The 124,474-nt window shown below is 37.3% G+C and overlaps 12 protein-coding genes, 3 long non-coding RNA genes and 1 pseudogene across 20 annotated transcripts; 11 read left to right on the top strand and 5 right to left on the bottom strand.

Moving 5' to 3' along the window:
• The first annotated feature begins 3,632 nt into the window (after positions 1-3,632).
• Positions 3,633-3,902, top strand: LOC103933295 (probable pyridoxal 5'-phosphate synthase subunit PDX1). Its single transcript, XM_048587340.1, is given in 1 exon segment — positions 3,633-3,902. A coding segment is annotated over 1 exon segment (270 nt).
• Positions 3,903-14,316: 10,414 nt separating this feature from the next.
• Positions 14,317-16,825, top strand: LOC103933294 (NAC domain-containing protein 35). The gene is made up of 3 exons (XM_048587296.1): positions 14,317-14,735; positions 14,885-15,153; positions 15,700-16,825. Exons 1-3 carry the CDS (start codon positions 14,480-14,482, stop codon positions 16,603-16,605), a joined length of 1,431 nt encoding a protein of 476 aa, XP_048443253.1. The 5' UTR covers positions 14,317-14,479; the 3' UTR covers positions 16,606-16,825.
• A 7,415-nt stretch (positions 16,826-24,240) lies between these two features.
• LOC103933291 (PHD finger protein ALFIN-LIKE 7-like) lies at positions 24,241-29,443 on the top strand. 2 transcript variants are annotated; one of them, XM_009342968.3, is made up of 5 exons: positions 24,241-24,714; positions 24,834-24,866; positions 25,957-26,185; positions 28,694-28,823; positions 28,950-29,443. In XM_009342968.3, the coding sequence occupies exons 1-5, from the start codon at positions 24,618-24,620 to the stop codon at positions 29,220-29,222; spliced, it is 762 nt and encodes a 253-aa protein (XP_009341243.2). In that variant the 5' UTR covers positions 24,241-24,617; the 3' UTR covers positions 29,223-29,443. The 2 variants fall into 2 exon arrangements, with proteins under 2 accessions (XP_009341243.2, XP_009341246.2); XM_009342971.3 differs by having other exon boundaries at positions 24,242-24,714; positions 28,694-28,820.
• Positions 29,444-30,301: 858 nt separating this feature from the next.
• LOC103933292 (heptahelical transmembrane protein 2) lies at positions 30,302-33,619 on the bottom strand. Of its 2 annotated transcripts, none has more exons than XM_048587406.1 (3): positions 32,939-33,619; positions 32,610-32,766; positions 30,302-31,186 (listed from the first exon to the last, which is right to left on the bottom strand). In XM_048587406.1, exons 1-3 carry the CDS (start codon positions 33,166-33,168, stop codon positions 30,482-30,484), a joined length of 1,092 nt encoding a protein of 363 aa, XP_048443363.1. In that variant the 5' UTR covers positions 33,169-33,619; the 3' UTR covers positions 30,302-30,481. The 2 variants fall into 2 exon arrangements, with proteins under 2 accessions (XP_048443363.1, XP_009341247.2); XM_009342972.3 differs by having other exon boundaries at positions 32,583-32,766; positions 32,939-33,611.
• LOC125478789 lies at positions 32,649-34,086 on the top strand. Its single transcript, XR_007259587.1, has 2 exons — positions 32,649-32,787; positions 33,746-34,086. It is a non-coding gene; the product is annotated as an uncharacterized LOC125478789 (long non-coding RNA).
• A 1,208-nt stretch (positions 34,087-35,294) lies between these two features.
• Positions 35,295-38,903, bottom strand: LOC103933285 (putative pentatricopeptide repeat-containing protein At1g19290). 2 transcript variants are annotated; one of them, XR_007259586.1, is made up of 4 exons: positions 36,135-38,903; positions 35,848-35,932; positions 35,578-35,675; positions 35,295-35,495 (listed from the first exon to the last, which is right to left on the bottom strand). XR_007259586.1 is itself a non-coding variant. In XM_048587405.1 (1 exon), exon 1 carries the CDS (start codon positions 38,821-38,823, stop codon positions 36,148-36,150), a length of 2,676 nt encoding a protein of 891 aa, XP_048443362.1. In that variant the 5' UTR covers positions 38,824-38,903; the 3' UTR covers positions 35,993-36,147. The 2 variants fall into 2 exon arrangements, 1 of the variants encoding a protein (XP_048443362.1); XM_048587405.1 differs by lacking the exons at positions 35,295-35,495; positions 35,578-35,675; positions 35,848-35,932 and having other exon boundaries at positions 35,993-38,903.
• A 393-nt stretch (positions 38,904-39,296) lies between these two features.
• On the bottom strand, positions 39,297-43,977 carry LOC103933293 (2-C-methyl-D-erythritol 4-phosphate cytidylyltransferase, chloroplastic). The gene is made up of 12 exons (XM_048587407.1): positions 43,648-43,977; positions 43,430-43,515; positions 43,271-43,351; positions 43,045-43,100; positions 42,479-42,558; positions 42,273-42,355; positions 41,444-41,521; positions 40,872-40,940; positions 40,206-40,274; positions 40,086-40,132; positions 39,662-39,752; positions 39,297-39,505 (listed from the first exon to the last, which is right to left on the bottom strand). The coding sequence occupies exons 1-12, from the start codon at positions 43,787-43,789 to the stop codon at positions 39,431-39,433; spliced, it is 957 nt and encodes a 318-aa protein (XP_048443364.1). The 5' UTR covers positions 43,790-43,977; the 3' UTR covers positions 39,297-39,430.
• Positions 43,978-44,228: 251 nt separating this feature from the next.
• LOC103933284 (NADH dehydrogenase [ubiquinone] 1 beta subcomplex subunit 3-B) lies at positions 44,229-46,291 on the top strand. 2 transcript variants are annotated; one of them, XM_009342955.2, is made up of 2 exons: positions 44,229-44,529; positions 46,061-46,291. In XM_009342955.2, the coding sequence occupies exon 1, from the start codon at positions 44,249-44,251 to the stop codon at positions 44,504-44,506; it is 258 nt and encodes an 85-aa protein (XP_009341230.2). In that variant the 5' UTR covers positions 44,229-44,248; the 3' UTR covers positions 44,507-44,529; positions 46,061-46,291. The 2 variants fall into 2 exon arrangements, with proteins under 2 accessions (XP_009341230.2, XP_009341229.2); XM_009342954.2 differs by having other exon boundaries at positions 44,230-44,534.
• Positions 46,292-47,008: 717 nt separating this feature from the next.
• LOC125478790 lies at positions 47,009-56,109 on the bottom strand. Its single transcript, XR_007259588.1, has 2 exons — positions 55,850-56,109; positions 47,009-47,741 (listed from the first exon to the last, which is right to left on the bottom strand). It is a non-coding gene; the product is annotated as an uncharacterized LOC125478790 (long non-coding RNA).
• LOC125478788 (methionine S-methyltransferase-like) lies at positions 55,948-63,585 on the top strand. The gene is made up of 12 exons (XM_048587404.1): positions 55,948-56,289; positions 57,103-57,296; positions 57,409-57,615; positions 57,732-57,827; positions 58,069-58,257; positions 58,335-58,523; positions 58,613-58,849; positions 59,908-60,042; positions 60,493-60,813; positions 60,991-61,170; positions 61,875-62,840; positions 63,009-63,585. The coding sequence occupies exons 1-12, from the start codon at positions 56,043-56,045 to the stop codon at positions 63,282-63,284; spliced, it is 3,237 nt and encodes a 1,078-aa protein (XP_048443361.1). The 5' UTR covers positions 55,948-56,042; the 3' UTR covers positions 63,285-63,585.
• Positions 63,586-64,125: 540 nt separating this feature from the next.
• On the top strand, positions 64,126-65,177 carry LOC103946415 (22.0 kDa heat shock protein-like). The gene has a single exon (XM_048587408.1). It carries the CDS (start codon positions 64,369-64,371, stop codon positions 64,990-64,992), a length of 624 nt encoding a protein of 207 aa, XP_048443365.1. The 5' UTR covers positions 64,126-64,368; the 3' UTR covers positions 64,993-65,177.
• Positions 65,178-67,183: 2,006 nt separating this feature from the next.
• LOC103962619 lies at positions 67,184-68,117 on the top strand (annotated as a pseudogene).
• Positions 68,118-69,662: 1,545 nt separating this feature from the next.
• LOC103962601 (squamous cell carcinoma antigen recognized by T-cells 3) lies at positions 69,663-83,897 on the top strand. Of its 2 annotated transcripts, none has more exons than XM_048587316.1 (16): positions 69,663-69,988; positions 70,120-70,253; positions 70,466-70,523; positions 71,125-71,340; positions 71,854-72,129; positions 72,449-72,616; positions 72,705-72,830; positions 76,898-76,939; positions 77,039-77,146; positions 77,654-77,796; positions 77,940-78,063; positions 79,078-79,152; positions 79,870-80,223; positions 80,306-80,398; positions 82,476-82,605; positions 83,403-83,897. In XM_048587316.1, the coding sequence occupies exons 1-16, from the start codon at positions 69,764-69,766 to the stop codon at positions 83,642-83,644; spliced, it is 2,514 nt and encodes an 837-aa protein (XP_048443273.1). In that variant the 5' UTR covers positions 69,663-69,763; the 3' UTR covers positions 83,645-83,897. The 2 variants fall into 2 exon arrangements, with proteins under 2 accessions (XP_048443273.1, XP_009373613.2); XM_009375338.3 differs by having other exon boundaries at positions 69,664-69,988; positions 72,482-72,616.
• An 11,995-nt stretch (positions 83,898-95,892) lies between these two features.
• Positions 95,893-98,238, top strand: LOC103933411 (zinc-finger homeodomain protein 3-like). Its single transcript, XM_009343111.3, has one exon. It carries the CDS (start codon positions 96,930-96,932, stop codon positions 98,067-98,069), a length of 1,140 nt encoding a protein of 379 aa, XP_009341386.2. The 5' UTR covers positions 95,893-96,929; the 3' UTR covers positions 98,070-98,238.
• Positions 98,239-113,045: 14,807 nt separating this feature from the next.
• Positions 113,046-114,006, top strand: LOC125478785. The gene is made up of 2 exons (XR_007259583.1): positions 113,046-113,426; positions 113,552-114,006. It is a non-coding gene; the product is annotated as an uncharacterized LOC125478785 (long non-coding RNA).
• A 1,430-nt stretch (positions 114,007-115,436) lies between these two features.
• On the bottom strand, positions 115,437-122,056 carry LOC103933410 (protein root UVB sensitive 6). Its single transcript, XM_009343110.3, has 13 exons — positions 121,384-122,056; positions 121,058-121,156; positions 120,790-120,903; positions 120,002-120,073; positions 119,792-119,902; positions 119,598-119,717; positions 117,591-117,692; positions 117,438-117,510; positions 117,237-117,320; positions 117,051-117,115; positions 116,866-116,967; positions 116,582-116,764; positions 115,437-115,926 (listed from the first exon to the last, which is right to left on the bottom strand). Exons 1-13 carry the CDS (start codon positions 121,765-121,767, stop codon positions 115,870-115,872), a joined length of 1,566 nt encoding a protein of 521 aa, XP_009341385.2. The 5' UTR covers positions 121,768-122,056; the 3' UTR covers positions 115,437-115,869.
• Between the last annotated feature and the right edge of the window lie 2,418 nt (positions 122,057-124,474).

Below are 124,474 nucleotides of genomic sequence, written 5' to 3' on the forward strand. Positions count from 1 at the left end.
GATTATCTATCACTTAGAACCTTTGAGAGGCAATATTTTTACCACTCCTTTTGCAGATTGTCACTTCTATAAGACAGTACTCCTGTTATTAGGGGGACATAAGAACATCACTGGTCCTGAAGAACAATGCAAATTATCGTAGATGACTCCCACTTTGTCTCATTTAGATCTATGCACCACTCAGTCTAAAACTGAAGTGAAGTGCATATTAGATCTTCAGAGCATGCCAGATACTTTCACAGATCTAGCACAAGTGACAAGATCACATATTCCAGCTGCAAATGTGCCTGCAAAGTTGGATGTACCAAATGTACGACGAACTTCCCTCCTAAAGGCCCGGGACGCCACTTTGGCCAACTGGCTAGCCAATCATCTGCCCTTACAAAAAAGGGTGGCAGACCACTTGGTTCAAAGGATTCACACCCCCAAAAGAGGAAACCCACGACACAAGTTATTGAGTCTACTATGAATCCAAATGTCGCCTAATCATTTTATCCAACTCATGAGGAAATGTCGCCTACTCATTCTATCCAACTCATGAGGAAATTCTTGATTACGGAAGTGTCCTTGAAGAGACGAATTTAGCTCCTGATAATTGTGAGATTTTGGGGTCATTATGCTAGTTTGGATGATGTTTGGTGTAGAAATAAAATGATTATCGACGATGCATTAGCATATACAGTAGCTGCTGAGATCATGTTGACCAATGATTGAACCCGTTTCATTAATGAATATCAACGTAGAACTGATTGGTCAAATTAGAAACAAGCAATCCAAGTTGAGCTCAATTCGTTTGCAAAATGTAAGGTGTTTGGACCTGTAGCCCCTACTCCTCTACATGTGAAGCCCTTTGGCTACAAATGAGTTTTCATTCGGAATCGTAATGAGAAAAACGAAATTGTAGGTTACAAAGCTCGTCTTGTTACGCAAGGCTTCTCATAACACCCCGAGATTGACTATGACGAAACGTATTTAGCCGTTATGGATGTGATTACTTTTCATTACCTTATTAGTTTGGTAGTTTTCGAAAAACTGAGTATGCAGCTAATGGAAATAGTAACTGCGTATCTCTATGGGGATCTTAATACGGAAATTTGTATGAAAGTTCCCTAATGAGTTAAATTGACTGGATAAAATTTTTCCAAACCTTAAAACATGCATTCAATTCGACTGAGGCATTCACCCTACGGTTTAAAGCAATCCTAAAGAATGTGGTATAACCGTTTGAGTGAGTATTTGACTAGTCAGGGATATGTGAACAACGAATTATACCCTTGCATGTTCATTAAGAAGTCACAATCCGGTTTTGCGATAGTTGCAGTTTATGTCAGCAACATGAACCTCATCGAAACTCCTGAAAAGCTTAAGAGAACTGTCTCGCACCTAAAGTTGAAATTTAAGATGAAAGATCTCAGAAAGACTTCATACTGTCTCAGTCTCGAGATAAAGCACCATTCGGATGGAATCTTAGCACATCAATTGAACTACACCCAAAAGGTGTTGCACCGCTTTAACGAGGATAAATGAAGCATTCGAGTACTCCTATAGTCGTATGATCGCTAGATGCAAAACGAGATCCTTTTCGTCCAAAGGAAGATGATGAAGAGATTTTGGAACTCGAAGCTCCTTATTTAAGTACGATAGGCACTTTATTATACTTAGCTCAATACATTAGACCCGACATCTCCTTCGCTGTTAATCTTTTGGCAAGATACAGTAATGCACCGATGCCCAAACACTGAACTGGTGTTAAAGACATCTTCTGTTACCTTAATGGTACTACGGATCTGGGACTGTTCTATCCCTACGAATCCTTGAGTAATGCTGCATCCCCTTATCTCGAGTCGATTCTTGTCTCGTTGGTTATGCCAACGCATGATATTTATCTGATCTACACAAGGCGCGCTCTTAAACGGGTTATGTCTTTACTATTGGAGGCACTATAATATCTTAAAGGTTAACTAAATAGACCCTAGTTGCCACTTCGTCTAATAATGCTGAAATTCTCACCTTACACAAAGCTACTCAAGAATGTTTCTAGCTGAAAGCGGTTATGGGCCATATTCAAAACTCATGCGATCTTTACCCCGTCATTGACGTCCCGCTGACGATCTATAAAGATAATGCAGCATGCATCGAACTTCTTAAGAAAGGTTACATCAAAAGAGACAACACTAAGCACATTGCACCAAAGTTCAACTTCTAAGATCAACAGCAAGAGCATCAGAAGATTGAAGTCACGCAAATCCTCTCACAAGACAATCTGGTCGATCTTTTCACCAAATCACTACAAAAGGTGACATTTCAGAAGCTTGTTTAAGGAATAGGTATGCGTAAACTTTCTAAGTTGTAACATTGTTAGTTCTCTTTGAAAATATGTCAAACTCAAGGGGAGTATCCTGAAGTATACTTGATTGATCTTAATGTGCTTTTTTTCCCTACGTTTAGGAGCATTTTTTCCTTTAGGTTTTTGCTACCTAACAAGGTTTTGATGAGGCATCCACCTTGGGTTAATCATATCCCTGATAACATCACATATATGTTTCATTTGACTTTGCATTCTCTCACGCATTTTTCCTTAGACTATGGGTTTTTGTCCCTACTTGGGTTTTACCATAGCCATTGGGTTTGTTGTGAGACTTAGTTCCATATGCAAGTTCATACTTTACTTTGAGACTATCATGTTCCCAGAATCAGTGTCAATGAGTCAACTTCCTCAACTCTACATGATGTTGAATCTACTTAAGTATTTACACATTCAAATAGGAGTGTTATAAACATTGCATGTAAGTATGATTGTGTAAATCTTAGGACTTGTATTCCTTGGAGGAGAATGATTCTTCCTTCCCTTATTACTATAAATAAAAGTACTACGTAAAAGGAATAACACATCCTCTACACAACCCTACAAACACATCTTTCTCTACTTTCTCTCTGCCATGCCCCCACTCTCTCTTCTTATAGATTAGAATAAGCAACAACACAATATACATACTAATAATAATACATTACAATTGCCATGAACATTTACATATAGAAGATATTTAGGTTAATCTCAGTTTACTACCCTGAAGTTTCTTGGTTTTCAACATTTCATACATGATTTTTTTTCGTCCCATTTGATACCTAAAATCATAATTCTATGACACTTTCATACATCAATTAAATTTTTCGTTAGAACATCTGTTAACTAATGACGTGGCACCCAAGTGGACAATGACTAGGCACCACATGTCAATATGGGCCCATGGGGGTATTAAAAATTAAATAAAGAATTCAATAAATAAATAAAATAATAAAAATAAAAATAAAAACTTTTCTTTTCCCCTCCCTCTTCTCTTCCAGATTCCATTCCTCCCTCTTCACATCCCTGACCTGCCTTCTCCTTCTCCTCTACCCTCTTCACCCCCTTCCATTCTTTCTCCCCATATCAACCTTCACCCAACCTTTTTTCTTAGAACCATACAAATGCCACCCTATATAAACCACCCCAATCTTTTCCCCTCCCAAAACTGTCGCCAGTCATCACCCTATTTCCTCACACCTTCAATCTCTCTCTCTCTCTCTCTCTCTCTCTCTCTCTCTCTCTCTCTCTCTCTCTCTTTAGAACTTTCATTTTTCTCTCTCTAGAAATGGCGGGTTTAGGAGTGGTTGCGATGTACGGAAACAACGCAATTGCTAAGAGCAAGAAGTTATCATTCTCCGTCAAAGTGGATCTCGCCCAAATGTTTCACAGCAATGTGATTATGGACATCGTCAATGACCAGCAAACCTAGGTCATGGAGAAGGCCGGCGCATGCGCCATCATGGCCCTAAAGCTTGTTCCCGCTGACATTCGCGCCCAAGGTGGCATCGCCCGAATGTCCGACCCGCAACTCATCAAAGAATCAAGCAGGCTGTGACAATCCCCGCCATGGCCAAGGCCTCTGATCGAGGCGTTGATCTCTTCGTTGGTGGCGAACTTAGCAGCGCCATCAATTTAGATTTAGAAGGTCTGGATTTAGATTGGAGGGTTTGGATTTCGAGGTTTAGGGTTTGGGCGATGGGGGTGATGAAGGCGACAGGGGTGGAATAGTTTAGGTTAGGGTGGGTGAAGGTTGATCTAGGGAGAGAGAAAGGAAAGGGTGACGAGGGTGGTGGTGGAGAGGGAGGAGGTGGGTCGGGGAGGTGAAGAGGGAGGAGTGGGAGGGATCGAGGAATAGAAACTTTTTTTTATTTTTTATTTTTTAATACCCACGTGGGCCTATATTGACATGTGGCGCCCAGTCAGTGTCCATGTGGGCACGACATCGTCAGTTAATGGAGGTTCTGATGGAAAACTTAACAGATGTATGAAAGTGTCCCAGAATTATGACTTTAGGTACCAGACTAGGACTAGAAAAAACTTCATGTACAAAATGTTGAAAACCAAGAAACTTTAAGGTAGTAAACTGAAATAGTAGATGACAGCGTGGTAACTCCCATAGCATGGCGATTCAATATATTTAATTTCTACAATAATATATATATTTGTACGTAGTGAGCTCATGACTTGCAGTTACTTAAGTTAAAGACCACATGCAATTTGACTCTATACCAAGTACCAGAAGAATTCACCACGAGAAACATATTTCTGTACTTATATATTCGTATGCATATTAATCAACGTGTAAGTTCATAAATGACTAACTGAAAATAATGTTAAATCCAAAAGTAATGTTACATCATGATGATAAACCTTCTGACTTGGTGTTTCCGTCTATGCAGGTGAAGTCAATATCCTATATGTGTAGCTGAGATTCTGAAATATCTAAAGCGTCAAAAGGAAAAGAGAATCATAAAAATAAAGTTAAAAATATATAAACAAAGAGGTGAGAAAATACGAGGTCAATGGTATGGATCCGGAAGAAATTAAACAAGTGGGCAGCTAGTGCTACACCTTTCCAGTAAGGACCAATTGAGGAGGACAATTCCAGTAAGGACTAATTAAGGAGGACAATAAGACTTCATACGTATATAATAGAATGTAAGATTAATTATCTGAGTAGGGAGCCAAATGGTTGGTCCATCCAGAAAATGACTCGCACGCGTGTATATTATTTATTATTATATATATGATAGTATTAGGTTATGTATATTATTAATTCGTGGCATTAAGACAAAGTCAATGTTGATCGGCTTGGTGATGCATATGATATTGGAAGTGGGTGAAAATTATAATCCTAACTCTTCATTTTTGTCAAATTAAGCTCATCACCTACCTCATATTTGATAGCCTGTATTAACAAATTGGTAACCAAATCTTTATACCTATGGATTCTGGTTGGAATAATAGGCCTCTTACCACTGTGCTTTTTGCTGATTCGTTAGCTAGGTTTGATCAGCTTCTTCCAGTACTGTATACAATGATAATAATCAACAATTCGTTAGCTAGGTTTTTTTTTTTTTTTTTTTTTTGGTCGAAACATTCAATTTATTAAATTGTTGAAGATACAATTTGTGATGCAAGAGCCCAAGAAGCAATGTTTGAGGGAAACTTGATTGTATATTTTCTAACAAATAAGAAAGTACATTGTTAAATGCCACAAACCTTGCACATTAGGCTTTACTTCTTTAATATTAAATGAGGAGGTGGCAGAATGTACTGTCCAACATAAGATTATCTTATAACCGCCAAAGTTTATTGTCCAACATATATATTAGATAAATTCTGAGTTGATAGACTGAGTTACACTACCAATATTGATTGTTATATCATGAACATCTTCGTCTTGTTACTGTGCATACGTAAATTATTGTTGTGGAATCACCGATCATCTTTATTCATTTTTGGGCTCTCTAACTTCACATTAACATACATCGTCAGCATTGCAAGATGGATAACATTACACTATCACAGTCAAAGTTTATAGTCCAAGACAACAAAATAATAGTACAGTTATAGTTATAACACAGAACGATATAGTTATTACTATAACAAAGTTGGTCTTTATATTGTAAACGCTCTAGTAGAGTAAAGATATTATACATCAAAATCTCTCTATAGTGATACTCAAAAGGAATAACCTTCTTATAGTCATAAAAGTTCTAGTCTCAACTTGGGTTAATTATATATAAGAATAAACTCTACATTATAATAAGTTATATTTTTTTCTGATCACATCTTAATAAAATTGGTCTTTATTAGTTATAATTGTTATTTAGTCCAAAAGTATGCATGTGACAAATAAAAAATTTAGATGAACTACAATATTTTTCTAAAGTTTTTTTGGGACAATGCTTTATTGTTTAGAATTAGTGTCACATCTTTGAACTTGTGAGTATCGTCAACATGAACACCTTCTTGTTGAAGTCAAGGTGTTTCTAACTTCTCAATCATTTTTACTTCTTGACATGAAACTTTTGGTATGCCTTTAGAGATTAAGTGTCTCTCTTTTTCAACGTTACATCTCAAAAATTGGCGTACTTCATTAGTTACTAGTTCTTGGAATCCATACAACTTTTATTAAAGATAATTAACTAAATTTATTTAAGTAACTTTGTGCCAACATGACAAAGGGGGCGTTGGGGGGAGCGAAAGGTGCATTCGCACAGGGCCCCAAATTTGAAGGGATCCCCAAAATTTTTGCCATGTAATGTTATGTAAAAGGGAATTGTTATTAGCACTCCAAAAATCTAATTTGACACTCCAAACTTTCTATAATTAGAAAGAAAAATACACTTGTGAGGAGTGTAGAATGAGATTTTTGGAGTGTTAATAACAATTCCCATGTAATAATGTTATATATTTAGAACATTGTTTGTGTTAGTACTTTAAAATCTCATTGTGCATTCCTTATAAGTGTTTTTTTTTTTTCCTTTCTAAATATAAAAGGGTAATGATAGGGAGACTAAATTTGTGAACTAACGGAGTTACTAATAGGAAATGATCACGTTTATCAATGCTTAAATAATAATTCAATCATCAACTTACATGTTACTATCCCTAGCGTCACTCAATATAAAAATTTCTAGTACAATGAGATATTCTGATTGTCAACAATAACACCCTAAAAAACGATAGTTTTCCAATTTTATTATATAATAAGGTTATATATTCAAGTGAACTTTAAAGTTAGAATTTTGAAGTTTTTTTTCATGTTTGATTGTTTAAGATTGAACTGCTTTTGATTATCTAATGAAGGTTATGTTCGAAAATTTTTTATTTATAATTAATGACATTTGTAAACTTGCAATCAGTGAGTGCTAAAGTTTATTTTGATTTAAGTAATTGTTTTCTAACATCAATACATTGTTTTACTTTTTTTTATACTACTTTAAGGATGAGCCCTTTTATAAATTTCGCACAAGATTTCCGAAATCTCAAAGACAACCCTGCAACATGACTATATAGAAATTTTACTATACATGGATGTGATTGTTATCGTTCAAACTAAAAGGTGGAAAGATAAAAAAAAAAAAAATTTCTTTTAAAGGGTATGTATATACATTGCAACCTCCCAGGATCCAAAGAGTCAAAGTGATCTTTCTCGAAGGCGGGCATCATTAGTTTCTTTCAACCCATTTGAGACTTGGAAAGAAAAGGACAAAAGTAAGCGCGCCAGTCATGTCACTTGTATGCCTAAATGCACAGTTCCATTCTTCCAGATGAGATAACAATCCCTCTAATTCCAAGAATTCTTCACTTCTTCACGCGTTCAAATTTGTTGGTGTCTTCTACTATCCAGAGGAACCTTAATTAGCCCTTTCTTCTTTTTTCTTGGATTCCTCCGGACCCATTTTATGATGTATATAGTCATCTAATACGACACGATTTGGCTTTTACATAGCAAAGCTAAAAACAAAGACCCAAAAAGTTATATTTACAAAACTTAATTGTAAATGACTGGCTGCATCCAGTGGAGAAAGAGAGATGGTGATGTTGACGATGACCGGATTGGATGAGAACGAGAAGTCATCATCATCCAGTGAATTCAAAACTTGTCAACAAATTAAAGTTAGCTTCTAATGTTAATTTAGCAAATTTTTGGATTTGGACGAACAAACGGTAGGTATAAAAGGATGTGAAAGTCAGACCACTGCTACATTCCCTACATTTGTCTTCAAAATCTTATTCATCGATTTTTTTCTTACAATTATTCGTTGATTCTCATCACGTAATGTGTGGTTTTCCATTTTAGATCTTGTTTATCAATAACTTTGAGGTGGCAGAGAGTGGAGTCTCACTTTTGAAAAAGTTCCCTTAGCATTCATTTGAATTAGAATTCAAGAGTGACAATTATGCAGCAGAAGTGAAGGAAGAAGCAGAGAGAGCTAGGAGGAAAGCACGAAAATGGCAGCTGTAAAATATCTTTTATTACAGAACTTAAGTGTTGGTCATGGAGCAGGTTTGGTATGCGATGTCCTGCTGGAACTTGCCTAATCTCCTGTTTGGCGGATGCTTGTGAGAAGATTTGAAGATACGGTGCATCACAACTTGTTAATGGTATCCCAAATAGTCATGCCAAAGCAAAACTTGGTGTACAATCTCTAATGTAGGGCTGGCCACATGGTGGTTCTCTATGGAGCAGATGGTTGTAGTATACAAGCCACTCAGGAGACGCTTCATCTTCTCTAGAATACGATTTTAGGCATATTTATAGAAGTGATGCACAGAAATTCAACTATGTTTTCTACAAAGGTTTCAACGTGATAATTATTGAAAGAGGAAAGATGTGCTCAAGCATGCGAAGAAAGCTCTTTAGATCGAAAAATAAAGAAATAGTTAATATATTCAAGATAATTACGTATTTACAAAATATTGTCTCAATAGCTTATCACAGTTCGGAAAGTCATATACGTAAGGGCCCTGACCGAAGGTGCCTTAGGTCATATCTCGAATGTCTTTAAAGCTCAACAACGTTCTTCGGGAACTTGGAGAATAAAGGGCCTCTTTAATGACCAATTTAGTGTCATTTGACAACACTATACAAGCCTATTTGTATCCTTCTATCAGGTTGATGTGCCTGAGAGGATTGTTAGAGGTGCATTCTTAGGTACGAAGTTAGTAAAATAGGTGCGTTCACACAAAGTGGTGTGCGTGGTAGCCCTATTTGTCAAACAACTAACTTCCCCACGAGTCATACATAGAATTAAATTAATTGAATTAGTCACTAGCATTCATAAGTTTAAAAACAAAAATGTCATTGAATTAATTATGCAAGAAAATAATCCATTAATATCTAAAATTAAGACAAACACCAACAAATTATCCAAACATAGGAAATTATTCAAAACTGAAACCAAAAAACATAGAGAGGTTCGGCCACATAGGGAATTCAACCTGGGAAGGGTAAAATTCAGCCAGTATATGGGCCCATGTCTAAGAATCTAATCTTCCATTGGACCAGATGCCTCTTGAAAGTCAGAAACCTCCATCTTTGTGTCCTCTAGTTCCTTCACTTGAGCAAAGTTTGATTCAAACTTCTTACAATGAGAATGATACTCAACTACAATCTTAGAAAGAGCTCGAAAAAAACAAAACCAATGGTCCTTCGCACCACGGCGGTAGGACATGTCCACAACCATGGTGTTGGCTGTTCTGCCCTTATTCTTGAAGTTTGACGCCTTTGGACAGAGGTTGAACACTTCGGGGCTCTATTTCCTCCCTTGGATGGGCATGCACCCTGTTGACCTTGGTGGGACGGCTTCTACCGCGCCTAGAATGACGGTTCAACCGTCAATTTTCATTAATATGTGTTTCAGGCACAGCAATCGAGCCAGTAGGTCAAGCTTGATGATTCTTCATCAACAGTAGAGTCTGTTTTTCAACAAAAAGTAAAACTGAGATTAAATCAGAAAACTTGGTGAACTTTTGAGCCCTATATTGTTACTGCAAGACAATATTGATCATAGAGAAGGCCGAATATGTCTTTCCAGGAGAACTTGTTGGGTCAAGTCTTCGTTACAGAACTTAAGAAGTGATTGGATTCGACAAACTTCATAATTGTATTCATTCACAGACTTAAAGACATGGAAGTGCAAATGCTGCTAGTCGTGTCTTGTTTTAGACAACAATATTCTCTTTAGTGATCGAAACGATCCGCCAAGAAACCCATAAAGCTTATGGATCTTCCTCGATGAGGTACTCGGTTTGCAATGCATCGTGCATGTGTCTTTGTGTGAAGATCATGGCGATGACTTTGTCAACTTCGCCAACCGCGATATCAGTCTCAACTTTTATGGTTGCTCTAGGGCTCTTAGCAATGAGGTGGAGCTTCACATCTTGGACCCATTTTAGGTAGTTTCTTCCAAAGACCTCTAAAACGGTAAAGTTGAGTTTGTTCAAATTCAACATATCCCTAACACAAAATAAATGGACAAGATTGTGGTTAGTACAATGGAGACAAAATTATCAATCCATCCACATAGAAGTAAAACATTCGGGTTCTATTAGGCATGTATTGGTTTAAATTTTCATGAAAAACTTAGGGCTTTCAAAGCTTATTATTTGAAACTTCGACTTCGAAACTATATGAACTTCAGGCTCATGTGTTCCTACAAACACAATATATATAGAAAAATATGTAACAGATAAATGCATGTAGTTCTTCAGGGCTTACGATAATAATTTTATGAGTTGACAATTGTTTGTTATTGAGCTTCGACCAATAAGCAGTGATGGGCAAAAAATATTAAAACCCAATAATGCCTGAAAAATCGAGCGTTGAAATTAGTGGTTCGAAAATTGAACCAAAGCCCATATGGGCTAAAAACTATTTGAACCGAAAAGCCCAAGCCTAAAAATTGGGATGGGTTTAACTCGCGCTATGTGGGGCAAGAAGAGGTTGCAGGGCCTTCGGCGGTTTTGGGTTATAGAGCAGGCCCATGCGGGGCAGAAGGCAGAAAAATCCCACAGGGATGGGGGCGATCTGCTACATCGTGGAGCATGGGAACACCATAGCCATGGGCTGGTATTCACAGCCCGAGCAAAGGGGAAGTAGTGGGCGAGCCCATAGAAAGAATTTCTTTCACTGCAAGTCGAGGGGAGAAACACCAAAGCCTAAAAGGCTGGTGTTCAAACTAAAAGGAAACCAAGCCCATCTAGGCTTGGGATTGGGCCAGAGAACATCCCAACGTTGCTGGGGTGAAGTCACCAAAGAGGGGAACCAACAATGCCGCTTCTAGAGGCCATGTTCTGGGTCAGGGACCTTCGATGCAAGTTGGGGTTCAATGGAGAACCTCGAGTGTGGGACAACGAAAAGGTATCTTGACGTCCACAAACCAAGAACCTAAGGATTTGAAATTGGGGTTTCGAGTTCCATTGAGATTCTAAAGAATCTCGATCAAGTCTTCATCGGCGATGACTGCAAGTCATCAGAGGTGGCCCAACATCACCAAAAACTAGTGAGTCACGGTGTTTTAGGTCAGCTTGAGGTGAGATCCACAGTGATGGTTGCAACACTGCCAAAACGGCATCGTGTCTTTGGTTCTGGTTTTGGAGCCTAATCAACTTTGTGGTCTTAGCTTGCTCAGGGGCGCAGCTTCACGCGATTGCTCGATGGGTGGGTTTTTCGAAAACCCTAATTTTTAAAAAAAGTTTAATGCAATTTCAATCAACAATATCAATTCACATAATCGCAGTGTTATAAGTATAATGCATAGACAATTTATGTAGATTTTAAAGTTCGTAAAACGTAAAGTTGGATCATGCATTATGATGAAGGTTCATGCAATCATGGTTGAATAAAATGTCGAGATTAAAACCATTGTTTTTTGAAGAACCTGATTGCGTGATTATATTGGTGAACTAGTTTGTGGCAGAGAATTCCCGATTAGATTTCTTAGCACAGTGAATGAACATGTTGTGGGCTATATTTAACTGAAAGGGAAAGGGGAGATGCGGCTAGAGAGAGTATGGAGAAAGTACCTTCAATGGGAATAATAGAGACATCATGTATTTCATAAAAGTAACTTTAATGGGGAATAAAAAGATGACTCTAGCATCTCTATTTTATTCATGAAAATGGCACAAAATGAATAACATGACCCGAATAAGAGTGTGCTTGCAAACAAAGACGTGAAGCTGCAGCATAATCAATTAATAATCTCAGATATAGCAATAAAATGAAAGGAGGAGGATCTATAGAAACCAATACTCTAGTGTTAGAAGATCATATGAGAGATGAAATTCTCAAACTGATTGTGGGATCAGAAAATATGACTACAAAATATTTATACGAACGGATTTGAACTTAACTCGATTGCAAAAGTTAATACTAATCAAACTGAGATACAAGAGTCGCTTGTGATAACTCAATTATTATTAGATTTTGGTTTAGAAATTATTATTATCAGATTATATACTGTAATTTTCAAGATATGAATGTACAAAAGCAACAAAACAACAACCACTTTATGTGATTATCAGACATAAGAAAAAGAGAATGGTCACGGGTTCCTCTTGACTCACCTATGCACTCAGCATGTCATCATAGATAACTACGTATAATAAAAACATATATATATATATATAACCTTACATGCATATTGAATAAATATATATACTTCTTTTGAGATTATGAATCTATTATCGGAAAAAGAAAGGACTTTGTACTTGTCTATAAATAGTTGAGTTACTTCTCATATAGCTAATTGTTTTATGGTAAAATCTCAACTTTTTTCATGGTATAAGAGCAAGTTGTCCCATATGTGAAACTCAACGACCACATGTGCTTCATGACATTCAATTTTTATTGTCCAAGTATTAAGTTTGAAATTCACCACACGTAATGATGCATATTGAAAGTATGAATTTCATATTAAAAAAGACAATAACTTATATTGCATGTGCTTATAAACAGTTAAACTGCTCTCTATATTGCCAATTTATTTACCCACGTAGCCAAATGTTTTGAGGCCTAGAATATATGAAACGTATCTATGAGTCAATATATAATTGTAAGTTATCACCCACATTATGAACCTCCTTATATATATATATGTTCCAACCCCAACCTATAATGCATATGCATGCGTTACTCCTGTCAAGCCCCACATCACCACTCCCAGCCAATTACTTTCATACAAATTTGGATGCATGAAAACGAGATAGATTCCTTGATTATCCTTAACATGCATATGTGTTCTTCCTAATGCATGAATACATGTGTGCGTATATATGGCTATTATTTTCAGACACGGGTTAATGATATAGAAACATAAACTTCACCCCTTAAATTTTTTTTTTTTCTTGAAACTTGTCAATTTTATTTTAGTAAATATGCATAAATGTTTTGCAACTTACTAGCTAGTTCTTAATTCTATTGGTTTTTCCATTCCAATTTGTAAGAGATCTCAAATTTGAATCTTATGTTTCCCGTTGAACAAAAAAATTAATATTTTGTCCCCTTATAATTCTCATATTGCAAAAATGAAATTTACATAGTGGATGACGAAGAAAAGGAGGGAGGTAATTATCATCTAACGACCCATTTATTTTGATCCCTTAAAAATTGTGATAATTTTTTTGTCATTAGATGAAATTTAGAAGATTCGGATCACTTGATTTGGTGACTTTGAAGGAAGAGGATCTCTTCCCAAAATAATACACCCCTACCCTAGCATCGCATCACTGAGCATGTTCAAGTGTGGAGTGAAAAATTGGCCTGGGTTTGAAAATTATAATGAGAAACGAAGGGAATTTATAAAATTAATTTTTAATGATAATGAAAGAAAAGTCCAGGGGCACCGCTAAGGGGCTGTGGCCACCCTGTCTTGTTTTCGAAATGTCACTTTCTCATCTTAAACACCGCGCATACCTCTTCTATGTGGGGCCTCAAAGCTTTTGTAGATCTTTCTATTAACTACGCTCTACATTTTTCTTTTTCTTCTCTGTATCTTTCTATTTTTTTCCTCCTTGTTCCTTTCCTCCCTGTTAAACTGGAGAGAGAGAGAGAGAAAATGAAAGAAAAAAGAGTAATGTTATTCGTAATATATTTTTGTACCATATTTTCATATCATTTTAGATAGTATTTGATGTGGATAGTTACGTCATTTGAATTAATTAGATTTTTTAATTTAGTTCATTATTTAATAAACTAATAATTAAGAAAAAAAACTAATTAATTAAATAATGATTGTAGTATACGAGGAATCTTTCTTCTTCATTTCCTTGGGTTTTGCAAATGTTTCAAATGGATGTGGCTGTTCATATCAGATACCACTTAAAGTAGTATAGAAATGTAGTATAAAAACATGGTATGACTAGCATTACTCAAGAAAAGAAAACTTTTAATTAAGGGCATGGAATGACGTATTAACCTTTCTCTTTCCTCGCCTACCACTTGCGCGCAGTTGCATATACCAGTTAATAACCTTTCAAAATAACTGTTGTTGAGTGAGTTTTTGGTATAAAGAGGGCAGCGGGATGCCCAAGCTAGGTATAGGAGGAATAACGAGTACAGACTAGTGCTTGACGAACTATCTAGCTTTAATTAATTAGTTAGTTTCTAATCAGTTTATGGCAATTGCAGCAACAAGAACAAACACCTCATCATCATCAACAATGAGCCACGACGACTCCAACAAGGCCGATGATCATGATCATGAGCATGATGAGCATGAGCACGACATGGTGATGCCGGGCTTTCGCTTCCACCCTACTGAGGAGGAACTTGTAGAGTTCTACCTACGCCGTAAGGTTGAGGGCAAGCGCTTCAATGTCGAACTCATTACTTTTCTCGATCTTTATCGCTATGACCCTTGGGAACTTCCAGGTATATATTCACACACACCGCACACACAGATCGATCCAAATAATCATTTGGATTCGCCATATACAGAGCAGTACATATATGTGAAATTCAACTCACCTTGTTTAAGATAATTTTATTTTATCTCAACTTGTATGAATGATTTTGTGCAGCTATGGCAGCAATCGGGGAGAAGGAATGGTTCTTTTATGTACCAAGAGACCGCAAGTACCGCAACGGCGATAGGCCAAACCGGGTAACTACTTCTGGGTATTGGAAGGCAACTGGAGCCGACCGCATGATCAAAAGCGAAAACTTCCGCTCAATCGGCCTCAAGAAAACCCTAGTCTTTTACTCTGGGAAAGCTCCCAAGGGTCTTCGAACCAGTTGGATCATGAACGAATATCGCTTGCCTCATCATGAAACTGAACGATATCAAAAGGTACATATATACATATATAGATTAAAACTAAATTTTCAAACTCATTCGGAAATGATTAGGCTCTTCGGGATTTCTTCTTTCTCGATTTACCCAGAGCCTTTGGGACTTTTCGAGTACTGATGGTGAGCGAGTAGGACTGCTGCTTGTCATACCTCAACTCACAATCTTCAACATATATGAGAGAAACTACATGAGACATATGTCTTCACTACTGCCTAAACTTTGATCAGTTCACTATATATACATAGCTTAATATAATTAGCTAGTCTCACTATCCAGATTATAGATTTTGAGTTTATCTTAATTCTTTTTTATATATCATAGACAATTTGGCATAAGACGTACAAGTTATTAGAAAAGACAGAAGATAAGAAAACTTCTACGAACACGGACTAGATAGTTTGACATGCACTAGCTAGTTTGAAACGGATCATGTATTTTCTCCAAATAAATCAATATTGCTTCCTACTTATTCAACATATGGATTGATCCTTTGATTCTGCTTTGGGTGAATCGATGTCTAATTTACATTAATTTAATTTTCAGGGAGAAATATCGCTATGCCGAGTATACAAGAGAGCGGGAGTTGAAGACCACCCATCACTCCCTCGTTGTCTCCCAGCATCCAGGGCATCCACATCTGGATCATCAGTACTGGTAGATCAATCGACGACCATGTCAGACAATAAAAAGCAGCACACCAATAATACCAACACAATTGATACTATGATGGAAAAAATCCAAGCTTTCAATGAAGGCCAATCGCAGCAAATTCATCATGATCATGAACATCAGATGGATCAAAAGATTAGCATCGAAACTGAAGGTAGTAGCGGAAATTCTGATGTGACAACAGTTTTGGGACTTTCCAAGTATAAGGTGTACCATCACGGCCACCACCAGCCCCACAACATTGAGAGTAGTACTAGTACCGCTGCCGCACTTGGACAACTGAGTACTCCAACTAATCCTGTGGATCAGGAAGAAGGGATGCCTGCTTTCTTGCACCACTTAACAAACTCAAGGCAAGTTGCTGCTAATTGCTATTCGGGGATCTCAAGTACTGGCAATTCATGTGCAGCGCTCTTCACCGGTGGTTCTTCTTCTGTTTCATCTTCCAATATGAATGCAATTGATGATCTTCATAGACTTTTGAATTACCAACCTGTACACGTACAGCAGCAGGCTGCTCCCAATCATTACCAACAGCAACAATACGTACACCATCATCTAGTACAATACTATGATCATCACCATCATCCTCCTCCCCAACCCAGCAACTTTTTCTCCACAAATTTACCTGCAGCAGCGGCAGCACTATCAGCTATACAGCCACAGCCGCAGCAGCAGCTCCCCCCCAACGCACTTCCAACTGCTTTCTCTGACCGCCTATGGGACTGGAATCCAATATCAGAGCCAAACCGGCCGGACTACAACAATCCGTTCAAGTAATCAATCAATTATATATATATATATATATATATATATTATTAAAGTGCTGATGACCAATGTTATTCTTACATATAGATCGATAATAGTTCTATCGATAAACTTCTTAATTAGTTATGCTATTAGCTATCTACTCTCATGAATGATTTATCTAGCTAGCTAGCTAGCTTACCCTTAATAAGTTCTTAAGTCGAGTAATCTAATTGCTTAATGTTCTAGCTCATTACGCTCATAATTTTTTTTTTTTCTTTTAATGTTATGACTAATATGTACCTTGTTTCATAGTTTCTCTTCCGAGTTTTTGGTTAAAGTAAGTCTAATTGAATTATTCCCAACTGCCTTCTATTAATGGCCACTCTATTTATAACATGTGATAGCGCTAGCCTTGGAACTGTTTTGGATGAATATATGAGCACTACGACTGCATGCATTGGTGAAGGTGCTTAATGAATTACTAATTAGGGTTTCAAAGTAAATCGTATGGGTGAATCACTGAATCTTCTTTTCCTTTTGTGAACATCGTCTCTTATTCTCTTTATGATTTCAAGTAGTTCAGAGATCCTACAACTTAACTGGAGATCAAGTGCTGATTAGGGTTCCCGGTCATGTGTTATTCTCTAAATTCCTCAACATCACTTCTTTGCTTTATCAAAAGTTTCATTGTGTACGATTCAGGTGTAAATATTTATTTCCAATGACGATAAGAAAAAAGAAATTATTGGTGTGTGTGTGTGTGTGTGTGTGTGTATTTGTAAGCATTATTATAGATACTATATGAACATGTGAGGTACGCGTATACTTTGTGTTCGGGCGAAGATTTCTCCGGAGAGGGCTCCTTGGCTCTCAGCACAGCTCCCAAGGGATTGGCACTTTGGATGTGTAGTCAAGCTCTTGCTTGCTGATGTACTGCAAGAAGAGGATAGAGTTAGTTTTGAAAGGTGCCTTTGTAGGGCCTTAGGTGTAGGCTTTGAGGCTCGCAATCAAAACTAACTGAGTGCTAAGCGTGCCACTGCTATCTCAATATAGCAGATGTAGAACAAGTGTGTTTTAGTCGATTGCTTGCGCCCCAAGTTACTCGAACTTCTTGTTATCAAAGGATTGTCGTGGATGGGTTAAGTCCACATTAAGTTCTTTTTCTTGCCTTTTGACAAAGGACTTTCAGTTCATAGTCTTGTATGTTCGAGTGAGGGGAGTCCAGATCCCCTTAAGTCATCTACTCGGTTCTTGATTGGTTTTAAATGAAGGCATATTCATTTAGTGACTAGATCCAAGCACAAATTAGACTCTTAAAGTAGGAAAACAGATGGATATAACTTGAATACATGCTAGAGAATACATTAAACAGTACATCTATTAATTTATAAAACAAACAAAGAGCTTTGAGCAAGATTTCACCTTGTCGGGCAAGGTTGAACTTCTTGCAATCACTTTTCTTTTGAGTTTACAGGGTTTATATGCTAAGAAGGGATGGATGGTAAACAAGTTTACACAAGGGAATCGATACTATGCCACTAAGGGTGACAGTAGAGCTTCTAAACTAGACAAAAGATGGCTTTTGTGGGGGATGATCCTGAAAAGGATTTAGATTTGGGTTGATTACAACTTTTAGATACAAATCTGGCTTGAGAGCAGAGTTTGTATGTTTGTTTGTTTATTTGGTTGAGTGTTCTTGTCTCTGGGGCCTCTTCCTCCTTTTATAGGCAGATTAGCCTGACTTTTGTAGCTTTATTCCTACCCAAAAGCAATTGAAGGGTAGTGAGTCATTAACTTTTTAGTTGTATTGCCACCGAAAAGTGATTTTGGGTTGATTATGAGTTAGTCCTCATCACTTGACACTTAAATCATAGGCACATGGCCTATGCATTAATGGAGAGGCTCCAATTTGTCTATGGGCTTGATGCTGGGCTTCGGGCAAGCCTTCCTTTAATCGGTGTTTTTGGGCTCCTACACACTTGCAGTCCAAAATTCAAATATTAACCCAAACACGAGTGCTAAACAGAGAATAGAGGACCGAGGATAATCTTAAATTGCATTGGTTAGTTTTAGAAGAGTTAATCAAGGTTGATAATGTTTAAATTCCAGTATAATACTCTTATATTACAAAGATTTTTTTTTTTTTTCAATAGATAATCTGATTTATTAATTATCGAATACGAATCGAAATATTAACATAGCCTCTAGGATGTTAGAGAGCCAAATTGGCCCCCAATCATCCCGGTGAAACACACCACTTAAAAATATAAGCAGCCACCTCAATTAGAGGCGGCTTTATCACACTTCAGAGGAGAAAACCTAAATGCAACGGACCTCAAACAGGAAGCCAGAATATGAATGTGATGGACTATCCAAAACCCTAGATATCTATACCGCCTTTGCATGTGTCTCTACCTCCACCATATCGAAACCCCACACAGGCCGTCAACCCAGCAAGTTTGGCCTCGGCCGCTGCCACGATGCTATAAAAATCTCCTACACCACCAGCCGTGACTGTACATAACAAGTTTGATTTTATTTTGGTGCTGTGACAATACATGTATGCGCGTGCGTGTGTGTATAAATTGTAAGGGGAAGATGTAAATCAAACATTATTTGATGGATCGGAGTGGCATGGATGAGGGCCTGCATTCTAGTGCAACTACAAGCCGGCAATATTCGTCATATTATAATAATTTCTTAGACTTTAGGGGTGCATCGATGTATTGTTCTTCATGTGATATATACAGGAAGCTGGGTGCAGACCTTCTTTCACGGTACACGCACACTACATTCGAAGCATGGGAGAGGGGGGTAGGCACCAGTATTCAATAGCCAGCATTCTCAATGGGATTCCTAGGGCTTCATATTTTAGGGTATATCTGTGAATTAGTAGGTTGGAATATTAATTATTACTTCTATGTCTCTGACAAGTCAATGAGGCGTGCATCGCATGTGTGCAACTTTGCGGGCAAGTACGCGTCATGCTGAGCTCGGCTTTCGTGGATTGTTTGAGGAAAAATATTAATATGACACGGTTACACTTTTATAATGACTTTTCATGATAATAATGCAATAATATGTTTTAAGGTTTCTCCACATATTATTACATGATTGGAATTAAAAAGTCACTGTAACGATGTACTGGTGTCATATAATTTATTCTCTTGTTGTTAGAGAAACTAGTTCAAAGAGGTCCATGGGTATGATGGTTTTGCCACACTAGCTAGCTTTGTGGTATTGGAAAGTATTATTCACACTTCTAGTTTTACTTCTCACACATTTTTGTTAATTTTTTACCATTGATTTTCTTCAATACATTAGATTCGAAAACAAAAAATTAAAAAGGATATGTAAAAAGTAAAAACGAGTGTAGCACTACCCTTGCACAATGCCCAGGCCCCAGCATAAATACAAAACAATGCTTCTAGTTCTTCACGTGACCTAATTAGTTGTTGGCCTCTCTAGTTCTTTGTACATTTCTTGGCCAAAATGTCACGACAACAGAAAAGTCCTTCTATCACACCCAATATGCGTCATTGAACGCATTCATTTAATGGAGAAATTTTTTTGTGACTGGAATACAAGTAGTACACCACGTGTTTTAATATAAATGATGGGAAATTTTATTTTTTAAGTTATTAACTTTTTAGCACACATATTCCACCATTTGTATAATGACACGTGGTGTACCATCCTGTATACCAGTCACAATGAAAAATCTCTCCATTTAATGAAGCAGAGAAGGCATGATAGCGCGTGTTATTAAAAGGGGTACAAGGTGAGATGATATATTTTACTAACGAGAAATCATTTTTAATGAGAAATTCCAACAGTACGAGATGAGATTTTATTAAATAAAACAAGAAGAAATTACACATAGTCAAGAGAAGCCATAAACCGTACCCTCATAACAAAGAAAAATAAGCACTCATGTTTCAACGGGCTAGATGTCATCCTTAACTTTCAACGGCACACATTGAATTTCACACGTCTATGTAATTTAAAAGACAATATTTACACGTTATTAGACATTATTACTCACCATTTTCCGCCCTTATCAGTATTTTCCAGCTTTATTAGTATTTTTGCGCCATAAGAACTACATCATCAAAATACATTTTTCTTTTAATCATTACAGATAATTAGATTGCACTCAATTTATTTAGAGACTGAATTTAAGTTGAAATCTTGTGGAGAGCTTTTTCCCCTAGTCTTTTGGGCTAGTTTTTATATTTTCCTTGCATTTGCAAGGTTTTGCTTTTCGTTCCATAGTTGTTTTAGGGTCTTCTCTTTGGTGCTCTTAGTTGATATTGGTAGATCTTGGGCTTGGTATGGAAGCTCTATCATAGAACAAGGCGAAGAGGAGATGCTAATAATCTTGGTGGTTTTGTTTATTGTTCGTGCTTTGGCCATGCTGGTGGATATGAGGCATCTGGACCTTCTTTGGTCTTCCACAATGTTAAGCGGTTGTTTCCCCTCCTCATAGAGGCGTTTTTCTTATCCCGATTTAACGTGATCTTCCCTCTTTGGGTCTGTCTTTCTACACTATTGGCATTGCATTCAGTAAAGCCTTGTATGAATGCTTGATCGTCTTTGGTGAGTTTGGATAACATGTGAAGGAAATTTTTTGAAATAATTAAGGTGTTATTTGAATAACTCATGCTTTTAACAAAGGTTAGGCAACAAAAGCTAGATCATCATATATTTATAAAACAAAATGATTTTCTCATTATCTTCAAGGCATAACGAATCTAGTTTCTAAAGAGACAAGGGAGTAAAATCATTTAATCAAAATCCACACTTTGGTTCTAAAACCAAACCCTACACCTTGGATAAAATGTCACCAATCAAAGTTTCTCTATACTTGCTTTGAACCATGAAATGATTCTCGAAAAGTCACCCAGGGAGATGAGATCTAAATCTCCACACGTTGATTTCAAAGAAGATGATGAATCTTGAGGAGACAATGATGCTAGCAGCTTCTTCTCAACATTAGTGTCTTAAAGGAAGAGGAGAGATGTTCTCTCTACAAGAATGAAACACTAAAGCCCTAAACAAGGCAAGAGACTTAAAGTCCTTTGTAAAGAGCTTACACTTGAGCGAAAACTCTAGCCTTGCTATGTATGGCCGCCGGTTAAGTGTTATTGAGCATTTTTTGGATGTGTAATTGAAGTTGTCGTGCACAACAATTTATAAGCTCAATTGGATTGGAAATTCTAAACTTATTTGAAGGCCCCATAAGAAATCTTACAGTCATACGATTAATTAATTTTATAACAAGAGTGGAAATATGTTTGGTGAAGGCTCATTCAAGAAAGATTTTGCAATTTTTGCTCAACATAAAGTATGATGGCTGATTTTTTTTTTTTTCTAAAATAAGACTTGATTACTTGTGTTGTGTATTTATATTTATGTGTTCCATATTGTACGTAAAATCGGATAACCTCATCTGGATGATGTATAGTTTTGTTTGGACAAAATATTAATTGATACTAAACATGTTCTAAATCTTAGTTCACTCCCTAACTCAAGAATATTAGACCTGTTTGATATGCTACTTAGAAACTCTAACTTAAAAAATATTATTTTTTGTAAAAAGATATGTTTTTATTAGAAAATTTTAAATAAAAACTATCTGGTATAAAAATGAAAATTATTTTTAAATCTTATGAGTTTCCAAAAATAAAAAATAAAAAAAATACCTACACCCACAAAGAACTCCCATCGTACCTTTCCTCTTCTCTCAACCTCCCATATTAAGCCATTTCTCCTGAACTCCATTTTTTTCCAACTTCCCCTTTGCCACGACCTCCCTTTTTTCCTTAGCGCTAATTCACTTACAAGATCCATTGGCACTCACACACGACCTAATTTCTCCCCTAACTCTGAATCCACCATTAATCTACGAGATCTTGTTGCATTGACTTGTAAGGGTACAACAACGAAAAGAGCGAGAGAGAGACAGAGGTGTGAGACTGTTTTTTTGAAGTCTCGGATGCAGCATCTGGAGTGCCCGGAGTGGCTAGTAAACTCCGGTGTGGGTGATTCAAACTGGATCAAGTTCACCGGACCAAATTGTTGGAGCAAATTACTCTGGTACGCTCCGAATTGGTAGGCGAGATTCTTTTCATCAAGAAAGATCTACTTATCCTCCATGAAAGGAAAACCTAATCAAAACTTGATTAGGGAAATCCCTCGAGTATTTAAAAATTCTTATTGTAACGAGATTGACATGCGTCTCAAGCAATCATCATCCTAAGAGGAAAAGATTTCCTCTAGGATTCACCTGGTTGACTAAAGATTACTGTTCTTAAAAGTTATTAGGAGTATTCTTTAACTAGTATATATAAACCCCATAGGGTTCATATCAAATGTATCACATATGTTGGAACTAAAATTTTGCACCACTGCTGATCATAAAGAATGCGAGAACGGCCACCTACGGACAAGAACAAACAACCATAGTTAACTAAAGGTGCTGGGTGTGGTACCGCTAAAGGATCTCCGAAGGTCAAGTTTGGATAAAATCTTATAACATAAGCAGTAGGCAAGAGACTGAAGTGTGTGATATGTGTTTTACCATAGATGAGTCCTAGATGAGTGTATTTATAATAGTCAGAAGAGAGTCCTTTCAGGATATAGAATTTGTATTAAATCGAAAGAATCCTAAAGATATTTAGCATAAACAAATTGCTTCATTTGAGGATTGTAATTACTTGCGAGCGTGCGGCACATGCCAATTTCTAGATTGTATGAATCTCCAAAAATACAAGAAACCAATATGATCCTTAGTTAGATCAGGTTTTTGTATCTTGCAGAGCAAGTATGGTTGATCTCAACGAGGCTTGCTGGTTCGCCTACCATTTTGGAACCCAACTAGATGTGGTGGCATCGTTGATCCGTTTAGCCTTTACTCCAGTCTCAGAAAATTATGATCCCACATCATACTATCGTTCTTGAGCCTACTATCTAAGTTTTAAAGACACTCCTATTGACTTGATTGTCAGAGAAACCTTGACCGGTACCATGCCGGTGCATAGGTTGTTTACGATCTCTACTTTCTTTTGCATGTTACTGGTGATGGTTCTTAAATCTATATATGAAGGTACGGAAGTTTAATTACAACAAGAGGTGGATCGAATGTATAACTAGATTTTGTACTCTGGGATTTTTTTTGGGTTGGAGGACAATTCCACAACTGAAAGAAAAAAAATTAACTGTAAAAACACATTTTTTGTCTTCTCAAAGAAATAGGTTGTTTTTTAGTATCTCATAAGTTTGGACTTTTGAAATAGGCTTACCAAACAAGAATTTTAAATTTGTGGCTGAAAAACTGTTTTTAACAAGATGGTGTCAAGAGCATACTCGAAGGGCTACATTTTTTTAATCAATTTGAAACCTTTTTTTTTTTTTTTTTTGCAAGCAATAGCAATAATAAGTTAAATAGTTAGTTATAAGGAAGAAAAAAAAAAGTGAAAATTGAACTCACACTAACGTGGATAAACATGATTAGTTGTTCTCGTTGCGGTAATCTCCGTGTGGAATCATTTGAGAGACAAAAGTTGATGAGTTTCTAAAACGTTATGGACCATTTGTTTGATAAAAATGAAAAGCTGTTTTCGGGAACAAGAAAGTGTTTTCGGAAACATAGCCAAACGGGCCCTTACCACTAGCATTGCAAATTTGCAAGTAAAACCCACCCAAATATGAAATATCAACCCTTCCTTAAATCCTCCCATCCTAATCCGAGTCCGACTCATATATTTATATTTCTCTTCGATTCTGTCTCCGCTTGCTTGCAACACCTTTTTGGCGTCTGAAACAAAATTAAAATTTATTTATCAACAGCAACAAATAATTAGAATTCCCAATTCACCAGACCAGCAAACCCTAATTTCCTAATCAGAAGAAAAAAAATCCAATTCAATTCCACCACCATGTCCCTCTGATTCTCCCGGGCGACCCATTTCTCTCCAATAGGTAGCAGTTGAGATTGAGATTGAGATTGAAGAAATTGAAATTGAGGCAGAGATAGCATAATGGAGGGCATACCGCACCCAATACCTCGAACAGTGGAGGAAGTCTTCAGCGACTTCAGAGGCAGACGCGCCGGCTTGATTAAGGCCCTCACCAATGGTTTGCCCGCTTCTCATTTTTTGTTATTTTTAACCTCTTAATTCTTTTGCATCTCTCTCTACTTTCGTATGTGAATTTCCTTTCATGGTTTTACTAAATTTTTTGGTTCATTTTTGTAGACGTTCAGAAATTTTATCAACTGTGCGATCCTGGTGAGTTCTCTTTTCTTTTTCTTTTTTTTTACGTTTATGTACTCTTTCTTTTGAGTAAAGGGACCATCTTTGTGGTTCTTTTCCATTCATATGTTTGTTTGTTGTAATTTCTAACTGTTGAACTTGATTTATAACGTGAATTTGCTGCACCATGAGCATGGATAAAAATACCCAATCATTTCAGCTGTGTTTTGTGCTGTATACCAAAGTAAAATATATATGAAGTAACTCCTCTTGTGCAGCACTTTAAACACAAAACATCATATGCCCGCTTTCGGTTACTAAAATACCCCATTTTGGTATATAGAGGCTAAGGCACCATTCTTTATAATAAGAAGTTTACTTACCAAAATTAACCTGTTCGACGGTGCATTGAATTTTATGACCTCCGAGACCCATTACACTGGCCTACTGTTGTGGAGCGACGGTGCGAAAGGAAAATGCTATAAATTTCCTGGTTGCTTTAGGTTGTTTGACTTCTTGCTATGGTATTGCAAATGTTCTATAAACTTAAGTCCAAAAGTATGTATTTGAGATTTATCTTGCTTTTTGGATGGGTTTCTGTATAGATGGAGTACCTACTTTTCAAGTTGATCTCCAATCAGGGAACTAAGTTCATGGCCCGTAAATCAATTATTAGATCATTGGAGGAGAATTTTCCACCTTTGAGGTTGGGGTTCACTGTTATTTTTGTTGTGTTTTTCTCTTTTTTTCATTTGGTTACATTAGCGTTGACATTTAATTTTTCAGTGGATCTTTCTGCGTCATGCTTTCTTATTGGATGCTGAGCAGAAACAAGAATTTTCCTTTTCTTTTGGACCAATTTATGCCCTTTCCTTACCTCATGTATTTGGACATTGGAGTTATTAAATATTGATTAAATTAATAAATAAGTTTTGATAATTATCAAGTTTGCCTCTTTTCTTCAAGTTTGAATGAAAATTCATTCTATATTTCTCTTTTAATTTATAGTTGAACACATAACCAAAATAGTATTTGATGGATGTGGAGTCACTTACAAGTTACAACGCGGTTAAGATAGATTGTCTTTCCTTTTGTCTGTTTCTTTTAACATATGTTGTGCTTGCAGAGAAGGAGAACTTGTGTCTATATGGACTACCAAATGAGACATGGGAAGTTAACCTGCCTGTTGAGGAGGTTCCTCCTGAACTTCCCGAGCCAGCATTAGGTATAAACTTTGCTAGGGATGGGATGCAGGAGAAGGACTGGTTGTCACTGGTTGCAGTTCACAGTGATTCATGGTTGCTTGCTGTTGCATTCTATTTTGGTGCACGCTTTGGTTTTGGTAAGAATGAAAGGTACGAACTTGGTTTTCCTCTGTATTTGTGTAATCTATATTGTAAAATTTTATTTAAAACAACTCACCTCTTAAACATATCCTATTATCAATTGGGAAATGCACAGGCTGTATTGATGAGTTATCTTCTTTTTGTTATCATATGTAATATTTCTATGTAGCACCTAGTATTGAATATAATTATTCATCCTTAGTTCTTCTTCTGCAAGCATATTGAAACTTTGTTTAAAAATTTATCCAAAGTCTGTAGTACAGAGATCACGCTGTTGTTTGGTGTAGTTCTTACAGAATATATTCTACTTTAACAAAAGTTGCTAGAGCCCCAATTTATTATTATTATTATTTTTAAATCTCCATATTACAACCTCTAATGGCAGTTTTGAAAAGCAGTAGAGAAAAGATTTACCTGCCATATGAAACATTGAGTCAGCACTTTCTGTTGACATATCTATCAACTGATTACTATATGTCTTTTTAGCATCAGTTCCTGCAGGTTGTGGTATCTTATTATTGATAGTTACCTTGCATATGATGTGCTCAGCTGTTTACATATTCTGTATGCATGTTTGAATAAGTTACTTTATCCACGTATGACATTATCTGGCTGGTTAAAGTAAAGAAGTTCAAGAAGTTCTCTTTAAAGCTAATTCATAAATTTAATGCATATACTTATAAAAAAACCTAGTTTTCTACCTCGTTCTTTTTCTTCTAGGCTATTCCAAGGAAGATGCTTATCATTTGTTTGCTATCCTCATGGTTTATATAGCCTATCCGTTAAATACTAGCATTTGATTATGTTGAAGAATCAACTAATGCTAGGTATGTAGCAATACTGATAGATTTCTTGCATGGACAGTGTTCAAGCAGATGAAATTGGAGGTCCCTTTCTGCTTTCTAATATTCTGCTCTTTGTTGCACAGGAACGTCGTTTAATATAAGATATCTGCATACACTTTAGGTGGTGCTTTTTTCACTTGCACCACTGCAAGGCCTCTTTTAGGCTGCATTGGAAGCCAGGGAATTTCTTTATTGCATGGTCTAGAAAGGTTGCACCGTATTCCTTGGCCTAATTAAGTATTCCTGGTTGTAGTAGGTGAAAAATTATGTTCGTGGAGCAATCAGCTGCCTCTTTTGCCCCTTTTGATTCAGGATGCTAAAAGGGTTTTAACAATCGATAATTGGAATTTTCAAACAACCCTTCTGCAGTTCTGCAACCAAACTGCTTAGAATAAGCCTCACTGTCCTTTCATTTATGAAGGCTTCTATCTTTTTTCTTTTAGTAATTTTCAAGGCTTTCCTGTCTTCATATCTAAGTAGCTCACCTTTAGGCCATGATCTACCTGCATTAGACGAGTGCTGACATGCGAGAATGATAGACGAATTGAGAAGAGATAGTTATGGTATTTTTATCTGTACCTGATGACATTTATGGTTTTTTCTTCTGTTGAGAAGAGATTTAATTTCTTATGATATAGGAAAGAGTAATGCTATGTAGATCAACATTTTAGGCCAAATTTACAAGCAATGTAATGTGTCACCAATAGGAAATAAGCACGTTAATCAACACTTAAGTAATAATCCAATCGTCAACAACCACAATGGTCTACGAAATTTGGTCTAAATACTTGGTCTCCCTAGCATTACCCTATAGGAAATTGGTGGCTGGGATTCAATTTGGCTTGACCTTCTCAGAGACCACTGTCTGAGAGATTTCATTGCTTGGCTACCTGAAAATCCTTAAATTACAATTGTTTTATGATATCTCGAGATATACGAGCATGTGTGTGTGTGTGTGTGTGTGTGTGTGTGTGTGTAGATGTGTATGTACAGGTATGTATTCCTCTATGTGCAGGGAACTTGGGGGTTTAGTTAATTTGTGTAACTATATCGATACTGATTTCAGATAATCTTACTCCGTATACTTCCAATTAATTTTCCTCATTTTTTGGCTGACTGTCATTGAATATTCTTCTGGATACCTTACAGGCCTAGCCTTGAATCTTGTCTGAAGAGTGAAGACACATAGTTTGATGTCTGCATTGTTATGAATTATTTACCTTATCATACGTCTGTGATGTTTGGCTATTGTCTACAATCTTGTTTGCTTGGTGATTATGGGTATTCTGAAGATATCCTGGAGATTGAGAATGCCATAAAGAAATGTTGTGCAAACTTCTTTTTCTTGGGTCGGTGGTGTGGGAACTGATTGCAGATGAATAAATTATTGAGATTAAAGTTGACTTGCAAAATTATAATGTCAACTTAATAATTTTATGATTAATAGTTTCAATTCAGTACCAGTTGTATCTAATCCCTAAGGTGTTGGACGAGTGGATTTCTTTGTTATTGATGGGGTTGAGAATGTCAGAGTAGAGCCGTTCATGCTGTAGAATAAGGAAATATACCCTTTCTGCAAAAGCCAAGTGATAGGAGCTAAGTTTGTCTGAAGCTTTAGTGGATAATATCATATGAAGGTGGTTCTAATTTCATTTGGCTTTGAAACTTGCAGGAAGAGGCTTTTTCAGATGATAAATGATCTCCCCACCATATTTGAAGTTGTGACAGGAAATGCTAAGCAACCAAAAGACCAGTCTACTCCTCCCAACAACAGTAGCAAGAACAGATCCGGTGGAAAGGTGGTAAGCAGTGGACTAGTTTGCATGATATGATTTTGATTTTCTGTTTATACATCTTCCTTCTTTAGCCTTTGTTTTCACGTTATAATTAATCCTAGCTCTTTCTTTGTTGGTGCTGCCTTTAAGCAGTCTCGGCAGTCTGAGCCCCTGCAGAGCAAAGGAGTGAAAATGTCTCCGCTGCCCAAAGAGGAGGATGAAAGCGGGGAAGAAGAAGAAGATGATGAACAAGGTGCGACTTGCGGGGCATGTGGAGACAATTATGGGGCTGATGAGTTCTGGATTTGCTGTGATGTGTGCGAAAGATGGTTCCATGGAAAATGTGTGAAAATTACACCCGCAAAGGCTGAGCATATCAAGCAGTACAAGTGCCCAAGTTGCAGTAGCAAGAGGGCTAGAGTTTAAATGTAGGTTCCGAATGTGGAGAAGAAACACCAATCAAAGAAAGCAGATGAGGGTTTACAACTATCATTACAATTTGGAGTAAAACAGAGTCAGTTGTCTATCTTAGTTGATGAATTTGAATGATTGCAAATGGGATTCTTCTAAGTTTTGCTACTCCTTGCTATTGTTCTGTCAAATTTTCTCAGGAATTTGTTTCTAATATGAATAGTAAGCTATAAATATGTCCGTGCAGTCTCCTGGTTTGATGTTTGATGCATTTAGTGGACGTGTTTATTTATGCATGATTACGTGCTGTTTGCAGTGCAGCTTACATGCTTTGTTGTCCTTGCTGTTTTCTAATTTTCTTGGCTAGTTTTATGTTTTAGTAGTACTTGTACAATAACGTGTTTTATAAGAAAGCACAGATGTTGAGCGAGTTCTTTGTGCAGTCGTGGAGTAACTGTGAATGCTGCTTTTCGGGTAAGTTTCTCCAAGAAATCTAGTTGTGCTGGAGGATTTGGCTTGGTTACTGATGTACCAAAGTTTGGGGAATGAGTGGATGTGCCACATTTGTATCATGTTTTTAAGAAATTGCTGTGCTGAGTCGGGAGTGAAGGCTTTGGTTGTTACAAACAAGAGGTGCTCCAACGTAAGGATCTCCTAGTGTGGCTGGAAAGGTCAGTCTTTGATTATGCAGTTTCTCTTGATTGAGCAAGTAATGAGCGAGCGCAGTTGCATGCTTATCCCCTTCTGACTGAGGAAGGCGGGGTGGGGGTGGGGCTCTACACTGAATCGCGGATGAACTGAAGAGAGGTGTTTTGTTTACCAAAGAGTAAAAAGGGACGTTGACTCGGTTTCTTTTATTTTATTTCTTTTGAAGTTGTGTGATGATGAAAGGTATCTCTGTCTTTGCACAATTCAGAACATAGGACTGTCTGATGCAGTTCAAAATCGCACATAGGACTGTGTCTGATACAATTCAGAACATAGGACTGTGTCTGAGATGCAGTTCAAATGTAACACCAACACTTTTGCATGCTGTACTCAGGTACTATTTAATTAATTCGCATGCACCACTCGATCGCATTCATTCCATAATGTAAGTACAATCAGTCAATCAATTATGGATGTTAAAAGTAAGTACAACATTTTCGAGTAAACATGCGTTGCGTGCAGCCATTCTCTTACTAATACGCAAAGCTAAACAAACTAATACAAACCCTCGTGTGGTGCCACAACGGCTGTACCCCTCACCAGTACGTTGCCAGCGTAAATGCCGCCTAATATGAACACGTTGGTGATCCTCGGCGAAAATCCATAACAACCAGAGTAGCAGCGCTATGTGCAAGTGCGCCTAGCACAACAAAGACGTGGAAGATCTGATGGCTGTGCCCTACAACATCAAACTTGCCCGGCTTCCACCGTTCTGGTATCCTAATCACATAGAATGCTGCTCCTGAAGCATATAAAATGGCCATAGCAAGTTCATAAGCCAGAGCAACGATTATATGTTGATGACCCCAATGGATAACTAGGGCATGAAGCACAGGAATGACTCCGGAGAAGCCCATCGAGAGGAAAAGGGTAGCCCTAAAAGAGCGGAAACGGGGTGCAGAGAGACTAGAGGAAAGAAGGGTAACGATGACAAGGATCCCGAGCAGAGATATGGAAGAAAGGTAGAAAAAGCGAGAGTAAGGGTTGCAGGAGAAGGCATAGTAAATGGGTGCAAAGAAAGAAGAGACGATCATAAGAGAGATGCCGGCATAGTCTAGGCGCCAGAAGAAAAAATTGAAGCGTTTAGAGTGACAAGCGAAGAGGTGGGAAAGGGAGCTGCAAACCAAGCATCCCATAGCCCCGCTTAGGAACACATACCACGGCCACATTGGAAGTAGAATACCATCGTAATCAACTTCTTGGTTCGCACTCGCATTCCCATTTGCATGAATGATTGATGATGCATGTCTCTCTGAGTCCTGCCTCCCAAACTACAAAAAGACCACACATATAAGCACACGTTTAAAAGCACTTTTAAATAACTTATGCAATTTCAGGAAGCACTAATAATGAATTTAACCTTGGTCAATTTGACTTTTTTTTTTTTTTTTTTTGGGTCTAATATTCTAGTTAACCAAGGATACATTTATTTTTGTCTTCTTTTACAAAACATGATTAATTAGAAAAACAATAATAATGAATTTAAAAAAAGAACAATACGATAAATGTAAAATAGTTCATTTTAGGTTATTTCGGTATTTACCATTTTGATCTGCTAATACTAATTGTATTTGTGTGCACTCTCTTATGTGGTACTTCTCTTCATAAATATACGTAAAAGGTTTGAGATTCGAAGTCTACTAAACCCGAATAATGCTTCCTATTTATTTCTTTTTATCTATATATAAAGCCTGAGGCCTAATTTGGGGTCACGGGTTCAACAAAAATAATAGGATCAAATTGCCCCTCAACCAAAAAAATCCAAAAGTAGCTCGATATAATATATCAAGTAATGCAGGGGTAATTTGGTAATTTGGTTCGATAAAATATAATATGAGTTTAAGTGGGAAGAGAGAAAAAAAAAATAGAAGGATGAGTGAAAGTTGATGGTGTCCACATGAAGGGGAAAGAAAAATATAATAAAAAATAAGGAAAATCATGAATATTGTGTTCAAAACATCTTAAGACAAGTGTAATAAAAAAAAAAAAAAAAACTTTCGCACGCAGATAATAATGTGATTAAATAAATTGTCAAATGATTCTTTTTTTTTTTTTTTAAACAAACGATATTATCTATATTAAAGGAAAATGTGGACTTAGCCTCACAATAAGCTAACAATAATGTAATTCAATCAGTTCTTTATCAAATATTATTTTCTTTATAAAAAATGTCTTTCGCACGCAAATAATAATGTGATTAAATTATTTGTTAAATAATTTTTTTTTAACAAACGATATTATCTATATTAAGAGGAGGGAGTGAGCTTAGTCTCACGATAAGTTAGCAATAATGTAATTCAATTAATTGTTTATTAAATATTATTTTTTATTCTTAATTTAAATTATATAGAAAGATTTATGAGACGTTTCCTCTAATATGATTCAATAAATACATTTAAAACATGTAAATCATATATAACATGTCGTGATTCAAAAAATATTTTTTGCACGTGAGTGAACGTGTGTAAGAAGGCTAATTTATTGAATAAGAAAGCAGAAAACAAATGGAAGCCTATAGAAAAACCCAAAATAAAAACTTATTTTGGTTCCGTGGTCGCGTGAAGGGCAAAAGTTATTCCCAACTTCACTTTTCCAAAAATAAAAATAAAAATAAAAACTCCCGAAAACAAATGTTAAATAATATTTAAAAAGAAAAAAGAGACTGACCGGCGAACGAGGAAGAAATGCATTTACATTGTGCGAGGAGGAGGAGACATTGATCAACGGACCAGGAACCGCAACAGCCCTGCCATATTTACCCACCAAACAGAAAGCAGCAACAGTGAGTGAGTAGTTGTCCGTCAAGGTGATGAGCGTCAGTCCCAGGAATATGAAGAACCCCACCAAGTGGCTGCAGCACAAGTAATTATAAGTAGGCCAATTTCTTAATTAATTCAATATGATGACTAATTTGCAGGTAGTTGGGCAGAATTAACTAAGTAATTGAGTTAATTGAATAGAGGATGATGACGATATATAAATGAGGGAAAATGAATGGGGGAGGGAGAGAGATGCGTACGTACGTCCAGATGTTGAGGGTTTCGTTGTGGAAGGCAAAGACGCTGAACAAGAGATCCTTCAAGGGCCACTCGCATCTGTAATAGTCCAATATGTACTCGTTGTCTTTCATGTAGGGCGGAAGCTCTTCCAACTTTCTCAACGTCGTCGTCTCCGTCGTCGTCTTCTTCTTCTTCCTGCTATTACTGGTGCTACTACTACCCCACCACTCCATTCGCTTTCCGTGATTGCACATGAAAGCGCGCCCACTCTCTGTCTCTCTCTTTTTTCTTCTTGTTCCAATATCGTATTTCGTGTCTGGCCTCTCCCTCTCTCTCTCTCTCTTTCTTGTCCGATTTATATACGGATTGGACGGAATTGGATCTCATCGGGATTAGACGGATAGGCTCCCTTTCCGGATTATACGCCTCCAATTAATTTTTTACTTTTCTTTTGTAAAAGTGTGTAAGTAAAGAGTAAGAAGGTGGGTGGGCTGCTTTCGTACGTGTTACTTGGCTGGTTGGACTTTGAATTCAAACTAAATCAAAGTCAAAGGAGTTGAGCTAGCTCCGCTGGCCTACCCTCTAGCTTTGCAAAAAACGTGGAATTACCTGGAAATCTATCTGTCTATTATTATTATTTCTTATATTTTATTTTATTTATTCCATTTCGCATCAAATATTATTCAAATTTGGTGCAAGGCGGAGAAATCTATTTGGGTGATCATGACTCATGAGCATACATATACATATGATATTGATGCCATTTTTCTTTCTTGGTTGCGTGCTAACAAATATATACACCCAAATGACAAGTTTATTTTCCTCATTCAGCACAACTTTCAAATGCATTTGGGTTCTAAGAGCGACGTTAGAAAGTTTGTTCACGGGAACACAACTATGCAGTGATGGATATAGGTAATGAAGAAAGAGAGAAATCACATATAAGAGGGCAGTGCAACATTTCTGAAATAGCATCAGCACACTGCTTCCAGCAACATCCGGAAAAGCACATCTGCTGAGACTTGATAATAATTTTAAATCAGATAGATTGAACCTTAGGCAACAACAGAGAGACCTTTACAAATGATAGACACTCCTGTTGTGTATAATTATGGAGACTTTCTTATTATTCCTGACTCACGACAGAAAAAGAAATAATTTCGTCTTTCCTTACCTGGTACTGTGAATTTAACTTCCTTCTGGATCTTAGGTATGGGTGTCAGAACATTACATGACCAACCAGCCAAAAGCCAATGCATTTCCAAGGAGGGCAGGGCAAGGCAAGAGAGCAAAACATGTCTAAAGCACAAAGTTTCATTCACTTTATAATCCTTGTTTTAACATTGTTCATCCAATTCAAAACAGTATCCATCCATCTCAATTCTCAAGGGATATGATTAAAAAGCATTGTACACTCTAAAGGCAATCTAATACATGGTGTTCACAACTAGTTGGACAACTTACTTGGTATCAAAGCTTCTCTCCTAAATCATAAAAGTTCCCCAATTAGGTTGCTGAGAATGAGAGTGCAGTAATCTACCTGTAAAATGCAATAGGCTGGCCTAAAAGCCAAAGATATTGCTTTGGCATGTTGCCATGTTGGCATAGTTGCCCAGAGCATTAGCAATTTGGTATGTCCTCATTAGCATGAAAATGACAAATTAACAAAACCCATTACCAATAGTCTCCGCAAGAACATACCCTATCACTGCAACAGTGGAACCTGTTATTATCCCTCATATTGATAGCTGCATGCCAATCCCAGCACACCCTCAGATTCTTAACCACCCTAATCACTGCCTCGGCATCTGTACCAAGAAGGTGAGTACTCTGTTTACTTAGTAGCTGAGTATTTTCTTAGTTACTATAACTAGGATTCTTGTAAGAGGAGAAAGGCTATTATTGTAAACTCATTTCTGAAATAGAAGGTTACTTTTACCGTACAATTGAGAAACAAGTAGAGAGGGTCTAACTAGTAGTATAAGAAAAAAGTTAAAGATCAGTAGTGGTATATTGAGGTCAAAATTTCATTACGTCCGACTATTAACATGTATTCAATATTTTCAAACAGTGCAAGTGGCCCTTTACCACAGTGGTGGAAAGGTGTTGAGCCCTTCACAAAGGCATGGGTTCAAATCCCGTCGGCGGCTAATCTAACAAAATCTATTGTTTGACCAAAAAAAGCTCAAACAGTGATATGTCAAGATACGTAGCACCGCCTAAACCATAATCCATAAGGAACTCATCAAACACACAGTACACAATGTAATTGGCTGACCTAACAACGGAAGATATTGCTTTGGCATGCTGGCCTAGTTGCACAAACATATAAAAAAGCATTGTCATCTGGTAGACTTGGAATTAACAACAAAAGCCATAGTTAAAGATGATATAGCATTTGAATTCATATTCCATTCATACACAGGCAAATGTACATGAAGATGAGAATTTGATGATCAAATGGGGAATATAGGGAGATAAAAACATGGTATCCAACAAGACTTACCCTCATCCTGCCCTTCCCTCAAGCCAAAAGAATCACCGATACGTTTTTCTCTTTCGCTAGTCTAGCCTCTGCTTTCTGCATTATCAAAATCATCATCTCCATAACTGAATTGTAAATAATAATTGAACAGAAAGAAAGGTAAATTTGAAGATTTTACATCATTATTGGCGACCTTCGCAGAGTAACAAGTGAAGGTTGAGATTGCAATTCTAGCTACCTTAGCCTTGTGCCTGAAACTGAAGCTGAAATGATGGCCTGAGACAAGATAAACATAGGTAATTAAGCAAACAATGTTTTATTTTGAATTGAATGATATGAAAAGAGAAGAGCTTAGGTGTTGACTTGCCTGCAAGTCTAATGCTAGAATTTGAAAGTGCTAGAATTCGGAGGTTATAACTTGAAAAGTCTGTGTGTGAAGAAGACTCACTGGTCCAACCCAAGAACACAAGGCACCATCTCAACCTTGACAACTCAGAGCTGACACTGAGAGCCAAATTCCAAATTCTTTGTACCTGTGCAGCTGTTTTTTTTTCTAAATTCCAACAGATGAGGAGTCTAAATATTCCGTGAACTTGAAGACAAAACACCACCGATCCAGTTGTATATATTTTTTATTTGTCCTTCAGTATTTTAAGGCTAATAAATGCTTCTTTGGTGAGAAATAACACAGAGGAGCAGCTATGACACATCGTATGTTTAAGTTTAATATCTTACCCTCACCCTTCATTCAATGCTTTGAACCAAACTGGAGTATGTAATTAACAAGGTTATGCTGCACTCCCACCTTGATCAGTTGACTCAAAAGCTTCACAGATTCTTCCAAATTTCCTTGCTTATAAAGACCATTGATCAATGCAGAGTAAGTGATAACAGAGGGAGCAATCCCTTGTCGAATCATCTCGTTCCAAAATTTAAACGCTTCCACAGTATTTCCAATTCTGCAGTATCCACCAATCATTATATTGTAGGTAACATCATTAGGAACTAACTTCTTTCGGTAAAGTTTACGGAAAAGCCTCTGTGCTCTATCCAAATTTCCTGATTTGGACAAGCCATTTATAAGAGCATTATATGTGGTAATGTTAGGAACAAGATCCCTCTTCAGCATTTCATCTCGTAAGTTGAAAGCCTCAGTCACATTACCAGCAGCAGCAGTGGCATTGATTAGAGTGCAATATGTAAAATTGTCTGGAGAAATACCATTGAGCAATAACGACGATATTAATCTCCTTGCATCAGCAACTTTCCCTGATCTGCAGAGCCCCAAGATAGCAATATTGTATACAACCGGGTTGGTCAGAGAGAAACCTTCAGCACTTTCATCAAGAGAATCTGCAAATTTTTGAATTTCTTGATTTCTACTGCCAACTTTGCAAAGCTTCGAAAAACATTGCTGATCTGAAAAAAAATCAAAATCCAATAGCTTCTGCAACAGACTATTTCCTTCATCAATCCTACCAAGCCTATACAGAGTACTGACAACTTTGCTGCAAATAATTAAATTGGTGGTGAACCCTTTGTCAATCATCTCAAAATATGAACTCAAAGCTTTATCCAGCATCCCTTCATTGCACCAACCAGTGATCAGGGCTCCATATGTAACAATATCCGGGGTTAATCCCCTTGTCTGCATCTCAGCAAGAAGACCATTCACTTTACTTAATTTCCTGGACATAAAGACACCATTGATGAGAGAATTGTACATTTCAATGGAAGGAAGTATTGCTTGCCCTTCCATCAAACTCTTAACTTTGAAAGCTTCTTCAACGTTCCCAATTTTACAGTACCCATCACTCAGGGTTCTATAAGTCATCTCATCAGGTAAACATCCTAGCTCCTTCATCTTTTCGAAAACCTTTCCCGCTTCAACCATTTTTCCCATCTTGCATAACCCATTAATCATTGTATTGAAAGCAAACTTACTTTTGGTAAAACCCTTTGCTAGAATATCTTTCCACAGAGTTATAGCCCCATCAAGATCTTCCTTCTTCAAAACCGCATCAAGCAGAGAACAATAGCTAACCTCATCAGGAGCCAACCCTCTTTTCAACATTAGATGCCAAAGATGCAAGGCATCATCAAAAGCACCCGCTTGACATAAACCCTTGAGAAGTGTATTATAAGTTATAACAGTGTGATGGATTCCTTCCTGAAGCATCTCATCAAAAAGCTTCAATGCATCACTTGTCTGACCTTTCTTACAATACCCATCCATAAGAGTATTATAACTATATGAATCAGGGTTTAAGTTCCAATATCTCATCCGCAACAACACTCCCTCCGCGTCACGAACTTGACCGACCTTGCAGTACCCATTGATCAAGGAGTTGCAAATGAAAATATTCATACTTAAACCCATGGTCAACATCTCATCCCGAATCCTAATAGCATCATCCATTCTGCCAGATTTACAATACCCATCTAACAAGACACCATAAGCACGTTCATCCACAACCACAGACTTGTCCCCCTCCTCCTTCATACCTTGAAGCACCTTCTCCGCTTCCTCCATCTTACACCGCTTGCAGTAACCCTTAATCAACAGTGTATAACTCACCACATTTCTCTCAATTCCTTTCTCAGACATAAACCCCAACACCAATCGGGCTCCTTCAACATCTCCCGAACTGATGTACCCATTAATCAGACTATTATAAGTCACCACATTTAATTCAAAACCCAAACTTTCCATCTCTTTGACAAACTCCACCGCTCTACTGAGCCTCCCTTCCTTACAATACGCATTCACCATTATCGAACAGGTATAAACATCGGGAACAATCCCCAACCTATTTATCTGCTCATAAACAAGCAATGCATTGAAACATTCACCGTTTCTGACCAAATTACTCAACAATGAATTACAAGACCTCAGACTAGGAACTCGACCGCACTTACCCATATTATCAAACACATGAAGTGCATACTTGGTCATGCCCTTCTCAGCAAACACGTTGAGAACCATATCAAAAACCGTTGGCGAAAACGTAAATTCCCTGTAAACGCGAACAAGCTCATCCCAGACCACGAATGCTGAACAATGGTTGCTGCAGAGACGGACCAGTTCGTTCAAATACGCTCTGGTTTGGTCGTGCATTCGAGCTCTGGACAAGATATGAACAATCATACAGTAAGACTTGATGTTGGGCCTGTACTTGTGCTGCTTGGAAGCCAATTTGAAAAAGGCTAAGCAGGCGGCAGGGTTGAGCTTCAGTTGGCGGAGGACGGTGCTGAGGAGGCGGTCGGAGAAATCAAAGGAGAGCTGGTGAAGGGCGTCGTAGCGCTGGAGGAGGAGGAGGCGGGATATGCGGTCGTGTAACTGGGTGAGCTTGTACTCGTCCCGGAGCTTCCAGTGGGGTGTTCGGGACACGTGGAGGGACCTGCGCGCGAAGTAGCAGATCATTTGGTTCGGCTGAGGACGGAGTAGTCTGGCGATGGCAAGTTCACTCCCTAATCGCTCCCCGGCGTTTCATTTGAATTCAGTTTCTTAAATGAAACGGGTAGGTTGAAATCTTTGATTTTATTGTTTAGTTGGGACTTTTAATATTTAATTTTATATAACACTAATAATTTACTCTAAATTCACAACTAAGGAAAAGGAGATCCGATCTCGGGTGCAAAGGGACAGGGCAATGCCACTCTGATCGTCAACATCTCTTGGCACACGGTATTATTATTCAAGTTCAATTTCAATTTCATTAGGAATGATATTCAGCTTCTAATTACACACATAAGCACTTTCGGGTGAAACGTGCTTCAATTAATCACAGTATTTTCTTATAACTTGGCCTTGGGCACAGTCACATTAATAGATACTACACTTGTATAAATATGATACAACTTATTTATACGAAAGAAGAACAAAACTAGAAGCAGTGGCACAAAAATCTCATCCCCTTTAATGACCATTTTTTGAACTTAAATTAATTTTCGGCTTTAGTTCGGCCTCCACAAGGGAAAGGAAAGAAGAACAAAACTACAAGCGCTAGCACAAAATCAGTACACGGAGACTATTCAGGAGAAGACTTTCCTGAGTTCATACTCAGTATTCTTTCCGCAAGTAATAAATCATCCGGCGTTGTCACCTGCAAAACCAAAACACCAGCATCGTTGCATTACATAGTATTAACGAACTTTCCAAATACACTGAGAAACGTTTACGTCAGACATTGGAACTGGACTGCTCAACATTGCTCAACAGTCAAAGAATCAAGCTTGAATTAGGATACATATTTCACTACCTTGATGTTGGTATAAGATCCTTCACTGATGTACACGGGATGCTTAAGGTGCTCAACAATAGACACATCGTCAGTCACTTCAAGCCCTTCTCTGTGGGAAGCACAATTTGTTCAGGATTTGTATACCAATCATATTTAACTTGAAGGACAAGGATACTTGTAAATTCTGATTAGGAGCCCACATGAAAAAAAAAAGTGAAATATCGAGAAAATCATAGATGGCCAACAGAATATTATGTTTCACTCGTACACCGACGACAATTTCAAAATAACATAAACAACAAGCATCAGCCTCTTAAGGGAACGCTCTCATTTACTCAGTGCCTCAACATTTATCAACATGGACTCATTACGCTAGTTTTGCATTCTTTAACAATCAGTATGCGACTAAATTGTGCACCGTGAATTAGTTTGTAGTTAGTACCTATTGACAAGCTCAAAACCCTCTCTGAGCAACTGAGGTTTGATCACCTGTAGGAATTGATCAGCATTCTAAATTAGTTCCTCAAATGATCAACTAAGATATATAAGTTGAGGAGCAAACCTGGGGTGTCTGCATTTCCCAAAGCGTTCTCCTGTCAAGGGTTTTGACTACAAAAGACTCACTGTTTGCCTGCATATAAAAATGGAAAAGAAAAATAAAGCACACGGATAAGCTCATCAAGTTTTGGTTCAATCTAATCGATTGACGAAAGTCGAGTTATTTGGAGCACTGACATGGCAAATTGCTCATTGGTCTAGCAATGCGTAGTTAGACTGGAAAGCAACAATAAAACAAAAGGCTGTGCTACCCCCAATTATGATTGCAATTCCATACATTTCCAAAGTGCGCTTTCCAAAATTTAGACATTGTATTATTTATGTGGTCTTGAAGTAATGGCCATCACAGAGTCAAGGAAGATCATTTCAAAGTCAATTAATGGCGATCCTCCGAGGAGTGGAGCATCGTAACTTGGTGATAAAAGATGGGAGCAGAAAACTACCACTAGTTGAAAGAATCTTCTGTAAGGTCTATGTCACACTACTATGTCAAATGTGGAGTTGAACTGTTGAGTAAAAAAACATAATATCCTTTGATACAACTGAACTACAAGGAAGCATGAAACTAGGAGCTGCAAGATACCGATTAATGTGTTTCACTGAAAAGAAACCAAGGAAATACTAAACGGACACAGCTTTAGCATAAATATTACTAAACTGAAGGTAGTACCTCTTTGATTGTAGCTTTTACTGGAACACCAAGTACGGCTGCACCATTTAAGCAACCATCTTTGAGAACCTAAAAGCATACAGTTCCAACTCTAATCATTCTTTTAAATAGCCAACGGAAGAGTCCGACTTAAGAATACAAACAGATAAACAACCATACATAAATTAAATGTTTTACCATATATATAAATGCCTAAATCTAGCAACTCGAACCCACAATTAAATTTCCATTTCTTTTATTCTTCTTCATTTATTTTTGAGAGAGACCAACTATGACTGGACATATTGACTCCCCCACTCAGACTGTGTAAGGAAACGGCCAACTGTGACAAGTAAGTCTTCGTATCCTATTGGTGAAACTAACTATTTGAAATTCAACAGATCCTCTGTTTTCGTCTTTTTCTTGTTATGAAATAACTGAGATGAATGAATTTTTTACCATAATCCAGAAGGAATGCACAAGAACATAGTACACTACATAATGAAAGCCAATGCACCATTAAGTACGTATAGCCAACAGACAATAAAAGCCAATGCGCTAGATAAGCAGGGAAAGAAATCTGCATCTCAAACCTTCGCTACATCTCCTGATGATACCAGAGGTCTAGCAGAATCATGGATACAAACAAGCTCCGAGGTCAAATCAATTGCCTGTCCACAGAAGAATTGTATTCAATCATACAAAGATAAGTTTATGCTCCCAATAATTGTCATACATCAGCTTCATAATTAAAATAAAAATAAAAAAGCACCAAACGATCAATACAATTGAATATATCAATGTGAGAAATGCAGAATCATTGGCTTCTGTCTTGTTACTAGCCGGTTACAAAGTGCAAGACAAATACAGAAAAATGGAAGAATATCTGTTCATAACAACAACAAACAAACTTCAAAATAAAAAATAGGGAATAGGTCTAATGGCACTTTCACTCCAGAGAGTGTCTTTCCAGAAGGATTTTTTGGTTGCTCTTGAAGAAGATTTCAAAATTCATCTAGAAAAGTTAAATTCAGGCTCCGGGCTACCTATACCAATCTCACATTTCTCACACTGAGGCTTAGGGATTAAAGTAAAAATGCATCCTGCAAAATAGGATAAAGTTGCATTCCTAGTTCCTACTGAGAAGAAAACTTTCAACAAACTTCAATGATTGAACCAAAGTTTCATTACAGAAGCATTGTCCCGAAAAGAACAATAGACAGCCTTCTCAGTTTCATATATCAAGTAAGGTAATGCAACAGACATTGAGATAAAGCAGAGCCAAGACTTCATTATAATTTTAAATCAGATAGATTTTGTGTTTCTACAAAGAGCTTTTGGCAACAACTGAGAGGCCTTTACAAAATGAAAGAGGTTTTTTAATTCTTGATTAACAATGGAAAAGAAGGAATCTCTGTGCACCTGGAGCCCACTGTAAACCGAATCTTGTCTTTCCTTCCCTGGTAGTGTGAATTTAAGTTCCTTCTGGATCTTATGTTTGGCGTCTGAGAACATGACCAACCAAATTAGTTTAAATGTCTCCTGCATCACTACACTGAATATATAAAGCATGTCCAAGCCAAGAGGCAATGCATTTACAAGGAGGGCTAGAGAGCAAGGATTATAACCTTCAAAAACATCCTTGTAGGAGGGATCACAAACCACAATTATTTCCTTTACTTCAATCATTTGGGAGAAAGTGTAGAAGCTGCATGGAGTCCGAAATATCATTCAGAAGAGCATAAGATATGTATCCCCGGAAAAAAAAATAAGAGAGTAGAAAGTCAATTAATATTTCCACGAGACATGAATAAAAAACCTACACGAGAATCTGAAAAGGACTATTGCAACTAGAACTATAAAGACCCAAAGAGGTCAGGTTTCAGTCACAAAAGAGCAACTGTGTCTAGAAATTGGCATCCAATAATCCACCAACTCAAACTTGGCATTGTCGGTATTTTGGCATCTCCAAGCAACTGGGTCTTGCAGCCAAATAGTCCAAAGCACCAAGGTTCATTCATTTTATAATCCTTCTAAAGTTACATACCGAAAGTGCTTATTCATCATTATAATGAACTAGATAGACATTCAGCTAATTAAATAAAATAACGCATTGTAGCTGGTTTGATAAGTTGTGTCCTAAAATTAGAAAAGTTCCCCAAGTGCTTTGACTGAGAGAGTGTGAGTCAGTTACCTGTATAAAGCAATTGGCTGGCCTAAAAGGGGAAGATATTGCTTTGGCATGGTGGCCTAGTAGCACAAACATAACGAGAAAACATGATCATCTTGTGGGACTAGAATGACAACAAATCCATAGATGAAGGTGATGGGGATTCTATTTCATCCATATGCATTATGAAGGAAAATGCAGATGAAGAAAGAGAATCTGACGATGTAAATGGGGAATGTGAAGAACTTACACCCATCCTTTTGCCCTGCCCTCCAGCCAAAAGAATCACCGACACGCTCTTCTCTTTCACTGTTGATCTAGACTCTGGTTTCTGCATTATCAAGTAAACCATTTACAAAAGTGGTGGTGATAATTGAACAAAAAAGAAAGGGAAATATGAAGATTTTACATCTTCATTGGCAACTTTTGCAGAGATTCTAGTATGCAGGGCCTTAGCCTTAGCCTTGTGCCTGAAACTGAAACTGAATTGTTTGCCTGAGAGAATAGAAGCATGCAAGCATATAGCTAATTAATTAATTATTAAGCAATTGAGCATACAAAACAAATGTTTGAATCAATGAATTTGAAATGAGTAATTTAATGAGATAAAAAAGACAAGAGCTTTGCCTGCATTCCCAATGCCTGCTGCTGCAAGTCTGCGTCTAAGGCCTCCTCCTGCTGCTGCTGATGACTTTGAAAGTGGTGGGATTCGGAGGTTATCATTTGAAAAGGCCGCTGAGGAAGACACTTTGAGACTGAGGACGTCCATGTCTCAACCCACAGACCTCAAAACCTCACCCTTCCTTCCTTCCTTCCCTGTGCCTCTCTGTCTCTGCAGCACCTCTCTCTATTTTATTCAACACAAGAGATGAGGAGGATTCTGTCTGTATATTCCCTCAACCTGGAGACAAAAACACCACTCATCGCTTCCTGTATTATTTCTTTCTTTGTTTCTTTTTTTTTTTTTACTCCTCAACCAGAAACAGAATTACTGTGTATTTACATACGGCGGGTCCGTTGGTAGATTAATGATCACTAATGGGCCTCCATCAAGTCCCAGTATTTCATCATATTAAGCCCAAACTAAGCCCACCCCTACCCACCCTACGACAAAAATGATGAGACAACCCAAGTCAAGTGAGAAATTCTCATAAAACAGAATAACAAACAAGAAAGAAGACGAAGGGGCAATCAATCAATCAATCAATCAATCGAGAGAGTTACAGAAATGGGTGCGGGTAAGAAGGCGCTGGGGACGACAGGGGAGTTCTTCAGGAGGAGGGACGAGTGGAGGAAGCATCCGATGCTCTCCAATCAGCTCCGCCACGCCACGCCCGGCCTCGGCATCGCTCTCGTTGCATTCGGCGTCTACCTCGTCGGCGAGCAGGTCTACGACCGCCTCATCGCTCCATCCCACTCCTCCTCCTCCTCCTCCTCTCATCACGCCCACTCTCATTCCGTCACTTCAACCGCCGCTACTCACTGAAGAAAGAGAATTCAGCAGGTCAGGTCAGGTCAGTCTCCAAGATCCAACCTTTTTCTTTTTTAAGTTATCAATTAGGGTTTCTTTTTGTTTGTTAGGGATTCCAGCTGAAAATGGAATCAATGATTCCATATAGCAGTCGTTTCTAATTTCTAGGTTTTAATTCCAAATCAAAAATTAAATCTTTCATATTTACATTGCAGTGTTCATCAAATTGGTACTTAGATTTGAATACAATGTATTTACGGGATCATTGTCCATTTGGGTTTTCGTTATTGCCCTACATTACTTTTCAAGTCATAGATGCCAATCTTTTCGTGTTTGTTTTGTAGTTGTGGTCTTTTAAGTGGTCTTATATGTATGTGGGACTTTCAGTTGAACTTTGAAATGGGAAACAACTACTTGTAACCTTGTAGGAAAGATGGTATGCATACACATATGATTATGTAGTGTATGCATACGCATACTTGAGATTAAACAAACTACTTACCAACGGGCAGGTGCAGAGATTGTTGTCATCTCTCGGGAAATTTGTTTAGCTTCCTTTTAGTGGCAATTTGATTAGGATTCCTCTGCATTGGTTTGTTAGTTTTTGTGGTTGTGAATCTTGCAACTTGTTAGTTTTAGTGGAAGTTTGTTTAGCTTCCTTTTAGTGGCAATACATAACTTCTTAACATGAAAATTTCATATTCTTTGACTGAAATTTGCCCCTTATAAGTCTGGACTAGCACTTTATATGTAAAACTAAATTGGTGTCCAGGTATTTTAATTGAAACCTGATAAGGCTAGTGCTCGCAAGCTAAAGTTGAGACAGAATGTATTTTTTTTCTCTCCTGCATTCCAAAGAGTTTTGCTATTAAACACCACTTTTTTCTGAGTTCACTACAGTTTAACTCAAAAAATGTTTAAAACATTTTAATTGTGCAAAAAAGACTATATAGGACTGTATTGGACATATTGAGAACAAAGAAAAACACTCGTCCAATGCACATCCACCCAAACGGCACCACAAACTAGCCCACAAAGTCCCAATGGCGACGGCAGTGCTGCCATCGGCTCCAACTCCAGCAGTCGATTGGTCGATTGGCACAATATGATGATGATGCTATACGTATACTCTTGTTGATTGGGGATCATAACGTAAAATTTAGGTATATATCTAACGAGGGTTTTGGGTTCTTTAGGGTTCTGTTAATTCAACGCTCAGACTTGCAATGGCCTTATAGAAGGCAGCCTGAGCAACTTAATCTTTTGTTCCCTGCTTGGATTCTTTGTTTGAAATAGTATTGATGACTCCATAATAAACTTAGGGTGTCATATTGATATCGACATCCACAACTAAAACTGAACACAATAAATTGTCTTCTTAGGTTCCATTTAATGAAAGCTTGGTGGGGGTGTCTGTTGATATGTTGGTGGGTGTGATTTGGTGTTTAATGGGATGTAAATAGAAATCGGGGTGAACTTAGATCAGAAGTGGTGTTTAAATAGAAGAACTCTTCCAAAAATATGTATGGTCCTTTTATGTTTTTATTTGATAGTTAGCTGATCTTGCAGATGGGTGCTCGTGGTCAACAGGAGTCAGCAGGAGGAAAAAGTTGTGGAGTTTCTTATATTTCTGTGCCCTTTTCTGCTTGATGTTTGAATAAAATGTTTTCACTTCACTAGGGCCTTAACAAACTTGAAGGCTGTAAGTTTTATTTGTGCAGAGTTTTAATGTGTTGTCGCTACTCCCAGAATGTCTTATATTTGAAGATTGCATCATTTAAAGTTTGTGTTTTGTTTCTATTCGTATATTCCTTTGAATTGCATTTTTCAACTTCTAAACTAAATTCATTTTAGGCCTATAATTAAATTTGGTTATGGTTGTGAGTGTGGTCATTGCCACGGTTCCTAATGCAGCCTTTGGGAGTCAAATTGCTTATGAAGACTGAAGAGCGGAGGGTCTTCTTGCCTTCTTGGATGGTAACCAGATATGAAACCCAAGCCTTTTGACTAAGTAGCCATGTCTACGTTCAATTAATAATGAGATTATGAAAACAAGCCCTTAGTGTTTCAAATGGTGTCACTGGCCTTTTCCTTTTTTAACAACACGGGAAAGTTTTGTGTCTGTTCATGGCGTAAAGCAAGGATCATTAGGGGCAGAAACTAAGAAGCGCATCAAAGATTTCAAACACTTTTTTGGTCATTGCATTTTTCACAAAATGTTTGGATACAAGTTGGTAAGACATCTTCTGTGTTTCTTTCTTTTTTTTCGCGTGACCATCGTATTGCCTAGATTATTTTTCCCCTTTTATGCAGTCATAACTTGAAAGGGACTTTTACAGTCTGTTTGCAAATTTGGAAGCAGAGAAATAGGGTAAGTTATAATTCTTCATTTTCGTCTCTACTCTACTCTACCCAACTGAGAGACAAATCTACTTGAACTTAGCATTCCTATTACTGACAATACACCTGAGGCTCTGAGGCTCTGAGGCTCAGCCAAGCAGCAAGCAGCACCGTATGTATTTGCAACAATCTTGAGATTGGTTGAAACAAAGTCTAACAACATAAATGTCTTCTGTCATTACTCCGTCTCCGTTGTTTATTTTTCATGAAAGCTATTAACAAAACTTATTTCTCATGAGAGCTATTAACAAAACTTAATGGCTCGTATGGGGAAGAAGATCCTCTCTGGATCCTGTTTGTGCGGACCCTCGGGATCCATTGATCCTGGTCATTCAACACAGATTGAATGGTGAAAAAAAACACAGCATCTAAGCGTGCCGTCGCAGCTGAAGGACCTCCAAAATCCATGGATGCAGTGTCACATCCACCGCCTTTCTCTTCCCCACGGTTTTGCCCGACAAATGTCGTCTCCGATCTGCTCGCTCATCATGCACTGAAGCACATCTGTCGCAAACTTGTTCCATGTGCCAATTGAGTTTACGCCGAGTTGATAACATGCCTTTGTCGTGAACTCGTTCCATTTGGGAACAATAGAAGACAAGCATTGAAAGAAGAAAGAGAGAAGGCAGTGAACAGGAGGTTGGTGGAATCGTAGCCGTTCGATCTATGGTGAACGATTATGATTAATTGATCCCGAGGCTCCGTACAAACAGGATCTACAGTAAAGTAGTCAAAGTGGTTAAAGTAAACTTATTACACAACAGTGGATAAGTTCATACTTTTAAACAAAGCTAATATCAGAACTGTCGGAGGTTCCTAGAATGCCACAAAGTGTACAGCTACCTAGGTCCTAGAGGGGCGAAAAACAAAGTTAAGTGGGTCAGCAAAACAATGTTTGTAAGAAAAACCTTTATTTTCGAACATAATAACCCCTCGCTGGAAAACAAGTATAGTTTCCGTAAAACATACTACGTAAGTATGTAAATAAAAGTACAACAGCAAAATAACCATAAATATGCCAAGTCATGATATATCTAATGCCGCAGTAATATAATCATGTGATAATCAAGTATAAACAAGTGCTCATTCATCTAAGCTGACACACAAATTAGTACAGATAATTTCTAACACGAACAGGACTAGGTGTAATCAATACGCTCTAGTACTATGATCACGTGAAGGCTAGTGCCGAAGCATGGTCACATACGAGTCAAAATTGCCTAATGCAATTTGTAAGACAGGACTAGCACCTAACTTGGATCCAAGGCGAGCAAACGGTGCCGATGTGTACATACACATGAAGGACTGTCCCTGGCCCTGGGGCGAGTACTAACACCGGGGTGCAGCAATGATAAGCATGTGCAAATATGTATAAATGTCATGACAGTAATATCCCAACCATATAGCAACATTTATCACATTTAATATCACAATAACGATACTTGGCAACATAAGCGTAAAAAATGGAGTAAATACGCATTTATGGAAACTATAACTATGTATAGATATAAAAACAAACTGCCCACTCACAAATACATCGTCGGATTATAGCCTCCGAGCCTTACCTGACCCCATACGTCATAGGGATACGTTTTCCCTATATGTGAAATAACTATTTTAAATTAATTGATAACACATATGCAGAAACTTAAATAAAACCCCCATAGTTTGCTCAAACCTAGGGTTTAAATATACGAAATCGAATAATTGACGTCGCGGACCTACATAAATTAACAGAAGGTAAAACGGAGGTCGGACGCACCCTCATGCGCCGCCTAGGGCAAGACCATACATGCCACTACATGCAGGTAGAGGCTGACGAAGGCCCTAACGGCCGTTAAGAATATTCCGTTAAATAATAACGTCGTTAGCTAATGTTGTTAGGATATTCCGTCAGAGTTGACGGAATATTCTGTCGTCTTCTCCGGTGGTCCTCGCAGGTCGCCGCCGTCTAAACTCGTTGGATTCTGGAAAATGTCGCCAGTTTTTGGGAAATTTTTCCAAACTTCACAATTTGCTTATTTCTCAACCATTTTTCACAAAATTTATATGGAAATGAAGCTTATGAGGAGTAGAACAAGATTATACCTCTTGGAAGTCCAAAAAGTGGATGGAGGTGGCCTGAAAAGGCCTCGAAAGGCACAGTCAAAACTGGAACTTCTCGAAAATGGGTTGTTTCTCGTCAAAGTTTCCTCAAACTTGTCCTAGGAGCCTTGGGGAGTTGTAAGAAAGCTTCCCCAACCTTCAAAACTCCTTGACTCAGCCTGAAATTCATTGAACCCAAACTCACCAAGTTCGACATCCAAAACCCAGTCAAATCACTATCTGGTTACACGGTTGTCTTCGTAGTGGTGAAGGGAGATCAACCATGTAGTTTTCAGGTCACGTTTGTGAGGTTTAGTGCTCACATGAGTGAGTTGTAGAGTGAGAGCGAGGAGAGAGTCCTTCGGGGAGAGAGAGTGAATTCTGAAAATTGATTTGTGACTGGTGTGAGTGTGCAACTCATTGATTGGTTGTGTAAAAGAAGGAAAAATCTAAATGGGTGGTGAAGATAGAAACAGGGAAAATTAATGGATGGGAATGATTGGTGGAAAGCAAATTTAATTTGTTGTTGATTGGGAGACACAGATCCACTTTTTAGGGATATAAAATCTGATTTCTTATAGTGTTTCAAACACTGATAATTTGTACGTACGTGTACAAAATACCCGTGGTTATTGTACTGTAATGAAGTGTAACTTTTTTTTTGTTACAGATTTGATTCGAGTCTAACACGCGCTCACGCGTTTGTAATGACAAGTACAATTTAAGTACGAAACTAGGAAATGAAACAACAGCCGAAAACAAAGTCCACGTCAGATTACACTTTTCCCCAAAAAAGGTAAAAATGTCAAATTACACAAACAAAAAGGAAATTACAGTGAAAATTAGGGACGGATCATCACAGGAAAGGATCCAAGTACCCTCTGGCTCGCTCTGGTCGATTGATTCGATCACCAAAAAGACATTTGCTTGCCTGATGCAAGACATGATTGACATCATTTACGCTTCCAAAACTGTAAGTCTGTGAATGAATACAACTCTAAAGTTTATAGAATCTGATCACTACTTAAGTTCTGTAAAAATGACTTAACCGAATAGGATATCTTAGAGAAGACTTATTTGATCTTCAATGCCACCAATATTGTCCTACAACAACAATATAGGGCACAAAAGTTCACCAAATTTTTGGATTTGATATCTGTTTTACTTCTCGCTGAAAAGTAGAACCAGCTTTTGATGAAAAATCATCAAGCTCGACCCACTGGCTCGAACACTCCGCCTGAAGCGCATGCGACTAATTTTAGCAGCCACAACTGACGGAAAGCTCGTCATGATCATGAAAAAGGGCAGCAAGCTCCACTACGGGCCCAAGGTCCACAAAACAGAGGGCCACCCTAGTGAGGAAATTTGACCCATAAAAACCAACCCCTTTGTCACATCCCGACCCGGCCCCCCACCATATCCTCGGCTCGACTCCATCGTAGCACGATATTATCCGCTTTTGGCCCCAACCACGCCCTCATGGTTTTGTTTCTGGAAACTTACACGAGAACTTCCCAGTGGGTCACCCATCCTAGGAATGTTCTCATCCGAACTCGCTTAACTTCGGAGTTCCAATGGAATCTGAAGTTAATGAGTTCCCAAAAAACCTCGTGCTAGATAGAGATAGGAATATACATATAAGACTTACAGGATCCACCCCTTTGGGCGATGTGGGATGTTACAATCCACCCCTTTTAGGGGCCTGACATCCTTGTCGGCACACTTCCGGCCAGAGATTGGCTATGATACCAAATTGTCACATCCCGCCTTAGGCCCTCACCACATCTTGGGCTCGACTTCACCGTAGCACGATTTGTCTGCTTTAGGCCCCGACCATGCCCTCATGGTTTTGTTTCTGGGAACTCACACGAGAACTTCCCAGTGGGTCACCCATCCTGGGAATGCTCTCGCCCGAACTTGCTTAACTTCGAAGTTCCGATGTAACCCAAAGCTAATGAGTTCCTAAAAGGCCACGTGCTAGGTAAAGATGAGAATATACATATAAGACTTACAGGATCAACTCCCTTGGGCGATGTGGGATGTTACACCCTTGCCCCTAAGGCCCCAAACTTCAAGAACAAAGGAAAAACTACTGTTCAATCAGCTTCCACTAAAATGGACATGTGCTACCGCTGTGGATCAAATGATCATTGGTCCCGTGTATGCCGAGCTACTCCCAAGGCCATTGCCAAGTATCATTCCCGTCGTGAGGCTAACTTTGTGCATGTAGAACATCCCGAAGATGCTATCAAAACTCTAGAGGTTTCATATTTTAAGGAGGCATCCGCTCTTATGGAAGAATAAAGTTTTATTTTTCTGAGACATGTTAGGGTGTTTTTACACCCCTAATGGCCAAAACCCCTAAAAAAAATTTAGGTTTATGGTTTAATTTTTGGACAATTTTTCTAAATCTGTGGAATTATTTGTTTGGATTGGTTTGTTTTCAATTATGGATTATTATTATGGACATTATTTCTCGAATTGATTAATTGAATGAATGGAATTATATTTATGCATGTGACTGATTCAATTAATTTATTTCTAGGTATGACGAGTGAGGAAGTTAGTTGTCTGACTAATAATGCCACCATGCACACCATATTGCGTGAGAAACACTATTTAACTAACTTCTTACCTAAGAATGCACCTCTGATAACCCTCTCAGGCCCATCCAACATGATAGAAAGATACGGAAAGGCCCATATTATGTTGTCCAATGGTATTCAATTATCCATTAAAGAGACACTCTATTCTCCACGTTCCAACAGAACGTTGCTGAGTTTTAGAGATATTCGAGATGATCAATATCATGTTGAAACCACTTAAGAGAATGGTTCTAAATTTCTTTGTATCACTTTTTACGAATATGGTCGAAAACGTATTTATGAGAAGTCGCAACGTCTCCCAAGTGGGTTGTACATAACAACCATTCGAGCCATTGAGACCCATCACGTGGCTTACCCTATGGCTGGGTTCCAGAGCACTCTCATGTTTGGCATGATCAAATAAGACACCCCAGATGAGATATGATGCGTCGTATCCTCAAAGTATTTCATGGGCATCACATAAAATCTTATCCCGACCATCGGTTTTGCAAAGCATGCTCCCTGGGAAAGTTGAACATTCAACCCTCACTTATAAAGATTATTCATGATCCCCCCTAAGTTTCTTCAGAAGATTCAAGGGGATATTTGTGGACTTATCCAACCAGTGCGGACCAGTTAGATACTTCATGGTGTTAGTTGATGCATCAACGTGATGGTCACATGTTTACTTATTGTCCACACGCAATGTTGTATTTGCGAAACTCCTAGATAATGCTAGAGAGTTTACGTCACAAACTTTTGACGATTATTGCATGTCTGTTGGGATTGAAGTTGAACATCATGTACCCCATGTTCACACCCACAACAGTTTGGCAGAAGCTTTCATAAAGCGCCTTCAAACGATAGCTTAGACTTTGGTTATGCGAACCAACTTACCGGTATCTGTTTGGGGCCATGCAATATTGCACACAACCATGTGGGTTTGCCTGAGGCCAACCGCTACCCAACCTCATTCATCATTACATTTGGTTATTGGATACGAGCCTAACGTCTCGCATTTATGTGTGTTTGGGTGTGCAGTCTATATGTCAATAGCGCCGCCACTATGTACCAAAATAGGTCATCAAAGAAAAATAGGATTTATGTCAATTATGATTCACCATCCATTATTCTTTGCTTAGAACCCTTGACAGAAGATCTCTTTATTGCAAGTTTTGTGAATTGTCACTTTGATGAAACAGTCTTCCCATCATTAAGGAGAGATAAGATCACTAACATTCTTGTAGAACGTCGCAAATTGTCGTGGATAACTCCCACTATGTTTAGATCCATGCACCCCTCAGTCTGAAATTGAAGTGCGACGTATTCTAGATCTTCAGAACATTGCTCAAAACATGCCAAATGCTTTTACTGATCTAGCTAAGGTGACGATATGACATATACCTACTGCAAACGCACATGCAAAGATGAACGTACTTAACGTACGTCGTACCATCGCCTTGAAAGGTCGGACCGTCCCCGAGGGTGGGGCGGTCGTACCTCCCACATGGCCTGGTATACTGGCAACTAACCAATCATCTTTTCCTACCCTGAAGCGTGGCAGACCTCCTGGTTCAAAGGATTCACAACTCTAGAAGAGGAAAACGGCATAAACTAGTAAACCTAGTCTGATCCGACCATTGCTTACTCATCTGTTCCAATGCATGAGGTTATTATAGATTACAGTGATGTCTTAGATGAGACAACCCAACCTCCAAAGAATCGTGAGATTTCGGTCCATTATGCAATTTTTTATGAGGTTTGAAATCAGAATAATATGATTGTCGATGATGCATTTACTTATACAGTTACTTCTGACATCAGACTTAGCGATGACATTGAACCACGTTCCGTTGATGAATGTCGACGTAGAAAAGATTAGTTAAACTGGAAACAAGCAATCCAGGTCGAACTCGATTCGCTTGCAAAACGTAAGGTGTTTTGGCATATAGCTTCTACTCCACCACATATAATGCCTGTGGGCTCCAAATGGGTTTTTTGTAAGGAAGCGTAATAAAAGGAATGAAATAGTGCAATACAAAGCATGCCTCGTAGCGCAAGACTTCTCTCAACGCCATAAAATTGATTACGAGGATACATATTCCCCCGTAATGGACGTCACAACATTCTGCTACCTTATCAATTTGGTAGTTTTCGAAAAACTGACTATGCAGCTTACAGACGTGGTAACTGCGTATCTCTATGACCACGGAACACTACCTTATCTAGATACGAAATTCTACATGAAAGTTCCAGAAAGACTTCCATTTACTAGTTCAAATAGTTCTAGACCACGGAACACTATCTCGATTAGATTGAGGAGATCATTATACAGATTGAAATAATACGAGCGGATATGGTATAACCGTCTGAGTGAATATTTGATAAGTAAGGGTTATGTGAACAACGAACTATGTCCATGCGTGTTCATTAAGAAGTCACATTCCGGATTTGCGGTCATTGCAATTTATGTCCACGACATAAACCTTATCGAGACTCCTGGAGAGCTTGAGGAAATTGTCGTTCACTTAAAATCGGAATTTGAGATGAAAGATCTTGGAAAAACTTGATATTGTCTCGGCCTGGAGATCGAACATTATTCAGATGGAATCCTAGTACATCAATTGAACTACACCTAAAAGGTGTTGCAACCTTTTAATGAAGATAAAGCGAAGCATTCGAGTACTCTTATGGTCATTCGAACTCTAGTTGCTAAACGAGATCCTTTCCGTCCCAAGAAAGATGAGGAAGATATTTTAGAGCCAGAAGTTCCATACTTAAGTGCAATTGGTGCTTTATTATACTTGGCTCAATACACTAGACTCGACATCTCCTTCGTTGTTAATCTTTTGGCTAGATACAACAATGCGCTTACACGCAAACATTGGAATGGTGTTAAAGACATTTTTCGATACCTCAAAAGTACGACGAATTTGGGCTTGTTCTACACCCATGAATCCTCGAGAGGAATCGCTGCCCCCTCAGTCCTTAGGTTGATTCCCGCCTTGTTAGTTACATAGATATTGGTTATTTGTCTGACCCACATAGGGCACGTTCTCAAAGAGGCTATGTCTTTACTGTTGGAGACACCTCTATATCTTGGAGGTTTACCAAGCAAACGCTAGTTGCAACTTCTTCAAACCATGCTAAGATTCTCGCCTTGCACGAGGCCTCGCTTGAGTGTTTTTGGTTGAGAGCAGTTATGGAACATATTCGAAGCACTAGTGGTTTTACTTTCATCGTTGACCTTCCTACAACGATCTTTGAAGACAATGCAGCATGTATTAAGCAGTTAAATAAGGGATACATCAAAGGAGACAACACCAAGCACATATCGCTGAAGTTCTTTTATTTTCACCTGCAACAACAACATCATAACATTGAAGTCAAGCAAATCTATTCCCAAGACAACTTGGCTGATCTCTTTACCAAGTTATTGCCCAAGTCTACTTTTCATAAGCTCGTCCTAGGAATCGGTATGCGTAAATTGTCTCAGTTGAATTGCTTGTAGTTCTCTTATTTGGAAGTTATGTCGAACTTAGGGAGAGTTTCCAGACGCATACTCACTTGATCTTAATATACTCTTTTTCCTACAATTAGGAGCATTTTTCCCACTAGGTTTTTGCTACCTAACGAGGTTTTAATGAGGCAACCATTCTGGGATGATCATACTCCGTTGAGTTCACTACTTTTGTCCTCTTTGACGTTTGTTTTAGACATTATGCATACTTCTCACTTTTCTCCTTAGTTTACCTACCTTAGGCTTTACCATAAGAAGAGTTTTGTGAGTTTTACTACCTATGCATACTTTTTTTTAAATTTGAGACTCACATTCACTCGTAGTGTCGACAACTTCATCAACCGTTCTACCTCATCTGCTAAAGATTTGATGCGACGTTTTATTTGAGTATTTACACACTTAAAGGAGAATGTTGCAGTCCTATTGGATTAGGAATGTGATTGTGTAAATCCTAGTGTATCTAAGAGTATCTTCCTATTAGAGTTGTAATCTTATTAAGGTAAGTATTTAACTTATTCTACTACTATAAATACAGGCAGGGTGATACAACACACACCTTAGAATTACATTTCTCTCTTGCCACCGGCTCCTCTCCCTCTTTATCTTAAATACAGTTTAGTCAAATAGGTCTACAACAATGTTCGATTTTTCCCTAAAACAAATTATTATAAATGGAAAAATATCTTGACCTCACCAAAGAAACTAAGAAATTATTTTTTAAAGAAAGGAATTAATAATAAAAATGAAACGAAACAACCGGGAACAAACCTTCTCCTTGCCGCCTGGCCTTTTTTTTCTTTTAACAATAAACAACCAAATTCCAAAGCCCACTCTCCTCCTTGTCTCGCTCTTTATCTATCTTCATACGCTCTCTCTCTCTCTGTTCCTCTACAGAAGAAGAACAAGAGAACCCTCATCACTTGGCTTGCCTGAATCATCGTGTGAGTGACAGAGTGAGTGAATGGCGAAGAACGAGGCTTCGTTGGAATCGGTGGACGACTTCTTGAAGCGGTGTCGGCAGTCGGGAGATGCCGCATACGCCGCCTTGAGATCAGTGCTGGAGCGTCTCGAGGATCCAAAAACCCGAACTCAAGCTCGGATCTTCCTCACGGACCTCCAGAACCGCTTCCCCTCCAAGGAGTCCTGCGATCAATGTTTTCGCACCTACCATTTTCAGATTGAAGACATCTTCTTCGATCAGTATGAAGGTCTCTCTCCCTCTCTCATTCAGTATCGATTCTGTTTGGTCACCCAGATAATGTAGGAAATGGAAAATTGAAGGGTTTTTTTTATTAACACCCCATAATCAAAATTTTCTTCTATAATTCCAAATTTACCCTTCATTTAAACCTGCACCCGTTGTTCAGATCCTCGCCTTTTATTTATATTATACTGTTTACATTTTCCCAACATCATTATAATCATCTTTGTACTTATTTTTGTTCTTTTTCTTTTGCATGATATTCATATCAATTTTCGATTTGAGAACTATACCAAGTCCAACCAGGAATTCCCAAGCAAGGATATGAATATTATCCAAAAGAAAAAGTACAAAATAAGAACAAAGCCCTAATGCGGTAGCGTGAAACCTGGATAATAGGATATGATTTTAATTTCAAGATCATTATCATAGGCAATTAGCTAGGAATGAACTCCTAATACAGTTTCTAGAAACCCGCAGAAAAAGCTCCTTAGAAAACAGTGTACATGCAATGCTCTTATTGCCTCTCCAAAGGTTCAGATGATCCGAAGTTTCATAAGATTACAGTGTAACAGGACAGTTCTGAACAAATAAACTGTAGCATACGATGGGGATATCGCAATTGAATATTGTGGTTTCCGAATGATAATCTGAAATCATGGATGGATTTACGCTTCTTGTTGGCTGTACTCCATACGGCCCTGTTTCGGACGGTCGAACGTGGGGTGGGGGCATTATAGAATTATTAATGGCCGCACAATTGTTTGCTTGCCATGGTGGTTGAATCAGCTGGTCTGAACCTGTTATTGGGCTACTACAGGTCACCAGGGTAGGAAGAAATTGACGATGATGGTTATCCCCAGTATTTTTGTTCCAGAAGACTGGTCCTTTACTTTTTTTGAAGGACTAAACAGACATTCCGATTCTATCTTCAAGGACAAGTCAGTTGCTGAGCTTGGTTGTGGAAATGGTTGGATATCCATTGCCATTGCTGAGAAGTGGTTGCCATCAAAGGTAGTTTTGGTTTTTGTTTGTCCTACTTTACCATGCATGTTATTAGTCTTTATTCTGTTCACATTTCAACCTTTCCTGATTCTCTGAATGATGAAGAAACTACCCTTTTCAGGTGTACGGCCTTGATATCAATCCTAGAGCAGTAAAGATGTCATGGATAAACTTGTACTTAAATGCTTTGGACGAAAAAGGTCAACCCATCTATGATGCTGAGAAGAAAAGTTTGCTGGACAGGGTAGAGTTTCATGAATCGGATCTGCTATCTTATTGTAGAGATAATGACATTCAACTAGAACGAATTGTTGGATGCATACCTCAGGTATTGTCGACAATTACAATAAGATAAAGTTAGTTCGTCTAATGTCCATTTTGAAGGTTCCTCATGTGAATAATCATTTGACTCCTCGTTCATTTTCCTTGTTTGGGTTCTTGCAGATTCTTAACCCAAATCCAGATGCTATGTCTAAAATGATTACCGAGAATGCAAGTGAGGAATTTCTACACTCGTTGAGCAATTATTGTGCACTTCAGGTTAGGACGGAACCTTGATAGTGTGTTCTGCATTGATTGTATAATTTGTATCTTAAGAGGCATCCAGTGCTACATAGATATTATCATAATTAGTTTTTCTAGTTACACATGGAAACTGTTTGCTAATGAAATGTAGTATGGCCTTGTGACAACTGGCCAACTGATTTCTAGTAATTCCAGTGTCCAGTCATCATTAGAGACTATAATAGTATTTTTATGTAAACTTTTGTTTTCTACGCAGGGTTTTCTTGAGGATCAGTTTGGCCTAGGTCTAATTGCCCGGGCGGTGGAGGAAGGAATAGCTGTCATTAAACCTATGGGGATAATGATCTTCAACATGGGGGGTCGTCCAGGACAAGCTGTTTGTAAGCGCTTGTTTGAACGCCGTGGTTTCCATGTTAACAAGCTTTGGCAAACCAAAATTCTCCAGGCAAGTATACACCTAATTATGGAAAAGAATTTATCCTTCAAACTTCTGCAGTTCTCTTGAAATGTGCATTGTTACAGGCTGCAGATACAGATATATCAGCCTTAGTTGAAATTGAAAAGAACAGTCCACACCGTTTTGAGTTCTTTATGGGGCTTTCTGGAGATCAGCCTATTTGTGCTCGTACAGCCTGGGCCTATGGAAATGCTGGTGGCCGAATCTCTCATGCTTTATCAGTATACAGCTGTCAACTTCGCCAACCAAATCAGGTGTGCAGTTCATTTATTATAACAAAGTTGATGTCATTGCAGCTGAAGATAGGAAAACTAAATGGATGCTGAATTAAATAAACTGACAGGTGAAGACAATTTTTGAGTTTCTTGAAAATGGCTTCCACGATATAAGCAGTTCTTTAGACTTATCATTTGAAGATGATGCTGTGGCTGATGAGAAGATTCCCTTCCTAGCTTATCTATCCAGTGTTCTGAAAGGGGGTTCTTTTTGCGCATATGAGCCACCAGCTGGAAGCAAACATTTTCGTAGTCTCATTGCTGGGTTTATGAAAACATATCACCGCATTCCGCTCAAAGCTGATGTAAGATGATAACCTCTTGTACAAAACATATATCAACTTTTTCTGTGATAGATGTTATTGATTACTCAACTAAATCATGTTAACTAAAAAGTGGTAGGAAGATCTCACAAACCTGCATGATTATCACCATCACAGAAAATAGAAAATAATAAAATGAAATGAAGAATGCCATTGAATTAGACTTATCAGGTGACAAATAGATCCCAATGTGAAAATTAGCATGAATTTACATCCTAGAAGTGAAGAATGCCATTGAATTATACTTATGGTCAATATTTTCCCTATGGCTTGGAGAATTGAGATTACACAAGTAACAGTGATGTATCCCTTTGCTCTGTCCCCAAGTATAAATTTAATTGATTTGATAAAGTGTATGATGCATGAGGTATTCAAGATGTTAGTTATCCAAGATGCATGAGGTATTCAAGATGCATGAGGTATTCAAGTATAAATTTAATTGATTTGACAAAGTGTATGATGCATGAGGTATCCATGAGGCTTCGCCTCACGCCTCACGCCTCACGCCTAGGCGCGGCTTCCCCTCGGACGCCTCGCCCACGCCTCACGCTTTTAATACAAAACTTTCTCATCACCATTGTGAATATACTGGCTGTGTTTAGTGTCCCTAGTTCTGAACGCTCCAGAAAAATCTGATTACCCCGCTAACCAACTTTTATATGGCTCTTTGATGGATGAGAAAATATGAAATATCTAAATTAATCAAATAATCACAAGATTGGTCATAATAATTAGATAGTTTAGATGGCCTGGTGATTTTCCTTTTCAGTTTAATTACACAGATTATCTGTGATTTGTTTTTAAAACTGTATAGTGATCCTCTCAAAGTGATGTAGCCAAGAGTTATCTAGAAACATACTTTTACTTCTTTTAAAGTCTTAAGTTTTGTAGCAAAATAAAAGAAATAAATTATACCAAAAATAAAGGAAATCTAAGTATTTTTCATTCTTAAGTGTAATCTGCAGAAGTTCATGTTGTGCCTTTCCTGTTGTGTAGTATAAGGTGCATTCTGACTTGTTCTCTCTCTTTTCTTGTACAAGAATGTGGTTGTCTTTCCTTCAAGGGCTGTGGCGATAGAAAATGCTCTTCGACTGTTCTCACCTCGTCTTGCAATAGTTGATGAACATCTGACCCGACACCTTCCAAGGGAGTGGTTAACATCGTTAGCAATTGAGGTGTGGTATTTTGATAGTTGTGGTGCTTCTATTTTAATTTGTTCTCTATTACTTTTGTGGTTAAGTGTAATATTAACCCAAAAGTCTGCCCTTGTAACCTTATCATACAAATTTGTAAGTATGTATTAGACACCAAAAGTGACAACCTGGGAAAACAATGATGATTGCAGTTTAGTGGAATAACTAAAATTTTATTGGATCAACAGTGGGAAGTTGTAGATGTGACTGATATGGTATTCCGAGAGGTTCAGGGCATTATGAGCTTTGAGGCTAAAAACTATTGAGAGGATATAGAAACATGAAGTATAGAAGGACCCAAATCTATAATTTTAGTTTCCGATAAAAGTTTAAAGTAGTCTTGTGTTCATGGGAAATGAGTTCCACAGTTCCACTTATTATCTTTTTGCACTTGAGGCATTCTTCATAACTACGTTTATTTCTGAATCTTAGTGTGCAGGAACTGATAATCCTTCAGAGGATGTACTTACAGTTATTGAAGCGCCTCGCCAGTCTGACTTAATGATAGAGCTAATAAGGAAGCTGAAGCCACAGGTGGTGGTTACTGGGATTGCTGATTATGAAGCTGTTACTAGTTCAGCTTTTGTGCACCTTTTAGATGTCACAAGAGAAATTGGATCTCGTTTGTTCTTGGACATATCTGATCACTTTGAGCTATCCAGCCTTCCAGGTTCCAATGGAGTCCTCAAATATATTGGAGGAACTGTGTTGCCATCCCATGCAGCAATTATATGTGGCTTGGTGAAAAATAAGGTATTGTTATTTCAGTTTGAATTCAGAAATTCCCCAACGTAACCTGGCTATCTCAGGCTTTCTATTTATCTAATTGAATACAAAGCTGTAATGTTGAGATGTCATCTTATGAATTTATCCTTAGCTTTTTTACCATGCAAAATCTTCACATGAAGAGTAGCCAAAATTTTTTTCCAGGTTTATTCGGATCTAGAAGTAGCTTTTGTAATTTCTGAAGAGGAGGCCATCTTCAAGGCCTTGTCAAAGACTGTTGAACTACTAGAAGGGAATACTGCACCAATTAGCCAATGTTATTATGGTTGTCTTTTTCATGAACTTTTAGCTTTTCAGCTTGCTGACAGACATCCTCCTGCACAGGTAATTCATTTCCTTAAAAAAGTATATTTCACTTGAGATATTTGCAGCCAAGAAAGTAATAAATATACCATTTATTTATTTTCTATGTTTAAAGTCTTCCATTTTTTTCATTTTTTGATAACTTTCTCAAAGACGTTGTAAGTTGTTATTTTGATTGGATTCGAAAATGCAAATTTTTCTTCTGCCTTTTGTTTTATGTCTATCATCTGTTATCTGCTGAAGATAGTCTGCTTTCTGTTTATGATATTAGGAAGGGAATAAGGGAATGTTTATTGTTGTTTAGCACAGTAAATGTTTGTTTGTCCTATCTAAATTCTTTAGCCCGGTAAATCTCTCTCTGAAGTGTAAAAGTGACCTTTATATAATATTTAATTTCTGACAAAAAACCTGAATATTATGTGTACCTAGTGTCATAATTTGGGAACATAGTAGTTAAGACAATGGTGTACCTGATATTTAGGATGTTGAGATTTATCACTTTACCATAAGGACAAGCTTTTCTTTTTTTTTCCTCCTTTGGGATGTTGAGATCTGCCACTGATTTATTTGATGTCAATTATACTTTCTAACACAAAAAAATTGTGGTGTGGTTTACTACCTGTTCTTGCTGTGAGAAATTTATTGAAGTCTTCAGTAAAACCACATTTTCTCTATTCATGAAGACAAGTCTGCTTATCCAGTTGATTTTCATATATGTTCTTCAGAGGGAATCTGCATTGCCTAAATCAGCAGAGATGATCGGGTTTGCTAGTTCAGCAGTCTCAGTTCTCAATGATGCAGAGCTGTCAATTAGCGAGGCAGAGACCTGTTCCCTCATTCACATGGATGTCGATCAAAGCTTCTTGCATGTACCCTCACCTGTCAAGGCTGCTATTTTCGAAAGTTTTGCTAGACAGAATATAGCTGAGTCAGAAATAGATATCACCACTAGCATCAAGCAATTCATCAAGAGTACTTATGGTTACCCAGTTGACAGCAGCAGTGAATTTATATATGCTGACAGCTCACTTGCTCTGTTTAACAAGCTTGTTCTTTGCTGCATTAAAGAAGGGGGTACATTGTGTTTTCCTGCTGGTGCAAATGGGAACTATGTTTCTGCAGCCAAATTTTTGAAAGCAAATATTGTAACTATACCTACTAAGCCCGCAGATGGCTTTAAACTGACAGACAAAGTGCTTCCTGGGGCACTAGAGACTGTGAATAAGCCATGGGTATACATTTCTGGACCAACAATTAACCCAACTGGTTTGATATACAGCAACAAAGAGATTGAAATTTTACTCTCTGTGTGTGCTAAAGTTGGGGCCAGAGTTGTGATAGATACTTCCTTCTCAGGCTTGGAATATGACTTTGAGGGTTGGGGTGGCTGGAATCTGGTGGACAGTTTGTCAAAGCTAAATACTAGTAACCCATCTTTTTGTGTCTCTCTGCTTGGGGGATTATCTTTGAAGATGTTGAGTGGAGCGCTCAAATTCGGGTTCCTTGTATTAAACCAGTCCGTTTTGGTGGATACATTTTATAGCTTTCCAGGATTGAGCAAGCCTCATAACACTGTTAAATATGCTGTTAAGAAGCTGCTGAGTCTTGGAGAGCAGAAACCGGGAGATCTGTGGGATGCTATTGCAGAACATATAAAAACTTTGAAGAGTCGATCCAAGTGCCTGAAAGAGGTGAACTCCCTCCTCTCTCTCTCTCTCTCTCTCTCTCTCTCTCTCACACACACACACACACACACACACACATTTGTATGCGAGTCTTTATATACATTATAAAATAATGTTTTAGCTTGCACTTTCTTGTTTTAACTTGCCATGTCATCCTAATTTTGTTTGTAATAGACACTGGAGAAGTGCGGGTGGGATGTGGTTGAACCGTGTGGCGGTGTTTCCATGGTGGCCAAGCCCTTGCCCTACTTGAACAAGAGTGTTAAGGTTGATGACTCGAATATCCGGGAAGTCATTCACAAGGCTACTGGCTTATGCATCAACAGTGGAGCCTGGTCTGGAATTCCTGGCTACTGTCGGTTCACCATTGCACTCGAAGAAAGTGAATTCGAGCGCGCTTTGGATTGCATTGCTAAATTTAAGGATGCAACCAAGAACAGAAGTCTATAATGTCTCGCAGATTCTTATTCTGATTCTGATTTTTGCCTTTAATTGCTGGAGGTTGGAGCTGTTGTGGTACAAGCCGATGCGGATGCCGATCCCACTATAAGTTTTATTGCAACACTAAGGAAGTCTATTTGCCCTTTTCCATACACAAGGAATGCACCAAAGTTTGAGTGAGCTCAAATGTTTTTACAATTTCATATTTTCTTGAATACACATCTTCCAATTCCATTCCTAATTTCCTATGATCTAGATCCTATTCATATTTGAAACAATCTCAATCAATACCATATATTAATTTTGTGTATTTTTCTTATAGCACTTCGTGTGTTTTTTTAGTGGCACTTTGTGTGACGAGACCTTCATATCAACTTTGTCGACTTTATAGTTTGAGGCGTTTTTATATATATAGTATTATTCATGAAATGTCTCTCTCATTCCCTTTCAAAAAAATTGAAGGGCTAATCTTGCTTAGTAATTTATTCCATGAAAAAAATTGAAGGTTAAGTTACAGCATGAAAAACTTAAATTGCAGGCATTTTTATATTGGTCTGGGATGTTAGGGTAAGAAAATCGGGGTGACAGATGAGAAGTGATTTACATGAAACAAGATGGCATAAAATTATCACACGATTGTTTTGAATAAATCTCATCTCATTCGTAGTTAAGCCCTAGCACAAGAATACTTGGTATTTTAACTTTAGCAACTCTACCTTGAGTTGTTTCTTTTACTATCTGGAACATTCGATAAACCTCGTCTTTTTTTGGGGTCGGTGATGTAATCTTCCATCCCAATCTCATTACTTTGCTAGACTGTTCTATATTTTTCCACAAAACACAAGAAACATCTAGAAAGATAAAAACCATCATCATCTCCCTCCCTACCTCCCTATATTTGCATTTGCCCTATAAATAAACTCCCAACCCTCGCCCTTTCCACCTTCTCCCATCAGCGTTACAAAGTTCCAACCCACTCCTCAGTCTTGCAGATTTTCCGCAGTTTAATTAAAGCGCAACAGGCATCTCAGTTATTTGGCCAATTAATAAATTTCCTGCTTCCTCACCGACCGATCACCATTCAGCATTCACCATGCATATGAAGAATAACGTGATGATGGTGGTGCAGTCAGTACTAGTTGTGATGATGATGTTCGGCCTCATAGCCCCCTCCCAAACCAATGCCTTGATTCCGTACAACCCAATATCCCCCTCCTCCCTCTTGGACCACGTGATGATCAATGACCCCTTCAGAACTCTCGAACAGACTCCCTTCACCGTCCCAAACCCTACTAGAGTCGTTCAAGAGGCGCTCGCTCTGGCACGTGCTGACTGGAAAGAGACGGCGACTGCACACGTGATCTCATTGGACGTCCCCGGGCTGAAGAAGGAGGATGTCAAGATAGAGGTGGAGGAGAACAGGGTGCTGAGGATCAGCGGAGAGAGGAAGGCCGACGACCGGGAAGGTGAACTGCAGGGCGACAACTACAAGTGGCACCGCGCTGAGAGGACAAACGGCAAGTTCTGGAGACAGTTCAGACTGCCTGGGAACGCCGACTTGGATCAGATAAAGGCTCACCTGGAGGACGGGGTGCTGAAGATTACGGTGCCAAAGTTAGCAGCGGAGAAGAAGAGGCAGCCCAAGCTCATCAACGTCGCCTCTTCTTCCTCGTCTGCTGATCATGGGGCGGAAGTCAAACCTACAAAGGTCGCATGAAAGTCAAGAAAGCAAGTGAGTACATACTGTACGTTAAAGATAATTAAGCGCGCTCACTGCTATAATCAATAGGGTTATATGATGTGTCGTGTTGTAATGTTGATATGGGGATTGATTGAATCAGAACAAGTATTTGTAATATGCATGCGTCATTGAACTTGATTATATTATATTACGTTTTGGCATGATATGAATTAGTGTAATAAGTTGTAGCTATTTTCTGCGTGAGAATAACGTCTTTATTTTTTTGCCTTTGCCACTACCAATGTAACTAAAGAAGTAATATATTATATAGGAGGATTTCAAACAAATAACTACTAAACCCCTGAATGATTTGAAGTGAATTTGTTCAAACAAACAACTACTATACCCCTGAATGGCTACACATGCCACCTATACTAATTTGTCACAAAACGTTAGATTGAGCTAGTAAGCTTTTGGAACAACATTGATGAGAAACTTGTTGAAGAGATTGCACTATCTAACCCTTTGTTAGGTTGGTTTTATATGAACATTTATACTTCTTTATTATATGTTCTGTGCAAGTTTTATAACAAATTATATTTTGTGAAACGGAACTTGGAATTTGAGGTTTATATGGAGAAAACCTGATGATTTCCATGATGTGCTTGTGAGGGATCAATCCAAATATTTGATGCGGTGAATAATGGGTTTTGGCGGTACAAAATGAGACAGGCTTGCGCACATATCAGACAGAAAAGAGAGAGAATATTGTACCAGTAACCAAGAACTTAGGAGCAAGAGCTGAATATTATGGATTTGGCCGTGGAAGTGAGCCAAGTTGGAATTTAGGTGTATTCTTTTTATGTTTTTAAGCTCAATTCTGTTTTTCTTTTAAGTTATCGTGAACTAAATTTTTGTTGTTAGATCATCTTCAATGGATGGGCTAAAAATCAAATTTTTTAGCCAGGAAAATTTAACTTTTAGCTTAGAAACAGCTTTTCTACTCCAACCTTTTTAGCCTAAAATTGTAGCCCCGGATTATTAAAAAATGAACTTAGGTTTTTTTTTTTAGTTAAATTAATTTTTTTTTTTAAATAAATATGTAGACTATCGTAAATTAATTTTATAAATATTTTAATCTAAAAAAATTAAAATTCCGATAAATATTGAGTGAAGTCTACTCCGATTTCTGGGCTAAATTTTGGAGGGAATTTGGTATTGGTTTAACATTTAACATTTAGTCCAAAATTTGGGTTTGGGCAGAAATTTTAGAAGGTAATTTGATTTTTAGTCTACAATTGGAGTTGCTCTTACAGTTAAGATGTAGCTTAGTATTAATTTCGTATTATTATTTTATGTTGAGTGTTCGTAACCGTTCGCAATGCTTTGAATGAACATTTAATTGATTTGATGATTGAGACTAGAAAGAGAGATTTGGTGTATGCGTATTGTAACGAATGTCATGTCTTGAATAAGTGTCAAGTATGGATTGACATGATTCATGCAGTTTCTTTTGGGGATTTTCATACTCGTAATGGATTATTTATTTTCTAAATTTGTTGTGTGCAAAAGAATCAGTTGTTAGTCAAAAATACTTTTGGTTGAGCCTTGAAAACGGATATCAAATATTTTAAGAAAAGTCAATTGTCTACATGAATAGTAATCAGTAATTAGGATTAATATGCTATCGACTTGGGGTGGGATCGGTTAGATGACCTAGTATTTTATTTAACTTGTTTAGTTTTCTATCAAATATCATCTTTACTTGTGTTTAATTTGTTGCATATTTAAATTTTGTCAACGTAAATCTAGTTTAGTTACTTTTACTTTTAATTTGATCAAAATAATATTCTTTAAACTAATATGATCCGTGTTAGAACGACATTGAAGTTATCATTATAAAATTTGAGTGATATTGTACATTTGTCATTATGACAACACACCTCTGTTTGAGTTATGTTCGAAAAGCCAATTTATGTAATATTGGATATTATGTAACAATTCCAAATTAATTAACTAATAAAATGGCAAGTTTTATTCTTCATGAGTTTGGCTATATATCATAATGATAATATATTATGAATGAGTCTATAGGATTGAAGGTATAAAAGTGATGTCCTAAATGAGGTTAAGACAAGAAGACTTGTATTCAATAGTCGCCTAGCCCTGGTTTCGTACAGCTTAAATTTTTTTATAAGTTGGGATAAAAAAAAGTTAAGTTCAATGTTGTGTTTGGTAACTCACCAACAAAGCACTTATTTTCAAATCTGCTGTGAGAAACAGCTGGAAATGGGAAGCAGGTATTTCCTGCTATCAAAAATCGGCTTTTTATCACAGCAACACGAATGAACAGTAATGTTTAATGAAAGTTTTCAAATGGTGATCCTACCCTCACCCCTCGCGTCTCACTTCTCTTCCTTGCTATGGCATCTCACTTCTAAACCTTTTGTGTATTTCGCTATCTGCGATGCCGATATCGATGACTCCGAGGCGCTTTCGTTCTTAAACCAGTTGAAATCCGGTTTTGAGGATGTTAGTGGAAGTGGGTCGATCTTGGTTCAGGATAATTTTGCTCCCAGTTGCTTGCAAGTCCAGTTTGATTCGATTATTCGAAAAGTAATGGCCTCGGACTTGCCCAATTTACCGGCAGCCAGTCGGAATCTAAGCTTTGGTGCGAGTAAAGGGAAGAAAATGGTGCTGACACTGCTGCTTGGGAAGAATCCGAGCGAAGGGTTGAAGAAGAAGAGGAGGTTTTCTGGGGAGGTTAATGGCGATGTTTGCAAAGATGTGACTGCAATGGAGAAGAAGGTGGATGTGTGCGATGATGCTATGGCGGCGGGTTTAGAGATTTTCCATTGCCAACACAAAAGAGTGGTCTTTTGCATTCGGGTGACCGCCAAAAGGCCAAGCAAGTTTGGAGGAGGCATGTTTGGGTTGTTTTGATCCTTGACTTGTTTGTTTGCGCCGTGTTGTTTGGGATTTGGTTGTGCGCTTGCAGGGGATTCAAGTGCATTGACAGTTAAATGGCCAGATTTGGGAGGTTTTGGTGTTTCAGTGTTGTAATGTGCTTTACTTTGAAGATGGATGAAAATTTAGTAATTCACTTTTTATTTGTTAAGAAAATTAAATTAATGGCACATTCAGTATTATATTATTTTTGATCATTTCATACAGTTACGACTGTTTTACATAAAAGTTTACAAAACATCAAAATACTAATTTTTTTTTTTTTTCCCAAAAACACTTTCACAAAAAAATTTACTAAACACTCTGCTGCTTTATTTCACAGCTGCTTATTCTCACAACATAACAGAATTAGTTTTTTTTTTAAAGCACAGCAATATTAAATCAACTTTAATCTTTAAATAAAGTTTATAGCCTTTGGAAAGTCAATTGAATATTGACTATCCAAAACGGTCGGTATATATCCTTATGCGTATTTGTTGTGTCATCCTCATACTTAATGAAAATTGCACTAACGTAATGAAAATTGCACTAACGTGTGTTCTAATTAAGAAGATACATAAAAGAGTCATCTTAAGCATCTCATTGATAACTATTACCATGTGGAGTGGAGGTAAGTGAGACCTAACAAAATTAAGGTGTGTTTGTTGCGCCGAACTATCTCGGACTGAATTAGTTGCAGGGACTAAACTATACTGGCTTAAACTAGACTAAGCTAAACTAACTTAATGAAGCGTTTGATGCAGTGTCAGGACTAAAGAACAGACTAATAACAAATTTCAATATTATATTATTTAATCCATATTTATTAATATTTATTATTATTTTATATTATTTAATAAATATTTAGTAATATTTTATTATTACTTCTGTCTATTTTCTCATTCCAGAAACATCATTCCATTCCCAATTGTTTTCTGTTCATCTCCCTCTTTCCTTTTGTTATCCATTCATCTCCTTCTTTTCTTCCTAATTTTTCTAAGACCCAATTGATGAATCAGAACCGATCAGAATCTGGGTCATCTGGGTATTTATAGGTCTGCTTCTCCGGCATCAATGGCAAAGGTCTGCGATAAAGGAGTCAGGACTTGGTGCATGTGTGATTAGAGCGACTGTAATGCATTGTATACGCACAATGATTTTGTATTTTTATTTATTTTTTTGCTTTTTTGTTTAGAATTTTGGATTTGGATATGATTTTGAAAATGGAAACACTGCAAAATTTTGCCTTTTTTGTTTTGAGTTTTGCTGGATATGGGTTGAAAAATGGTACATGAGAGGGGCCAAGTAGGGAGTTGGTAGATGGGAAGGGCGTAGCGGATAGGAGTGGGCTTAGCAGTCTGACCAATTTTTGGGGGTTTTGCTAGGACCCTTTAGCGAAGAGTTTAGTCCCTTTTAGTCGGGGCGAGTCTTATTAAACTTTGTCTTGGAGTGTAACAAACACGGGACTACTTTGCCGATTAATCCAGTCTAATCTTGTGAATGCTAGTGAGTGCAAACAAACACACCCTTATAACTTAGGATAGAGCTATTCATATACATTTTTACTTCACACCCATGTTAATTTTTTATCCTTATCTTCTTCAATTCATTCATGTAAAAGGTGTGTGAATAACAATGTCATAACATATTGCAATTTGATTTTTAATTACAATTAACCCAAGTTAATACAATTTTTTACATTTGGCCCAGGTTTACAGTTGGCACAGGTTAGGGCATAAAAGTAAAAATACATCGATCGCACCAGAAAATAAGAAGGAAAAAAGCCTCCCATTTGGTCTCAAGGCTCACTGCAAGAAAGAAAGAATTCTAATTCCAATACCAATTCGAATAGAGATCATATATGGACGAAGAAACCCTAAACCCCCTTACTTCTGAAGAAGGCAACAATGGCGATCAAACCATGCCAGACCTCCTCCCTGACCAAGACCTTAGCTCCTCCGATTTCGATTCAGACTCTGACTCTGGCTCTGAAAACGGCGACGACCAAGCCCACCAAAACCTCCAACTCCAAACCCTAGAAGCCGAGCTGTCTGCCAATCCTGGCAACTACGATACTCATGTCCAAGTAAGTATTCACCTTTGCCAATATTCTCGCTCCTTTTTTAATTTTTTCTAATGGGTTATGCATTGTTGTTCGAATACCGTCTGTCTGGTTGCCGAGGAAAATCTAAATTTGAATTCTTATTGTGGCTAAAGTACATAAAGATTCTGAGGCAAATGGCTGACATTGAAAAGCTGAGGCTGGCAAGGGAAGCTATGAATCAGCTGTTTCCGTTAACCCCTTCTATGTGGCAGGATTGGGCTAAGGACGAAGCTTCTCTTTCCACTGGGTACTCTCGTTTCGTTACCAACGCTCTTCTGGTTGCCTCAATTTTTTTTCATATTTAAACACTAGGGCACAGACACAATGGACACATAAAGGAAAACGTAGTTCCTCTTTTCGATGGCTTAAATTTTCGTATATTATTTAAGAAAGTTTCTCTTTTCGGTGACCTAATTTTTTGTAAATTATTTAAGAACAATCTATTTGTCCAATTTGCAGGTCTGATGCTTTTTGTGCTATTGAAAAGCTTTACGAGCGAGGAGTCTTTGAATATCTGGTTGGTTATGCTTCTTTATTCTAGAAAACGTGCAATTTAAAAATTGTTATTTCTTGATATGCCGTGCCATATTTATGTTAATTATGGATGCTTATGGCAAAAATTGAAAATGAGAAGCAAAATAAACAAACTTAACTATGATTTTGAATTGGATGGCATCCAAACTTTCAGTTATAACAGCAGAATGCCTTATCGACAATTTTTCTGTTTCATATGCACATAACTTGTCCTAACTTTTGTGCAAGAGGGGTTTCATTCTCTAAATGGATGTGCTCCGTTCAAAGTGATCCAAGTTTTATACCCCTTGTCTATACTTGGATGAACTTATGTTGTTTATGTTCTGGTTGTGCAAGAACATAGATAACTTTAAACTTGTAATGAAACATCACACTTTTGTTCTAGAATTGTTCATTGGGTTATTTAGTCTAGAGATTGTTCATTGAGTGAGCTAGCACCAGTATCTAATCTCGTTAAGATTTGATGTAAGTTTAAAGCTTTACCCAACATATCAATTCTTGATTACTGTACATATTTTTGTGTTGTTAATGATCAAAGGATTGTGGGGAATATTGACTGTTAACTTGGTGACCTTCAATTGCAGTCCATCTCTCTTTGGTGTGACTACTTAGATTTTGTTAAAGAAAATGATCCCTCAGTAAGAGATTGTTCACCTGCTGGTATTTCGAAGGCAAGAGATCTATTTGAACGTGCTCTTACTGCAGCTGGTTTGCATGTTTCTGAAGGCAATAAACTATGGGAAGCCTATCGGTCGTTTGAGCAAGCTATATTTCATACTATTGACGAGAAAGACAATCAGGTTTGTAGTGGTATATTGATGGATCTCTTGGCCGTCTTTTCTTGTAGTACATCTTCATTTTCTATACAAGTTTATGTTTCCTGTTATAATAATAAAAGAGAATGAGACTGACAATCAATTGTTGAACTCCATCTGTGACTTTTCTCTCATTGGCCAACAATTCAGTCTAATCTTTTTTTTCGTTATGCCAATTCTTATAGCTCAATTCAGATTTACATTTTCATAGTAGTACTACGAATAAACTAATGGTATTTAAAAGGTAAGCCATACAACTGTAAATATGCAGATTAGTATCTAATTTTTGTTATGGTTTCAGCCATCTCTTCTTTAAAACCTGTAAGAGAAATCACTAAATGCCTGTAAGAGTTCTGAATTATATTTTGATTTGAATGCCCAACGACTTAGTTATTCATATGATATTATAATTATTGTTTTTGGGATAATTATATGCTGCCTTTAGATAGTTAAACTATTTTTGAGATCGATATTCAAGAAATTCTTCTTACACCGCAGGCAAGAGAAAAGCAAATTCAGCGTGTCCGCTCTTTATTCCACCGTCAGTTGTCAGTCCCCCATGTTAATATGAGGTCAACACTTTTGGATTACAAGGCATGGGAGGTGGAACGAGGAAACATTCTTGATGCTGGCTTCAGTGACCTGGATGGAATTTCATTCCAGGTTGCCTCAGCGTATAAAAAGGCACTGGAAATGTATGATGCTCGCGTTCATCTTGAAGAACAGATTTGTCTGCAGGATATGTCAGACTCAGAAAGACTTCAAAATTTCATGGTATGTATAATTTGGAACTAGTACTTAGTAGAACCGTACAAAAATTAAGTTAGAAATGCCAGTTGTATTATCCTTTTATTCACTGGTTTGCCTTTACATATCCTCGCACCATTGTCTTTTTTGAACTTACGGTTTGTCTTTTCTGCCTCCTTTCTACTTTCATTTGTATGGTTTGTCATTATCATCCTCTGGTTAGTTTATTTACTTCATATGTAAATCTTCAGTTTCTGGTCTTTTCTGCCTCCTTTCTACTTTCATTTGTATGGTTTGTCATTATAATCCTCCGGTTAGTTTATTTACTTAATGTGTAAATCTTCAGTTTCTGGAAAGAATAAATTATTCTTTTCTGCAGAAGTACTTGAGATTTGAACAGTCTTCTGGAGATCCAGCCCGGGTCCAAACGTTGTATGAACGTGCTATTACGGCCTTTCCTATATCCAGTTATCTCTGGCTTGATTATACTCGTTATTTGGACAAAACATTGAAGGTTTTTATCCCTTGGCATCTCTTATTACATATTTTCTGTTCCAATGGCAACCCTGTGCTGTTAAAGTAATTTTTTTTAACCTTTTCAGGTTGGCAATGTTATAACCAACGTTTATTCCAGGGCTGTAATGAATTGCCCCTGTGTTGGAGAGCTTTGGGTCCGATATATGCTTTCCTTGGAGCGTGGTCATGCTTCTGAGAAAGAGATTGCCTCTGTATGTTTTAAATTTCAATTTTGTTTGGCTGGAGCATTTTTTATTGATCTCTGTTTGCTTCTAATTTCTTTGATTGATTACTTGTTGGTGTTGGGTTTTTTCGAGCCCATGATAAGTTGTCCTACATCTATAAGGAATTATAGTCTTAGAGGATTAAATTGTTTTCCCAATTGGAATTGTTTTCCCAATCGGAGTTGTTTTCCCATTTAGAGTTAGTTTCCCAATTGGAGAAGGTTTCATAACTAGATTCCAATTAGGATTAGTAATCCTTATTGAAGAAGACCTTTATTATGTCTATATAAAGGGGCTATTGTACTAGTTTTGAGAAGGGAGGGATTAGAGTGAGAAAATATTGTAAACTGTTTGCGAGAGAAGAGAAAAGAGACGGTGCATTTCTTGTTCTTGTTCTTTCAGGTTTTTCGTCAAGTCCTAGTTTTAGAGATTTGGCAAGATTATTGGTTGTACTCATTATTGATATAGTGAAAGATTGTTGTTGTTGTCCCGTGGACGTTGGCACATATTGCCGAACCACGTAAATTCTTGGTGTTATTTATCTTGGTTATTTGTTTTTCGATTTCCAGAGTTTGTTCTATTTTTCCCATTCTTAAATGCGATATTTTCAACAAGTGGTATTAGAGCCAGGTTTGGCTAATATCTGTTTAGAATGGAGGGTGCAACCCGCTGTAATTGGGTTACGTGGAAATCAAGAGGAGGACATGCTTTACTGAAGGTGTTGAGAGCAAGCCAACAAATATGTCTGATGCTGATTGGACCAAGATGAAGATAAGCGATGTTTTCTGGCAAAGAAGTCTATAATTGCCTTTGCCAATGACGATGGGTATTGTGATCAGGGGAGCCTGGTCAAGAGAAGTCTAATCAAGAGGGTCTTGGTTAATGAGTAGTTCGATCAAGGGGAGCTTGGTTATGGGTAGTTCGATTAGGGGGAGCCTGGTCATGAAAAGTTCGATCAATGGGAGTTTGGTCAAGAGAAGCAGTCCTTTTTTTTTTTTTTTTGGGTATACCTTCCTCATGGTCTGGAGGGGGAGATTGTTGGGTTTTTTCGAGCCCATGATAAGTTGTCCTACGTCTATGAGGAATTATAGTCTTAGAGGATTAAATTGTTTTCCCAATTGGAGTTGTTTTCCCAATTGGAGTTAGTTTCTCAATTGGAGAAGGTTTCATAACTAGATTCCAACTAGGATTAGTAATCCTTATTGAAGAAGACCTTTATTATGTCTATATAAAGGGGCTATTGTACTAGTTTTGAGAAGGGATCAAAACAATAAATTGTATACAACTCAAGGGATTAGAGTGAGAGAATATTGTAAAGTGTGTGCGAGAGAAAAGAAAAGAGATAGTGTATTTCTTGTTCTTGTTCTTTCAGGTTTTTCGTCAAGTCCTAGTTCTAGAGATTTGACAAGATTATTGGTTGTACTCATTATTGATATAGTGAAAGATTGTTGTTGCTGTCCCATGGACGTAGACACATATTGCCGAACCACGTAAATTCTTGGTGTTATTTATCTTGGTTATTTGTTTTTCGATTTTTGGAGTTTGTTCTATTTTTCCCATTCTTAAATGTGATATTCTCAACAAGTGGTATCAGAGCCAGGTTTGGCTGATATCTGTTTAGATTGGAGGGTGCAACCTTTTGTAATTGGGTTACGTGGAAATCAAGAGGAGGACATACTTTACTGAAGGTGTTAAGAGCAAGCCGGCAAGTATGTCTGATGCTGATTGGTCCAAGATGAAGATAAGCGATGTTTTCTGGCAAAGAAGTCTATAATTTCCTTTGCCAATGACGATGGGTATTGCGATCAGGGGGAGCCTGGTCAAGAGAAGTCTAATCAAGAGGGTCTTGGTTAATGAGTAGTTCGATCAAGCGGAGCTTGGTTATGGGTAGTTTGATTAGGGGGAGTCTAGTCATGAAAAGTTAGATCAATGGGAGTGGTCAAGAGGAGCAATCCTTTTTTTTTTTTTTTTTTTTGGTATACCTTCCTCATGGTCTGGAGGGGGAGATTGTTGGGTTTTTTTTTTCTAGCCCATGATAAGTTGTCCTACGTCTATAAGGAATTATAGTCTTAGAGGATTAAATTGTTTTCCCAATTGGAGTTAGTTTCTCAATTGGAGTTAGTTTCTCAATTGGAGAAGGTTTCATAACTAGATTCCAATTAGGATTAGTAATCCTTATTGAAGAAGACCTTTATTATGTCAATATAAAGGGGCTATTGTACTAGTTTCGAGAAGGGAGCAAAACAATAAATTATATACCACTCAAGGGATTAGAGTGAGAGAATATTGTAAACTGTGTGCGAGATAAAAGAAAAGAGATAGTGTATTTCTTGTTCTTTCAGGTTTTTCGTCAAGTCCTAGTTCTAGAGATTTGGCAAGATTATTGGTTTTACTCATTATTGATATAGTGAAAGATTGTTGTTGCTATCCCGTGGATGTTGGCACATATTGCCGAACCACGTAAATTCTTGGTGTTATTTATCTTGGTTATTTGTTTTTCGATTCCCGAAGTTTGTTCTATTTTTCCCATTCTTAAACGTCTCAACACTTGGAATACTTGCTTTTGACTTGGTTATTAAGCTACAGCAGACAGAAATACATCTCCGTTTGCCTAGTAGTTTTAAAGAATATGTTGTAAGAGAAAGAAAGAACTAGCCTTGAACGGTTACTTGGAGTATGCCAACGCTGTCGTATTATTTTAGTTGGTTTACTGATTGGCCATATGAAATTCTAAGAGCAAGTCCATCCTTAAAGACTTTGCGCCAGCACCTAGCCCATAGCCCATTTATCCACTTAAGTGAACAGTAATAGACCACAGTGAGCAGTAATAGGCCAAAACATCTCTACCCCTAAAAAAAATAGCCTAGTCCATTTTATTAAAATATTATTATTTTTTATTATAAAATAATAAAAAATAATAATTTTGTTTTAAATTTCTGAATTTATAGAAAAATAAAATAATAATAATAATAATAATAATAATTTCTGAATTTATTAAAAATTTTCTGTATTTTTAAAAGTGAAATTCTTAATTTTTTGGGGGAAAAACGTGGACTGTTGATCTGTGATCGGACGGTCCAGTTTAAAAGTGAAATTCAAATTTTTTTTACCGTTGGAAATCCAACGGCCTAGAATGACTAGCCGTTGGAAATCCAATGGTAGAAATTGGGCCATGTTGCCCACCCGAGGGAGAGGTTAATGCGCCTGCACCGTTGGGCCCTACCTCTGATTTTGTTGTCTCCTACTTGCTAGGACGTGCGCGTGTAGGACATGTGCCAGGCTTAACAACACAAACAGGCTGGTCCCCAGGTCTGTCAAAAATGGGCTGGTCTGGAGACCAGCTTGGGCTGGGTGCCAGGCAAACACACTGGCTGGAGTGGATTGGCTGAGTCCCAGCCTGTTTTTTCCACTGGGTGCTGGCCTCTTTTTGCTCCGGTGGAACTGCTCTAAATATGTGACTTGTGTCCTGAATAAAGTCTATATTAAGTATTTTCGCTCTGTTCATTTGGGCTTCATGGTGTTCTCTATCCATTTTTCCCCTTCTTTTGAGATTCTAGGAAGTACTATTTCAATGAGAAATATATGAATCTTGGCAACGTTTGTTTGATGGTATTGTCCACAAAGTTTTAATATGGTATTCCTGACGTTGCTGTTATGTAATTGCCTTTTCTTTTCAAAATTTCCCTTAATATGATATATGTAAGAAAAGGAGGGCAAGGGTTTTGGTTTACGGTGAGGGATGAATGGGCACTATTCGGCTTTGAATTTAAAGAAATGCCAAAAATTTTACTCGACATGTTTCATGTGTTAAGGAACTAGCACATCAAACTGTAGAGCCAATAGGTAACTTACTATTGGGCTTTGCTTCTCATTAGACTTAGTCTCTAGTCTCAGCCAGAATATTCTCCAGCGAAGACTCAATTTTCAATACAACTCCAGTGGATGCCTTTACCAAACCAAAAATGAATAAATGTAAATGAACCAATAGAAATACATTCCATTATGATTTCTTGAAAAATGTGTAGAGTACCTTTTAAATTGTTGCTCATTCTCAGGTCTTTGAGAAGTCTCTGCTATGCACTTTAACCCTTGATGAGGTACAGATGTTCTTATAATTGATTTGTCTTTCTTTCTTTGTATCTAAATATGTGACAATGTTTTTTATTATCTTTGTTCATTGAGCTTCTTTTCTTTAGTACCTAGATTTGTACCTCACCCGCGTAGATGGCTTAAGAAGAAGAATATCATGCGCTGTTGAAGGAGAGCATGGCTTGGAGTATTCATTAATCAGGGAAACCTTTCAGGTTTGTTATTATTTTTCACTTATATAAAAACGTAATTCATTTTTGTGGCAAAGTTACAAGGAAAACTAGTTGGGATTAAACTACCACAATTACTAAATTGCAATTAGATTGTATTTGTTTCTTGGTCTTCTGAATTAAGTGAGGTTTGGTCAGGGGTGGGTGGGGTGGGATTACAGGTGTTACGTTGTTGTTTGCATATTCAAAAGATGAAAAAGAAAATGTCTTCTCAAAAAAAAAAAAAAAAAAATTATATTTGTACTAATACATTTATATCCATGTTTGGATCAATTGAAGTCCTAAATTACCAGTATGTTCTTCATAATAAAAAGAAAAAGGAAAGTCTGTTTTTTCTGTACGTTTAAGGGTTAGCAATCACATTGGTTGTGTCTAGGCAAAATAACCCGTATGCTGTTAAGGATTATGCTTTTTTGCAGCCTTTTTCCACTTCGTAGAAAGAAATAATGTATTGTTTGTACACATGAAATTTCTGACAATTTATACCTTCAGAATGCATCAGATTACTTGTCAGCATACCTGAAGAACACGGATGGCTTGCTACGTTTGCATGCTTATTGGGCCCGTTTAGAGCTAAATCTACATAAGGACCAACTGGCAGCTCGTGGAGTTTGGGAGACTTTACTTAAGCTCTGGTATGGGCATTTTGGAATTTGTGAATTTGGATTGTTATTTTGGAATGCCTTTTTTTTTTTTTTTTTTTTTTTTTTTCCCCCTTCTGTTTTTCATTTGTATAATGCTCTTAATATATTTTTATTTATTTTTTATCTTCTGTTAGTGGTTCAATGCTGGAAGCCTGGCAAGGTTATATAGCAATGGAAACTGAATTGGGTCATGTTAATGAAGCTCGGGCCCTATATAGGAGATGTTACAGTAAAAGATTTCCCGGAACTGGTTCAGAGGTAAGATCTACTTTCCTCGTCTATATTCTTGAATGAAACTTGTTTTTGACCGCTCGGCCTCTCTCTCAAATTTTGCACAACAACTTTTACTCATTCAGTAGTTTGTGTTTTGCCTAGTTTTTGGGTTCTGATTTGTGTGATACGCTATGGCCCTATTTCATATTTCATATTCCTGTTCAAACATTGAGCACAGAATCGAGTATAATATCTTGTTTGTTCATAGCAGGCAGTTAGGTTAGGTTATATGAGCAAAGTCCCGTTCTCATGGTCACCTGGTGACCAAGGATTCATGGTCACCCTTGGATTTGATATTAAGTCACATCCATTTAAAATCTCCACCCCTGATATCAAATTCAATGGCGGGTGACCATTTCTTGGTTACTAGTTGACCAAGAGAACATTTCTATAGATGAGTATTTGGTTACAGATTTCTTCGGCCTATTGATTATCAAATTGTCAACATTCTCCCCTCGTTCCTAGCCACAATGTGGCGTATAATTTAGCAGAAGCCTCTTGGGGTTTTAAAACCTGGGTGAATCTGGATGTTATGGCTTCGATTTAGATGTGATCAGCATTTATGTTCTCAAAAAGGATAAAACAGCAAGAATTAATTGACAAAGTTGAAAGTTACTATTAGAAATAAAAAATTTAAAACTTAGTTGTAAAAATTATTTGAAGCGAAGCTTTCTTCAGTAATTTGGTGTATTATCTAGCTTTCTTTTCAACAAATTATAAACCATATCACTGCAAGAAGCTTGCCTTTTTTCCTAAAAGGCCTCGTGTCTTGGATTTTGATAGTAGCGGTTTTCATTCTGTGTTCATACTTCATACTGACTCGTGTAGTGTACATGTAGTTTCTTGTAAAAATTTGGTTTGTTGCTTATTGATCATGTCAATTTGGGTGTTTGTGCGTCTGTTTGTTTTTATTTTTATTATATAGTAGCTTATACGCTTGTATATAATACCTTTGGGATTAGATGGTGCCTTCCTTTCCTAAAATACAGAATAATTCAGGACATCTGCCACTCGTGGTTACGTTTTGAGAGGGAGTTTGGTTCGTTGGATGATCTTGACCATGCAGTACAGAAGGTACATTTTCCCTTTTTTGCACTTACCAATTGAATGTTGTATGAAATTTGAAATCGTTAGAATATGTGAATGTGAAGGTAATTTCCATCTTTCTACTTCATGTTCCTTCATTTCTGGATTGCAGAAAAATTAATGGTTAACATAAAAAGTTTGTTGCCATGCTGAGGGTTGTACTTCATAAGATTTGTCTAATGTCCTCAGCTTCGGTAATGTGAATAAAGATTCGTCTAATGATTAATAAATTACTCAACATATGAAAATGATAAGTGGAACCGAAATCATTTAGAATTTGTGAATGTGAAGGTAATTATTCTACCTTTATTTCTAGATACATTGCAGTTTACAGTAATATAAAGTCAGAGTTTGTCAAAAGAAAACTGTAATATGAGAGCCACCAATGGTTGTGCTTATAAGGTTGGTGCGATGTCAGTGTAGGTACCGTAACGAAGTTTTATCACTTAATGAATAACAAACTACTCATCATTTTAAAATCTGAAAACTACACAAGCACTAGTTCTACCATATCTTACATAGACCCGCGGGAGGCAGTTTTTAGTGTGTTAAAAGTTATCCAAATTTGCGCAGTTTAAGTACGGATATGCTTTGCCTTGATCATCTCAGCTAAGTCATTGTTCTTTTGTCAATCTATATTTTGAAGAAGTGCTCATCACTCCAACAGATTGAAGGTCTGTTGTTGACTTCTGCTCCCTTATTTAGGTCACTCCTCGTCTGGAAGAGCTAGAATTATTCAGGTCACAACAAGAATCCAAATTGATAGAAGAGTCTCCTTTGAAGAAGAATGCTCGTGATAAGAGAAAGCAAGTTTCTGACATACCTAATGAACAGCATCCAGCAAAGAGGCAAAAAGATGCGGCCCAAAAGCCAAAGAAAGCACATGGGAAGGATTCTGAGGCGGTGAACTCAGTTGAACAAACTAACGTGGAAAAGATCAAGGCCACGGGTGACCAACCAGACACAGAAAATGAGCAACAAATGAAGGAGCGTGTTCCGGAGAAAAGAAAAGTATATGCTGACCAGTGTACTGTTTTTGTTTCAAATATTAACCTTAAGGCATGTACACAACCTATAAATCCCTTCTCATTCTCTTCTTTAATGCACAGGCATGATCTTAGAAACTGTTCGTGTTTTGCAGGCAAATGATGAACATCTGCGTCAATTCTTCAGTGATGTTGGGGGAGTGGTTGCTGTAAGAATACTACATGACAAGTTCACTGGAAAGTCCAGGGTCTCTCTCTCTCTCTCTCTCTCTCTCTCTCTCTCTCACAGTTTCTTGGTGTTTCTTTATATTGTGTGCAAACCTTTTTAGTTTAGCAATCTGTTTGATATTGCACGTGGTATTTTAGGATTGGCTAATGTCCAGATTTTAATGCTTGGTTCTAGGAGAAATTTTAATGCTCGTACATTGGTTGAAGCTTTGACTATGTTAATGGTTTAGAAGCATAAAAGATAGATCTTGTAATTGAAGACAGGTTGCTGGAAATTCTGGACAACAACTTTGATGGTAGGGTATTGTTTTTTGGGTCAATGATTTAAGGGTATTTGGGACACTGTAGAGTTGTAATTTGCTCGGTACAAAAGTAAGACTCGGATAAAATACTCCTGGCACAAAATTATGTGCTGTATCTGAAGAAAGTTTCTGTTCTTTTTGTTGATGATGGAACTAGTTTGATCTAGAATAAAAATATCAAATTACATCTTTTGTTCTACAGTTGTGTTGATCTAATCTGAATGTGCCAACTCAGAATGTAAGAGTGCATGGAACTATTTAATCTTTCTCTTAGATCAAAACATGTTCTGTCCATAATAGTCCTACTACTCTACCTGCACATTGTTAGAACTCTAAATTTTCGAATTGAAAATTGTTATATGAGAAGAGCATTGAACTTCCTCATCTTTTTCATAGTGGACATGTGCAGTGAATAAAATATCACCGTTGGTTAGTTGATGAGAGCAAGCTGTTGTTAGGTTTTTCCGGCCCATGATAAGTTGTCCTAAGTCTATAAGGAATTATAGTCTTAGAGGATTAAATTGTTTTCCCAATTGGAGTTGTTTACCCAATTGGAGTTAGTTTCTCAATTGGAGTAGGATTTATAACTAGATTCCAATTAGGATTAATAATCCTTATTGAAGAAGACCTTTATTATGTCTATATAAAGGGGCTATTCTAGTAGTTTTGAAAAAGGGAGCAAAACAATAAATTGTATACCACTCAAAGTATTAGAGTGAGAGAATATTGTAAAGTGTGCGAGAGATAAAAAAAGAGATAAGTGTATTGTTCTTGTTCTTTCAGGTTTTTTTTCAAGTCCTAGTTCTAGAGATTTGGCAAGATTATTTGTTGTACTCATTATTGATTTAGTGAAAGATTGTTGTTGTTGTCCCGTGGATGTAGGCACATATTACCGAACCACGGAAATTCTTGGTATTATTTATCGTGGTTATTTGTTTTTCGATTTCCGGAGTTTGTTCTATTTTTCCCATTCTTAAATGCGATATTGTAAAGAGCTGTAAGGCTAAAATTACATGAGATATTATATTCTTCGACCAAGATTTTGATTTTTTTTTTTTTTTTTTGTTGGTATGATTTCATTTAAACCATGGAATGCCAAAGCATCGGGCACAGGTGGGGTTGAAGGCTCAAGTTTTACTACGTTTTGAATGGACAACGAGGGGACACTTCCTCCTCGTGGGTTTAGTATATACTACTTGTAACATGTGCTTTCTCTTGGACAGAGTTTGAAGTGAAATTTTTTGGGTTTTGTTTCGTAAATCTATTTCAGGAGCAAAATTGAAACTCATATTACAAAATATAGAGAAAAGCAAATGCGAGGCCTATGCACCCCGCCCGCGGGGGGGGGGGGGGGGGGGGGGGGTGGGGTGGGGCGGGGAGGGGTGGGGGGGTGGGTGTGTTAGAGGAGAATGCTTGCATAATAATATTCTGTTTGATTTGAATTTATGCCAGGTATTCATCTGGCAGGTTTAGCTTCTTGGCCCCCGTGTACTCCTCTATTTAGCGCCTGCTGTGACTGATTTCCTCTCGACTATACTTGAACGGAAGTTTCATTTGGTCTCAATAAATTTATTTTATGGAGTCCCATAGTGCGTGCATTCCCCTAAAAATTATTGATGTGTAAAGTATCATTAGCTGAATGTAAAAGCATATGTCAGTGAGACCATTGTGAAAAGCATCCAGATTTTGTCAGTAAAACCTGGAGTTATCATATATGTATATGAAATGAATTTGATTTGTTTCTCATCCTGGTCTTGAAAGTTCTGATTTTATATTTTCCTTTTAACTTGTGAAGGGATTGGCATATGTGGATTTCTCAGATGATGCCCACCTCGTTGCAGCTGTTGCAAAAAATAAGCAGATGCTCCTTGGGAAGAAGCTGAGCATTACACGATCAGATCCAAAGCATGGGAAGAAGGAACATGGTACGCCAAATTGGGTTTGTTTTAACATAATTTTACGTGCACATGCGGAATCTAAATTAAATTGATACCATATGGAATATACCATCTGTCATGTACCGGTCCATAATAAAATTAGTTATTTCCTCAAATTTTGTTATACATACTATATTTATAGTATTATTCTAGTTATTCATCAAACCTGGATCGGTTTGAATGTACAGCTCCCACTGATTTTGTGACCAAGTCTCGAATCTAAATTTGCATCATACTCTGACTGAAGGAGAATTGAAGTCTAAAAGCTTGCTGAAAAACTGAGATATCAAATATGGTGCTCAAGATTTTGATTTTATTTATTGTTTGCTCATTTAGTTGAACCTAGCTCAAGGAGTGAATCAGTGGATAATTGAAACTTTTTCAAAACTGGGTGAAAACTGAAAACCAGTACATAGACAAGAAATATGCAACAGAACATAAAAATATGTTGAAGTCGAAGACCTAACTGAGGTAAAAAGGTTCTCATGGAGGGAAAAAGGGAGACGTCAAGACAATATCCGCTCCTTTTGAAAGTGCATATAATATTACTAGAGATGGATCTTTCTGCATTCAAGAAATGGCGTTCCAAATTTTCTGTACTTCATATACTCATGTCCTTTGTATTGGGCATATATGTTCTTTGAAAATCTTTAGGATTTAAAAAAATAAAAAATAAAAAAATAGAAAAAAGGATCTTTTATATGATGAGAGATCTATTTGGATTTCATTACTGCATGTGGTCATGATGTTGCTTGTGCTGAATACTTCCACTCAAACTGGTGCAGCCAGGGGAGCTGAGTCTAATGATTCTGCTGAGGCCTCCAATGCACCTAGAGCACGTCAAGGACAGCAGTCTACTTATAACCGAGGAAGTGATAATGTACAGCTGAAGGGTAGGAACACATTTGCAACTCCCAGGAATATCCTTGCACTTGGTCGTAGTACAAATAAACCAACTACTGAGAAACAGGATGATGAAAAGCCAAAATCCAATGACGAGTTCAGAAACATGTTCCTCAAAGGTTAGGGCTTTCTTGCTGGGTTCTGTAACTTTACTGCAAAGTACTAGCAACTTCCTCTTTTTGGAGACAAATCAAACACCTGTGTTCTGAATCGCCAACCTTGGCCATGCTATGAGTAGGATATAATTGGGGGGACAGCCCTCTTTTGCTGAATTCGGTATAAATGAATTGAATCTGTTACCTGTTACAGAATGTAATTAAGGTTTAGTTTTCCTAATACAACGTCTGTTCATGAGATGGTTCCGGCCATCTGTTTTATTCCCTGTCTTTATTTGGCTATGTCCGACCGGTAAATGAGTAGGATAGTCCGAACTTGTTCACCATTGTTTCTTTATGTTGGCATACTGATGATTCTTTCTTTGAACACTCCTTTGGCTTGCACCTAAAAATTCTCGATGGCAAGGGGATTGTAGGTAGCTCCTTAATTATTGCACATATTTCATGTTATTTAAATTCATTGTTTGATTTAACATTTTTCGAAGACAACATTGGTTTTTTTTTTTTTTTGGGGGATTCTGGTTTCAAATTTATTCATTTTCTCATTTACCTTTTTTTTTCTTTTTTTCAAGAAAAAGCATAAGATTTCGAGAAAAGGCCATTACAAGTTACAACAAACAAGCCCCACAAAAATTGGAGACAGCCGAAACCCATTCAAAAGCAAGATAAAACAATAAAATGACCCCCTAGTCTATATGGCCCAAAGACAGAATGCAGTCACCGCCGTTACTAGTACCTCGTCAGCAACCACAAGGGTAGCCGCAATAAGAACCAGCTTCGCGTTGAATTGGATGAAGGTATCGCAATACAAAATTATCAACCCGCAAGATCGAACTATCCTCAACTAAATTCCGCCACTAAAACCACCACACCGGAGGAGAGCCACCATATCCGAACCACCATTACATAAGCTAACAAGGAGGAGAAAAAGCAAAAACAATAGAAAGGGATGAGGCCTAAGGGGCATCTAAAACACCCTTACTTTGGATAAAGCCGCATCGCATTTGGACTTGATTTTTCAGTATGCTGGTCAGGTGCAAACAAGTGATGGGAGAGTTGAGATCTGATGTCCAAACAGATATGTCATTTCTAGCTTTGAGCATAGGTTAGAGGAGGAATGAGATGTGAGAAGGAGGACCTATTGGGTGACTTTTAGGTCAAGGTGGACTTGGGTTTTGAGAACATCCTCTTGTCTTCCGTGGTTCAGTTTCTAACCAAGTTCCGGAATATCTTGAAAGAGTTAGCTCATCTTAGGAAATATTCTGGTTCGACCAATGACTCAAAGATTAGCATGATTAAACAAATAATGGCTTGATCAAGAGAAGCGTGGTGTAGAAGCTAGAAGTTCATTAGTTTTGCATGAAAAAGAGAGATTAGGTGGTTGTATGGTGTTCTCTGTTGAATAATCTGGTTTCCTAGGGTGGTGACAAAGCTTATGATGGCTGAAATACTCAGAGGAAGGTTATGGAAAATACTCAAGCTGCAGAGTGATGACTCTTGGGTTTCTTTGGCTCGTTGTGTTGTGATGGGGGATTACCTCTCTAAAGTTCTTGACCTATATTTGTAGTTGAATGATTCCCTTTCAAGGAATCTCTAGTTATGGCTTGTTCTTTCTCCATTTTCTCCCTAGTTCTTTTGTTACCCTCTATTTTGGTGCAAGATGGATAGGTGTTGCCGACCTATGAAACCTGCTTTATGCCTTCTTCCCAAGGCGTTGCTTGCCTAGGTCAGCTTTCCCAGGTTAGCTTTCCACATACACTATTTTTGGTAGCATGCCACTTGGCTTTCGCGAGTTGGACTTCTACGTGAGTTGGGAAGGAAAAGTCAACCTCTCTCTTCATTAAATGCCTTATTTGCTGGGGTTTTCACGTGAACTTAGGGTTAGGACTTGATTCCTTTCTATTTGGATTAGTTAGCTTACTAGGGAAAGAGGCAAACTAAGTTTGTTATCTCTTAATGCTTGCCTGTGTGGGCTCTAAGCCCCGACCCCCAAGCAGCCCAAAGTCTTCCATAATCTTGACTCCACATAGGCCCAATAAACTCATGTAGCCATTCACACCACAATTCACTTGACAAGCCCCGAGCATCTGACTTGAGCTCATTTTAGCGTGACGAATAGGCATGGGCATAATGTGATTCACATAAACATTTGGCTTAATTACCATAGTATAGCGTGGTAGTGAATATACTCTTTATTTGATCTTGCACTTTTGCATGTATTTGGGCTTGACTTGAGGCTCTCTTGACAATTGGGCTTCAAGACTTGTTTGGGCTTGCTCATGACATTTTTGGGCCTCAACAAGACCCAATGGAGAAGATCCATGTTAGGGGTTGAAGAAAGACGGTTGTAGGATAGAGATTTGGTTTACCTAAGACAAAATACAATGATAAACATCGGAGAATTGACAGACAACGCTGAAGAATGCTAAGAAAACGTACATGAGCTTCTAAAAAGGAGAAAAAGGAAGAGAAAAAAGAAGGAAGTAAAGGATGGGGTTGCCACTGACTCTAACGAAAGGAAGAGGTCAGTGGCAATAAGAGTTATGTGCGAGAGAGAAAGCAACGACTAGGTCTTCTAGAGAGAGAAAAGCGTTGAGACCCCTACTCACTTACTTTCTCATTTCAAAATTCTCACTTCTCCTCATGGCACGTGTACTCCACTAGCATCCAAAGCTAACATTTTAATTATTAAAATTCCACTGTTTTTTCTTGCTTTGTTTGTATAGTTAAATTTTGGTTTGTCAACTAAAAAGTAATTAAATATTTGTTTTGCATGCTCGTGTGACATGAGTAAAAATGAAAAAAATTGAAATGAAAAAGTAAGTGAAAAGGTTGTTAGCACCCTTTCATTTAGTTAATAATAGCTTTTTTGTTTTAATTTGTTCTACTAGGGAGGTAATCTTTGTATTATTCTTATCTTTTTGTTTTTTCCGAGAAAGTTCTCAAGACATACAAAATATTAGACCACCTATGCTCTAGATAAGACATAAGAGAGGCACTTTTTGATCGTTTATACTCCACATAACAAATACAACGTTACCTGTGTAATAGGACAAATAAAAAAGAATTTAGATGACCTCCAATCCAGATAATTGGCAAATTATTTATTTCTTTTTCGAGATTCCACCTAAACAAGAGATTTTATAACTAACAAATTATTTTTTTGGAATTCGAATTTCAACTATTTAATGGCCTCAATGCAAGCTTTCAAAATTCAAAAACTAAACAATGCATTAAATCAAGAATAATAATAGTAATATTTTCCTCATTTATCAAAAAAAGGTAAATTCGGATGTCCAAAGAAATAATAACTCATTTAATCCTAAAGTAATAAATTGAATAGACATTTATTATAATTTGAGTTTTCTCTAAAATATAATGAGTTGATTGTGTATCAATCAAAATGCCCCTAAAATTTAGTGGTGGTTTATGTGTACAAGTCTTAAAAGTCCTTTATTTTGAGGATAAACTATGATTTAGATGCACGTGGGTATAGGTTTTTCACTTGAATCAAGTACATTTGGGATTCAAACCATCTTATCTTCCTTACCATTAATTAAAATAGTAATATCAATTGCAAATAAATAAAACAAATATGAATTTTTTTTGAGAGAATTGTGAGTAAAACCCATTACGCATAGTTGCTTAAATGCAAAATAGTTTCACCGCCTTCTCTATAGAAAGTTTGATGATTTGAGCCCTCCTGTCCTGTGTATCAACGCAGTCATATGCTTCAATCCCAAGGAATCACGCAATATCACTCGCTCACTCACAAACGCGCGCACACACACATAAAAAGAATCACGTAATATCATGAATATCTCTAAAAAAATTATAAATCATGTATTATCTATCTTGTTTATCAACATATTTGATTTGGATAAGATCGCTTTATAACTTATTTGTCATGTATATAATTATGAATACTTGATGACTTGCGCTAACACAAAAAGGGAAGTATAGTTTGTTGACTCTTGTTTTATCATCTCATCCATCCCTACAAAAAATCAAAACGAATTTCTCAATTTCCAACTTATTAATATGACAAGATGATTAAAATACAACCTTAGAAAGTTATTTGAATAATCTTAACAAACTCTAGATGATAGTTTGAGCTCAGTTGACAAATTATATCATGTCATGATGTGCCTAAATATGGAATAACAATGCATGGACAGATAAAAAAAAGTTCCAAATGAAGGGAATTAGATGCAATTATCACTTTCTGAGTCATACATGAAGAGGTGGTGGACTGGTGGTGGGGTCGGGAAAGAAGGAGGTGGTGGATACTAACGGACTGTGTAAAAGGAAAGGTAGTCTCTCTTTATTTTTTTATTTTTAAGTTTGCTTGCTTTGAATCTTATGCCTTACCCAAGGATATTAAGCTTTACTTTGGTCCCATAATATGTGTGTGTGTGTGTGTGTGGCATTTTGGTTCTAAGTCCAGACAAAATTATAAAGTGGTGGGAATGTTCCCAACGGCTAGCTAACCAGTCTTTTCCTTTAGTATGTCAAAGGCGCAGTTCAAACTTTAAAAGAAAGTAAACATGTTTGATTCTACCATATCATTATAGTACGTGGGCCCTTGAAAAACCAATGTTCAAACCACACATTCTTAAGGCTTGGAAGTTACATACATGTCACTTAAAACTATGGTCTAGTATGTTATTTCTTTTTACTTGTAACTTTGTAAGTGAAAGGTCTAAGCTTAATTGCCAACGTAAGGAATAATGAAATAGAAATGCCTAGGATTGATTGTCACGGCTCTGATGATCCCCCAAAACAAAAGCCCCCCAAGAAAACAAGAAGACGGTATCATTACCCTCATCCCTCCATGTAACATGTTCCTGAAAGCAACCTAGAATATGTCATTATATGCAGACAACTCACCCACTCCCAATGACTGCAGATCTATACATACCTACAATATATGAGGCTTCGAACGGGAAACACACCAGTTAATCCGCCACTCAATTCTAGGAAATGTGGACTCGGTTAAAAAACTTGGATAATCATGATGGGTTGTAAACATAAGTTGCATGTTAGGGGTTCAGTCTTAATTACTGTACATGAAGATGTAAATATTTCTAAAGACTAAGATAATTAATCAAGTAGGTATTTTTCTCTGTTGCCGTTAATTAATCATCAATATAATTGACACTGGCAATACGTCAAACTAAGTAATTAATATGATTGTGGTTGATATAATTCAATGCATCGTTTTAAAAATGCATCTATTCTTAACAAAGAATGACAGACAATGACTAGAGGACAAGTAGGTAAGGTTGAAGTATCAACATGGCAACTATGTAATTCGGTTTTTGAATTGTGTTTCATTTTGTTAAAATGAACTTGCAAAGTATTTCCAAACAAAGAAATCTTTAATTATCCATAACATTCCTTTTGTATTGTACATATAACAACTATATATACATTTTAAAAATAATTAATGTAGTATGCAGAAGAATTGAAATTACTGTGGAAGAGCTAGATGGCTACCTGACTTGGAAGCAAAATCTATAAAAAGATTGAATTGTGTGTTTGAGCTGTCAAAATGCCTTTATGAGCATCACATGTCGGTTAGGGTACAAGTGAATCAATCAAGGCCCAAGGGCATGAAAATAATAAATGCGCTTTATCTAAGAAATGTGAAATGTAATTTATTTTTCTTTTAATATATATGTGAGAAAGTAAATTTGGAAATAAACCATGTGATCGAGTAGGGATACAGAATGATGGCCTGCCAGACTGCCAGTGCCAGTTTTGGATATATATCCTGGCATGCAGTTGAAGAAAAGAAAACACTACCTATTTCTGCCCAAAGGCAAATTAAGGGAACCAAAACACATTTAAAGCAAGAGATATCTGCTCTGCTTTATGTTTACTCATGCATGCTTTATAGTTTATAAGAACAAGAAGATGATCCCTCATCCAAGTCCCACCCTCTTATAAAGAAATAATGTGAGATGATCGCGAAAAGAAGCAAGAAAAAGTGTGTGCATGCATATGAGTATCAAGTTAGCAAGCATGATACCATTTACATGCATTACTGGTGGTGGTGGTGGTGGTGGTCAGTGGTCACCTCTGCACTCCTGCATAGCTCAATGACAAAGCTACCCTTAACTGGGTTGGTAAGAAAGATTGAACTAATTGCAGACACAAAAATATGGAGATGGAAAGTCTTAAAATATCTGATTATCAATAGGAGCAATATATTATGCACATTGAGTTTACCCTTTTTTTTTTTTTTTTTTTTTCCTCTTTTATTACAAAGATATTCAGCACTAATCTATACTAGAGGAGGATTTGAATTTCAAATACAATAGGTTGAAGAGTGCTTACCTTAAAGAGAACAAAGAACTACAAAAAAGAAAGAGTTCAATTCAGGACAGGTCAGAAAACAACTCAAAACTTGGATGAAATCCAACCACAGTTAATGAACAATTAATCTTTAACAACTACAGTTGAAAACTATTCATTTTGGTTTTGACAAATGATAGGATAATCTACAACAAATTCATCTAATTACGAGGAGGAGGAGAGGAGAAGAGAGAGAGCTTGAACATGGAACGTAGTCGATTGAAGAGCAAAGCCCTATCCACTAGGGCAATTCACTACTTAAATAAATTCATAGATGATGACAGATGATCTCATATTAATTTGGCAATATTTTTTCCAAATTTTTTCGGCTTCATATTTTTCTCCGATATGCATGCATAGCAAGAGTATGACTGCTATTTGCAATAATTGTAATTCTTAATGAGGAGAAACGTGGCGTATCATGTAATTTGTTGTTTTAAAGAATTGCTCGTATGATCTACACACTTAAAAGGTCGTGCAATTACAACGTTGACAAGCACAACCCGGTTGCCAACATTACCAAATATTTACTTAGATTACATGTGGCCTATATATTCTGTAAGGGAGATCAGAAAAGAAGCAAACGAGGCAATTTGATCGGTAAGACGAGGTATAATTGGCCTCTTAATGGAAGATTTGGTTTCCTAAGACAAGGCATGTACCTCTCCAAAGAATAGGTGGTGACTGGTGATATTATTAATTAGAAGAAAGTTATAAAACGTGAGGGACAGCTTGTTGATTATTACTATTATTATAGCATGCATGAGGGATATATAACATCAAATCTAAGTTGACATAGACAATTTGCTTTAATTATAGCAAAAGGATTTGGTCCTCATTTCAAAAAGTAAAGTAAATTTTAGAGTTATTTTTGTATGATCAACTAGTATATAGTAAAGATTTTGGAGATGAACCAACGACTCTTTGCTTACTACATTAATATTGTCTTTTAACATGTAACTTACCGCTTGCGCAATGAGCAAATATGGTTCTATGCAAAGAAATGCACTCTATTCTTGAAATGAAAGTTGAAGAAATATATATATATTGAAATTTGAGGAGCAGATAAATGACCCATAATACGATTAATGATCAATTTGAAAATATCCTTTTGCCCATAATTGTCATTGGATCTTTTCTTTTAAATGGTACGATATTCATTGATCAAAGGGAAATGTACAAAACTTGAGGATAGTGTGCATAATGGGTCTTGATACCTTGTCGGAGATTTCAACCCGGTTCAAGAGAAAATGAATGTCCCACACAAACAACATAAGGAAACATGTCCTTAAGGAAATACAATTACAAAACCAGCCACATTAACAAGAAATATCATCTAGTAAGATGTCCATGATTATGTCCGGTGGTTCCTCGAACCATGACACATCATATTGTCTTCCAATTCCAGTACGAGGAAGCCTATGAGTTGCATTATTAACCTCTCGACGAGCAAGATTCAACTTTGGCTGAGTGAAAGCAAGGAGGAAAGTACGCACGTCATTGGATCTTAATTTTGGCAAACTTATGCAATTGAGATATGGATGGAACCATATGTTTTTCAACTTCTTTTTGCTCTGAGACATCTTAAAACTTATTATTATAGTCCAATTGTTCAAGCGTGTTAAAGTTTTGTGTGATTTTAATTAATAATGTAATCTATAAGAGTAAAGCCGTCCCAAAACAAACTAAGACCTAAGACGAAATTGATAATTTAGTATCTTGATATAATTTTTCCTTAATAAACTAATCTACTACTAACCTTCTCCACAGTCCACTGTACTATTATTTTGGTGAACATCATATAAAAGTTAGAAGAAAAAGGAATTTTAAAAAAATGTTTATTTCGAGAATTGAAATTGATGAATGGGGAAAGTTTTAAATGTATGTAAAATAAGAGTATGAAAAAATATGCAGACTATTTTAAAGGGAAAATAGAAAAATACAAGAAGATCATATTTTTGTACTATTTCATATGACAAATAATGTGTACATGTCACGTCAATAAATGAATTAATATGATTGAACGTTGATTGTTTGTATCATTTACCACATTATATTGTATACTAATATGATAATGGTTATGTGGTATACTCATTTAAAACTGAATCCCAAAATACAAATCTTGTTCGCTTTGCTTTTGGTTGGCCTCCAACGAGAGAGAGAACTCAAAAAGGAGAAAGAAGAGCAACAAAGAAAAAAGTAAGGGAAAATTATAAGAAGAGACAACAAACAGAAAAACAAAAAACTAAAGAAGGATAAAGTCCTTAAACGCGGTGTATAGAGTGTGGAATAAAGGAGGGATAACAAAAGAATAAAGTGATTTGAGTAAAGTTTAGTTCTCATAGATATTATATAAACATGCATGTTAATTAATTCCTCCCTGCAGAATGTGTAAAGAAAAACTTTATAGAACAAGACGCAACAGCCCTGTGCTAATTTCCACATATATCATGTAGTTATTTAATTTGGTGTTTGCCTCTCTCTACATAGGTTTAGGATCTGGAGAGACACGTTTTTGACACACATTTTATACGGTTCATTATGTAATATGTTTAATGATTTAATCATCTATTTTTTATGTTTTCCTTTAAATATCACTTCTACCAAAGATCACCAAAATTTAAAGTCATATGACTGTTGGATTAATTTTAGTGTTTCTTTGTAAAACCGTATTTTTTGTCCATTTTCTTTCTACAAATGAATGTCTTAATGATTTTAGATTTATTTAATTTTTCTGTAAGGATGATCTATGAATGATTAATTAAAATATAAACAGTTTGGATTCTTGAAAAAAATTACAAAATAAGAACTACAAAAACGTATGCCAACATTTTGTAAAAAAAAAAAATGGATCTCTAAATCCTAACCCATATAAGTGTCAGGATCCTAACCATTATATATATATGATAATTGTTATCAAAATTTTTGTGTTATATATATCATAAATATATGCATATGTAGCATCACTTGCATTACTCATAAAAGTAAGTCTCATTAGCAATACTCAATATATAACTTTTTTTATCCCACAATATATTTAAGGTGTGAGAATTTGAGTTAAACTTACACAATGAGTTAGCCACTATAATTTTAGTATCGAATTCATTACTTTTGAGAGTCAAATATAAGAATACTAACTTATAAGTAGAGAATAATGTCTATTAAATCGTAGTATTAACCCCTCTCAAGACCTTCAGATTGGATTTCTTATTGTTGATTTAATTTCTGTTTATTTTATAATTGTTTAGTTGTAGTTTTTTTTTTTTTTCCTTTTTTGAGTTTTAGGTTTAATTATAAAGAAAAAAATTATAACATCTCAAAGGACATATTTGGCATATTTGCAAATATAGAAGGGTGTAAAACAATATTTGAAATTGGAATATGCGTGGCCATAGAGATTGGGTGTCCAGAGACTTTCTTTAAGGGTACAAAGAACCACTTACTAACACACACACACACACACACTCACATATATATATATATATATATATATATATATATAAAATATATTACTACAATTCAGATTAGTTACTTTTACTAAGATTCATTAAAATCAAACTATATAGTAATAGTACTGCTAAGTCAAGGTTCTACATATCACCATTGGATTAGATAGTCGAACTATTATGAAGAACTATTGACTCTCTCTCTCTCTTTCTCTCTCTCTCTCTCTTCATGTGATTGTGATGATTCATAATGAACTGAAATGGCAATGTCGTCTGCTTTCCAAGGGGACATCATTGTCGTATTGAGTAATCCATTATGTTATGCATGATCCACCTCTTGTGAGTTGTGATTAAAAATATTACGAGAGCAATTTGCATGGAACGAGTTTACTGTTTTGTAGAGTTTTGATTCAATAACGTAATGTCATATGAAAAAAACTTACACACATGGTTGTAAAACCTTTGTGATATACTTCATACAAAGATCAAAATCAAAATATGAACTACGTATTGCAATAAATGCATGCAGTATTACTAACCCTAATTGCTGCTAAAGCATTAGTTCATAGTCAATTAATGGAACACTTACTCGAAGATGAAGCCATGATGTATGAGATGTGATTAAGACCTTCCTTTCTCTTGGAAACGAATTGGAACTCTTGCTCTTGATAGGAAGCGCAATCACACAAATGAGAACCTTGTAACTTACCGAGAAAGGGAATCAAAACCCTTGTTATAGGGATGCAACTGCTCCACCTATCCCGGTAGTAGTTGCCATCAGTTTTCCAACTCCTTGTAACTATCCTCCACATTATTTTGTACAATATGTATTAGGTACATTACATTATATCTCCTTTTATGTATGTTATTTCATATCTCTATTAAATGGTTTGATTCACTTCTTGCATAAGAGTTCTAGCAATGGTATAATAGTAGTGATTAGTGAACCTGACGATCACAGTAATAATGAACTAGTTTCATGTAAGTTCTTCTCAAATATTATATATATATATATATATATATGTATATAATTAAACAAGGAATGTCCCTTTTTTAATGAAAAAACATCAAATTGGTTCTTGTCCGAACTCTTATTCTGAACTCTAAATGTGGCGTTGTGGCAACATAGTAAACAAACAATCTTGCAAAGAAACCATAATTATCAATTTATCATCCGATGGAAATAGTGTGTATATATCGATATTTTGTGATTAATCAAAAGCTTAAGGGTGTGTTGTGAAAAAGTTCTGGCCATTAGCATATCTGAGCTTTTGTTTAGTCCAAAACAAACTCCATTTTAGTTTAATTTCTCCCCATAGTAAGGCCTTACTTTCCCTTGGATAAAAAAAATAAGTTAGCTAGCTAACTAGTTCCGAACGAAGATGGAAAAGTTAGGTGCAAATGAGTGGGAAGGTCATTTAATTAAGAAAACTAATATTCTTAGATTCTTGATTGATTAGAATTATAACTTTGCAGAGGATTGCGTGCTTCCAATATCTTGAACAAAAATTAAGTGACAGCTACAGGCGGTGAAATATACAAGTTAATTAACTTTGTTCGTAAGTAATTAGGATCACAACATCCCTCTATTTAATTAGATAATTTGATGATATAAATGGTTCACGTGAGTAGCATGAGGCTTTCTTGATTTCACCCCCAAATGGTTAACGACGAAACTTGAATTAAATAATTGAACAGGCATTTGTTGCATGGAGCTGACCTGAGTGCCGAGGCAGCAGCAGTACTATATATGGTTTTGCGCGCGTAAACGTGTGTGTGTGTGTGTGTATTATATTACTGTCATGCATGTCATTATTTTATCTAATAATTGAGCTCAATTAATTAGGCCCTTGATTAGGAGTGGAATTTGAGAGTGTGAAGATTGAAGACAAAGGCAGAAGAAGAAGGTACACAGAAAACATTTTGAGTTCAAATAAAGTATAGGGCACTCATATTAAACATGGACAATGATTTTCAAATACTTGTTTTATTTTTTGTATTTCCCTATTGATTATGTCCTTTAAGTAATTCACCTTTAATTTTATTCGATTAAAAGCTAAAAGAAAAGTGAGTGCAAAATAAAAACAAGACTGCAAAAAGAACTTCCCAGCATTGTAAAATATGAGAGGTTTTGCTAATTTTCCTTTGAGACAACATTACTTTTCATAATTCCTCTCTCTGTCTCTCTCTCTGTCTCTCTGTCTGTGGCATTTGGCATTGTATTCCTATTGTCCTTTCCACTCTCTGACACACACAGAGCGCTGTATGACTTGCCTGATAGTGCAAGCAAAGCTTTAAGCAAGCAAGCGCCCCCACTTTTTTTTTTTTCTTGGATTATGGGTGCTTTCTCAAGTTTCAACTGGTATGGTTTCTCCAAAAGCTCACTGTGTATTCCTCTCTGTCTGTAAAAAAGCTATGCCTTTAACTCTCTCTCTCTCTCTCTCTCTCTCTCTCTCGACTTTCCTAATTGGGCCCCTCATCAGGACTCATCACTAGTGAGTATGTAATGTAAGCCGATATTAATACTTAGTGCTACACTAGCAAAACCACCATCAAAACTAGTCTCTCCACGGTTAAGCTTAGCTATACCTATTCTCTCTCTCTCTCTCTCTCTCTCTGAGTCTGTTCTCCAACAACTGATCTCTTATAATTTCTTGCTTTGTTTCTTTACCACCCATTAGCTCCATCAGTTTCCCTTCCCTTGCTAACTTAATCAATGATCAGATTTACTTTGGTTTGTTCATAAACTAGTCTATACTTCACCATTCATTTGATTAAGCTCTCTCTATCTCCCTCTCCCTCCAAATTAGCCAAAGAAAGACTGTTTTTCTTTCGCAGCTTCTTTATGCCTGTTGGAAATTGGAAAATGGAAGGTGACTGTTTAAGCAGCGCATGAGCATGAATTAGCTATATACCAAACATATATTCTCAAAGGGAAGTTCATCCTCTAATTGTTTTCTTTCTTTCATTCTTTCTGATCTTCTCTACTCCTTAGCCATTTCTCGATCGATTAATTTCTTTTATGTTTATCTTCTTTCTTGGGAGTCTTTGATGAGTGCGTGGTGACCTCCTTTACTCCCTCCCCCCCTCTCTCCTTGTCCCCTCTATCTATCTATCTATCTATCTGTTTCAAATTAATGAAAGAGGAACACTAGTAGTATTTGCTAGCTTGGTTCTACTACTGGTATACAGCAATTTATGGAGATATATGTCGAAGTGGATGTGGCTCAAGCGTGAATCAAGACCCTTTTAATTAATTGCTGTACTATGTTCTTTAATCAAAAGGATTAATTATATATTGGCACCATATTCAAACCCTCCAATTCTGTTTGTCTTTCTCTCCCCTCTCTCTCTTGTTCCTTTTCTTTTGGTCTCCAACTACCAAACAAACAAGACCCAAATCATTAAAATAGTAGTTAGAGAAAAAAGAAAAGAAAGATCCATCTATCTATCCTAGCTAAAGAATAGATTGATTAATTAATTAATAATGGATCAACTTTCAAGTCAAGAAGGAGAGATCCCACTCACAATCCCAGTCCCGATCCCGATCCCAATAAATACTTCCTTTAGAAGTGGTGGGCATGGCCACTTGATCCATCATCATCAGCAGCAGCACCCCCATGACCCTACAGCAGCAGCAACAGCAAGAGCAGCCGTGCCCCACAACAACAACAAAAACAACCATTCCAATTTCCTTCCCCCCTCAACAGTGGTGCCCCAAAATCAAACCCCCCACAATACTAATGGCTCTAATCCCATGCCCACAGGCCTGGATCATTCTCATGAGGAGGAGGAGGAGCAGGAGGAGGAGCATCATGATCATTTCAACAACGCAAATGCAAATGTTGTGCCCTACAAATACAACACTCACAATAATAAGAAACAAGCAGTTGTTGGGCACAATGGTGTGAGGTACAAGGAGTGCCTCAAGAACCATGCAGCAGCCATGGGAGGGACTGCCACGGATGGCTGTGGCGAATTCATGCCCAGTGGAGAAGAGGGCACCATTGAAGCCCTTAACTGCTCTGCCTGCCACTGCCACAGAAACTTCCACAGAAAAGAAGTTGAAGGTGAGCAGCAGCAGCTCTCCTCTTGGGATCATAATTTCCATCATACCATCAACAGGGCGGCTGGTGTTGGCAGCAAGAAATTCTTATTAAGCCATGAAAGAGGAGGAGGAGGAGGAGGAGGACGTCACAAGAGTTTACTAGCACCACCCCAATACCCCCACCAGCACCAGATGATAATGTCTAACTACAACATGGGGATGGGGATGATTGGGATGGTGGGGTCCATTCCTTCAGATCAGTCTGATGAGCAGGAAGATCATCATCATCATCGTCATCATGGTGGCGGTGGTGGTGGGACAGTGGGCAGCAGGCCAGCAGTAGGACATGTAGCAAAGAAAAGGTTCAGGACAAAGTTTACACAGGAGCAGAAGGAGAAAATGTTAAACTTTGCAGAGAAAGTAGGGTGGAAGATTCAGAAGCAGGAAGACTCGTTTGTCCAAAACTTCTGCCAAGAGATTGGGGTCAAAAGAAGAGTTCTGAAGGTTTGGATGCACAACAACAAACACAACCTAGCCAACAAGATCAACCCACCACCACCTCCCCCACCTGCCCCTTAATCATCGATTAGCTAGTTTCTGCTTAACCCTACCCTTATAAAGTACTCATCATTATTATTATCATTTGTAATTTACTCTGGCTTTTTTTCTTCTGTTTATTCATAATGTTCTCCTTTTTCATCTCCAATTTTCTTGGGTTTTCTTTATTATTATTCTTATATCTGTAATATCATTGGTGTATCCTTGGTTATGCAATGTAGTTTGGGAAAATCTTGGTTTGGCAATTGGCTATCTGTGCTTTAGTTAGTTTCATTATTTCACCATAGAAATAATGGATTGAATTGAGAGACTGATATCAGTAGAGGTGGAGGTTGCTTCATCATTACCCCTTTACTAATACATTTTTGTATTGAATATTAATTATATTGAATATGTTTGTAAGTTTTCGACTATATAATAATTAATGCCTATAGGTTGACAGAAAAAATTAAACAAAAACTGGCGTATATTTTGTGATTTTTTTTTTTTGAAACAAAGTACGATATTTATTGATGATGAGTTTGAAAACGTACAAAACTAACATTGAGGATAGGGTGCATATAAAGGGCCCCAATAAAAACTTTGCCGGAAATTTCAACCCGGTCGAAGAAAAAGTGGAATATATTTTGTGAGTTCTACTAGCAATCTAGCTAGTCATTAACTACTTCCATTTTACAAGTAATTAAAGTATTTCAAGATGCTGACAATACAATGTGTTGAATTTTGTTATTTTCTCCCAAAACTAATTTGGATTCTATAGGTGGAGGGTATACTATTGTGTCCTTATGTTATTTAATTATAATATATATACACACAATAAAATCTATGTTGCCTGTTGCAAGAACTTAAAAGAAGACATATTCATATAGCCTTTGCCCTTTGGGGTTCCTTCATGGAGTCGTTCCAATGCTTCATCTTGTTCAACGGTTAGGTTTTGAAGAATTTCTTATTTTTTTGTGATTGTAACATTCTTTCGTGATGTTACTAAAATAGGTGGTTGACAATCGTATCTATTTGAGTGGGTATTTAATGTTGGGCTTGGTGCGATTGGAAGCCCAAGAACGTAAAAAGTAGAAGGAAGATTGGGTTCGGACAAAGCGGCAACCCAGGCAGAATTAAAAATCATTTTTTGTCAAAGAATAGGCAACAAGCCTATGTTGGAAGCGATACTCAAAGGACAACTCACCCCCAACAAAAAGTACTTTTCAAAGGCATAGATAGGTAAATAAATGGTGGCTGACCATACTCTGAGGCCACCACCAAAAGGTGAAGCTTGGACAGTTGGGCTAGAGAGGCTATAAAAGCAGCAAAGAACACAAGGAAGAAGGACACTCAACCATCAATCAAAAGACATCCAACTTTGCACTCCAGCAAGCAAGAAACCAGAAAGCTTTAGTTTGTCTAAACTTTACCTTTTTAGTTGTAAGACCACCATAGAAAGCCATCTTTTGTCAAGTTTTAGAAGCTCTGCTACATTTTTCTTGTGTTGTAGTATTGAATCCCTTTAGTAAACCTGATTTATATTTCATTCTCCAAAGATTACAACCCCTATAAAACACAAAGAGAAGTGGTTGCAAGAAGACGAACCTTGCCTAACAAGATCATAATCTTGTCCGAATGTCTTTTGTTTGTACTTACATAAGGTAGATCTGTTGTTTTATGCATTTTCATTGGATCCTATATCATTTTCGACTGCTTTTCATTCAAAGTTCCATATATGATTAATCTTGCTAAACTAATTAACCTTGCTGCTTTAATTGTTAACCTTAACCAAAGAAGTAGTTTGAAGGGCCTTGAACTCCCTTTAGTCAGACATATGATATTATGAGTAAATTTTCAATGGGGATGACTATAATGTATCTTCCAGAGATCAAATTTTCAAATTTTCAAATCACTATGTGGCATTCAAGGACAGCCTCAATTACAAACTGAGATTGGTTGGGAACTCACTGGTAGGTTTGGCTTCCCAATGGTACTCTCTGTTACCCCTAATTTCATTGCCAATTGAAGGCAAATGGAAATGGCCTTTCTTGAGCAGTTTTATAAGTGGAACCTGAAATGACCATTAATGATCTGGTGGAAGTGAAGCAATATGAACATGAGTCTACGGAGGATTTTATGATGAGGTTAAGGAAAACAAGGATGAGATACCAGTTCCCAATCAACCATGCTCAACTCATAGCCATTGCCTAGAAGGCTTTGAGACTACCTCTGAGGAAGAAGTTTTATGATGTGCGATTTATCGAGCTGGTGATTGTGATCACTAAGTATAAGAAACTATTGACAAAAGAACATCAAGTGAAGTATTAATCTAAAGTGCCTTTTTTTTTTTTTTTTTTTTTTTTTTAAAGTAAAGCGCTAATACATCAGCTAATGTTTGAAGGCCTAGAGGCAAGAGAAAATGATAACAGCATGGGAGAAGGGATAAAGTTATGTACTATGGAGATGACCACTCCATTCAAACCCTTTGATGGTGAAGGGATTGGTTCAACCCATAAAGGACCAAAAGATTGTGATGAACGATGGAGGCTTTGTACCTATTTAACCTCCAAAGTATCAGTCATATTCCTTTGACTTAACTAAGGCCGCAGACATTTATGAAGAACTGGTAAGGGCTCGGGTAATCTTGCCCAACAACATTAAGAAGATGCCTAAACCTAAAGAACTCAAAGGAAAGAAGTATTGCAAGGTCCATTATATCTTTAATCACTTATTTGCTAATTGTGTGCAGTTTAGAGATTGGATCCAAGACCTTATAGTCAAAGGGAAATTGTTGCTGGAAAAATTCGAGGCCAACATGATGATTGGCACAGATCCATTCCCAGAAGCCCCAATCAACATGATAAATCTTAATTGGATTAAGAGGATGAAAAAGGAGAAAGAAAGTAAGCATGTAGGCCAAAACAAGGCACCAGAAGGTTGCCCGGCAGGCCCTAAGTAGTTGTAGTCAAATGAGTAGTTTTGCATAGTTGATGTCAATGTGAATGTGAGCTCGAGGTACCAGCATTAGGTGTCATCATTGATTCAGAGTTGGTCAGAAGGAAAGAGCTAGAAAAACAGGACGTCCGCATGAGTATTCTTCGGGTTGCTGAAACAAATAAAAGATGACTAAGAATATGTTCCAAAGGTTAGGAGGAGATTCAGAGCCTAAGGGTCTATCTGAAATGTTTAGAAACTTTGAAGCCTATGAAGAAGTGGAAGATAAAGATGTGAGGTTACCACGTTAGGTGGATGTAAAGACTCCCCAGCCAACCAACCATAGTAGCATGAGACAAGGAAGGCAAGAAAGAACCATGAGCCCGATACCACCAGTTACAAAGGTGAATTCGGTCTGATTGGGCCAAAAATGGTACATAGTGGGTAAAGGCGAAAAATCTATTAGAGAAATGGAGGCATCCATGATAAGAAAGGTTCAGAGGCAACACAAGGCTCATATGAACTCATTAAAAATTCCTTCTATTTCATAAGCTTCTGAGAATGTTAAGTTCGAGGTGTTTACCCATGGAGGAGAGAGACGACCAAATTGGAGAAGTAAGAGAAAAGTAGAAAGGGATAATAACAAGGTTGAAGGTGGAGGGGATCATGTTCCTCAAACTCCTAATCTAAGGAAATACAGGGTATTAAAAAGAATGCAAGAGAGCATGGTGATGGTACCTACGTTGGAATCTAGAGCCTATTTGTTTTGGAACTATTTCTCCTGAAAGAAGGATGCATCTACTACCACAAGTGGATATTCCCTTCGGAACTCCAAGGCAGCTACATAAATTTGACATAATAGAAGAAGAGGAAGTGCCCGAGTTAATGTTAACCAAAGATGCCCAATCATTGATAGATCGGTTTCTGTGCCAGATTGAGGAGAAGAAGGAAGGAACACCTGGACCTAGCAACTTTCACGTAAATATGACCTATGTATTATCCTTCATGTTCTGTACATAACCAAATCAACCAACAGTAATGGAGGATGATTATTTGGCACAAGAGCCAATGATGGCTCTTGTAAACATTGAAGAAGTTAGTAAGAAGGGGTCAAGCTTGGCAGATTTCCCCGACCCCACACAAAAAAGCCCGAGAAAGTTTATTCTGATAAGATAGTATTCAAAAAACCAAGTCTGGCCTTAGCAAGCTATCTAAAGCCCATATATGTGACAACTCATTAGGAAAGAGTTCCATTTAAAATGATGTTGATAGATGAGGCAACAGTTAATGTACTACCAATTAAATAGATAAAGAGACTTTGCAAAGGTGAAGAAGACCTTATTCCTATTGATCTCACAATGTCTAGTATTTCTAGGGCCATCACGAAAACACATAGGATATTACCCTTAGAAGTAGACTTGGGATTTAAGAAGATTATGTTGGCATTTTTTGTGGTAGACAATAGCTCTACTTATGGGGCGTTGCTGGGAATGGATTGGATACACCAGAGTTTGTCTATACCATCTACCTTGCACCAACAAGTTGTTGTCTATCATGAACCCACTACTACAGAACAAGGATTTTAGGAGATGGTGGAGGCCAAGTCACGGCCATTTCTCCCCATAGCTAATGTTGTTGAGGCCAATTTCTACAATCCCAATGTTAGGATCATACAATGTCTAGGTGCTGATCAGAACGGCCACCCTACCAAGGTGACGGCCCAAAAGCTCTTAGAACAATGACTTTTTCTCACTCAGGAGGAAAGGAACAAGCCTTATATTGTCCCTGCCCGCCACCACCAATGATGACAGACTAAAAGAGAAAGGACCAAGTGATAGCGGTCAGGTTCTTAATTAAGAGATTGCTAGATTATGGAAGATAGCAAAAAGGGATCAAGGAAAGCTCAACCAAAGAAATAATAGAGTGAGGAAAGGGAACTTCAGGCACTAAAGATGATCAAGGAAGAGAAATTTTGGAAGAAGAAATAAAGGCAACCATCCACATGGCAGAATGTATATATGACTTAGATTGGCCAGAGGATGAGCCCAAGGCTCCAAAGTCAGTAGAATTTTTGTCTATAGAGCCCTATAAACCAGCACCCGAAGTTCAAGATTCCTTAGAAAACATTAATTTAGGAACTAAGGAGGATCCAAGGCCAATACAGCTTAGTGGCTTGTTGGAAACCGTAGATCAGGCAAAGATAGTTAATCTTTTGCATGAATTCAAAGACTATTTTGCATAGCATTACACAGAAATGCCAAGATTAGACTCCAATTTAGTAGAGCATATAATGCCTATTAAAAAGAGGTACAGACCTGTAAAGCAAACACCAAGGAGGATGTCAAAAGACATAGAGGAAAAAGTCAAGGAAGAAATTAAGAAGCTAGTAAAGGCAGGCTTTATTAGGCTTGCAAAATATGTAGAGTGGTTGGCTAACATTGTACCTATATTGAAAGCTGCAACTAATGCCATTCGATTTTGTGTCGATTATAGAAACATTAATGAAGCAACTCCCAATGATGAATACCCTATGCACATGGTTGACCTATCCATTGATGTAGTTGCAAAACACAAAGTATTATCTTTTATGGATGGAAATGCTGGATATAATCAGATAAAAATAGTTAAAGAAGATATACATAAGACAACATTCAGATGCCTAGGACATATAGGAGCTTATGAATACGTAATCATGCCCTTTAGGTTGGAAAATGCCGGTCCTACTTATCAAGGGGTGATGAATGCTATTTTTTTCATGATTTGATCTGGCATATCATGGAGGTATACATTGATGACATTATGGTGAAGTTTAGAACTGAAGACCAGTACCTGGAGTACATCAGAAGAGCCTTGCTGAAAATGAGAACCCACAAATTAAAGATGAATCCTAGAAAGTGTGTCTTTGGGGTTAGATCGGGCAACTCTTGGGTTCTTAGTCCATCAAAGAGGTGTGGAAGTTGACAAGAACAAGGCTAGGGCTATAATGGAGTTGTCTACCCCCACTAACAAAGTGCAATTGTAGAGGTTGCTAGGGAAGATTATTTTTTTAAGGAGATTCATTGCTAATCTGGCGGGTAAAATCCAACCTTTGACTCATTTGTTAAGATTGAAGAATCAAGACAAGTTTGAGTGAGGGCCTTAACACCAAGAGGCCTTTGATAAATTGAAGACTTGTCATGCCTCCCCAGAAGGGGAAGCCTTTAAAGCTATACATTTCAGCATCCGAGAAATCAACAGGGAGTTTATTGGCTCAGAATAATGAAAAGGGAAATGAGCAGGCAATTTACTACCTTAGTAGAATCCTTACTGAGGTAGAAACAAAATTTGCCCTAATTGAAAAATTATGCTTAGCCTTGTACTATACTGCCAACAAATTAAGGCACTACATGTTGCCTTACCATATCCATATAATTGCCAAAACTAATGTGATCAAGTACATGATGTCCAAGCTTATGCTAACTGGAAGAATTAGGAAATGGATCTTAGCACTATCAGAGTTCAATTTTCAATATGTACCTCAGAAAGCAGTAAAGGGACAAGCAATTGCAGACTTCCTAGCTGAGCACTAAGAATCCAATGAAGAACTCGTTAGCATTCATGGAACTCTGGAAGTGGTTAGCCTCTGGATCCCACCTAGTAAGGCTTATTTGGGCAAGAAGAAGTGGTTTCAGTAAGAAGTAAAAAGAATAACTATCATATGGATCACTCCTTGGAGATTATACTTTGATGGATCATGCACACAACATGATGCAAAAGCTGGAATTGTCATCACTGATCCAAAGGGAATCCAGCATTACTACTTATTTCTTCTGGATTACAGGGATACTACCAACAACAGGGCAGAGTATGAAGCATTGATTATTGGCTTAGAGATTCTAACAGAGTTGGGGGTAGCTGAAATAGAAGTATATGGTGATTATGAGTTGGTGATTAATCAATTAAATGGGAAGTACTTACCTAGAAGCTACTCAATTATTAAATTATTAGGGGTAATGAAGCAACAATTAGCCATATTCCCAGAAAAGCAAATTTGATTGCCAATGAAATGGCATAGAAGGCTTATGGAGCACAGGTTTAAGAAAGAAGGCCTAAGATGGAAGTAGAAATACAAATGAGAAGTCTCCCTTCAATCCTTAAGAAGGGATTTAGCCTGGATTTAATGACTAAATAACCTAAGATAGAGGACTAAAGAGCATCTATCATCCAATACTTGAAGCACCATTCTATTCCCATTAATAAAAATTTCAGATGACAGACAACTAAGTTTGTTAAATAGGATAAAACTTTGCTAAGAAAGACTCCAGATGGGCTTTTGTTAAAATGCTTGGGTCTAGTAGAATTAATGAGGGTGATGGCTAAGATACATGAAGGCATTTGTGGAGCACACCAAATAAGAACAAAGATGAGATGGTTGCTAAGAAGATATGGCTATTTCTGGCCTGACATGTAGAAAGATTGTAAAACTTATGCTAGAGGATGTGATGAATATCAAAGGCATGGACCTCTCCCAACACACACCATCAGTACCTTTGAATCCAGTAGTAAAGATATGGCCTTTCAGAGGGTGGGCCATAGACTTTATCGGGCAAATATACCTAGCATCCAACAAAGGACACACCTTCATAATTCTGGCAACTAATTACTTTACTAAATGGGTTGAGGCTTCAGTTATGAGGACCATTAATTCAGCTGCTGTGGGGTGCTTGAAACGATTATTACAGACAGAAGGCCATCATTTATTTCAAAAGAAGTAAAATAGTTAAAGATAAAGATGATCCAGTTTAGTCCTTATTATGCCCAATCTAATGGTCAAGCAGAAGCTAGCAACAAGATATTGGTGAACATCATTAAAAAAATGGTGGCAGATAACCCAAAAAGGTGGCATGAGAAGTTGGGAGATACTCTTTGGGCTTCTAGAACCTTAAAGAGAGCAGGAACTGGGACTTCTCCTTATGTATTGATGTTCGGACAAGAGGCAGTGCTCCTTATAAGGATTAATGTGAGTTATGTGAGGCTTTAGAACCAATTTGGCCTACATAGTGATGAATTTATTCAGGCCATTTATCAAGGAATTGAGGATTTGGATGTGGCCCGAATTGAAGCTCTAAACACAATCCAAGAAGGGAAAAAGGTTGTTGCCCGAGCTTACAACAAGAGAGTATGACTAAAGACTTTTAAAGAAGGAGAATTAGTATGGAAAGCAATTTTGCCCTTGGGAGCTCAAGTTAGAGGTTTTGGGAAATGGAGTCCCACTTGGGAATGCCCTTTTACAATTACCAAAGTATTAGACATAGGGGGGTATTACTTGGCAGATTTAGAGGGAGACTTACATAAACATTCAGTCAATGCTAAATTTCTAAAGAAGTACCACTCAACTCTTTGCAATGTTAAAGACTGTTATATTAGTGAAGTATAATGCTTAGAAAAAGAGTTGGGCCCTTTCTGTATGTCTAAAGTAGTTGTTTCTAGCATAAAAGTGTAAATAAGTAAGTAAAATAGTGAAACAATGAGATATATTTTCATTCAAAAATTGGGGAAGAACAGAGGCCCTAGGCTAACAAGTTTACATCTTTAGTCAAGGCAACTATCCTAGAATGATAAGTCTACATGATGGTGAAAATACGACCCGGCTCTTCTAAAGCTATATTGATGTTAGCTAGCTCGATCTTCTTGTATAGCGTGCTCAAGAAAGTCATATACTCAGCCTTCAGAGCAGAGAGTTGTTCCTCTAGCTTCTGGACTTGAACCGTTACCACCATTATCTGATCCTCCATGGTTGAGCGTTATTCCACCAGCTACTGCAGAGTAGTAGAGGTCCTAGTCTACTTCTCCTTGTAGCATCTCACCCTATTGGGTTGCCTCTCTGCCTTAAGATGCTGATCTTTCAAAGCCTTCAGATTTTCAAAAAAAAGAGATAAATGTCTCATATTGCACCTTAGTCATCTGCTGGGCTTGGTATAATTTGGTGAGAGTTCTTTTAGCATCGTGAAGGCCCCTAAGGCTAAAAGAAGCAGAAAAGTCCATCTGCATCCATTCTTTGAAAACCCTCATGTGTCAATCTTGAAGATGTTGAGGCTCAGAAGGGCACCTTGGGGATCTCATCTTTGTCCTAATTTGCCGGAACTCTCTAACTAGGTTGGGCAAAAAGGGTGTGGCTAGAAGAGAAGCCAAAAGATAAGGCAGCATGCCAGCATCACCAGAAGCAGCAACAGCAGTAGCAACCTCAGCAGGGAAGGAAACGATTCAGCAGCAACACCTTTTTTAGGTCGAGGGATTGGAATTTTGAGACTCTAGTAGCTCGAGGAGGTTGAGCTCATAGCTGGCTGAAAAGACCTGCCCGAGCCCTCACTAAAGATACAAAGTTGATGAGTTTTGAGAAGAAGAATTTTACTTCTGAAGGCTCAGCCTGAGGAGCATAGGTCGGGCTAGAGGTGAAGAAAGCTTGGCTTGTGAAATCCCTTTTGCTTTGGAAGAGTGTTTTGGAAAACAACAAGAACTAGCTAAGAACAAGAGATGAATTTCATAAATAATTAAGTGCCCAAATATTCAAGAAAACTATATTCAACTCCTCCAAGATCTTAGCAAAAATCTCTTTATCACTTTGATGCCCCTTCGCACCTGCCTTCATCTCATTGGGATAAGAATCAAGCTTTTTGCTAATGGCAGGTCCTAATCACAGGAAATAACATGATCATTTCAAAACTTAAGGAGATGAAATTAAATAAAGAAAAATCAAGTTTGAATCACTTACTAGCATACTTCTGTTTTTTCCAACCTACTTCAATTGGGAGAGCAGAAGGAGATCTAGAGACTTGAGAAATCTGAGACAGGATCCTTTTCTTGGTTGGAGTGGCTCTTGGAGCAAGGGGATCAAGTCTAGGTTGGGGCCTCCCCTCGAGCTTAGAGTCAGAAGATTCTACAATAGCAGATCTTGCCCGACGATGAGCCATTTTTTCTGCTTCGAGCCCAGCCTCTGTCTCTTATTCATTGGACATCTTAGAGATGTTCCCAACATCCTCAGGAACATGGCTAGAGCTCGCTCCTTACCTAGCTGCCTTTGCAGCAGCCTCCTAAAGAACCAAGGCATCATCAGCCTATTGTTCTAGACCGACATCCACTTCATCAGGGTTGCCTTGGGTTACAAGATCAAAGAAATAATTAAGCAATCACAAATTATGAAAATATAAAGTGAAGGAAAGACGTTACAATGTAGGTTACCTATCAATGGAAGTTGGTTTTTCTAATTGATGACCTCCTTTCAACTTTCAAACTCTTCTTTCTTGGGAAGAGATTTAAAGAAAACTTGCCCGAATATCCTCTCATGGGCTTCTCTGAGATCTCCATCATACTTCCTAGACCACTTAACCTCTCACCAAGTGGTGAACAGAGATGTGCACTTAAAGTTAAAGGTCGCGAGCTTGTGAGTTATCTTGCTCATTACCTCAAAGCTGTGTCTGCTTGTCCGAAATGTAGTATCTGAAGGAGAATGAAGGCGATAAAAGGTTTCACATTAGATTGAATCGAAGAAAGAAGCTAAGATTGCCTGTCTAAACCCCAGTTGCCTACCACCGAAGTTGGGGTGGTATACCTCCAGCCCACGCAATCATTCCTTACTCCCCATGCTAAATCCATCTGCTGGATGCAACTAATGAATTTCTCCTTGCATAGGCTATTGGCATCCTCCCCAAAAGAATCATGAAAAATGTTGTCTGAAAACCAAGGGTACCTCATGAGCAGTGAGGCACCCCATTCTAGATCAGCTCCCTTTGGAAACTCTAAGTTGGCAGCCCAGAACTGTGGGAAGTACCATTGAAGCCAGAGTTGCACCATCCAAATAGCTCTATTGACGTTGGTCTCAAAGGGCTGGTCCCTTGTCATCTCATAAAGCAGGTGATAGAGATATGCCAGAATAAAGGAGCCAGTGGAGACATGGTCGAATGAATGCTACGCCTCCACCAAAGGGATCTATTCTAACTTTACTCCTTGGATTTATTGGGGAACACATGTTTATTCAACCAATAGAGAAGAAAGTACATTTGTTCCTAAGCTGGGTTAGCAGTGGGGGAAGGCGGGCTAAAGATCTTCTTGGTAAAAGGGATGAAGCCCGTGAAAGAAGTTTCATAGCCTCTGAGCCTTAAGCAACAAGATGAGAGAGGGATGACCATTTGTGTGTATTGTCTACACACTTACCCGATGGCTTTAAATCAAAGACCTAAGCTATATCTAGGATAGTGGGATACATAAGACTCACTCTGAAATTGAAAGTATTAGTCCATATGTTCCAAAAAATGAAAGCTGTTAAGAAAAACTCATGCTTGATGGGGATAGTGGTCTTCGACGTCATGATAAGCTCATAGATGCCATTTGCCATCCATTTCTGCTTCCAGATGGGCTTTAATTCATCCACCCACTTGGACCAGGCTTCATCCTTCATTAAGGGGAAACCCCTTTTAAAGTTAAACCACTTTGAAGCAAAGATTCCTGCCTCAACAGTGCAAGAATTGGGAGTGAACCAGTTGGCAACGGGCATGTTGCTTTCCATAGTAACAAGAACTCTGGAAAGCCTAGGCAAGCCCCAGTGAATGCACCCCCTCTTGCTTGAAGAAAATGGATAGATTAAGGCCAGCCCGAGGGTGATGAAGGTCATTGAGCCGACGGCGCATAGTGACAATCCTTTCTCCAGACTCGCATGCATGGCGCGATTTAGGAGCCATTGTTAAATTCAATAGAAAGAGTGAAAAGTGGCTAGAAATAGAGGCAAGAAAGGGTTGAGAATTCAACAGATTTGGCAGTTTAGATAGTTAAGTTTATTGAAGGAGGTGGCCGAAAAGAGTGAAGTGGAAGTTATTTAACGAGTAGGTAGTTTACTATGGAAATCGTGGGTTAATGCAAAGGTTTATTTGAAACGGCTAATCAAGAGGCACTAATACCCAGTTTCGGCATGCAATTGATTTTAATCATTATCAATGTCTTGATTAGCAGACTTAACAATGATTAAAGGGGATACTGTTTGAGTGGGTATTTAATGTTGGGCTTACTGTGATTGGAGGCCCAAGACGCAAAAAGTAGAAGGAAGATTGGGCTCGGACAAGGCAACAGCCCAGGCAGAATTTAAAATCATTTTTTTGCCAAGGAATAGGCAACAAGTCTATGTTAGAAGTGACACTCAGATGACAGCTTACCCCCAACAAAAAGTACTTTTCAAGGGCATGGATAGGTAAATAAATGGTGGTTCACCATACTCTGAGGCCATCACCAAAAGGGGAAGCTTGGAAGCAAAAGCCACAAGGAAGAAGGACACTCAAACCAGTCAATCAAAAGACATCCAACTTTGCACTCCAGCAAGCAAGAAACTAGAAAGCTTTAGTTTGTCTAAACTTTACCCTTTTAGTCGTAGAATCACCATAGAAAGCCATCTTTTGTCAAGTTTTAGAAGCTCTGCTACCTTTCCCTTGTATTGTAGTATCAAATCCCTTTAGTAAACCCGATTTATATTTCATTCTCCAAAGATTACAACCCTTGTAAAACACAAAGAGAAGTGGTTGGAAGAAGACAAACCTTGCCTAACAAGGTCATAATCTTGCCCGAGGCTTTTTTATTTGTACTTACATAAAGTAGATATATTGTTTTATGCATCTTTCATTGGATCCTATATCATTTTCGACTGCTTTTCATTCAAAGTTCCATCTATGATTAATCTTACTAAACTAATTAACCTTACTGCTTTAATTGTTAACCTTAACCAAAGAAATAGTTTGAAGGGCCCTGAACTCCCTTTAGTCGGACATATGATATTATGAGTAAAAGTCCTTGTTTACAAGGCAAGAAAAAGAACTGTATACAGACTTAACCCATTTGTAAACAATCCAATCAAACTAAGAAGTCTAAATAACTTGCGATGCAAGTAATCAACCCATTTAACAACTAAAAAAGAACAATATGTTATACAGAGATAGTTGTGGCACGCTTAGACCTATATTAGTTTTGATTGTGAGCCTCAAGACCTAACAAAGGCCCCACAAAGGCACCATTCAAACTAATAACAAACTCATATTGCAGTACACCAAGCAACAAACCTTGCCCAACAGGCACGACTCAGAGGAGTTGTGTGGGGGACAAATCTAGCTCGAACATTATCTATAACCAAATTTTAATAAGGATTATAATATGTGCATTGGTATGTAGTACTATGTACGTAACTCACAAGATAAAACTTAACCTAACGTCATAGTGTTACTAACAAATTAATCCACATGCATACAAGTTCTCAATCTTATGGTTTAATTAATTGATTGTTTCTCATTTTTAAAAGAATGCTACTCAATACACTCGCTTATCCTAATTTTCCGTTTATTTTATATTGAATTCTCTTAGTACTAGTGGAAAATAAACACTTTTTTTTGGGTAGAAAAAATAAAACAGTTTAGTAGGCATAACTACACGCTTTTAGGAAAAAAAGTAGTTGTCCCAGTTGTATTATAGTTTGTATTGTTGACTCTGGCAACCAGAGAGTTGAATTCATCGTTAGAGTTTTTTGTCTTAATTTTTTTCTTATCTCGAGAAATGCTTGATTCAAAGTTTTTTTTTTGTGGGGGGGGGGGGGGGGAGGGGGGTGTGGATATGCTGATCGACAAGGCATAAGCTAGAAATTTAAGGTATGTTTGTTGTACCGGACTATTTCGGACTAGAATAACTTTAGGGATTAAGTTGGACTGGCTTAGCTTAGACTAAGCAGAATAAAAATAATGAAGTGTTTGGTGCAGTGCTGGAGTAAACTACGGATTAAATTATTTTTAAAAGGGTTTTTATCACAAATGGTCCCTGAGATTGATCAAACTCATCATTTTGGTCCCTCACTTCCAAAATCAATCAATATCGTCCCTGACATTCACTACCGCAAATCAATTTGGTCATTCCATTAGATTTCGTCAACTATTCTGTTAGTTTGCATGTGGGACCCACAAATCCAATGTAATGATTACACAAAATAACGGTTTTTATTGCAAATGATCCTTGACATTAATCCAACTCCTCATTTTGGTCCCTGAGTTTCAAAAATCGATAAATTTGGTCTCTAACTTTCAATATCGCACATCAATTTAATCATTCTGTTAAAGTTTTGTAATATTTTTTTTGTCCCACTAATCCAATCATACGACGCCACGTGGATTAACTACAAGAAATTTTTTTTTTTTTTTTGAAGATTTAAAACTAAAAGTAAAATAAGAAACTAAAAACCAAAACTAAAAGGAAAAAAAGTCATCGTCTTCTTCATCAGGGTATGCGAAAAAAAAGTTTCTTATAGTTAATCCACGTGAAGCCATATTGTGACATCCCACATCGCCCAGGGGACTGATCCTTAAATGTATATTCCCATCCTACCTAGCACGAGGCCTTTTGGGAGCTCACTGGCTTCGGGTTCCGTAGGAACTCCGAAGTTAAGCGAGAAGAGGGCTAGAGCACTCCCAGGATGGGTGACCCTCTGGGAAGTTGCTCGTGAGTTCCCAAAAACAAAACCGTGAGGGAATGGTAAGCCCAAAGCGGACAATATCGTGCTACGGTAGTGGAAGCGGGCCCGGGAAGTGATCTGTCCCGGGCCGGGATATGACACATATGATTCGATTAGTGGGACCAAATTAGCACACAAACGAAAAATATTAATGAAATTTTAAATGGAATGACTAAATTGATGTGCAGTAGTAAAAGTTAGGGACCAAATTTATCTATTTTTTAAACTCAGGGACTAAAATAAGGAGTTGGATCAATATCAAGGACTATTGCGACAAAAACCCATATTTTGTGTAATCCACGTTTCATCATTTTATTGGATTTGTAGGTCTCACATGCAAACTAACATAATACTTGATGGAAGTTTAATGGAATGACCAAATTGATGCGGGGTAATGAATGTTGGAGACAACATTGATTGACTTTGAAAGTGAGGGACCAAAATAATGAGTTTAATCAATCTCATGGACCATTGTAATAAAAACTCTTTTTAAAATTTAGATATTTTTCTTTTGTTCTTTTTAATTCTCTCTCCCATATCTCCACCGTTCCTTTATCTTCGGCACTAAACAAAACTTCTCAATTTTTCTCCAGTTCTTAAATGAAGAAAATCGCAGCCGACGAAGAAAATCAAGGGGATGAATAGTGCAAAGAAAGTAAAGAATCACAAGAAGGAATCAAGATCCAGAGGCTCGATTCCTATGGGTGTCGGTATTGGACAGTGACGAGGCTAGGTATTCGACAAAGGCACGATTTGTTCCCAAACTGGATGATCCTCCGCTGCTTGACTCTCTCTGATCTGCCTTTCTGATTTTGGTCAAATCCAACCAATCAAGTTCATGAAAATAGAAAATTAATAATTAAAAAAATAAAAGAGTGAAAACCTAAAAAATCTGAGATTGGAAAAAGGAGCATAAGATGGATCCAGTCCGTGTATGACAAGACGAGGACAAGGTAGGCTGCACTTATCTATCTACTCTCTTCCGTTTGATTTTTCATTTGGCTCTAATTACACTTGTTCTTGCAAATTAGTTGCTTTAATTCACTTGTTCTTCCATGGGTGGGGATTGGAGTTGCAGACCCCACGGTTGGGTGGGGCTGGGAATGGGCATGGGCGGAGATTGGAGTTGCAGACGGCAAGGGGTAGGTAGAGGAAGACGAGTCGTCGTCGTCATTGAAGATGACGCAGTCATGCAAGACGAGCATGAGGACGCGGCGTGAGAGGGAAGACATTCTTAGCTAGTCCTAACTCCCAAGGTATTTGGGGAGCCTCGCTAGGACCGGCTAAGCAAGGTTTTAGTCAGAGCGAGTGAACTTTAGTCTCACTCTCACTAAAGTTAGTCCAATGCTAACCTGTAATCCAGTCTAGCCCAATTAAACTTAGTCCAGCCTAGCCCAATAAAACTTAGTGAGGGCAAACAAACGGGCACTTTGGGTTATAAACCTTTTGTAACAACCTCATTTAAAAAATGGAGTCTCAACGAAACACTCATGGTACTATTTACTTTTAATGAAAAATCATATTTTTACATTTTCTTAATACTATTCACTACACATTCATTTATCATTTTTCATTAAAATTAAAGTTTTTTTGAACTTTTCGTTAGTTTCCTTTAAAAAAAAAAAAATGGTTGATGAAGTAAAAAGGTAAGCATGGTCTTTTTATCCCTTCCTTTTTGACGCATGCAATATGCGGTGCATTATCCTTTTACATACTCATGCTAATCACACATCTCGATATGGCTTCGATTTCCGTGAGAAGCTAATTTAATTAGTCCTCTGAAAGATTTGCTAGCTTAACATCAAATGTTTCTTTTTCTTTATTCAAACAAAAGGAATGAGATGTAAATTATCAAATATTTTTTCATGTCAAGTTAGATTTTTGCCTCCCTATAGGCCGTCCGCTAAAAGGAATGTTAGTGTTGTGTCGTGCCTTATTCAGTTTATTAATATTTCTCTACATTTACAAGTTAAAAAATTTCAATTTGACTTCTATGGACAAGCCAATTCAATCCTAATTAGTGTTATTTTGTGGCTTAACCTGTATACTCTCACCCTTAATATAAAGGTTTTTTTAGCTAAAATTGTTCATAAGATTAGCATAACTCCTCATTTTAGTCTCTAACATTGAAAATTGATAGAAATGATTCATAAGTTTGTTCACGATCAACAATACGTGAGATAGTGGAGTCTAATTAATTTCAATTCCACCTTGGAGTAAAACTCAAATTTCAGGTTCTAAAATTACCCCAACTTGCTCTAACCCTTGGGGCAAATATGATTTAAAACTCAAAACTCATTTCTAGACCAAATTTAGCCCAGAGTTCCCCTTAGGTTAGTGAGGCTAGTCCACCATATATGTATATTTTTTTTAATTTTATATTTATAAATTCATTAAATCCAGTGGTTAAGATCTAATTTAATGAAATCCAACGGTAAAAAAAAATATCTAACGGCCCAAATTTAAATCCAACGGCTAAAGTAATTAAAAAAAATTCTTTTATTGTTTCATATTCTTTCATAGTGTTTCATGAGTTTCATGGTGTCGGTTAGTGATTTTTCAATATTTGTCGAAATATAAATATTTTTAGGTTAAAATGTTTATAAATTAAATTAAGATAGTCTACATAATTTTTTCTTTTAACAAAGTTACTTTAAGAAGAAAAAAAAAGTCTAAATTCATTATTTAATGATCTGAGGCTAAAATTTTAACCCAGAAGGGTTGAAGCAAAAAAGCTGTTTCTGGGTTAAAACCTAAATTTTCTAGGTTAAAAATTTTAAGTTTTAACTCAAGGCTTGGAGATAGTCGAAATGAGACTATCCATTTCAGCTGAATATGCCATGTCTTGGCCCTCCCAAACTAGGCCGGTTGTAGACAATTTTAGGACTTTTTACTCATTTTGTTTTTAGTTTTTCATTTTTATACTATAAGTAGAGTACAAGAATAATGAAGAAATGATGAGAGAGCAAGGACAAACGCAAAATTCATTGATATATAAGGATTTCATGGTTCCTACAGTACTATATATTTGACAAAGGCAAACGTGAAGAAGCTGAGACGGAAAAAACCTACGACAGCAAAGCCCAGGCCAAACTCTATACAGAAGGAAGAAAAAAAGGGGATGTCACCTGTCCGTTAATACATCATCTAGTTACGACTCAAAAGCTGCACCACGCCATCTTCATTTAAGTTTGTTCCACCGAGCAAAGCTTGGCACAGACCTGATCGGCATAACAACACAAATGGTTCCCGCAGCCTCAGTGATACTGTGGTAACTCTTGCCTTCTTTACAAGCTTCTGTTTGTATGATTGTAACAAGAACTAAAACTATCCATTTTTCGAACATCAAAGCCAACCTTGCAGGGAAAGGGAGTACTGGTATATTGTCCAAATTAATCACTTAATCAGACGAGCTCGGCCAGGATTGAGATGTGCTTCTGACATCATCCATCCCTACAGGAAAATAGATTATTACTACGTTTAAAACAAAAAAAAATGTGCACTACTAATCTTTTCAAACAACTATCTGGATGAAAAATTAAATAAAAACTGAATGGGGGTATATTATCGTAACAAAGTACAAAACTTTGGTAGTTTCCAAACACAAAAATCCAATATCCTTATCCATTGCAACACCAAAAACAATAATGCTTCCATAGAGTATTTAATTGTCTTGGTAGAACACAGTTGTTTCAGTAAGTCTATATTGAGCCGAGAAACCACTTAAAATAGAAACTATGAATTTACACCTAAGTCATTCAGTCCATTTGGAGACAACTCCAAGTTGGGATATATAGTTATGCAGACAGAAACATTTGAACCATATCCATTGCATCATTGAATAGATCTCAGGATGTTAAAGTTGACAGTGCTCGTGTCAAACAATTTGCAATCTATATTGTTAAGCTAACAATTTTATAGCATAAATTTGAAACGGAATCAACCTTATCAATCAGTGATTTAACATGTTATATTGTTTGGCAAGAGATCATTTCCCTTTTATATATTTTTTTGACAAATGTGGAATCTATGCGCTTACTGTAAGACACCTAACTGGCCACTGAATGTCACAAAATGATGAAATTAAAAATGTTAAAACATCAATTACCTGCAATTTAGCTTTACTCTTGAAAATCCCATACTTAGTTGAGACCATCTTACATGACTCAACAATGCACGCCTCCAGATCTTTAGCTGTGGGCTCAAATTTTAAAAATCCATCTTTCTTCTCCTTCTGATACATATGCTGACTGTCGTATGATGATTGCATGAAATATAGAAGTACCTGAGCCTGTAACACAGAGTGATATAACATCTTATATCCCCTATACAAAGGAAAAGAAAAACCTCTGCAAGACACCAAAGACCATAGAAATAAGCGGTATATCTCACATGAAATGCCGCCTTTAGTATGTCATCTGACTTCGCTTGATCTTTGAACAATGCGTACACTTTACCTTTTGAAGGATTATATGTCACAACATATCTCTCTTTCTGTCATCAATCAAGAAATGAAATATTAAAGAACATATGTTAGGAGTATAGGTCAAGCTTAACCCCTCTTCAAAAGCGCTTACCTCAAAGAAGGGCTCTATCGCAAGATATACACTTGGCTCTTGGAATGCATCTTTAAATCGTGGTCCTGGCACTCAGTAGAAAAAATAAAAATGAATTAAAAAAAAAAAAGAGAAAATCTCAAGTCGAACAAAGAAACCAGAAAATCATGATTCATAAACAAAAGAACAAGATCTTCGCAAACATACCGAGAACAACAGGCCCATCTTTCACCCAGGGAAAATTGAAAACATTTTCCTTTAAGTTCCCTTCCTGCAACGACGGCACTCGCCCTAGAAATGGGGGGGAAAAGAAAGCACAATTACAATATATATCGGGAAAATACACTCAGGAAAACTATTATGCATGATGCCATGAGGGGAATTCTTCGGTAGAACATCGATGCTAACCTGTTTTAAGAAAGGCATCTACTGCCACACTGAATCTTGCTCGGTTCAAGGTGTGCAGTACTACAGATTTAACCTGGAAACAAATTACTTCTATTAAACAAATGATATATGGAAGCATGTAAGACTAAATCAATTTCACTACTGTACACAAACCTCTTGGTAGGAGCTGACAACGTATCCACATGAAAGGAGCGCAAATGTAGTTATCAGTGATGGATTTCTTTTTGAGATTAATATACTCAGGCCAGTTCCCAGCTTCACAAGGCATATGTTCACAATCATCAATAAAAAATGATTAAATTTCATGCATGAAAGTGGACATTGGAACATAGAGACTAATTAAAAAATAAAAATCTGTAGACTGTTATTCTTTTACATGAAACAGGAGTTTATAGGCAAAGAAAACTAGAGCCGTTAAAGAAGTAAAAAGAAGCACAAAAAACAATGATAAGTCATCCACTTGGGAAAAACCAACTAAAAACCACAAGACAACTAAAGGGATATAACACAAGGGTCAAGACAAATTAAGATGAATCACACTTAGAATGAATTCAAGGCAATATTAATAATACGAGACAACAAGTTAAAAAATTCTGTCAATCCCTACCATTTAGATTCCTCCTACAGGTTAGATCCTAAGACACCTAGAAGGTGAGAATAAAACCATACTTATCCCTAAGATGGAACACCACAAATAACGTTGTTTCTGTGAAACATAGATATTGCAAACAACATTGTATCCCACAAATCCTATGTGCCTGATATATTGGAATGTTTACATACAAGGAGACAAATTGCAAACCTATTTTTTTACTAATTTCAGTATGGCTAGGATACATAACACCATAGGGCATGTTTTCTGGCATATTTTCTGTGAAAAGTTATACAAGCAAAGTTATCTATCATGCCTCAATTTAGGTCAAAATAAGATAAGACCTAAGAGTCTGACTCAGGCTCTGACTTGTTAGTCTCATTTATTATCTAAAGGATTTATTTAGAACTTACTTCAAAGAAGGATATGGTTCTATTTCTTTGATATCCTACATAATAATAAAATAGAGTATTACTGTAGAAACAACATTTTATTGATAGATATTGGTGATAAGAGTTGATAATATGCTCCAGTCATTTAAGCAAAAAAAATAATAGGCACATATTGTCGTAGCACTGGTGACACATAGTAATAGTGTTCAAATAAACTTAGCAAAAATTATTTCACTGTTTTACTGTACACATTGGATCCTGTGTGCATAGGTCTAACTAGCAAACTCAAAAACCTTTACACGAAACAAAGAAAATGCGCACACACCAAGTTTTACACAATATTACAATACATTTCAACAATTGATTTTTATCTTGGTCGACCTTAGATCAATAGGGATGATCATGCACACAAAAAGACACACCAAAGCTAAAGTCTCAAAAGCCAACAAGTTAATGGAACATGGGGGCATAACTGGGCAAAAATACCAATGACTGTAGGTGTACTGGACATAAGTGGACTAAAACAATTTCATTTCATAACAGCATAATTGCAATGGTAAAAACAAAGGATTTCTAGAAATGTGTTCTATATACCTATGTATAATATTAAGGCTTTTTAGCCAAAATGGTCCCTGAGATTTGCATAACTCATCACTTTGGTCCCTGAGATTTGAAATCAATAGAAGTGGTCCCTGAGTTTGTCCACCATCAACCATTTTGGTCCTTCCATGAAAAATTATATTAAATAAAGACCAAAATGACCAAAATACCGTCAATGTAAAACAATGAGGCAAATGATTTGTCAAAAATTGAGGGTGTTTTTGTCATTTGAGCCCTATTTAGTGGAGATTTTTCATGGAAGGACCAAAATGATTGATGATGGACAAACTCAGGGACCACTTCTATTGATTTCAAATCTTTGAGACCAAAGTGAGGAGTTATGCAAATCTTAGGGACCATTTTGGCTAAAAATCCTAATATTAATGCAAGTGTAAAATGTATGAACAATTCTAGGAAAGTGAACACCACGTATCAAGCTGTTTCATTTTGGATGGTTAATATCTACATGTGTACTGCGTCAACTACTAGACCAATGTGCTCATATGGTTCACTGGTACAATGTCCAGATTCCTGTAACACGTAATTATCCTACAAAAAGAAGTAGGGCAAGCATACCAGATCCGCAATATTGCCAACACATTCTCCTTTAGCTGTCACATCTCCAATGTTTTCTCCTTTTGCAAACGCTTTGTAAATTGGTGTTCGAGTTGATGTTGATGTTACAGCAGCAACATTCTACAAAAAACAAAAGAGGAAGAGAGGTTGTAAAACTGAGATGGAATACATTAAGTTATATGAAAATGTCAAACCTTTGCCACATTCGCTGCACAAGCCAAAGGAAGAAACAGGTGTGGGACAGCTGCAGTTGCCAACTCTACTCCTGCACCCAACTCCATGAGAAGATCACCAGCAAACCGCAACTAAAACACCACAGCATTAAGAAAAGGTGAGTGAGGTATTGTGAGTTATGTAGTTGGAAAATATTGTGCAGTACTATGAAGTTGGCAAATATTTCTTACCTGTTTTAGATCATAATCAAATTTCTTTCCTTGTCGGGCAAAAAGCATTTTTCCAACACGCCCAGCACCATCCTAGACAGAAATTTATTAAGTAGATTAAATTCGTTCTGTTATACCATATGGACATTAGAAGAAAAAGCTGTAGTACAAGGCACTAATGTAAACTCCGATATATACACTTCCAAGTTTTGGACCTTTTGTATCATTAACTAAACTCAAAAGTACAGTTCAAAGTCAACACGCCTCAAAAAGTTAAAATCACAAGTACAAATTTGTATGCTTGACTCTACAAAAACATATTTCAACATTACTTCACAACCCAAAAGAAACACTGGCTACCAGACTGTTTAGCATGCAACACTTATCCAAGCGGATTCAGATTCTAATCATGACTGCAGTCACAAGAGTAAGAGTAAGTAGGTTTTCGCACTCATTTGTGGTGCTGGATTCAATTGAATATCTAAGTCACTAACTAACATAACTCCGACAGTCCTTCACCTGATGGCAACAGGTTGTAAATGGGACAAGAATATGAAGATCTCCTAAAAGGACTGATATAATTGAACTCCTCCCTGGTGTGGTCTTATGTGGCAAAATTGTGTAACATAAAACTTAGTAGCCATTGTCAACTATACATGTCACACAAATGTGAGTGCAGAAAGAAGGCATATTCTCAAAAGCATCCTTTTGCAACCAAAAGAAATGAAAACCAGAGGAATGTTACAATTTTTTCTTAAAAGTCAAATGCTTTAAAATACAAAAGTTGCAATGCGATCAAGAAATATTACCTTGAGAATCCAGTTGATAGCAACAGCCCCAGGAGCAGCTGTGTTTCTAGAGACTCCAACTGAATTCAAAAGGGTTTGTGTTGTAAAAACACCCATTGCGCCACCAAAGAAGTGCTACAAAAAAAATAAATAAATAATGGTTATTTTTAATATGGCAATCAATTCTACCAAGGTGATTGAACCATGCTTTTAAAGAAGTTGGAGCAGCTTTTACGGCAGGGATGATAAACAGATGATAGAAAATAAGTTTGTATAAAAGTATATGTACCTTGAGAGCTCTCCATGTCATGTAGGGGACATAGGAAGGGATTACACTATCAGGGAAACCTTCGGGGACAACATATGACCTTACGAAAGACATCAACCCCTGCACCAAAAAATCCAACGCACGAAACTCAGAAGAATCTTCAGCAATTGGAGAGAAAGTAATCAAATTTTGCAACGGCTATGAATGATGCATAAATTGCACACAATGTCAACGCTTATTACGCAACTCAGCAGAGAGGTTACACTTGTTGGATTCTTAAGTTGAGAAATTGTATTGAAACAAAGCTAGAAAAACAGAATAATACGTGGTTAAAGTAGAGTACGGACGTCGAGAGGGGGTTGGGGGCTGTGCAAGCTAAGGGCGCGAAAAGAGCCCTTCTTGAAGGTGGTTGCAGCAGAGGAGGAGGAGGAGGAATCGGGCTCGGCAACGTAGTTCCATCGGCGGCCGTCAATCTCCTCGCAGCAAATCAATCTGAAGCTGGATCCCACGAAGTCTTGATCGTGGTGGAGCAGCTGGGGAAGCTGATGCTTGGGGGCTTGGGTGTCCAAAGGCAGAGCCTGGGAGGGAGCGGAAGAAGCGAGGTTTGCACTGATACGCAGCGTTTCACGGACGAGAAGGCGCGCGTCCTGGGCGCTAGTGGCGGTGGTGGTGAGGGTTTGATTGGTGGAAGAAGCAGAAGATTGCTTGAGTTTCAACGGCGGCGGAGGCATTTCGCATTCCTCTTGTTTCTCCAAGTTATTACTCTGGTGGTAATTGGTGCTAATCAAAGTAGAATTGGGAATCCGGGATGGATGGATGGATGGATGGATGGGTGGAGATGTGGGGGGCCCGGAGGGTTATATAATTTTGGCTTTGGGGTGTCGCTTTGGAATTAACGACTCAGAAAATTCAAATCTTTCAAATCCCAATTGGCAATTGAGAAGTAACAAGAAGGGATGGATGAAATGAATGCGAGGAACAAGAGGCAGGTGGCCTAACAACAACACCACCACTCGGACTCAGCAACAGCAGCAACACCAACATCAACATCGACCACAACTGGATTTTGAAATGCCATTTATTACACCGCAATGCACCGCAATGGAGCAACTGATGAAACTTCCGAATCCTCCCCCACCCCTAAACCATGTACAAGTTGTAACCTAGGCGAGCGAGGCACCTGTGGAGAGTGGAGAATCTCATACATATCGTTCGTTCATTCTACGCGCATCGCCACCGTTGTTATATCCGATATCCGAGATGGCTTTTGCGTGGGACCTTCCACTCTGTGTCATGTGTTCTCATCTGACAAAACTAAACTATGCGGGACCCACCCAAATCTCACTTTATTTGCTACACTGCATTTACACGGTTATATATTTTCACGCCACCTTTAAAGTAGTAATAAATTAAATTTGAGATTTGAGTATAGGGTTTAGTTTAAATTTTAAAAGAAATGTCAATTTTTAAATATAAATTTTAAATTGGATAATCTATACAACATTTTGACATCTTTTTAAGTTTTGCACTTCATCGGATGTATCAAATTAAAATATTATTTTATTATATTATTTCTTTTCATAATTTCTGTTTTATAATTACAAATTTGATTACATTATTTTCTTTTTGTTATTTTATTCCAATATTTTATTTTCATAATTTCCTAGATAGCATGTACACCAGAATAGGCATCTGAATTGATACCCAAGATATAAAAAACTGAGGCTTCTGAGCTGCAAAGTAATTTAAATCAGCGATAAGTTTCATACCTAGATAACTTCAAGCCGTCTGTTTTTCTTCTTTTCTTTTAAATTGGATTCTAAACAAATTGAATCGATACAATTTCGCATAGCCTCTTCCCTTTGATTCAAATGCATTGCAAGATTCAATGGTCAAATATTCAGTACTCAAATACACACCAAATCCTAAAACCCATTTGCAAAAAAGCTCCATAGGCCTATCAAGAAGAGAATGAGGAATTACTGGCTGGAGAGAACGACAAGCTTCAAAGATTTGTGGCGAAGTAGGGTTTTCTCTAAACCAAGAAGCTGGGTTTTGCAATTTGCAGACTGATATTTTCAGGGTTGGTGAGGGTGTGGGAGGAAGATAAATGTTTTCAAACAATAATAAAATTAATAAAAAACATTTAATAATTAATCAATAAAAATTTGAAGCTGCTGTCTATTTTGACAGTAAGGGTGAGAGCTGTCATTCCATGTCATGCCACATCAGATTTGGCTTTTCGGTTGGAAAACAATATTGCTGCTTTTTTTTACTGTTAATGATGATTTGGATATTTTGACTTTTCATTTGAAGATGTTCTTAGTCCTTTTTTATAGCTGTGCGTGTGCGTCTGTGTAAATGATAAATTTGTGTAACTTGCGGAGAAAGTGCGGCGTGGATGGATATGAGTGTTTACGAGAAGTGTTACATCTTCGATCAAGAGCTACAGCGAGCGGGGGCTTGTAGGTGTGAAAATCAAGAGCCATGAGTTTATATACTTTTTTTTTTTTTTTTTGGAAAAATTATAGTACATATGTACTGTTATGTAAGCCAAAAAAAAAAAAAAAAAAACTTAATAATTATTAATTTATCAATAAATTGGTATCTCGCTAAATTAATAGAATTTGGGTAGTCCAAAAGCTTTTTTTTTTTTTTTTTTTTTAAACAAACAATATTATTTACACTAAAGGGAGAAGGGTGGGCTTAGTATGGCTAGCAATAATGTGATTCAAATTCGCCTCTAGTGAAAATCGAACCTAAGATCTATCACTTACAAGTGAAAAGGAATATTACTAGACTATAGTACCAAATGGTAGTCCGAAAGCTATTAAATTAAAGAAGTCATACTGTATGCATCTTGTATTTCTGACTGTCCACATTCAATACATAGACGTATCACTAATTTTATCCCCTTTTTCTATTTTTTTTTTTCCTAGAAAACTAGGTCAATCTATAAGCGATTAAACATCACTTAATACTATAGTATGGTGATATTCTTCTTTATTTGTAGGCGAGAGATTTTATATTCAAATTTCATAGATGACGACTTTATAATCAATTTATTCCCCTTACCGTTATTCTAAAATATATTGTTGTATCAAAAATAAACAATGGAAAAAAGAAGTTAAATGTATGGGCCTAGCCCAAATGAAAGTATTTGGACCTAACCAAGGCGAGTCCATTGATTGAGTCTCCTTATAAAGGGCACCGATCTAATGACTCTTGTTTAGATGTGTAACTTACATACAAACTTTTGATTTCCAGTAGAAAAAATCTATTTCGTCGAAAGGAGAAGTAACAATATTCTTTATTCATCCTTACAAATGGGGCTTTATTTTTTGTCAAACGATAGCACTAGTGGGTTAAATTATTAATTATTTGCACTTATGATTGGTTCCATCCATCCCCAACCCTAATGAATCGAGTATGAAGGGG

This window comes from the organism of the source record quoted next, unplaced genomic scaffold (genome assembly GCF_019419815.1).
Source record: "Pyrus x bretschneideri cultivar Hongxiangsu unplaced genomic scaffold, Pyrus_bretschneideri_v1 Contig265, whole genome shotgun sequence".
In the NCBI taxonomy this organism is placed as follows: Eukaryota; Viridiplantae; Streptophyta; class Magnoliopsida; order Rosales; family Rosaceae; genus Pyrus; species Pyrus x bretschneideri.

Bases quoted from the DNA above. Each gene is read 5' to 3' on its own strand.
- LOC103933294 (XM_048587296.1), top strand. From the start codon at position 14,480: ATGGCAATTGCAGCAACAAGAACAAACACCTCATCATCATCAACAATG. The intron at 14,736-14,884 runs GTATATATTCAC...GATTTTGTGCAG, and splicing joins TGACCCTTGGGAACTTCCAG to CTATGGCAGCAATCGGGGAG. The intron at 15,154-15,699 runs GTACATATATAC...TTTAATTTTCAG, and splicing joins AAACTGAACGATATCAAAAG to GGAGAAATATCGCTATGCCG.
- LOC103933291 (XM_009342968.3), top strand. From the start codon at position 24,618: ATGGAGGGCATACCGCACCCAATACCTCGAACAGTGGAGGAAGTCTTC. The intron at 24,715-24,833 runs GTTTGCCCGCTT...TCATTTTTGTAG, and splicing joins GATTAAGGCCCTCACCAATG to ACGTTCAGAAATTTTATCAA. The intron at 24,867-25,956 runs GTGAGTTCTCTT...TTGTGCTTGCAG, and splicing joins TTATCAACTGTGCGATCCTG to AGAAGGAGAACTTGTGTCTA.
- LOC103933292 (XM_009342972.3), bottom strand. From the start codon at position 33,168: ATGTGCAATCACGGAAAGCGAATGGAGTGGTGGGGTAGTAGTAGCACC. The intron at 32,767-32,938 runs GTACGTACGCAT...CTTGTGCTGCAG, and splicing joins GAAACCCTCAACATCTGGAC to CCACTTGGTGGGGTTCTTCA. The intron at 31,187-32,582 runs GTCAGTCTCTTT...GTCTTTTTGTAG, and splicing joins CATTTCTTCCTCGTTCGCCG to TTTGGGAGGCAGGACTCAGA.
- LOC103933285 (XM_048587405.1), bottom strand. From the start codon at position 38,823: ATGATCTGCTACTTCGCGCGCAGGTCCCTCCACGTGTCCCGAACACCC.
- LOC103933293 (XM_048587407.1), bottom strand. From the start codon at position 43,789: ATGGACGTCCTCAGTCTCAAAGTGTCTTCCTCAGCGGCCTTTTCAAAT. The intron at 42,356-42,478 runs GTTATAATCCTT...TCATGTTCTCAG, and splicing joins CTACAAGGATGTTTTTGAAG to ACGCCAAACATAAGATCCAG. The intron at 41,522-42,272 runs GTGCACAGAGAT...TTCTGTGGACAG, and splicing joins CGGTTTACAGTGGGCTCCAG to GCAATTGATTTGACCTCGGA.
- LOC103933284 (XM_009342955.2), top strand. From the start codon at position 44,249: ATGGGTGCGGGTAAGAAGGCGCTGGGGACGACAGGGGAGTTCTTCAGG.
- LOC125478788 (XM_048587404.1), top strand. From the start codon at position 56,043: ATGGCGAAGAACGAGGCTTCGTTGGAATCGGTGGACGACTTCTTGAAG. The intron at 60,814-60,990 runs GTATTGTTATTT...ATTTTTTTCCAG, and splicing joins GTGGCTTGGTGAAAAATAAG to GTTTATTCGGATCTAGAAGT. The intron at 61,171-61,874 runs GTAATTCATTTC...TATGTTCTTCAG, and splicing joins ACAGACATCCTCCTGCACAG to AGGGAATCTGCATTGCCTAA.
- LOC103946415 (XM_048587408.1), top strand. From the start codon at position 64,369: ATGCATATGAAGAATAACGTGATGATGGTGGTGCAGTCAGTACTAGTT.
- LOC103962601 (XM_048587316.1), top strand. From the start codon at position 69,764: ATGGACGAAGAAACCCTAAACCCCCTTACTTCTGAAGAAGGCAACAAT. The intron at 78,064-79,077 runs GTAAGATCTACT...AGAATAATTCAG, and splicing joins TTCCCGGAACTGGTTCAGAG to GACATCTGCCACTCGTGGTT. The intron at 80,224-80,305 runs GCATGTACACAA...CGTGTTTTGCAG, and splicing joins TTTCAAATATTAACCTTAAG to GCAAATGATGAACATCTGCG.
- LOC103933411 (XM_009343111.3), top strand. From the start codon at position 96,930: ATGGATCAACTTTCAAGTCAAGAAGGAGAGATCCCACTCACAATCCCA.
- LOC103933410 (XM_009343110.3), bottom strand. From the start codon at position 121,767: ATGCCTCCGCCGCCGTTGAAACTCAAGCAATCTTCTGCTTCTTCCACC. The intron at 119,903-120,001 runs GTAAGAAATATT...GTGGTGTTTTAG, and splicing joins TTGATTATGATCTAAAACAG to TTGCGGTTTGCTGGTGATCT. The intron at 117,116-117,236 runs GTATGTTTGCGA...ACTGAGTGCCAG, and splicing joins AGATGGGCCTGTTGTTCTCG to GACCACGATTTAAAGATGCA.